This window comes from Oryctolagus cuniculus, chromosome 12 (genome assembly GCF_051225735.1).
Source record: "Oryctolagus cuniculus isolate XC-2025 breed Fujian yellow rabbit chromosome 12, ASM5122573v1, whole genome shotgun sequence".
NCBI classification, from domain to species: Eukaryota; Metazoa; Chordata; class Mammalia; order Lagomorpha; family Leporidae; genus Oryctolagus; species Oryctolagus cuniculus.
The window spans coordinates 20102940-20246533 of record NC_142878.1 but is presented as its reverse complement, the minus strand read 5'-3'; the positions used below and the strand labels follow the sequence as shown (position 1 = coordinate 20246533).

At 46.3% G+C, this 143594-nt stretch overlaps 1 protein-coding gene and 1 pseudogene across 18 annotated transcripts; both read left to right on the top strand.

Moving 5' to 3' along the window:
- The first annotated feature begins 40169 nt into the window (after window positions 1–40169).
- LOC149122964 (large ribosomal subunit protein eL15 pseudogene) lies at window positions 40170–40897 on the top strand (annotated as a pseudogene). Its single transcript, XR_016217303.1, has one exon. The product of XR_016217303.1 is annotated as a large ribosomal subunit protein eL15 pseudogene (transcript).
- Window positions 40898–73656: 32759 nt separating this feature from the next.
- On the top strand, window positions 73657–136290 carry TMEM260 (transmembrane protein 260). 17 transcript variants are annotated; one of them, XR_016217780.1, is made up of 17 exons: window positions 73662–74072; window positions 79822–79853; window positions 80555–80706; window positions 101475–101652; window positions 103207–103320; window positions 107332–107511; window positions 110626–110666; window positions 113319–113402; window positions 116762–116876; window positions 118800–118969; window positions 120953–121124; window positions 123310–123458; window positions 127521–127697; window positions 129696–129749; window positions 130126–130230; window positions 131425–131515; window positions 135183–136290. XR_016217780.1 is itself a non-coding variant. In XM_089309661.1 (16 exons), exons 1-16 carry the CDS (start codon window positions 73913–73915, stop codon window positions 133332–133334), a joined length of 1884 nt encoding a protein of 627 aa, XP_089165787.1. In that variant the 5' UTR covers window positions 73662–73912; the 3' UTR covers window positions 133335–134319. The 17 variants fall into 17 exon arrangements, 12 of the variants coding, with proteins under 12 accessions (XP_089165788.1, XP_089165791.1, XP_089165790.1 ...); XR_016217781.1 differs by lacking the exon at window positions 135183–136290 and adding an exon at window positions 133320–134319; XR_016217784.1 differs by lacking the exon at window positions 116762–116876 and having other exon boundaries at window positions 73660–74072.
- The last annotated feature ends 7304 nt before the right edge of the window (window positions 136291–143594 follow it).

Genomic DNA, 143594 nt, shown 5'->3' with positions numbered 1-143594 from the left:
GCTCGCTGCGCAGATCCAAAGCCAGGAGTCAGGTGCTTCTTCCTGGTCACCCATGAGGGTGCAGGGCCCAAGCACCTGGGCCATCCTCCACTGCACTCCCTGGCCACAGCAGAGAGCTGGCCTGGAAGAGGAGCAACTGGGACCAGAACCCGGCACCCATATGGGATGTCGGCGCCGCCTGGAGGATTAACCAAGTGAGCCACAGAACTGGCCCCCAAAGATTATTTTTTTTAAGAGAGATCTTCTATCCACTGATTTATTCCCCAAATGGCTACAGCAGCCAGGGCTGGGCCAATCCAAAGCCAGGAGATTCCTCTGGGTCTCCCATGTGGGTGCAGGAGCCCAAGCATTTGAACCATCTTCCTCTGCTTTCCCAGGCCACAGCAGGGAGCTGGATCGAAAGTAGAGCAGCTAGGATGGAAACTGGCACCCATAAGGGATGCCAGCACCACAGGCGGAGGCCTCTCTACACCACAGCACCGGCCCAAGTCAACAGCTTTTTAAAGAGAACTCACTGGCCTACCCGAACATGTCCTAGATATTGATTAAAGGATTCTAAGTAACTTTTACAGGCTAAGCAAGGTCTGTGTTCCAAAAATGCGGTCTCTTGTTACAGGAGAGAGCATCTGAGTTTAAGAACAAACATACTTCTCCTTTAATGTGAGGGCGCAGGTTCCAATCAAATTACTAGTCTTCATCAGCTAACGAATCAGTATATACTATCTAATAAACTAGCCAGTAGACAGGTGCTTCCCCCTAAGGAGTTTACCATCTATTTGCGGGGACAAACACACATGCATGCAAATTTGAATATTTGAGAATATTCCAAGTTTGCTTTGAGGTATTAGCATTTCTTGTGAGCACAGAAGGCTTCCATTAGATTTTGGATGTATTATTTGTCATTTCCACCTGAATACTTTGTAAAATTTCAAATCATATTGTGTTCCTTTGTGTAGTGAAGTTGGCCATTTCTATACTGGCACCATTGCAATGAGGAAGCTGGTAGCATTTGGACTTTGATGTTCTGGAAAACACCTGTGCCATTTTTATAATGATCTTGAAATTTTTTTTCATTTGACAGGCAGAGTTAGACAGTAAGAGAGAGAGACAAAGAGAAAGGTCTTCCTTCCGTTGGTTCACCCCCCAAATGGCCACTACGGCCGGCGCGCTGCGCAGATCCAAAGCCAGGAGTCAGGTGCTTCTTCCTGGTCTCCCATGTGGGTGCAGGGCCCAAGCACCTGGGCCATCCTCCACTGCCCTCCCGGGCCACAGCAGAGAGCTAGACTGGAAGAGGAGCAACCGGGACTAGAACCCGGTGCCCACATGGGATGCCGGTGCCGCAGACGGAGGATTAACCAAGTGAGCCACTGCGTTGGCCCCGAAGGGCTTTGTCTTTGAATAAAGTTCCTGTTATTGTCCAATAATGATGACTTGATTGATCATCATCAGTAAGAATGCTACAGACCAGGCATAACAATACAGAACCAACACATGAGTGACCCACGGCGCTGGCCCCATCTTGAAATTTGTGACCCTACAGTCAAATACAGCCCATAATCGAATTGGGTCTGAGTGTACTTCTGTTAAAGTTGTGTGGACATAAGAAACAAAAAGTGTATGGAAAGCACATTTCTGGTCAGTTTCAAGGTCTTTAAAATTACAGTGGAAAGAAAGTTACCTACAGCAAAAAGTCAAAAAATGTGTAAAATCCGATCAAATGATTTTCCTGAATGAATATGAGGTGTTCAGATTTTGTGATTACAAAGAATTGGTTAATGTCTTACTCCAGTCCAAGACAATGAACTCACACACCATCCACTTGGAGGGTGTTGAATTATAATTAGTGCATTCTTTTTTTTTTTTAATTTGTCTATTCATTTGAAAGAGTTACACAGAGAGAGCAGGAGAGGCAGAGAGAGAGAGAGAGGTCTTCCATCCGCCAGTTCACTCCCCAATTGGCCGCAACAGCCTGAGCTGTGCTGATCCCAAACCAGGAGGCAGGAGCTTCTTCTGGGTCTCCCAGATGGGTGCAGGGGCACAAGGACCTGGGCCATCTTTGGCTGCTTTCCCAGGCCATAGCAGAGAGCTGGATGGGAAGTAGAGCAGCCGGGACTCAAACTGGTGCCCATATGGGATGTCAGCACTGCAGGCGGCATCCACTGGCTACGCCGCAGCGCCAGCCCCTAATTAGTGAATTCTGTAAGGATTGCTGACAAAAATCCCGCCCCCGTCCTCCATGAAATCTCTGCCCACAAATCATCGTCAATCCTCCTCGTGGCCTGAGGCCATTCAAGTCTTTCAACTCTAGGAAGACTCAGAACAAAACATGAGCATGTGTTAGGAGGCTCAAACTTGTAGTTCCAATATATTTTAGTGAAAGAGGATCTGTGCATATTTGGTATTTTTTTAAGATTTATTTTATTTATTTGAAAGGCAGAGTTATAGGGAGAGGTAGAGACAGAGAGAGAGGTCTTCCATCTGCTGCTTCACTCCCCAAATGGCAACAACGGCCCAGGCTGGGTGGATCCAAAGTCAGGAGCCAGGAGCTTCTTCCAGGTCTCCCACGTGGGTGCAGAGGCCCAAGGACTCGGGCCATCTTCTACTGCTTTCTCAGGTGCATTAACAGGGAGCTGGATCAGAAGTGGAGCAGCTGGGCTTTAACCTGCTGTGCCACAGCGCTAGCTCCATATTTGGTATTTTAATGACTTGTAATTTTTAAGGTAATTTGTCTTGTTAGGGTAATTGATCAGTCTTATAAGTCCAGTATCAAAATATGTGATTTGGTAATTGATTTCGACTTGTGATTTTAAGTTGAAATCCAAGTTTATAAATAGTCCTGGAATATCTAGGAGTGTTTAAGAGTCACCACATGGAAGTTTAACTTACTTGATTTATAAGAATAATTTGAGTACTTGAGAAGGTTGGTCAGACAACTGATGGCCTTTAAAAAGATATCAAGTGGGACCGGTGCTGTGGCATAGCGGGTAAAGCATTGCTGACATTCCATATGGACACCAGTTCAAGTCCTAGCTGCTCTACATCTTTAATAAAAAAAAATCAAGTATATACATCAATAGTTCAAAGTATGCTAAGATATTTAATTATAAAATTAAATGGTTCATTCAAATTTGAATTTTAAAATGATTGTTCATTTTAATCAGGCTGTTAAATAAGAAAATAAAAATGATAAATCTAACCTAAATACTTTAATTACAGAAATTATTAAATAATTTATTATATATCCTCATTTGAAATAATAAAAGTAGAAGAAGCACTTTTGTTTTACAAATTGTTCTCTTTGAAGATTTTTACCTTTGTCTTCTCATGCAGAAGATACTATTTAGAAGATAACTTTAGTTAAAATAGTAAATATTTGATATGCTAAAATGATAATGATAAACTATTCCATTTTCATGATGCAATCATGAGAAAATAATTATTTGGAAATGTAAAGATGTCACCTGCTGCCCCCACTACCACCAGTCGTGGCCACCTGGGGTCATCAGGGAACTGTGGTTTTGGTTTTGCTGAATCTCAGACTGGATGCCTGCCTGGCAAGGCTCACGCGAAGCCTAGCTCATAGGAATGCGCTGTCTTAAGTAAAAAGCCCAAACCACTCCCAATTTATCCCGCACCCCATCTTCATTACAACCCACCCTACGTTTAGCAGTGGAGACACTACTGTGGCGGAACACCCCCACGTGCTGAGGAATCTACCGGGGCAACAGCCACTAATATGGACAACACCCCGTGCACCCTGTGTTGAAGCTCTAATCCCCCATCTATGTGAGGACGGGCCTCTAGAAGGTAATTAGCTTTAGAGTAGGGCCTTCGCGATGCAATTAGTGCCCTCTCCCTCTCCCTCTCCCTCTCCGTCTCCCTCTCCCTCTCCTCACATAGAAGGTGTCTGTAAGCCAGGAAGAGGGTCCTCACCAGGGTCTGGAATTGGCCTGCAACCTCCCTCTTGGACTTTTGAGCCCCAGAACTGTAAGAAACAAATTCCTGTTGTTGAAATCACCCAGTCTATTGAATGTTGTTGACAGCCTGAGCTGCCCCTATGACAGCTCTCCTAAGGAATACTGCCTCTGATTAATAATAATAATAAAAAGACAAGCAAGGTACCAGTGGCATTCCAGATGGGTCTTTCTGATTAGCAACCACAATAATTGACTCAAGGACTATTAGATAATGAAGTTACTCCGTGCTTTTTTCTGTACTATTCCATTTAATGATTCTCTTCAGTTTAACAATAAATAGGGTATCTTTTCCAGATCAAACAAATGAGAACACTGGCCCATTTTCCACCCCTCCCTTTGTCTGTGTCCTTTGCCATGTACCTTTGCCTTCCACCATGGGCAGGTTAGCCTAGGGGCTGGCACTGTGGCATATAGAAGGTTAAGCCTCATCTCATATGGGCACTGATTCGAGTCCCGGCTGCTCCACTTCCAATCCAGCTACCTGTTAATGCACCTGAGAAAACAGTGGAAGATGGCCCAAGTGCTTGAGCCTCTGTGCCCTTGTGGGAGACCTGGATGAAGCTCCTGGCTCTGGCCTGACCCAGCCCTGGCCATTGCAGACATTTGGGGAGTGAACCAGCAGATGGTACTGCCTTTCAAATAAATAAATCCATGCATATGAGGGGTCTTTGAAAAGCTGTGCCTTGACACTGTGCCTTGACACTGGCCCAGCCACGTGACTTGCCTTGGCCCATGCAGTGTTAGCCTTTAGGATACAAGTGGAGGCTGAAGTGGGCTTGTGCATTGGATCTGCTTTCCCTTGCACTTCTGCCATCAGCACAGAGACTCACGGAGGTCGGCCTGCTGCAGGAAAGAGGGAAGTCACCCTCTCTTACTGACCTGGGTCAGCCTACAGTCAGCCTGGCCAGACACGTGAGCAAGCCTGGGCAAGGTCAGCAGAGCCACCTCACTGACCTCCTGATGATGGCAGATGCATGGGCCATCAGCATAAACGCACACAGAGTGCACCTGCGGGAGACACGTGCTCCACCTGCTCCTCCGCGCTGGGAGAGGCAACAAACGGTGTTCTTTGCTTGCCCTGCTGAACTCTTTCACAGAGAGAGTTAGAACTGGTCTAAGTTCAAACAACCACGGAAATACACCTAGCATACGGGCTCCAACCTGCAAAGGTGCCTGGCAGCCCCCCTTAGCAAACCGATGATGATGGCCTTCAAATCCTACACAGTTATTTGGAGGTGTCCCTTAGATGAGCATATTCCTATTTAAATTATGCCTAAAGTCATGTTCGACATGAATTCATTATCATCCTGTCAGGAACATGGCCATGTTAACACTCCCAACTTGACAAACAAATGTGTCCAATGAGCATCATTACAGCTTCCGTAATGACCTGTCTCGCAGGGCTGGCTGACAGATTCAGCCCAATGACGTGTTACATCCAAGAAATAGAAAGGACAATATTGGAAGAACGCTCTCCTCCTGCCCCCTGGGTAAGAGGGAAGAAACCCTAATAGGTCCCTCACATCTCTCATTTCTGTGAGTCGGGTCCTAGCAACACAATGAGAAGGCAACCCTGTGAATCATTTTTAATCCAAGCCTTTCTCCAAGGAAAAGTCCCTGAGGAGTTAACATCATGTCACTAAGTAATTAGATCTCCATTGCTTAGCGAGGATTCTGCACCAAAGGCAGGGTAATTCTATTAGAAAATGAGACCACAATATTGCACAGTTCTGAGGCTACTAAACTTGTTTTTAATTATCCAGGTAAGGTAATTATGCAATCACTCCTAATCTGATACCAAGAGGAAAAGTTCTTGATGTGTTTTATTTGTGTGAGTGTGTGTGTGTGTGTGTGTGTGAAAGGGCCATGTAATTAATATGACACACTTAATTACTGAAATGTAAGGATCTCTTTTCAATGATATATCCTCATCCAAGCGTGTACCCTGTATTAGCTTAGATCTTTCACCATTACTAATGTATTTGTGGCTTCTTATCTTATAATGACCTATGGTAATAATTAGCCCCATGATAGAACTCTGGGCTGTGTGGCTCAGTTCTGTGCATCACTCCCCCAGAACAACAGAGAAACAAGGAAGGTTCAGGAAGGAATTTAGATTCCCTTAAATGCTCATAAGAAATACTAAAGAAAAAAAAAACTACCCAAATCATGAAAAGTGACCTAGACACAGATTTTCAAACCTCTTATGTTAGTGCCACCCAATTAAGATTTCTCCCTTATAACATAACCCTTTGGAAATAGAAATTTTAGAAAATTCCTTAAATAGCAACTGAATTCTTAGGGTTAATATGTGTCCAGCTTTACCAAAATTGTTAGTTAAGTTCCTTTATTTATGCACACATGTACCACCTAAACAATGTTTCCTGCCTGTTCTTCCCCCTTATTTCTTTGGAATCTAACATGGTTCTCTAAGATTTTACGTTAATCTGTTCAGTATTTGTTGTGTGTGAAGGAACTTCACACGTGTTCATGAAAAATAGAATTAAAAGATAAGTTCATTTGGTGCACAAAGTTTTGAAATCCATGTGTGGGTTCTCCATGTGTTTTTTCAATGTGCTTTTTAAAGACCCCTCCTATGCATGGATTTTGACATTTTTTGCACCAAAATAAACTTACCACTTAATTCAATTACCACAAACTTTGGAAGTCCCCTTGTACGTGTATCAAATGATCGCAGGCCAGCACCATGGCTCACATGGTTAATCCTCCGCCTGCGGTGCTGGCACCCCAGGTTCTAGTCCGGGTTGGGGCGCCGGATTCTGTCCTGGTTTCTCCTCTTCCAGTCCAGCTCTGTGCTGTGGCCCGGGAGGGCAGTGGAGGATGGCCCAAGTGCTTGGGTCCCTGTACCCGCATGGGAGAGTGGTAGGAAGTACCTGGCTCCTGGCTTCGGATTGGCGCAGCGCCGGCCGTAGCGGCCATTGGGGGAGTGAACCAACGGAAGGAGGACCTTTCTCTCTGTCTCTCTCTCACTGTCTATAACTCTACCTGTCAAATAAAAAAAAAAAAAAAAGAAGAAGAAGAAGAAGAGAAAAAATGATCACAGTGTACCGGTAAATATGTAAACACATTTAAAATTTTTTAAAAATTTATTTGACAGGTAGAGTTATAGACAGTGAGAGAGAGAGAGACAGACAGAAAGGTCTTCCTCTTCCTTCCATTGGTTCACCCCCAAAATGGCCACTACGGCTGGCGCTGCACCGATCCAAAGCCAGGAGCCAGGTGCTTCTCCTGGTCTCCCATATAGGTGCAGGGGCCCAAGCACTTGGGCCATCCTCCACTGCCCTCCCGGGCCACAGCAGAGAGCTGGACTGGAAGAGGAGCAACCGGGACCAGAACCCGGCGCCCATATGGAATGCCGGCACCGCAGGCAGAGGATTAACCAAGTGAGCCATGGCGCCAGCCCCAACATATTTAAATTTTTTAAAAGACATAGGTAGCACAGACAAGAACACCCATGCCATTGCACTCACCTTCTGATAAACCTTCCTTTCCTTCTACTCTTGCACTGGGAGACCTTCCAAAGTCTCCCTTTATCGCTTAAAATTGAAGTGAGCCTCCTGAAACTTCCCCTGAAGTTGCAGCCTCTTCTGCGTGAGTTCTCCTCCCTGTTCATCCCTTTGGCCAATCGCTGTGCAGCCCCTTCTGTTCCTCAGCACGGTAGAAGCAGCTTGATGCGTGGTGGTTATTATTTAGCATGGCTTGAAACCTTGTTTGCTGCACAGTGGACCTTCACGATACATGAGCTGGGAAGATAGGGAGGGGTGAGGAGAGGTGGTCATTTGCCAATGGGAGAGCAGAGGGCTGGAGTGATTCTGCAAGGAGTGGAGACCACAGTGCACCTTCTTTAGCATGAGAATAGCAGTGCACCAGCAGAGTGGCTGGGAAACAAACGCCCATAGGCATGGGGCTTGAAACCACGTAGATTTAGTAGCCCCCAGTCTCTGGAGGTCAAGTTCCACAGGGTAGAAGTCTGAGTGTCCACTGAGGCTGCAGTTCTCACAGAGGCTCAGCGTCCTCGCCAAGTTCACTGGTTGTTGCTGGAAGAATCCATTTCTTTTTATTTTTTAAAGATTGATTTATTTGAAAGGCAGAGTTATAGAGAGGTAGAGAGAGAGAGAGAGATGTCTTCTATCCACCGGTTTACTCCCCAAATGGCAGCAACGGCCAGAGCTGGGCCAGTCCAAAGCCAGGAGCCAGGAGCTTCTTCCAGGTCTTCCATGCGGGTGCAGAGACCCAAGGACTTGGGCCATCTTCTACTGCTTTCCCAGGCCATAGCAGAGAGCTGGATCAGAAGTGGAGCAGCTGGGACTCAAACTGGCGCCCATATGGGATTCCAGCACTGCAGGTGGTGGTTTTAACTGCTACGCCACAGAGCCAGCCCCTGGAAGAATCCATTTCTTTAGACACAGGACTGAGGCCCTTGCTTCCTGCCGGCTGCTGGCCAGGGGCCACCCTCAGCAACCAGAGGCCACCTACACTTCCTTGCCACCTGGCCCGGCAGGCAGATCACAGCTTGCACACTTCGTCTCTTCCAGGCCAGCTGGGGAGGGGGTAACTCTCTGCCTTCCCCTTCTGCCAGCGAGAACGCTCAGCTCTTAAAGGGTTCAGTGATTTGCTCAGGGCTACCTGGATAATCCCCCTAGCTTAAGGTCATCCAAAATAATACCTACATTTATGTTTGATTAACTAACTGTAACAAAGTACACACACACACACACACACGAATGCTCACATGTGTATGTAGATCCTAGATACAGATACACAGGTGTTTATGTAGATGCTAGATACAGAGAAAGGGACAGATGGACATTATGGCTGGGCTGGGCTGGACTGATGCCAGAAGCTAGGAACTCCACGCAGATCTCTCAGGACCTGCTCTGGCTCCTGAATTCAACTTTCCGCCAATGCAGAGTTTGGGAGGCAGAGATGATGGCTCAAGTATCCAGGTTCCCGTCCCTTATGTAGGAGATCTGGATGGAGTCCCCAGATCCTGGCTTCAACCCTGGCCCAGCCCTGGTTGGCCATGGTGGGCATTTGGGGAGTGAACCAGGGGATGAGAGCCTTCTGTCTGTCTCCCTCTCTGTCTCTCAAATGAAATAGACTGAGGAGCCGTCAGAAAGGTGAAGGAAAAGGAGGAGGGTCACATGTCAAGGTGCAGCAGGTTAAGCCACCGCGTGCGACACTCACATCCCATTCGGGAGTGCCTTCTTCCAGTCCTGGCTACTCTGTGCTTCTGGTCCAGCTTCATGCTAATACACCTGGTGTTACAGAAAGCTGGATTGCAGAGATTCCCTGAGTTCAAACAGGCGCCAGAGGCTGGTGGAGGCTCAGCGGAAGTAGTTTATCATTGTCGACAGGCCCAGGGGAATCACTTCCCAAGACTGGTTATAGGTCCCTCAGCATCTTGCAGGAACAGTTACAGCTTTGGTGGGCTTCACTGCAGCCTGCGGGACTCAGGACCACCCAGGAGGAACTTGAGGCTTAGGGGGACTTACGAGGACACTGAACTGGGGGACAGAGGGTTTTGCAGAGAAGTGAGATCAGGACACCTACCAGGACACCTGCCCAGACTTGTCAGCACCCATGGGGAACAGAGACTTGGATGACTGCTCCGACATGCCAGTACCTGTGGGGAGCTGGAACTGGGGTGACAGTGAACAGAGGTTAGGACATCTACCGTCCTCAGGGGTCTTATCTCTCCCTTGTCTCTACTCACAGCCTAACTTCCTTGGTACGAGGAGAGAGAGGAGGTGGACTATGTTCTTGGGCTTCTACCCCCTCATGGGAGACATGGATGATGCTCCTGGATCTTGGCTTCAGCCTGGCCTAGTCCTGGCTGTTGCAGACATTTGGGAAGTAAACCAGCAGATGGAGCTTCTCTCTGTGTCTGTCTGTCTGTCTGCTGTTCAAATTAATTATTTTTTTTATAAAGAAGGAAAATGAAGAATGTGGCCTCTTGGTAACCAAGTACAGAAGGTGTCTCAAGGAGAGAAGACAAATCAACTGGGTCAGATAATCTTGCTTGTCAAATAACACAAGCCCTGGGGGCTCACCACTGGATTTGGGGATGTGAAGGTCACGATGACCTTGACAGGCTGTTATGAAGGAACTGCAGGAAAGGACACTCTGACTAATGAGGGGTATAGGAGACCCTGAGGATAGACAACTTTTTAGATGTCAAATTTGGATCCAAGATTGGGCAAACACCAAACAGGAAACGAGTTGCGAAGGGAAGAGAGGAGGTCAGATTACCAACTCTAAGGGGCAGGGTCCGGTCTAGGCCAAGGCCGTCCCACCTGGTGTTCTGCCTCTGGACGCTCCCTTACTGGTGTCCTGCAGGGTTTGGGGAGCGTTGGTTTCAGTCCTGCTGGACAGTGTCCTGACACAGCCCGGATCCGTCATTTCTCCTTTGGGAAGTGCATGCATTGTGAGTCTAATTGCAACACGAGACCCAGGAGGGGCTGGTGTGGTGGCATGGTGGGTTAAGCTGCCGCTGGGACACCCTCATCCCATACTGGAGTGCTATTTCGAGTCCCAGCTCCTTGCTAATGTGCCTGGGAGGCAGCAGACGAGGCCCTGGGTGCCTGAGTTCCTTCCAGCCACATGGGAGAGACCCAGATGGAACTCCTGGCTCCTAACTGGCCTGGCCCAGCCTGGCTGTTGCAGGCACCTGGAGAGTGAACCAGCAGATGGAAGATTTTCCTCTGCTTTGTTTCTCAATCTCTGTCACCCTGCCTTTCAAATAAATAAATCTTAAAAAAAAAAAAAAAAAAAAAGAGTCCCAGGAGACTTTGTTTCTTGCTTCCCTGGAGGGTCCGGCATTTGCAGCAGGGGGTCCCAGTGACTCCTCAAATCCAGGGGTCCCTGCGCCGCCCACTCCACCTGTAGAAAAGCCGGCCTGCTAATGCGAGTCTTAAGTGTTTCTAAAAAAGGAAAACCAAAACGACCCCAAACAGAGAGGAACAGCGTAATGGCCTCTCGCCTGCCCGCCTGGGAGGAGGGAGCAGGCCTCGTGTTTCCTGCAAGAGGTCCCAAAGAATGCCCCAATTGATACGACTCACTTCGGCAGCACTGAGCCTGAGTGGCATTTCGTGGCAGATAAAGTCTCCCCATGTCACACAGCGGAGGGCTGTGTGGCCAGATCTTGTTTAGAATTACATTGAAAACCTGGAAATCAAATGATATGTCCAGATAACTTCTGTGGTAAACCCCGAACCAGTTATGCTCGGGTTAAGCCTCTATGTGGCTAAACAAGATGCCTTTCTTCTCCCCAGGCCAATGCCAGGGCCTTCCCGCCAGCAATATCAAATAGCTAGGAGCTGAATGTCCCCTCTGTGTGCGCATTAAAGGATCAGCGGCTGAGGGAGGCAGCTCCTCTCTGCTGAGAAAATCTCCATGTTTAGTTTGCCTCCACCTCTCTCTCTCTCTCTCTCACCAAATGCACTCATTCCCTCTTGCTTTATTGAGTAATTTTCTAATATCTCAAATTTCAGCAACACAGCCAAAACTAAACAGACCTAAAGCAGTCCACCGCCTGACAAAAAGAGAACCCATTGCCGGAATATTGTTTCTGTACACGTCTTCCTTGCAAAGATCCCCCCTGGTCATTGCGTGGTGTCGTCTTGTGACATCTTGCTTCTCAGGATCTCAGACTTCGAAGAAACCAGGGAGATGGACAGACAGACGCTGCTCCTGGTGGCACCCTGGGGGTTGGGTGGCAAAGTCAGTCATCTGGTCCTGGCAACAAAGAGAGGAAACGAACAAAATTTGTTGATGTTGTTCACTCCTTGTTTTATTGCAGAGGAAACCAGAATTGACAAGACAATGGGATGTCCTGGGCCCGGCGCTGTGGGGTAGCGGGGAAAGCTGTTGCCTGCAGTGCCGGCATCCCATATGGGCGCCGGTTCGAGTCCCAGCTGTTCCACTTCTGATCCAGCTCTCTGCTATGGCCTGGAAAACCAATAGAAGATGGCCCAAGTCCTAGGGCCCCTGCACCCACATGGGAGATCCGGAAGAAGCTCCTGGCTCCTGGTTTTGGACTGGTGCAGCTGTGGCCATTGCAGCCAATTGGGGAGTGAATCAGTGGGTGGAAGACCTCTCTCTCTCTCTCTGCCTCTCCTTCTCTCTGTGTGTAACTCTGACTTTCAAATAAATAAATCTTAAAAAAAAAAAAAAAAAGACAATGGGCAATGGGATGTCTTGAGCAAGGTCAGCGTACAGGCATGTAAGACAGACATGGGCCTGGACTGGTGCCCCGTGGGAATGAGCTGCATTTTCTCCGGGAGTTACTCAGGCCCTATCTTCTGCCTCCCATAGCTGAGTCCGATCTGTTGGGCACAGGTGCTCGTGCTCACATCAGGCATCGGAGGCCCGCACTCACCCATTTCGGTTTCTTCCGGTCCCTGGGATCAGCTTCCGCTGAAGATCAGAGCTCAGGGCGGGTGTTCTGTTTAGTGGTGAAAGATGCTGTCCCATGTCGGAGGACTTGGATTCAGCTCCCAGCTCCAGCTTCCTGCTAACACAGATCCGTGGAGGCAGTGACAACAGCTCCAATAGCTGGCTTCCTGCCAGTCACGTGGGAGGCCTGAATTGAGTTCCCAGCTCCTACTTTGGCCTGGCCCTATCCCTGGCCCTGCCAGGGCAGCCATTGGGTGAGTGAACCAATGGACAGCAGCCCTCTCTCTCCCTCTGTATCTCTCTGTCCCCCTCTCAAATAAATAAAAGTTATTAAAAAAAAAAAAAAAAAGATGAGAACTCAAAAATAAGAAGCTAGGATTGTCTGCCTCGTGTGCTTTCCCCATGCCAGGTCTGATGCGGAGACACTGAGCCACCCTGCAGGGAGGGAAGCACCATCTGGAGGAGCCCACGCAGTGTCCTGTCCCTGCTTTAGGAGGGTCGGGTTATTTTTTTTTTCCTTCGTGCAAAACTGTTGCGGTAGATTCTCTTGCTAAAAGAGTCATTTAAATATTACTGGTCACGTCACACTGTAGTTGTTTGGAAATAATTATATCCATATCACAGACAGTAAATAATAGATGTGCGTCCACTAACGTTTTATTCATGTTCTGCTTTAATATGGCAAACTTAGAAGTCATTTAATCTCCCAGTAAATTGAAGTGGTAGGGGGTTCTTCACACAGAAGACTGCAAGTCATTAATTCTGGGCAGTCCTCATCTTGTACAATTAGTCACTGTTTGCAGCTGGAAATGTTTTATTAATTTTCCATAGCGGTTGATTTTCCACAGTTTTCTCAGTTTAAATTAAGCAGTAAGAGCTGCTGTTTCTTCTTAAATAAATTTTCTTTCCACAAAAATACATGGCTCTGGCTATGTCAATTTTCCCATTTGATTAAAGTGCCAGCAGGCAATTAATAACTTAATGCATTTTAAAGTACTTTTGGAAAAAGTAATTTGAATAGCCAAACTTGTGTATTTGAATTGATGGTTGCGGGAGATTTAATAGACATTGCAAAGTCCTGGAACCTTGGGAAGGACAAATGGGCCCAGCAGCCGTGTCTGGAGGACCACGGTGTGGGCTTGGTCAGGGGCTCACAGCCAGGACTCCCCCCCGGCGGGGGGGCATAGCGGGGGGGAGGAAGCGGCAGGAGGTGACAGCCACTTTCCTGGAGACTAATGGAACAAAGGTGACCCTAAATGGCCTTCAAGTGGGTGCGTGGAGAACCCTGGGCTGCAATGGGAAAGCAGCCTTGGGAAAGCCATTTAGAAAGCAAGGAGCCAGCCTGGATGAACGTTGGAGACCCCACGTGAAGTGCGATGAGCCAAACAGAAAGGGGTGGCTGCTCTGTGATTCTGCTTGTAGGAGCTCTCAGACTAAAGGGAGAGTGGCGGCGGTAGCCAGAGGCCGGGGGAGGAAGCAGTGGGGAGTGACTGGGCATAGGGTTTCAGAATAGGAAGAAGAGAAAAGTCTACCGATAAATGGTGATGTTGGTCTTACAACAACGTGACTATCCTGAATGCCACTGGGCTGGTTAAACTGGTAAATTTTATATTACATACAGTGCATGACAAAAGACTCACAGAAAATGCAGGTTTACTGGGGTGCAAAAAATGTTTGGAAATCCATGTATGGTTTCTTTATAAGGTGCATTTTTCATGAACTTTTTGAAAACCTTGCTCGTATGCAAGGATTTCAATTTACTTGTTTGGACCAAAATTAACTTTTCTGTAATTCGACTTTTCTACAAATTTTCTGAAGTGTCCGACATGCCTACTGAGACTCAGGATTCTTCCCAGACCTGTTTACGCCAGGTTATTTTAAGGACGCCGGCTAATTAACTATTATGCAAGCTGATGAAATGTGAGCTCTCATAGAAAGAGCTGCTGTTTCTTTTTTTCTTTTTCTTTTTCTTTTTTTTTTTTTTGACAGGCAGAGTGGACAGTGAGAGAGAGAGACAGAGAGAAAGGTCTTCCTTTGCCGTTGGTTCACCCTCCAATGGCCGCCCCGGCCGGCGCGCTGTTGCCGGCGCACCACGCTGATCCGATGGCAGGAGCCAGGTACTTATCCTGGTCTCCCATGGGGTGCAAGGCCCAAGCACTTGGGCCATCCTCCACTGCACTCCCTGGCCACAGCAGAGAGCTGGCCTGGAAGAGGGGCAACCGGGACAGAATCCGGCGCCCCGACCGGGACTAGAACCCGGTGTGCCGGCGCCGCAAGGTGGAGGATTAGCCTAGTGAGCCGCGGCGCCGGCCAAGAGCTGTTGTTTCTATGACAGGCAGGTTGAGTGTGGTGAGTCCTAACGAAATACTGTGGCTGTACAAGGAATAAAGTCAAGTTCAAGCCAAGGCGGACATGATAAAAAATCAAGGAAGCTTTCAGAGGGTAAGTTGCTTTACCGATGTCTGTAAGTTTTTCCTCCACTTGAGAGAGACGGACATTGGAAATCAGGGAGAAGGCACCAGCCGTGTTTTAAACCCAGGAAGATGATGGGGAGCTTCAGCAGGGTCATGTGCAGCCCAGTGCCCAAATGCATCCCAGAAAACGATTTCCATCAAACTTTCAGGGAGCATGAACCATATATTTGTGTATATATATATACACACACACACACACACACATATATATACACACATAAATATATATACACACACATATATGTATATGTGTATATATGTAAATATATAATTTTTTTGCAAAGCCAATTGGTTGGCGGCAGCTACCTAACAGACTGCATTGAGAAGCATCCTGAAGTCACATCTGGATTCAGTAAGCAGCAATCCAAATCCAGAATTCCCAGTGTTCTCCAGAGGTCTTGCAGGGACACAGAGTGCATAAAGAGACACAGAGAGAATAAAGTAATTATCTAGAAAAAGACAGACATGCATAAGTGAAAAATCAAACAGTTTAATTGCTTTCTTTTAATTTTTGTTTTACGTATTTTAAAGGTAGAGAGAGAGAGAGAGAGACAGAAAAAGAGAGAGAGATCTTCCATCCAGTGGTTCATTCTTCAACTGCCTGTAACAGCTAGGGCTGAACCAGGCCTAAGCCAGGAGCCTGGAACTCCAGCTGGGCCTCCCACATGGGTGGCAGGAACCCAAGTCACCTGTGCCTTCCAGAACATGCATTAGCCAGCAGCTCGCTCACAGGCAGAGCCAGAATCAAACTCAGGCACTGTGGAATGGGATAAGGTGTCCCAGGAGGTCACCTACTGGCTGCACCAAATGCCCACACTGAGCTGCTATTTTAAAAAAAAGTCTTTGCTAGATCTAAGTCCAAGTCTTCTTCTTAAAAAAAGAAAAGAAAAAAAGAAAATTTATTTATTTATTTATTTGAAAGGGAAAGTTAGAAAGAGAGAGAGAGAGAGATCTTCCATTGGCAGGTTTACTCCCCAAATGGCCATAAGGACTGAAGCTGTGCCAGGCTGAAGCTAGGAACCTGAACTCCATTTGGGTTTCCCACATGTGTGGAAAGGGCCCAACTACTTGACCAACTTCTGCTGTTTTCCCAGGTGCATTAGCAAGGAGCTAGATTGGAAGTGGAGCAGCCAGGACTAAAGCCAGTGCTCATATGTGATGCCAGTATCACAGGTAGTGGCTTAACCTGCTATACCATAATGGTGGCCTCCCAGGCCTTCTTTGATTCTCACAAAATGGCAGGAGTCATCCAAAGCACCCTTCTCGTTCCAAAGCTAGCATCAGGTCAGAGTGAGACACCCTGGCTTTGGGGTAGGCTGACCCCTACCAGGGCTCCCTCCTGGAGGACCACATCTCATTCACTGATCATCTTTCCTAGGGAATGTCAACAACCTTGAAAACATTTGATTTTTTTCTAAGATCCACTCTTAGGGGCTGGCCAACTCATTACTTTTATAATCCACCTGCTTGAATAAAGTGTGTAGGGGCCAGCGCTGTGGCATAGCGGGTAAAACCGCCACCTGTAGTGCTGACATCTTATATGGGCGCCAGTTCGAGTCCCAGCTGCTCCACTTCCGATCCAGCTCTCTGCTGTGGTCTGGGAAAGCAGTAGAAGATGGCCTAATTCCTTGGGCCCCTGCACCCGCGTGGAAGACCTGGAAGAAGCTCCTGGCTCCTGGCTTCGGATTCGTGTTCATCAGCAAGCATCATGTTGTAAGGGTGGATTCACTGTCTGGAGAACTTGAGAGAGAGGGGGAAAGGAAATTTAAAATCATCAAATCCGTTACCTCTCCAGAAAACTTCCTCTTTTCTCATTCGAAGCCTTACTCCTTTGACATTTAAATTTTGCCCTATTTTCTTGTTTTGTAGATTCTTGCGTAGAAAGAGGTCTGTTAGACATACCTCAGTGTATCAACAAGTTTATCAATCCTAGATCCCTGAGGGAATCTGTCCCAGCTTTTCCTACTTTACCATAAAGGTCTGTAGAACTTAATAGATTACAGAACCACAATGAATGAATGATAGAGAGGAGATGAATCTGCTAAGTTTAGCTCTGGCTGCATAGAATAACAACAACAACAACAACAACAACAAAACAAGAGATGGAGGTATCGGTCTTTCTCAGCCAAAAGAAGTCACAGCCATAGATTGATGTTGCAAAGCTCAAAGACACACAATAAAATTCATTAAAAAGAACAAGAAGACAGTCCAGGGCTGGTAGAGGCGCTCCCTGGCCAGCAGAGACCTGGTACTGCAGCTGGCCGCTCTGCTACCACTGGTGTTGTGTTCTAGCTCTCCCTCCCAGGCCCACCTTCCAGGCAGCAGGAAGAAGGATCTAGAACATCACCCCTTGTCCCCGAAAGCTGTGACATTTCCTCTTGGCTATCACTAGCTGAACTTGAGTTATTTGGCTACCCCCAAATGCAAGGGAGATGGAAGGGTACATTTGTTTGAGCAGACGATAAGGTGTCCAGTGAAAAAGTCGAATTTTTGTTACTAGCAAATGAAGAGAGAGAATAAAGATTGGAAGTCAACAGCATTCTGGCCCCCGAGGAGCACCCAGGATCTGGGCGGAGTGTCAGGGAAGGTAACTTTTCTATCTCCCTGCAGAGCTGCTTGTAGGCATGTTGAGGGTGCTGGTGTGCTGGCATGGATGGATCCCTGGGGACATACCCCCTGGGGCGCTCCCTAGATGTTTATCTGCTGGCCATGAAAGGTGCTAATTCAAGGCAGCCAGTGTTACCACATGGTGCTTCCTGCGGGAGACCCAAACCTTCCCTTGTCTTCGCTCTTCAGCCCCAGCCCATTTCTAGTTAAGGAACTGACAATCATTTAGCATTCACCACTGAAAAAGAAGAGAATACAAATTGCTATCCCTTTGTTGAAAATGTTTGGGTGGCCGGTGCTGTGGCATGGTGGGTGAAGCCGCCCCCTGCAGTGCCAGCAAACCATATGGGCACCGGTTATAGTCCCAGCTGCTCCTCTTCCAATCCAGCTCTCTGCTATGGCCTGGGAAAGCCGTGGAAGATGGCCCAAGTGCTTGGGCCCCTGCACCCATGTGGGAGACCTGGAGGAAGCTCCTGGCTCCTGGCTTCGGACCGACACAGCTCTGGCCGTTGCGGCCAACTGGGGAGTGACCCAGCGGATGGAAGACCTCTCCCTCTTCTCTCTCTTCTCTCTCTCTCTCTCTCTCTCTCTCTCTCTCTGCCCCTCCTCTCTCTGTGTAACTCTTTCAAATAAATAAATAAATCTTTTTTTAAAAATGTTTGGAAATCAAAGGCCAAGCAGACCGGCGTGCAGAATAAAGGAGTCTGTCATTTCCTTCTGCCATCTCTGTGGGTTTGTTTCTTTCCTTTTGGGGTATTCCTTCCTCTCCCCCCCCTCCCTACTCCATCCCTCTCAGTTCTCTCTCTCTTCCTTCCCAAAAGGAATCCAGCGTGGTGCAGTCCCTGTGCAGTGAGCGAGCTCCAGCTCTCTGGTTCCTCGGTCGCTGTGGGCAGGAGATTGCTGTGTGCCGCGGGCTCCGGCCCCAGGTTCTCGTCCAGGCCTCCCCCCTGCCTCCCTCTGTCCCTATTCCACTGACAGCCACAGCTATTTGGGAGTTAGCATCTGCTTTCTGACTTTCCCAAGGTGTTTTTTTTTTTCCCCTACTGCATTGTGCCCCTGCCAGTTTCCCCTGAACCCCCTTGCATGGATGCCTGGAGAAATCTTCAACATCTAAGCTTTTTTTCTGAATTCCGCTGCTTGCAGATGGGAAACACGGGGCAACTTTTCTGCAAAGTTGAATGGAAAAGGTGAGCTAACAAGCTATTGAGCGTACAAAGCCCTTTACTCTTGGTTGAGGGAAAGAGCATCCTAAGCAATAATTTTAAATGCTTTTCACCGGGTACCTGAAAGCAATGGAGGCAGTAGGAAAAAAAGCAAGCTCAGTGGAGAGCATTAAGCAATTATCACTGAAAATTATTGAAGCTCAAATACCTACAATAATTTATTTTATAAAATCGTACGAAGTCCTGGGAAGGATTCTGCGTGGCCAGTGTGCTTTCTCGTGCAGCAGTTGAGGAGGTAAGCAAAAATGTTGAATCCTAAAAGTCTCAGCTTGCTGAGTTAATACAGACTGGGGAGTGGCAGCAGGCACTTGAAGAAGGTGCTGAGTCATCTCTACAAATGCACTGGCAAATGGGATTGAATGAGTTTCCGTGACACAAAGACCTAACCAAATGAAAACATTGAGTCTTGCCCAAGTGATGGGTGACCTTTCTTCACACTTCTCCTGCAGTAAAATGAACACTGTCCAGTATTTACAGAGGACCATGGCTGCACCTCACGTAGGAACATGGACTCAGAGCCAGATGACCCGTGTTTGCATCACTGTTCTGCCACTTGGGTAAGTCAACCAAGCACTCCGTGCCTCGGTCTCCTCATCTGTGAATTGGGAACAATGTGTGAGTTGCTAGCAGAAGTGTTTTGAAGAAGGCCTTGCACATCGGGAGTACTGTGTGTGAGCTGCTCCTGTTAGTGACACTGCCTTCTTTGCTTGTCAGCTAGCTCTGTCCTTGCCCCGGCTATCTTTGAGACCACGAGCTTGCTGGATGCGATGGTCCTCGCAGAGCCTGTGGTTCCTCATCGTCCTTGGAGAGTGGGGAAATGACACCTGTTGCGGCTGGAGGAGAGGAAGCGTGCTGGGCCCTGTGCGGTGGTGTCCAGAGGTGGTGGAACCTTTAAGAGGCGGGGCTCAGGCCACAGACGGTGCTGCTCTCAGAAAGGATTGCCCTTGTTCTCTCTGGACCCTGCCCAGTTCTCTCAAGATGAGTTGTTATAAAAACAGCAAGCCCAGCCCCTGGGTCCCTCTGGTTTCCTGCCTCACCACGTGATCTGCTCTGCCACCTGCCATAGGGCCCGCCCCAGAGGCTGAACCAGTGGGACCACCTGATCTCGAGCTTTCAGCCTCCAAAACTATGACTTAAATAAACCTCCTTTCTTTTTTTTATTTGACAGGTAGAGTTACAGATAGTGAGAGAGAGAGAGAGAGAGAGAGAGAGGTCTTCCTTTCGCTGGTTCACTCCCCAAATGGCCACCACGGCTGATCCAAAGCCAAGAGTCAAGTGCTTCCTCCTGGTCTCCCATGGGGTGCAGGGCCCAAACACTTGGGCCATCCTCCACTGCCCTCCCGGGCCACAGCAGAGAGCTGGACTGGAAGAGGAGCAACCAAGACTAGAACTCGGTGCCCATATGGGATGCCGACGCCACAGGCAGAGGATTAACCAAGTAAGCCACTGCGCCGGCCCCAATAAACCTCTTTTCTTTATACATTGCCCAGCCACCTTTACTTAGTTACAACAGAGGACAGACTAAGAGAAGGCATGGCTGAAGTTCAAAGTTGAATGTGGCTTCCAACACCCGGTTTCCCAGGCGCCTCCCCATCCTTTTTTCTTTCTTTTTATTTTTAAGATTTTATTTATTTATTTGAAAGGCAGAGTTACAGAGAGAGGGAGAGACCGAGAGAGAGAGAGAGAGAGAGAGAGAGAGACAGAGATCTTCCATCTGCTGGTTCACTCTCCAGATGGTTGCAATGACCAGGATTGGACCAAGCTGAAGCCAGGGGCTTCCCTCTGGTCTCCCACATGGGTGCAGGGGCCCAAGCACTTGGGCCATCTCCTGCTTTCCCAGGTGCATTAGCAAGGAGCTGGATCAGAAGCAGAACACTCAGGACTGGAACCGGCACCTACATGGGGTGCCGGCACAACAGACAGCGGCTTCACTTGCTATGCCACTGTGTCAGCCCTGAAAATCAGGCCAGCAGATGAAACAGCCACAATTTTCTATTTCTCTTAAATTTTGCTTTGTTTTTAATTGACAAATAATTTGTGGGTACAATGTGATGTTTTACTACATGAACACAGAGGTCTTCAAAAAGATCATGGAAACACCTGTTATGAAAAACTGTTAATAGATTTCAAAAATTTTTGAGCCAAAATAAACAAATTATTTATCCATTTCCACTATACTTGAACAGCAGAGAGAGGAAAAAGAGAGACAGAGAAATCTTTCACATGCTGGTTCACTCACCAAGTGTCTGCACCAACCAGGCCGAAGCTGGGAGTCCAGAACTCATTTGGGGTCTCCCAAGTGCACCCAAGTACTTGAGCCATCATCTGCTGCCTCCCAGGCTATGCAATAGTAGAAGGCTGTGTAGGAAGTGGAGGACCTGGGACTCAAACCAGCCACCCTGACATGGCATACAGGGTCCCAAGCAGGGTCTTAACAGCTACACCAAAAGCCTGCCCATAAACTTATTATTTAATTCCAGTTTTCCATGAACTTTTGAAACCCCCTTCCACATGGTGGAATGATCAAATCAGGCTAATCTCTGTAATGAGTGTATTTAAAATCTTCTCTTCAGAATGGGCATCTGGAATAGGGGTTCAAATGTTGCTTGGGACACCTGTATCTGAAATCAGAGTGCCTTGGGTTCAAGTCCCGGCTCTGCTTCTGCTTCCAGCTTCCTGCTAACGTGCACCTTGGGAGGCAACAAGTGACGGCTCAAGTGGTTGGGTCCTTGACGCCCATGTGAGAGACCAAGATTAAGTTTCTCTCCTGGGAGTTTGAGGAGTGAACCAGCAGATGGGAGGTTCCTTCCTTCCTTCCTTCCTTCCTTCCTTCCTTCCTTCCTTCCTTCCTTCCTTCCTTCCTCTCTCTCTCTCCCTCCCTTCCTCCCTGCTTCCCTGCCTCCCTCCCTCTCTGCCTCCCTCCCTTACAAATAAAATATATAAATGAAGACTTAAAAAAAATTTTAATGAAATTTACTTTTAGCTATTTTTAATTACATCAGGTGATATTTTAATTCAACAAGTGATAAGAGATGAATGAATACACTGCAAATCCCAGGTAACAGCCTTGTGACCTAACAGAGCTCTCCCAGCGCCGTGGTCCCCCGTGACCTAACAGAGCTCTCCCAGCGCCGTGGTTCCTGCCTTAGCCACGCATTGGAATCCTCTAGGAGTATTCAGAATCGCTCCTGCCCGGCGCCAGCCCCAGACAGCTCCTGATGTGATGCTCTGGGGCATAGTCCGGGAGCAGTGGGATTTTAAACACTCCTCAAGTGTTCTGATTCAGAGTTGGGAACGACTTTTCAAGAAGTGCCACCATCTGAGAAATTCTAATGGTGGCGTCTTCCAGTGTCCTGCCAAGTTAACCCATGGGAAGGGGTTGGGGGCAGGAGGGCGTCAGGGCGCATGACCCTGACCCTGAACTGGTTCAGAGGATGCCTCAACTAAACAGCTGCTCCAGAGCCTAATAACATCTCCAGAAATGGAAGGAAGTGCAACACGTTATACTCCCTGGAGCGCTTTCCAGGGAGAGGAGGGAATTCTTTGATAAGTAGCTTTAAGTATAAATTATTAAAACCCCCAGGGGCATGCTATGAAAGCCAATGGAAGAATCCCAGGAGCAGATTGCTACACTCGCTTCTAAGAAGAGTGAGCTTAGTTAATCCCAGGAATTCGGTTTTACTGGGTGCGAATTAGAAGTTTAGGCCCAAACTGAATTGTTGTCAGCAGCAATAGGCTTTCTTCAGCCATCCCTCCCAAATCTTCAGTCTTTCATATCTATTTGTTGAGGCCTTTTGTCTCAGTTTGGACCAACTACCAGTTCCTCTGAGCAAAACTCCACTGGCCCAGCTGCTGCCTCCTGCAAAATCAAGGATGCCCAGCCCTGGCTGCACTTGATAACGATGGGGAATCCCAAAACCATGCTCCCTCCATGACAGACATTTTATTACAGCTATTGGAAAACCTTGGAGCTGGCACTCTGGTGTAGTGGGTAAAGCTGCTGTCTGAGGTGTCAGCTGTCCGTATGGGCGCCAGTCTGAGTTCTGGCTGCTCTACTTCCTGTCCAGGTCCCTGCTAACGTTCCTGGGAAAGCAGTAGAGGATGGCCCAAATGCTTGGGGCCCTGCACCCACGTGAGAGACCCAGAGGAAGCAACTGGCTCCTGGATTTGGCCTGGCCCACCCCTGGGCCATTATGGCCATTTGGGGAGTGAACCAGCAGATGGAAGACCTCTCTCTCTCTCCCCCCCTCTCTCTGTAACTCTTTTAATAATATAAAATAAATCTTTAAAAAACCACTCTAGCCAATTTAGATTAGATTTCCAACTATGTAGTTAGAAAAGATTTTGCCAATGATTTTCCATTTTTTAAGAATTCTCACTAATGTTGACAGTCAATAATCATTTTCAAATTAAATACTTCATGTTTTCTAGTCAGTTCTTAGCCTTTTTCTTTGCCAGGTACACAAGTGACAGGACAAGCCACCTGAAAGAGGGTCTTGAGCAGAAAGGAGTATCCTTCTGACAGCTGAATGACAAGGTGAAGGTCAGGAGAGCACCTGAAGTCAGCTGGGAGCCTGGTGCAGCCGCATCACAGCTGCGGCCAGTGCGTTTGTGATGTCACAGCCAGAGCAGCTGTGGCGTCACAACCAGTGCGCTTGTGACATCATAGCCAGTGCACTTGTGATGTCACAGCCAGAGCAGTTGTGATGTCACAGCCAGAGCTGTTGTCACAGCCCGTGCAGCTGTGATGTCACAGTCAGTGTACTTGTGATGTCACAGCCAGAGCAGCTGTGGTGTCACAGCCAGTGCACTTGTGACGTCACAGCCAGTGCACTTGTGATGTCACAGCCAGAGCAGTTGTGATGTCATAGCCAGAGCTGTTGTCACAGCCAGTGCAGCTATGATGTCACAGTCAGTGCATTTGTGACGTCACAGCCAGTGCATTTGTGATGCTCTGACCCATGTGATTGGGGTCCCTGCCAGAGGGACTCCTTATCCTCACGTGCCATAAACTACCCAGTAACCTAATTCAACAGGTACCTATTTAAGAGCCAGCCAGTGTTCGGCGATGCGGTTTCTCCCCTCTGGAGCTCACAATTGTAATGGAGAGAGAAGGAACATTTCCCCATACGAAGCAGTTACACAGCAAACTGTATCTTAGCACAGACTGATGCTGAGATATAGGTTGATATTGGTAAAATGTGTACCTATGTCTTAACTCAGGTCTTTCACTGGCAAAACGAGACAGACTTACCCACAGGGTTGTCACTAAGTGAAATAACTATGTCTCATTGGAATAAAATCTTTAAGCACCTGAATTACAGTTACCAACTCAAGAAATGTTCCTTGCTTATCTTCTATTACTCAGCCGGATTGAAGATCATCTGGCCTAGTATCTCCATTTTAGAGAAAGGAGAGCTGTGACCCAGGGTGGTAAAATGACTTGGCCAAAGTCTCATGGCTAGAAAGAGGCAGAACTGAAAACTAAAAGAAGGAACTGCAGTTGTCTTTGGATTTCTCAGAAAGTGATTGCCCTCTACAATCAATGCTCCCAGAACCACCAGGGCCCGAGTTCCTTTAAGTGACAAGACACAAGTTGCCCACCTAGGCTTAGAGCCGCAGTGCATCTGTTTTCCCTTGAGAAAGCTGCTAGCTCTGACGGAGAACCAAAACATTTTCAGCCTGAGGACTCACTCCCGCTGTTTGTAGATCAAACACAAACAGAAACTGTGGGAGGCTGGGCCATCTCTAACAGCGAGAATCAATATCAATGAAACAGACAAAATCCCAAAATCTCAAAATAATGAAAACAAAGATATCCAAGTCATAAAATCTTCTAGAATCACAAAGACAACACAACTCCGATCTCAGCTGGCTCAAAGAAAGTGTCCATTAACAAGGGATTAGCACGAGGGAGGCACACAACCAGTCAATAGGAAGTGAAAACATTCCCCACAGCCTAGTGGCACTGGGCCCACCCTGGGATTGTGGCTGAGGGTAGCTCTGACTACAGAAGGAGTCTCCAGAAAGCATGGGCTCTGCACCAGCTCAGAGACACAGTATTTACTGCACTGAAATTTGCAACTGACAAACCAGAAGATGAGACAAAGCACTGTATGGTTTCCCTTTCTGGTCCTGTCCAGTCATTTTCAGTAGCTCCTTAGAAAGCAAGTCATGCTGGCTGTCGTACGTGTAGCTTTTAAAATACAGAGTTCCCAAATGCCATAGTTTTGGGGGAGGAGAGTGGAGGACAGAAGAAAGAAAGAAGACAAAAGAACACACACACACACACAGATGGAATACAATCTCATTAGCTTATCACAAAGCCACAAAATAAGCCACGTTCAATTTCCATGTTCTATATGAAGAGAATGTAGGGGCTATGTTTTGAATATTTGTGTTCCACCAAAATGCAATAGAATGCAGAGGTGGACCCGTTTGGAAATCACTAAGTCATGAGAGCTCCATCCTCGTGAGTGGGGCGATGCCCTTTCCAAGGGGGCTTCCGACACCTTCCTGCTGCATGAGGTCACCAAGAGAAGGCGCCATCTTGTTAGGGGAGAGGGAACCCATATTGGACATGGAATCTCCTACTGCCTTGATCCAGGGCTTTCTAGTCTAGACTACGAAAGCCAAATTTCTAATACTTACAGATGACCCAATCTAAGGAGTGACTAAGATGGTGAGCATTGCTCACTAAACTATTAACATTTGGATGAGGTCAGAAACATCAACCAAAATGAATATAGTTGACCAGTCGGTACGAATTAGTACAATAGTTAATTCTTATAGTGATTGTAATATTCCTACTAAGTAGTCAAACTGCCTACAGAGTTGAATTAAACATGCGCTATGTATATGACAAAATTCAAATATTTCTGCAATGGTTAATGCCTAAAAAGTAAAACCATTTTTTCAAGGTTTTGCTTATTCTATTTTAGTGTAAAGCCCTGACTAAGTTCATTGGCTAAGTTTGTCTGTCGCCAGGTGCAGTTATAGCAGACAGATTGGACTATGGGGATTTCTTTGTTAATTATTAGCAACTCCAAGAAGAGATCCAAATGAAAAACCTGTCTGAGCTCATGGGCGCACCAAGTTCTGTGGTCTGTTCCACAGAAGTGCCTTGGCCTGGAAATGTGACTTTCACCCTGGAGAATGATGATCAAGAACAGCGAAGCAGAAATGCACACCCTGTGTTGGCTGCAAAGAGATTCAGCCCACAGTAATAGGAACTGGTTGCCCCGAGGTCAGAGGTGAAAGGGTGCATTTCACACACAGCAGATCAGCACATGTCCTGTAGCAACTGATCTGCAATGGGACAGAATATTTCAAATAGGGCCTGATCTGCAATGGGACAGAATATTTCAAATAGGGCCTTCCAGGAAGTCAGACTCATCTGCAGGGTGTCCTCACCATGGATTCTGCCGCTCCCCTGCAGGAAGGTTGTACCTGTGATGTCTTCTCTGGCTGCTCCGTGGTCCTGGCACCTGGGCTCTCCTGTATCAGCCACTATCTCCAAAACCCCTCTCTCCCACAGCTTCTACGTCTGCACATGTGCTCCCAGAAGCTCCTGCACAATCACCCGTTTGTCTTCCAGTTGCTAGAATACAAGATGTTTTTAAAGAGTTCACAGAAATTGTATATTATGAAAATAACTCTGCATAGATTTCAAACATTTTTGCACAAAAAGAAACTTATCTTCTAACTCCATTTTGTCATAAACTTTTTTTTTTTGACAAGCAGAGTGGACAGTGAGAGAGAGAGACAGAAAGAAAGGTCTTCCTTTTGCAGTTGGTTCACCCTCCAATGGCCGCCGTGGCTGGCGCACGGCACTGATCTGATGGCAGGAACCAGGTACTTATCCTGGTCTCCCATGGGGTGCAGGGGCCCAAGCACTTGGGCCATCCTCCACTGCACTCCCTGGCCACAGCAGAGAGCTGGCCTGGAAGAGGGGCAACCCGGACCGAATCCGGCGCCCCGACCAGGACTAGAACCTGGTGTGCCGGCGCCACAAGGCAGAGGATTAGCCTAGTGAGCCGTGGCGCCAGCCTTGTCATAAACTTTTAAGAATATTTATGTATTTGAGAGGCAGAGAGAGGAAGACAGAGAGCAGGTGCCCATCCGTTGGTTCACTTGCTGAATGACCACCAGCAAGCAGCTGGGAACAAAATCCCAGTCCCCCCCACAGGCGGCAGGAACCCAATCACCTGAGCCATCACCACCACCTCCCATGGTTCTGCATTAGCAGGAGTCTGGAGTCAGGAGCCAGACCTGTGCATTGGAACCCAGGCATGCCCACAGGAGACATGGGTATCTTGGCAGCTAGGTCAAATGCCTACCGCACCAACAGACTTCTTGAAGTACCCTCACATCCTCACTTCATCTACTGGCATCCCACATCTCCTATTGAGAAAATGTGATTTTTGCAGAGACACAAAACTTAGTCTTCGATAACTTGCTACTTAAAAGCAAAGGAGGGGCCATTGTTGTGGTGTAACAGCTTAAGCTGTCACCATCAGTGCCAGCATCTCACATGGGCACTGATTAGAATCCCAACCGCTCCACTTCTGATCCAGCTGCCTGCTAATAGCCTGGGAAAGCAGTAAAAGACGACCCAAGTCCTTGGGCCCCTACACCCACATGGGAGACCTGGAAGAGGCTCCTGGCTCCTGGCTTGAATCTGACCCAGGTCCAGCTGTTGTGGTCATTTGAGGAGTAGACCAGCAGATGGAATCTCTCTCTCTCTCTCTCTCTCTCTCTCTCTCCCTCCCTCCTTCCGTAAACCCTGCCTTTCAAATAAAAACATAAATCTTTAAAAAAAAAAAAAAAGGCAGCCTGCTATCAGCCTTCTTTTCCCCTCTGCCTTTCTCACTTTGGCCTGCTGGAGGTATAGCAGCCGTGTGGCAATACTGAATCCTGGCCGGCGCCGCGGCTCAATAGGCTAATCCTCCACCTAGCGGCGCCAGCACACCGGGTTCTAGTCCTGGTGGGGCGCCGGATTCTGTCCCGGTTGCCCCCCTTCCAGGCCAGCTCTCTGCTGTGGCCCGGGAAGGCAGTGGAGGATGGCCCAAGTGCTTGGGCCCTGCACCCCATGGGAGACCAGGAAAAGCACCTGGCTCCTGGCTCCTGCCATCGGATCAGCGCGGTGCGCCGGCCGCAGCGCGCCGGCCGTGGCGGCCATTGGAGGGTGAACCAGCAGCAAAGGAGGACCTTTTTCTCTGTCTCTCTCTCTCGCTATCCACGCTGCCTGTCAAAAAAAAAAAAAAAAAAAAAATACTGAATCCTAGGACAAAATCCAACACACATTGAAAACCAGGGTGGGAACACACAAAAAGCCTGGGGCCCGGGATCTTGGATCCAGTACAGCAAACCTAGACTGCTGCTCCAGAGGTCTTGTTGCATGGACCACTTGCTAAAGTGACCAATTGTCAGGTATTCTGTATTCTCAGCCAGACATTTCTGAATGATACATGCATGAATGACACCTTTGAGTTTCATCTCTCTCGTCTGCAAAGCAGGAATAGAGTCTCTCAACTTCTGAGTTTTGCTGCAAAGCTTAGGTAGTATGTGCATGGACCCTATCCCAATGCCTGGATCACAGAAATAACTTGGGGCTATTACGAATATCAATAAAATTGAGTATTTCTTTGTATTTGGGAAAGCTTAAAGAAGCAGAGTTGATCTTTCCTTGAGGTGGGACTGTCTTCTGGGCAAGATGCTAAGATGATACTGAGATGGAAACCATTGACTCAGCTCAGCCATGTAGGGACCCTTGCATCAGTAGGCTGGCCTACAAATAGTGTATTTTTTTAAGATTTATTTATTTATTTGAAAGTCAGTTACACAGAAAAAAAAGGAGAGGGAGAGAGAGAGAGAGAGAGAGAGGAGAGAGGTCTTCCATCTGCTGGTTCACTCCCCAGTTGGCCACAACGACCAGAGCTGCACCAATCCAAAGCCAGGAGTCAGGAGCTTCTTCTGGATCTCCCATGTGGGTGCAGGGGCCCAAGGGCATGGACCATCTTCTACTGCTATCCCAGGCCACAGCAGAGAGCTGGATCAGAAGTGGAGCAGCCGGGGTTGTGAACCGGTGGCCATATGGGATGCCGGCACTGCAGGCGGCTACTTTTCCCTGCTGCGCCGCAGTGCTGGCTCCCTCTGTTCTTAGGCCAGGAGATTTCTCTGACTTACTGCTAATGCACTCTAGCTGCTCCTAACACTTGAACAGCAAGCTGTTGCTCTGTTTTCCGTGAAACCAAATCCCTTGACTGAATTTCATTCCTGAGTAGGAATCAGGCCAGCAAAGTGCAAAATTGGCATCTAACAGATTTGGGATGGGGGGGATGCAGTGATGCACTCCCCACTCTTCTTGTTACCTTTGTCTACTTTTTTTGGTTGTTGTTCAGAAGATGTGAAGTTATCCTAAGCCCGATTTGTTCACTTTGTATGCATTTGACCCTCAATTCTATGGCAAAAATGACAGTTGTTGATTCTTTTTTAACCTGCAGACTAGTTTTAGCTGAAGCCTATTGGTCTTTCAATGCAACACAGTCAATATATGGGGACTTAAAAATACAACCTGGGCAATGACTGAGAAAAGCCCACCACGAACATAACAGAAGCAAGATCCTGGGCCAGCTGCCTCCTGCTGGCCCTCGGCGGTACTTTACCGTAATGCAGTTCCATGAAGACAGTGTGTACCCGCCCACAAGAGGGTATTATCCAGCCACGACCATGAAGGCAAGCCTGTCATTTGTGGCAGCATGAAGGAGCCTGGAGGACCTTATGTGGAACTAAGTGAAATAAGCCAGGCACAGAAAGACAAATACTGCATAGTCTCGCGCATGACTATGGAAGCTTAAAAAAAACAAACAAACAAACAAAAAAAAAGTTGATCTCATAAGCATAGAAGGTAGAATAGTGGCTACCAGACACTGGGGCTGGGAAGGGGAGAGGGCAGGCAAAATAGGTTGGTTAATGGGTACAAAATGACGGCTAATAGGAGGAATAAGTTCTAGTGTGCTGTAGCACAGTAGGGTGACCAGAGTCAATCATCTATTACATATTTCAAAATAGAGGACTTTGAACATCGTGGACACAAAGAATGATGCATGTTTGGAGTGATGGACATGCTAATTACCCTGGCTTGATCATATATGCTGCATACATGCCTGTACCCCATAAATATGCACCATGATGATGCACCAGCTTAAAAACGGGGAAATATTATCTAGGAGAAACCTAGGAGCAATGTTTAATATTTTCAAAATACACAGGGAAACCCCGTTTTCTGAACTTTGGTTAAGCGACTTTGGAATGCCAGTGGATGAAGGCTGAAATTCAGTCAGGGATGGAAAAATCCCATCTGAATCCTTGAGAAGTGATGACTCCCATAAATAGCGACAGTCTCGGGCTGGTGCTGTGGCACAGTGGGTTAATGGCAAGTGCTTGGGCCCCTGCACCCACGTGGGAGACCTGGAAGAAGCTCCTGGCTCTTGGCTTTGGATCAGCTCAGCTCTGGCTGTTGCAGTCATTTGGGAAGTGAACCAACAGATAGAAGACCTCTTTCTCTCTCTCTCTGGCTCAACCTCTCTCTGTAACTCTATCTTTCAAATAAATAAAGTAAATCTTTGAAAAAAATAGCAACAGTCTCACTTAAGTAGAGGTTTTTCATACTACAAAGATTTCAACCAACTCTTCCTGAATACTCTGAATTTCCCTGTTTTCTAGAGAAAGCTCTATGACAGCACGATTCAATGGAAGCATAATGTGAACTGGAAATATGAGACACGTGTATACTTTAAATTTTCTTGTAATCGCATTTAAAGAAAAAAAAGCTATCGCTTCTCGGCCTTTTGGCTAAGATCAAGTATGAAGAAAAAAAAAGCAAAACTCAACAGGCAAAATTGATTTCAACAGTATAGTTTACTTACTCCCAAAATATCTCCAAAATACTATCATTCCAACAGGTAATAAATTTAAAAAGTTAATGAAATACTTCTACTTTTTTTTTTCAAACTTAGTCTTCAAAATCTGGTGTTGATTTTCCACTTACAGTACATCTCAGCTCAGATTAGACATGTGTGGCCAGTGGCTGACACATTACACACCTGTGTTGTAAGGCCTGCCACTCCACGTGCTGCCTCAACAGCTTCGATCCTCACGGAACCCCGAAGCCCAACTCTTTGAGTTCCCCGCCCCTCCAAGCCAGCAGGAAAGGCGCCCCACCCAGCCTGGCCGCCAGAACAGCGGCTACCCCTGGTCCTCAACCTTATGAACCCCTCCCCTGCCGGCCTGCAGGACTATTCAAACAAGCCAGGTCGCCCCGCTTGAGATCCCCTCAGCATTCAGGAAGACTGAGTGGTCATCTCTGGTCTCGAGAACCGGAGCTAGCCGCGAGGCCTCTTCTTGATCCCTAATCTCCATATGGTGCCTTGTGGGCTACCTCTCCATTCCCACTCCAACCTTTCCACCTCCAAAACATGTCTTGAATAGACAGCCTTTCTTCTTCATGGGCATGATGTAATCTCTCATCTGGGTCTTTAGCACACCTAAGGTGGTCCATCAGACTCACATTCCAGTGGGTCTCTCCGCCTCCAGGCCCTCCATCCTCTACTGTTACCTGGCACCATCCAAATCCCTTTTCCTGATAATCAAGACCCTTAATAATTAAGCCCAATGTGTCCTTTCACTTTAATCTCCAGCTCTCTCTTATTTATCTGCATTCTAACCTATTTCCTGTACTCCAGACAAACCCAGCACCTTCATACAGTGCTACCTTTATGGAAGCGGCTGTCTACTTGGCTTGCCTCCGATTCCTACCTAAAGGGAAAGAAAGGAAGATGGAATTGAACCTGTTAAGCAAAAGCTATGGGCTGGCACCGCAGCTCACTTGGCTAATCCTCTGCCTGCAGCACCAGCACCTCTGGTTCTAGTCCCCGTTGGGGCGCCGGATTCTGTCCCGGTTGCCCCTCTTCCAGGCCAGCTCTCTGCTGTGGCCCCAGGAGGGCAGTGGAGGATGGCCCAAGTGCTTGGGTCCCTGCACCCCATGGGAGACCAGGAGGAAGCACCTGGCTCCTGGCTTCGGATCGGCACAGCGCGCTGGCCGTGGTGGCCATTTGGGGGGTGAACCATCGGAAAAGGAAGACCTTTCACTCTGTCTCTCTCTCTCTAACTCTGTCAAAAAAAAAATCTCTTAAAACAAAACAAAACAAAAGCTATGCATTACAATGTGGAACATGATCCATGAGAAAAGGATTATGTGGGGTCAGTGAACCTCAAGAAGACTGGTGGAGCCCTGTGCTCCTGCCGAGCACCCCAAAGCCTGCTGTAGAGTTGTGCCATCAATCTGGAGACATTGCTGCCACGATCCCTTGAAACTGGAGCAACTCCAACAAGGAAGAGTTTCAGTTTCACTCATTCAAGACACCAAAGTTGATCGTGTAAGTTAAAAGAAATCAGCCTTCCGTAAGACAGCTTATATAGAGTTTGGGTCCTAATCAATAAGAGATAGTAGACTTTTTTTTAAGCTACCTTACATCTTTTTCTAAAAGGGACTTTAATTAGTTAATTAAGCAACAAGTTAATAGGGTGGCTAATTAGTTCATTCCAAATAGCAGAGCAAAAACTGTTTCCATAGGACTGTGTTTCTGGCCCTGTACTTGAGACATGAGGCCTTGGACACAAGCCTGTGGCAAGACAAATGGCAGACCCACAGTGATGCCCTTGTGCACTTCCAGCCTTGTGAGGGGTGAGAATATGGGCCCCCCAAGGGGCCCTTTGGATTGTTGTCTTGTTTTTTTCGCTGCCATAAGAATGCACTGCTTGTGACAACCCTGCCGGTGCTGAGCATCATGGGAGAGAGGCATCTTGGGATCTCCGGCCCCTGGAGCCTGAGAAAGACAGAGAGCTTCTCTGGCGGCAGTCTGGTGGCTGACTACACTGCTGCCGAGTGTTAACTTCCCCTTGTCAGTTCTTCACCCAAAAAAGCTAATCGCCATAGACACACACACACACGTACATATATATATATTACAGTTCATTCTCACAGTGATGTTAACTTAGGTAGTTATTTCCATTTTGTAGAGGACAAAGTGGAGGCTTAGGGAGGTTAAATCACCCACAGAAGGTCAGACAGCTGGTTATTGTAGCGCCCGCTAAAGCGAGACACGGGGGCTGCCTGGCCCCCGCAGGTCTGTATGCTCTCTTCTGCATGCCATGGGCCCTTCAGCGGGACAGATCTCCATGGGAAAGGAAGCAGGGCCATTTCCTGCTCATCTTCACATGCCCAGCTCCGGCAGAACCCCTCACTCAGAGCAGGTGCTCGGTGAATGTTTATAGAATGCACGAAAGTGGAGAGAAGCAGGTAGGAGGTGTTGCTATCTTGCAAACTGAGCGAGGGAAAGAAGAGTAGGGACACGTGGGTGTCCTTCCTAATTCAAAGAGACCGCACGCCACGTGTGGCACCATTCCAGGTCAGCTCCATTTAACGATGCCCGGATCTGATTTACATGGTCAGAAATACACTCAACTGCAGCGACCATCATTTGGGGAGCCTGCTTGGGCTCTTCATACCTGCTGATTTCCATTAAATACTGTTTAGAAAAATAATTGCGCTATTCTGCCCTGTTGGCATTAAATAGGACTCACTGGTTCGACTGCTAAAATATAACATTCGAGGTGTGCAGAGAGACAGGCAATCCTTTTTTTTTTTTTTTACCCCAAGAGGCTCTCACCTAAGGCAGGGGACCCTGGAAGCTGCCCATCACAATTTGCGACACGTGCGCGGCTCGCTCTGCTGGCGGCGCTGTGCTGCCACTGTCGCGGAGCCATCAGTCACGGATTAGGGCTGCGAGGGGTGCCCGGGTTTAATCTCATTTTTGAATGAATTAATATTATTAGTTTTGACGAATTAATGGTATTAAGTGTGCAAGGTTAGTAGGAATTAGGTCCACACCCACCCATTTAGTAAAAATGTGCCTCGTTCTTCTGCCAGGGAAGCTGACTGAATCCATGCGGCAGGATCCGAGAGCTTTTCGGTTTTCTGAGACGCCTTCTTAGGAGACACACGAAGGCGCGCGGCTCCACCCTGGGCCAGTGCTGAATGATGTAACTCCGCGCTGAGGCCACGCCAAGGGGAAACAGCCGTGTCCGTTAGCACAGGCGGACACTGCTTTCTGTCGGTTTCTTCTGCGGCCTCACACGTGTAATCAGAGGTATGCTCCGTCCAGGAGATATCTGATGTTTATAGGAGCCTGGAGTCTCCCCCGCTCTGCTCCTTCCAGTGGGAAAATAAGGTACTCATTGTCCTGGCATTAAAATAAATGAGACGGCGGGCTGCTTGGGGTGCCGGTTTGAGTCCCAGCTTCTCCAGCTCACATCCCACTCCCTGATAATGCACCTGAGAAGACAACAGGAGACGGCCCAAGCACTCGAGCTCCTGCTACCCCTGTGGGAGACCAGATGGAGCTCCTGGCTCCTGACTTCAGCCTGACCCAGCCCCAGCTACTGTGGCCATTTGGAGAGTGAACAAATAGATGGAGGATCTCTCTCTCTCTCTCTCTCTCTTTGCCTTTTCCAAGTAAGTTAAATAAATAAGTAAATATTTTAAAATTTAGAAGTCCACATACTTACGTGTGTCTTTTTCAGTCTGAAACCAATTTTTCTCTCTGACCTCAGTCTAAATGAAATGCTTATTATTAGCCAGCAAGGCTAACACTTATGTGTGGTGTTGAAGTTCTAGGTACACTATGATCAATGTAACCTAATGATTTTCTGAATGATTTATTATTATTATTATTATTATTTGAGAAGCAAGATTGTAGATAGAGAGATGGACAGACACAAAGACACACTGGTTCACTGCCCCAGTGCCTGCAATGGCTGAGGCTAGGCCGGGCCAAAGCCAGAATCTGGGAGATCAACCCAGGACCCCGACGTGGGTGGCAGGGACCCAGTACTTGAGTCATCACCTGTTGTCTCGCAGGGTCTGTGTTAGGAAGAAGCTGAAATCAGAAACCACAGCTGGCATTTGAAGCCAGGTACTCTAATATGAGATGCTGTGTCTTAACCACTAGGCTAGATGCCCACCCCTGGATAATACGTTTAAATGCTAATTGAAGACATCTATGATGTTGAATATGGTGGAGTATGCTTATCTTTTAACCCAGAGTCTGTGGCACACACTGAAGATCACATCGATGATGTGATGATGAATACAGCAATTGTGCCTCGATGGCCTGCTTTAAAAACACAGATTTTGTTGAAGTGTGAAGCTGAGATGACTGATTTCAGGAAAGATAGACACTTCCCCATACACCAGGGGAATAGCCCTATTGCCCTTTGCTGCAATCAAAGACCTAATTCTGGCCAATGAGATGTAAGGAGATGGATAAAGATTTTGAACCCCAGTGTCAAGCACAATGCATAGTACTTAATAAATAAATATTACATTTATTAAATGTAGCCATTCAGCATCTTCTTAAAGGGTTTCCAACAGAAAAATATCTTGCACACCTGTGCTTGCAATAACTCTTACAGACTTTTCCCTAAAACGTGCTTGCACGTTCTTGAGGGACCATATCACCTCCTGCATCTTCTCACCCAAAATTTCCACCATCTCCCACTTCATTAAAGCCTTTGTCAACCTTCTGCGGTAGTGCTTTCCAGTAGAACATAATGTGAGCCACATATGTAGTTGTGAATTTACTAATAGCTGCATAGAAAATGAAAAGGAAACAGATGGAATTAATTTTAAGGTTGTGTTTAACCCAATCTATCTGCCAGTCTTTTTTGCTGTTACTACAGCAAAATATCTGAGATGGGTACTTACTTTGTAAAGTAAAGAGGTTTAGCTGTCTCACACTTTTGGAAGCTGATGATCCACACAGCATGGTCCTGCTTCTGGTGAAGACCTCACGGTGGCTCTTGCATCATGGTGGGAGTGGATGCAAGAGGAAGGGGTCACCTGGCAAGGCAGGAAACCAGAGCGAAAGGGCGGAGGCCCGCTTTTATAACAGCCGTCCTGAGAGAACGAGGCAGGGTTCCAGCAGAGCCCCTCCGTGACCTAATTACTTCCCCCTAGGCTCTACCTCTTCAAGCTCCCGGCGACTGTCATGTCACCACATTGGGAACCAAGCTTCCAGCACATGAATTCTTGGGAACACACTCAAATCTTAGCAAATTACACAAATTTTTTTAAAGATTTATGAATTTATTTGAAAAGCAAAGTTACCAAGAGGCAGAGGCAGAGAGAGAGAGAGAGAGAGGGAGAGAGAGGGAGAGAGAGAGAGAGAGAGGTCTTCCATCCACTGGTTCACTCCTTAAATGGCCACAACAGTAAGGGCTGAGCCAAGCCAAAGCCATGAGCTTGGGACTTCTTCCGGGTCTCCCATGAGGGTGCAGGGGCCTAAGCACTTGGACCATCTTCTGCTGCTTTCCCAGGCCATAGCAGGGAGCTGGCTCAGAAGTGAAGCAGCCGGGACTTGATCGGGCACCCACTGGGGATTTCCAGCACTGCTCTAACTGTTCTGACAAAACATTGGCCCCAGATGTTCAATTCAATTTCAATTTCAATTTCAATACATAGACAATACTTTTAGAAATTGTTCAGGTATTTTACCTTCTCTTTCTCTTTTTTTTAAATGTTGTCTTTGTTCCAGTATATATTTTGTACATACAGAACAGCTCAGTTTGACCTGGCCATTATGGGCCAGCTTTTCTAGCTTCTTCCTAATATAACTTCTCATCCCACGGATCAGGTTAATTTCTTACCATGCTGAAATGTTTGTCTTCCCCATGCTCTCAAACTCCTATTCATTTTTTATCTTTCAGTTAATAAGCAGTTATTATTTAGTGCCTACCATAAAATGGAGGAAATATTTTCAGACTTTGAGCTGTGTACACATTTGGTGACAAGAACCCCAGTCAGGGCCAGCGCCGCAGCTCACTAGGCTAATCCTCCACCTGCGGCGCTGGCACACCAGGTTCTAGTCCCAGTCGGGGCGCTGGATTCTGTCCCAGTTGCCCCTCTTCCAGGCCAGCTCTCTGCTGTGGCCCGGGAGTGCAGTGGAGGATGGCCCAAGTCCTTGGACCCTGCACCCCATGGGAGATCAGGAGAAGCACCTGGCTCCTGCCTTCGGATCAGTGCGGTGTGCTGGCCGCGGCGGCCATTGGAGGGTGAACCAACGGCAAAAGGAAGACCTTTCTCTCTGTCTCTCTCTCTCACTGCCCACTCTGCCTGTCAAATAAATAAATAAATAAATAAAATAAATAAAATAAAGAACCCCAGTCAGAACTATGGCCTCCTTCTTTCGCATTCCTCTACACGTGGTAAGCACCATTTTTATAGCAATCATTAGACTTCCTGCATTTAGGGAATGGTTAGGGAAACAAGACTGTCCACTTTCAGGAAGGATTTCATCTGCATACACATGATAAGTAGGAGTTTGTACATAGAGGTATAAATCAGAAGGGATCTCAGAGAGCATGATGGTTAATTTTATCTGTCAACTTGATTGGACCACAGAGTCCCCAGTCACTTCTCTGCATGCTCCTTTGAGGGAGTTTTTGTTCGAGATTAACATTTAATGCAGTTGATTAAAGAAAGAGGATCGCCCTTCCTCACATGCATAAGACTTAGGCAATCAATGGAAGGATGGAATGAAACAAAAATAGAGGCCTCTCTTCCAGTTAAATATCTTTTTTGGCTTTAAAGATTTATTTGTTTGAAAGTCAGAGTTACAGAGTGAGAGAGGGAGAGACTGAGAGAGTGATCTTCCATCTGCTGGTTCGTTCCTCAGATGGCCTCAAAGGTCAGGGCTGGGCTAGGCCAAAGCCAGGAGTAGTCAGAGCTTCTTCCAGGTCTCCCATGTGGGCAGCAGGGGCCCAAGCACTTGGGCCATTTTCCACTCCATTAGCAGGGAGCTGATCAGAAGTGGAGCAGCCGTACAGGACGGTGGCATTGCAGACAGCAGCTTTACCAGGTACGCCACAACACCGGCTCTAGTTGACTATCTTTGAATTGAAACATCAGCATTTTTCTTGCTTTGGGACTCAAACTGAAAGATGGCTCTTGGTGGGATTTGAGTAATCAGACTGGAACTACACCATCAGCTCTTCTGGGCCTACAACTTGGTGACTTATTGGTAGACTTTAGGGCTTGCCAACCTCCACAGTCACATGAATTAATTCCATTCATAGACACCAGATGGATGGATGGATGGATGAACAGTAGATAGATGATTATAATAGCTAGATTGATTGATTGACAGATGGATAGATTAGGGTTCTGAATGGAGCTTGAAAAGCCTTTTGAGTGTGTTCTGAACGTAGAACAAGGTTCTGTTTCTCTGGAAAGCCCTAACACAGAAAGATTTTCATCCAGCCTCCATATTTAGAGTCGGCTAAACCAAGTATCAGAGAAGCGAATGACTTGCTCAAGGTCACACAGCCAGTTGTGTGACCTTGAGTTCTCTTGCATATTGTACCACTTATGCATCGTACCACATTGGAGCGTGTATGTACAAGTACATAAATACACATATACTTTTAAAAAATGAAAACAGCTTAAGTAAATGAGAAATTTGCCTTTGTACTCAACAGGAAAGAACATTCGGGAAAATGGTGGTGGGAAGTCCATCAGGATTTCATGGAGAGAATTTGTTAGCTAAAGGGTGCATTTATGGTTGGTGGTGAGAAGTCCGGAGAGCCAGCAGCCATAGTTGTTCAGAATGGAATAAACTGCCTGAGGTTTTGGCTGTGCCTGCAGGTCTGGGTTAATGATTTCCTGAGCAAATCTGCCCGAGTTAAGGATTCTGTTTGGCCAATTTGCTTCTATTGTACGTTCTAACCCAGAAATACCTTAATGTTGAGTTACTCAGGGGTCTTTGTCATAAGGGAGCAATGTTGGAGGGAGCTAGACACCTAACAATGGGCTGAGTGGAAGAGGATGCCACTGAGACAGCCTTTTGTTACCTGGGTGGACTGAGACCATGCGGATCCTTGAAAGGGCTCACAGAAAATGGAGTTGGGACTAGTTTTTTTTGGTACTAAAAAGTTTTGAAATCCATGGATAGTGTTTGCATAATATGCATGTTCATGAATATTTTGAAAACTCCTCATATGCATCGATTTAAAAATTTTTGCACCAAAATCTGCTTTTCTTTTAATTCGATTTTTCCATGAATTCTTTGAATTCCCCTTGCATTTCACATTTCCGTGTGAACTTAGGAAATTTAACTTAAGTGCATTGTTCAGCCTTGTCTTTTAGAAAAAGTCCCTCTGAAATCCCTTTTCTTTCCTGATCCTATTTGAAAATTCTAGAAGAAGCATGATGGTAAAATAACATCCAAGGGGCTAGTGCCATGGTACATTGGGTTAAGCTACTGCTTGCGATGTCAGCATCCCATAGAGGAGTATCAGTTTGAGTCCTGGCTGCTCTGCTGCCAATCCAGTTCCCTGCTATTATGCCTGGGAAACAGTGGATGATGGCCCACCCTCAAATCCCACCTGGACTCCTGTCACTCATGTGGGAGACCCAGGTGGACTTCCAGGCTCCTGGCTTTGGCATGGCCCAGCCCCAGTCATTGCAGTCATTTGGAGCGTCAACCAGTGGATGGAAGATATCTCTCTCTCTCTCTTTCTCTCTCTCTCTCTCTCTTTAACTCTGCCTTTCAATTAAATAAAATAAATCTTTAAAACATAATTCATGAAGTGAGACCCTCAGAAGATTCTTACTCACAAATTAGAAAGTCATCTATGTATTAATAAAGATAATTCCTGAATATAACGAACAATGTTATAGTAAAAATCTATGTTACAGTGAAATGGCTTGGAAATGATATGATTTCATGGTGGTTAGGATCATAGAATTTCATGGCTACAGGTGCTTGTAGGAATCAGTCCAATAGCATCATTTATTGAATGAGAGGACGTCCAAACATTAGTGGAAAATTGAATTAAAAGGTGAGTTTATTTTGGTATAAAATTTCTGAAATGCATACGTAAGTTTTTCATGCCATGCCTTTTCTGTGAACTGTGTAAGTGACATCGTAGGGGCACATGGGTGCCTGGAAGGGTCACGTGACCAGGTGGTGACCCGAGTCTGCGGATGCTGCCTCAGGAAGCGGTGTAGCATCCGAGCCTATCTCAGCCCAGTGTGTGAAGAGAACCTGAGACGGTGAGGTTTCTAAGGAATCCGCCCTAGGGCGCTGCAGGTGAAGGATGGGTGCTACGGGGCAAAGGGCAGGGCCTCTGGCGACCAATTACCTGGACTCAGTCCCGGCCGCCTGCCTCCTGAGCTCTGTACCCCAACTTCGCCTGATGGGGGAAAAACGGTCGTGACAGAACCTCTTCGTAAACTATTATTGGGCTCAATGGGTCCATCAAGGACTTAGAAGAGTGGCCTGGCCCATTGAACTCAGTAAGTGTTGGCCATGGCCACAAGGGTCCTTCAAAAAGTTTGTATAAAATGCATATTGTGGGGGAGAAAGGCTCCTTCCTTTCCGTCTGCCGGCAGCCATCAGGTAAGCCAGGATGGGCGCGTACAAGTACATCCAGGAGCTATGGAGAAAGAAGCAGTCGGACGTGATGCGCTTTCTCCTGCGGGTCCGCTGCTGGCAGTACCGCCAGCTCTCGGCGCTGCACAGGGCGCCGCGCCCCACGCGGCCAGACAAGGCGCGCAGGCTGGGCTACAAGGCCAAACAAGGTTATGTCATCTATAGGATTCGTGTGCGCCGTGGTGGCCGCAAGCGCCCGGTTCCCAAGGGTGCGACCTATGGCAAGCCTGTCCATCATGGCGTTAACCAGCTCAAGTTTGCACGAAGCCTTCAGTCTGTTGCCGAGGAACGAGCTGGGCGCCACTGTGGAGCTCTGAGAGTCCTGAATTCTTACTGGGTTGGTGAAGATTCCACGTACAAATTCTTTGAGGTTATCCTCATTGATCCATTCCATAAAGCCATCAGAAGAAATCCTGACACCCAGTGGATCACCAAGCCAGTCCACAAGCACAGGGAAATGCGTGGGCTGACATCTGCAGACCGCAAGAGTCGTGGCCTTGGAAAGGGTCACAAGTTCCACCACACTATTGGTGGTTCTCGCCGTGCAGCCTGGAGAAGGCGCAATACCCTCCAGCTGCACCGTTACCGCTAACTCAAGTAATGTTTGTAAAATTCATACCTAATAAACCATTTAGGACAGTCAACGTCTGTTTAAAGGTGTTATTTGTCTGTTAAAACTAGTCTGCCAATAATTTCATGAATGCTTTGTCAAATTATGAAAGTTAAAAGTGCAATAATGTTTGAAGACTGGTGTATCTTGTTTCTAATAAGGTAAACTTTTATCTTATTAGGGGATTCATGTGTCAGTGTTTAAAACATGCTGTGTGGTAAAATAGGTGTAAAATAAACTCTTTAAAAGAAAAAAAATGCATATTGTGGAAAAAACTAACCATAGATTTCAATTTTTTTGCATTAAAAAAACCTTGCCTTTTAATCCCATTGTCCCACAAACTTTTTGAGGCACCCTCGAACACAATGCTTTGATCAGAAGAGTGCCCCTGGTGCCATAGTTTATATGAGTAATTACCCAGGGAAAACTGCATGTTCCATGCAGACTTGAGACAGAAATTCCAGACTCAGCTCTGGCACCAGCTAGACGCTAAGATCTTGGACAAATTCCCTTGCTTCCTTGTTCCCAGTGTGCTTGAAGGAAGTAGTTTAGAATGTCTGGTTTCCGAACCTGAATAATCATAAAGATGTGGGCAGGGCCTCCTTTGAGCGGTTCTGTTCACAGGGTGATGCCCCCAGCGAGGACTGCCCAGGACTATGTCTTTGAAAGGAGACCTTATTCTTGGCATCTTCCATGGCTTCCAGGAGATCCATGATTAACGATGGAAATCTCAAACTGCCTGTGAGCCATGTTCTGAGAAGGGCAGCAGCCAGACCCTTTGCCTGTTCCCAGCTCCAAGCCAGGAGTCAACAGAAGCTGGCCCAGGACACTCAGGAACTCTCCCCAGTTATTTGTAAATCCCAGGAGAGTTGCCGCCACAACCTGCATATTTTGACTCATTTTGTTCTGCAGCGTGCGGAGGCCACTTTAGATTCCGTCCGGTCCCTTTCCTAAAATTCCACGTGACCCAGTGTGTTCAGCTCCATTTCCCGTGCCTCCGAGTGTTCCCTCCAAGCCGAGCAGAGCAGCCCCAGACCCGTGATCCGGAGTGAATTTACTCACCCAGGCTCTGATCCATTCTAATCCTCACAGATGCCACATCAGAATCCCAGAATCCCTCGCTCCTCTCTCCATCCTTTTCTCATTGGAGATGGAGTAAGCCAGCTGCTCTAGACAACAACAATTCCACAAATAAAAACAGGCACGGATTCATCTTTGTGGTCCTCTGTGTGTGTTTCCCAAAGCTTCCTTCAAACTTCGGCTTTGCAATTCTTGAACACCCTTTCTGCTCTTCTCTGAAAACTCTGCTCATTTTGTACCACATCTACCAACCCCCAGTCAGCCCTAATCCCCCCCCCCCCGTAATTAGCCCTAACCAATACTTAAGTGCTTAATTTTTTTTCAAGTTCTGTTTGTTTTGCCCATGACACTAATTTATGGGTAGGTTAGAACGATGGCAACCACAATCATTTAAAGTGCTAAGAAATTCATAAGCTGTCAGGGACTTTATTTTGGGGTGGGAAAAAAAAACCCTAATGTGTTGTTTATTTTTACCAGTATTTTTGTTTTCAAGTTTCTCCCAGGATTTTCTCGCCATAGTTTACCTCATTCTAGGTATTTTAGGAATAACTAACAGTGAACTTGTCTGGGTAAAACTGCCCTGAGCTATTCTTTAAGTTAATTATCACTTCTTTTGGCTCTGTGAATGGCTGTTCAATGACACTGTCAGCAAGTGGAATGAACCAAATTACTTTAATTATGGAGTAATTGCACAGAGTGATGGTAATTAAATCTTGATCAGTTTAAGTGAGTGAATTAATTGCTCTAACTTGGAATGCACACCACAGCAAGAGGAGTTGTTTTGTGGTTTAATTAACACCATCCACTAAAGTCTTATCATATCTAAAATGTCGACAATTAATGAGTTTGATATTATTCTCACCTTCGCAAGAACTAGGACAGACGACATGCTGAGAAAGGTAGTGTACTAGGAGAATGATAGAAAACTTAATATTCTTGTCACTTGCATAGATATATTGGTTGCAATCGCGGCTTTGCCTTCTGGAGAAATGTGCAAATAGAAATATTTCCATATAATTAGCTTCTGGCCCCATTTCATTTTAATATTCCCTGATCTGTACACCAGTACATACATTTACAAATTGGTTAATGTTTTAAATTTCTGCATCCTGAGTTTTACTTGAATTGATCCATTATCTACTTGCTTTTCTTTGGGAAGAGTCCAGCTCTTGTTAAGATGTGCTTTGGGGGGAGTGGGGGGTTCTTCAAAAAGTTTAATCGTTTGTCAATCATCCTTTATTGGAAATGGATTTCCATACTCCTTTTACTCCCCATTCTCCAGGGCTGGGAAATGCTTCATGCTTTCAGAGTGACTGTCCTGCCTTGCCCTATATCAGCAGATTTCTCCATAGGCATCAGACTCACCTGCAAGCTTCTAAAAATTGCAGGTGCCCAGGCCCCTCTCCAGACTGCAGGGGCGTGGGACCCAGGCATGTGTCCTCAGCTGCTTCCCGTGTGTGTCACAGGGGAAGGGGCCTGATTTCAAAACCCCATCCGTCTCATCCCGTTAACATCAGAGGAAGATGGTCTTATCCGAATTTCCAGATGGAGACCCTCTGGATGGTGAGGACTGAGACCTGAACCTAATCCTTAGACCCTCTGCTGCCTCTCTCTCTCTCCTAAGAGTTGATTCTTCATAAATATTTCACAATTGTGCTCTAGAAGAAACTAAGTCCCTGTTTACAAACTGGAGAAGCAAAGAAAATAAACATGATTAATGCAGCAGTCTTAGGCATTTTCTTTTTTATTTATAAAAAGGGAACAACTTTCATGTATTTCATATACACAGTTTTTTAAGGGCATAATGATACTTTCCACCCTGCCCTCCCTCCTTTTCTTATTTTTCTTTTAATTTTTACAATGATGTACTTTCTATTTTCTTTATAATCACAAGTTTAACCCTCCACTAAATGAAGAAATCAAAAAATAGAAAATAGAAAACCACTGTTCCTTGAGAGTATAGACAAGGGCTATGAACAATAATCAAACCTCAAAATGGCAATTTCACTCATATATATTCCATTTTTTGTTCTCTGTATAGTCACCACGAATCAGGGAAATTTTGATATTTGTCTTTTGGAGACTGGCTTATATCACCAAGCATAAGGGTTTCCTGTTGCATACATTTTGTTGCAAAACACAGGATTTCATTCATTTTTACGGCTGAGGGGTACTCCGTCGTAGAAATATACCATAATTTCTTTATCCAGTCATCAGTTGATGGACATCTGGGTTGATTTCATATCTTAGCTATTTTGAGCTGAACTGCTACAAACATGGGGGTCCAGACAAAGACAAAGGAGATGAACAGATTACTGTAGCAGTCTTAGGCATTCTCTTCTGAGCCTCAGAACTCTACTATGGATTAAGGGTTATTTCCTGCGTGTCCCCGGGTAGTGAGGATTAAATAGCACTGGTGGGAAATGGCAGCTGTCACTGCAGCCTGAAGTGAGTTCTAAGTAAGATGTGTGTTGCCAGCCCTGGTCTTCTCTGCTCTCCAGATCCATCAACATTGAGTCTCCACACAAACAGCAGTAGCTCAGCGTGAACACAAAACAGTAGGAACTTGATGCGAGACAGCGGTAAGTTAAGAAACATGAATACTGGACACTTGAGTTGGGGGTTTGAAAAGTTAGAGTTCTCTATGTGATGAAGAGTGGGAAAATGTCCCTGCGAGTCAAGAGTACTTGGATGCCAAAGGCTCGTGTTTGGGAAACGTCCGTGGCCTCACAATGGCTAGAACATGCACTGTGGAAGGGACAAATGCATTAAAACCAAAGGGCCAAAACTATTGATAACTTACTCCTCGGATGAAAAGTAAATTCCTTTAGCGTGGTGCACCAAGAGCGTGAATGGCAGGCTTGTGGAGCAGCTCAGTGATAGGGGGTTGGGATGGGCTCCTTGTAGGATCTGGGCTATGACTGGGTGCTTCAAAGAAGACTTAGAATAGTGCATGCCCATTCTAGCTTGATTGCCATCAAGGGCAGGGGCAATTTTGTAACTGGGTATGCATCCATGTATCCAGTATACAGAAGGATTAAAGCCAGGCTAGTGTTATCAAGAGTAAAGTCTATCATGTTAGCTGGGAAGGGGCATTTACTTCCGTTTGTGGTTGTAGTGTAGTCTTGTCTGTCTGTCTCAGGCATGACCATGTAGGGAAGTCGCCTGAGGCATGACCCTTCTGTGAGTCAGGCTTAGGTGGGAAACATCTCAGGTGAGCTGCCAACAATGCTTTTCACTTTCCCAAGGGACCAAATCCTTGCTTGTCATTTTCAGAAGCTAAGATTTAAATGTTAAAGAGTTCTCAAGAGTGGAATAACTGCACAGAATTTCTGTTTTGGAAAGAGCACCTCGGGTGGTTACGTGGAGGGTGGGTTCCAATATGGCAAGACCAGATACAGAGGGTCCTGTGGGAACAGAGGGAAAAAACAATCCCCCCTTGGCCAAGAGGATGGAAAGGAAGGGGCTGATAAGAGATGCTTTAGGGGCAGAAAAGATAAAACCTGGGCTACACAGCAATTCAAAGGGAAATAACAATGCAAAGTTACAAATCACAGGATGCTTCTTTATCTCTATTATTTAATTGGGGAGAAACATTTTAACACATTAAAGAGTTTCCTTTTCCTTGAAAAGTAAAACCTGGTGTTTGCTAAATTCCACCCTGGACAAATACAAAGGCACTTGGAAAAAGTGGTGGCAGGAGCTGGTGTTTAGTGCCCCAGTTAAGACTCTGCTTCGGATTCCCCCAGCCCTCCAGCGCTATCAGAGTGCCTGGGTTCGAGTCCCGGCTCTGCCTGGAATCCCAGCTTCCTGCTAATGTGCACTTGGGCAACAGCAGGTGATGGCTCAAGTATCAGGGCCCTGCCACCCCTGTCGAGACCCGAATTGAGTTCCAGTTTCCTGGTTTGGATCTGGCCCAGCCTGGGTTGTTGCTGGGCCCTTGAGGCGTGCACCAGTGAATGGAAGATGTCCCTCTGCGAGTCTCTTTGACTCTCTACCTTTCCAATAAATAAAAATAAATTATAAAAAAATTTAAGTTGAAAGCTGTAATTAAAAGAGCAGTTTATTTTGGTAGAAAAAAACGGAAATTTGTGCATCGTTTTTTCATAATACACATTTTCCATGATCTCTTATGTGCATGCATTTCAAAGTTGTTTTGAACAAAAATAAAATTACCTTTTAATTCTATTTTCCACAAACTTTTTGGGGTGCCTTTGTGTAATAATTTAGGCACCTGAAACTCTGGAAATGCCTCCACAATAATCTTTTCTCACTGAAGATGAAAAGAATTTCCAAGGCGCTCATCCTGCTTCAATGTAGAGCAAAGCCGCATGTAACCAAAGCACAGAAACCGCTGGCCCAGGACTCCCTGAGGGATGGGCTCTGTCAGAGCAGCAGACAGCAAGGACAAATGGGGAAATCGAGTCAGCGTCCCTGCTCAGGCCTCTGCTCTCCAGTGCGCCCTGCATCCCATCCTGCCCTGAGGAAGAGTAAGCGGGCCATTCTGGATGAACAAAAGATTCTTAGGATATAAGAGAACTCTGGAAATGAGGAGAGGAAAAAGGAGAAAGAGTTCTTTGGTGTCAGGCAGGAGCTGAGCGTAACGGAGAGAGAGAGAGCCGTCTTACTTTGTTAGACGCACACTAATGACAGGGTTCTCCTGCTTGTAATCCACAGTCACCATGAACTGATGTAGAAACAGGTGCACAGAGGAGACGTGTGGGGTACGAGGGCAAATGAACCAAATGCCATATTACAAACAGTAAATCAGACAGCAGGACAACACTAATGGCCACGGGACAGGACTTTGAATCATTTTGGAGAAGAAAGCTATCAGGAGATTCATGGCCGGTGCCGCGGCTCACTAGGCTAATCCTCTGCCTGCGGCACCAGCACCCCAGGTTCTAGTCCCTGTCGGGGTGCCGGATTCTGTCCCGGTTGCCCCTCTTCCAGGCCAGCTCTCTGCTGTGGCCAGGGAGTGCAGTGGAGGATGGCCCAAGTGCTTGTGCCCTGCACCCCATGGGAGACCAGAAGTACCTGGCTCCTGCCTTTGGATCAGCGCGGTGCGCCGGCCGTAGCAGCAATTTGGGGGGTGAACCATCAGAAAAGGAAGACTTTTCTCTCTGTCTCTCTCTCACTGTCCACTCTGCCTGTCAAAAAAAAAAATGCTATCAGGAGATTCAAAAGTCTTTCCTTCTAGTGTTTCTTATGGGGAAGAAAAGGGAAGAGGATTGCCTTGAATCACTTAATTTTAATCTGTGACAGCACAGTTCCGTAAATAGCTTTGGACAGAGCGCTTCTTAACATTTACTTCTATCCCATTTAACACAAATGTTTCGAGGAGCAGATACTGGGAGGAGAGCAACATTTCATAAAATCCAGATGACTTGTTTCCCCAGTGCTTCTACAAGCCTATCCTGCGGATTAATCTTTCCTAAAATGTTTTCTATAAGCCAAATGTAACCCTGCAAAAGTGAGGATTCAATTAGTCCAGACCTTGTGTTTTAGTGGAGAAAAAGTGGCTTTGCAACCCGAAAAATGTGTTAATGTAGGGATAGAAATCTTTATCCTTTCACTTATGCTAGGTGCAATCAACAGAATGGATTAGGCCCTAAATAATCTGACATCAGCATTAAAACAAATATTTAAAAGCATGTGTATCCATTACCGATACATTATGTGCTGAGCTTTATTTCTTGGTATGAAGGCATAACTCGATCCCTAAACCATTTAGTAGAAATCCTCACCATACGAGCGGGAAGTAATGGCTTGTGAACTGGGAAGGGAATCTGGATGATGACTTGGGTCACTTTTTTAACTAACAGCAGAGGATACGCGTGATGGCCATTGAAGAACTGATTCGTGAGACAGTGGATTAGCAAAAGGGTATCTGTGGCAGATAGTTACTTCTTCACCCTCTCCACCTGTGATAAGCAAAGGGCCACCTCCCCGAGGAAACTGGGTGCTGGTGTTCAGATTTCACCTCTAGGTCGTGACAAAAGGCACGTGAAGGCCCCCACAAACCATAAACCAGTTCAACCTCTGCCATTGGTTGACCTTGCAGACGTGAGCCTGCCAATAGCAGGAGCTAATTTTAGGTGGTTCTGTTTATTTTACTTACCTCTTGAAAATGCAATTTTCCTTATTTCAAAATCTTATCTCATTTTCCATTGAGTTGCCTAGGTTTTTCCAGCACCAAATATATGACTCAGTAACTCGTTTCTCAGCCTAAAGTACCTGTGAATTATTTTCATTCTGACAAAACCCATAGGGTGTATAGATGCATTGTACCCGGCCCCTGCCCTCATGGGGCTTACAATCTACATGACAAATCATGAAAGGTTAAGAAAATAACACTAAGTCAACAATCCAAGTCACAGTGTCTTGCTGAAGTGTGAAGTAAATGAAATAGATTGGATACAACGCTCTCAGCTTGTGGCCAGCTCAGAATCATTGTCAAATACAAGTGGTCAGTTGATTCTTTACCAAAAAGTGGACACTAAGCTGGTTCATCAGGATCAGTACCGGTGTTCTTATGGATGCTGGTTCAAGTCCTGGGTGCTCCACTTCCAATCCAGATCTCTGCTATGACCTGGGAAAGCAGTGGAGGATGGCCCAAGTCCTTGGGCCCCTGAACCTGCATGGATAACCTGGAGGAAGCTCCTGGCTCCTGGCTTCAGATCGGCACAGCTCCCACCATTGCGGCCAATTGGGGAATGAACCAGCAGAGGGAAGACACTCTCTCTCTCTCTCTCTCTCTCTCTCTCTCTCTGCCTCTTCTTCTCTCTGTGTGTAACTCTGACTTTCAAATAAATAAATAAATCTTAAAAAAAAAGGGAGAAGAAAGGTAAAGGAATAATACACACTCAGACATGAGTGCAGGCAACACCCACACCCAGGCTTTTCCTTTTTATAGGATAAGGGGTGGTGCTCATTAAATGTCCAAAGGAGGCAGGGTTTGCAGTAGGGCTACAGCACACATGGTAGTGTCCAGGAAGGTGCCATGGCATCTGGTGCATGATGGAAGGTGAGGCTTAGCTCCATCGTGAGGAGTGGGTGTGCCGAGTTTCAGCCATGTTGCATAGGCACAGAAGGTGATGGGATTTGGGTGGTACACACAGCTTGGGTGTTGGTAGTGGCTGCTCCTCACCACTCCCTAGCCACCTGCCTACCTATATCAAGAACACACATCTCCAAGATGACAGGCCCAGATTAAAAATGCAGGAGGTGCCCCCGGAACAGATCAAAGTTGCACACAAGCGCAGACTGAGACTGGATGGAAAGCTGGGTAGAAGATCGCTGATTGGCTCTCTCTTGTCAATATATTTGAAGTGCAGTGATGCCCCCGAGTCCTGATTGCATCGCTCCAGAAATGTTGAAACCCCCTGGTGGCGCTGACCTTGACTCACCGCGATGACTAAAACAGAGGCTTTGGAAGTGAAAGCTGCAGGAAATCTGTGCAGGATCAAAGCTCTTAGGACTTTCTGCAGCAGCAGCTTTGGGCACATGTGTTTGCAAACAAGCAAGCAAAAAATAGCGTGACTTAAATGTTTCTAGCGATTTGCCAAGTGCTAATCTATGGCTGAAGGGAGAAGGCAAGTTGCGCATTCATTCATGCGACTATGAAAAGATTAAAACAGACCTTGGTTTTCCTTGCTTCGATCCTTGGCTCCTTTCTCCTTTTTCTCTCTTCATTTCACTCCCCTGTCCACCACCCGTTTTGCTACATCTCCCATCCATGTATTTTACTTGACAACTTGCAAACTTATTTTTTAAAACTGCTCTTGAGGGGCCGGCGCTGTGGTATAATGAGTTAAAGCCGCTGCCTGCAGTGCGGGCATCCCATATGGCCGCCAGTTCAAGACCAGGCTGCTCCATTTCCAATCCAGCTCTCTGCTATGGCCTGGGAAAGCAGTAGGAGATGGCCCAAGTGCTTGGGCCCCTAACCCCGTGTGGGTGACCCAGAAGAAGCGCCTAGCCTCCTGGTTTTGGATCAGCCCTGCTCCACCTGTTACAGCCATTTGGAGAGTGAACTGGTGGATGGAAGATCTCTCTCTCTCTCTCTCTCTCTCTGACTCTGCCTTTCAAATAAATAAATATTTAAAAAACCACTCTTGAAAGAGTGGTTCTAGCAGTTGCTGGGATGTGATTGCCCTAATGGTCCTGAGCAGGAGACACAAAAACCCACAACCAGCCCCAGGTCTTCCAAAGGCAAGCTTCATAGCAGTTAGGGAAAACTGCAACCTACACCGAGACCACAAGATCTCACGTCCCTCTCCTCTCAGTCTTGAACACCTCCCTACCCCTTTCCCTTGGTGAGTTTCCAGGTCTTCAGACCCAAATTTGCACATGTTGATTAAAATCTTTAACTTTTATTTGAATCCCTTCATCTATTGTTTTTCCTAAACAAAAATATTGACTAGTCATCACCTCTGGTCACGTACAATTCTTGGTGCTTTGAGTACATCAGTGAACAGAGCCAAAGAAAGAACCCCTGCCCACGTGGCGTCTACACCCAACCATCCATAAGGGCACAGGCCAACCGCCTTTGATGGGGTCAGCTGGTGTGTATCAGAGAACCATGAAACTAAAGGCTGGAGACAGAATTCTAGGGCTCTAGACCCACTGCCCGTTTCCCAAATACTGTTTATGTCCATAATCCTTTCTTAATCTCCTACTCTCTTGCACATTCCAGAAAGAACTTCTAGAAAAAAAAATCTTTCCAGAAAGTACCAGACTCCAGAATAGTAGGAGGTGAGAAATTAAAAACAAAAGTTTTCACTTGTCTGACAGTAGCAATGGGAGATCAAACACTGAAGTCAAAAGAGTGATTGATTTCTCGGTGTCAATGCATAACTCGCAGTGCTTGCCACTAATTACTGCGGAGGTAGATGCCTACAGGACCCCGGGATGCTCCGTTGTTGTCTAGAATCGTGGTGCCTGGTGATAATGAAATGAGGGCTGACTTCTCAGTTTTATTCTTTTTAACTTCTTTCCCAACAGTGTAACCCCTTTTGCCTACACCCAGGTCTGACCGCTGTCACCCCTTTCCTCTCTGGGTGCACCATCGTCCTTCTTTCAAACGCTATCTTAGATGGATCTCATCTAGGAAGTCTTTTCTGACCAGTCTGTGTCAAGCTCATCCCCAGTACCTGTTTCTTCTGTGACCTTCTAAAGCCATTGTATTCTATCACTTAACTAGCCTTTTTTATTTTTTATTTGAAAGAGAGAGAGAGAGAGAGAGAGAGAGAGAGAGAGATCTTCCATCTTCTGGTTCACTCCCCCAAATTTCTGCAACAGCAGGAGCTGGGCTGATCTGAAGGCAGGAGCCAGGCACTTCCTCCAGCCCTCCCATGTGGATGCAGCAGCCCAAGAACCTGGCCCACCCTCCACTGCTTTCCCAAGCAGATTAGCAGGGAGCTGGATTGAAAGTGGAGCAGCTGGGACTCAAACTGGCACCCATATGGGATGCCTGCACCTCAGGCAGGGGCTTTTACCTGCCTTCACCTGCCACAGCACCGTGCCCTAATTAGTCTTTATTATGATACAAAATCAAATGTGTTAATGACTGCTTCCTGCCAACCATGTGTCCCCTCAAGTGGGATGTAATGGGGGCGGGACTGGGTCCAGCTTCTCTCACCTGCCAAATGGCATTGATTGTTGGTTCACCAGAAGGTAGCAGAAGAGGATACGGGTGGCACATGCAAGCCCTCCCAGGGCCCTCACTGCAGGTTTATTCAACAGTGTCCCTGTCTGAGCTCCAGTAATGCTCTCAGTAGAGAGTCAGCAGTGTCCAGCAATGCCTAACGACTCCGTGTAGCCAGCCCGCTCAGTGTCTTCCAGTGGGCAGTCAAGCCAGTGAGCACGATATGCTAGCGATGTTTCAGACAAAAGGGTAGAGTGACTTGGAGTACAGGGTGAGGATTTGGAAAAAGGAAGAAAGGAGAAGCTTAGTGGATCTTTGGGGCTTCTGCCAGAGACCCCTGGGATAAAAGGGCCTCCCAAAAGCTTGGGATTGCAGCGCCTTTGCCACGGGAGGCAGTGCAGCTTCCGCAGCCTGGACCACAGGCAACGACAGGAGCACTGCATGGAAGCAGCCTGATAGAAACAGCAGCGAGGCCAGTGCCGCGGCTCAATAGGCTAATCCTCCACCTTGTGGTGCCAGCACACCAGGTTCTAGTCCTGTTCGGGGCGCTGGATTCTGTCCCAGTTGCCCCTCTTCCAGGCCAGCTCTCTGCTGTGGCCCGGGAGTGCAGTGGAGGATGACTCAAGTCCTTGGGCCCTGCACCCGCATGGGAGACCAGGAGAAGCACCTGGCTCCTGGCTTCGGATCAGCGCGGTGCGCCGGCTGCCGCGCGCCAGCTGCGGCGGCCATTGGAGGGTGAACCAATGGCAAAGGAAGACCTTTTTCTCTCTGTCTCTCTCTCTCTCTCTCTCACTGTCCACTCTGCCTGTCAAAAATAAAAAAAAAATTAAAAAAAAAAATAGAAACAGAAGCAGGGAGGGACAGTAGCACCCAGCCACAGTGTGCCTGGCAGGTGCTACTATTCATTGCAAACCCTAACAATTTTTTGAAAACTCACACCATGTCCCATCCTCTAAGCCAATGAGCTTTATGTATGTGGGTACTTCAAAACGTCCCTGGAAATTGGAATTCAAATATAGATTTATTTTGATGCAAAAAAAAAAATGTTGACATCCATGCATGGAGAGGATCTTCAAAAAGTTCGTGGAAATGCATGTAATGAAAAAGACATGCATGGTTTGCAACATTTTTTTGGCACTAAAATCGATTTACCTTTTAATTCTATTTTCCAGCAGCTTTTTGAATTACCTTCATACGTGTGTTATTCACTACTCACCGTCCTATGAGGTAGTTTGATCTCACAGATGCAGTGAGATAGGGCCTGGTGACAGCTGACCGAGTCTATTCTAGATGTGTGGTACACCCCACGAAACATCACAGACTTATGGGGTGAGCTGTCCCCTAGCCGAATAGCACATGAATACCGGTGCCTATTTATTTTTTCATATGACCCCACTTAATTTCACAGGTTGGTGAAATCCTGAAAGATACAGGTGATAACAATGAAATACTCGACCCAGGTTAAGGAAAAGATAAATACACACAAATCACAAACAGAACTGGTCCCTGTTCAACTCTCAGGAGGCATGGCACTGTCCTTCCTGTCCCCAAGGCAGCTGTGTGACTGGGCAGAGACTGATTAGCACTCATGGTTGGCAGATTGCTGTCCCCTGCAGTGCCAGAAGGGGTGGGAAGGTGAGAAGGCCCTCACCCCTCCCTCCCTCCCCACCAGCTCTAGGGGACACTAATTAGCACGTGCGGGTGATTAGGCCGCAAGGAAGTGACTCAGACTAGTGGTCCTGAGCCTTGGATGCTGGGCGCTGGAGCCACCTGGGGGTTTCTAGGGCGCCCCAACTCGACTCTCAGAGATTTATAATTTAATTGATCTAGGGCCTGTGCTGGGGACATCGGGGTTTTTTACAGAAGTGTCCCAGGTGATTGCAATGTGCAGTCGCCAAGAAGCCCCTGGGCTGGAGCAAGCTCTGACGGAGGAGAGTTGATCGACTCGAATTTGCTGAGCAGCTCCATGCTTCCTATGGCCCTTTCCAGGCCTCAACATCAACTTGCAGGTAGGAGCACCATCCTTCCTTCCTTCCTTCCTTCCTTCCTTCCTTCCTTCCTTCCTTCCTTCCTTCCTTCCTTCCTTCCTTCCTTCCTTCCTTTCTTTCTTTCTTTCTCTCTCTCTCTCTTTCTCTCTCTCTCTTTCTCTCTTTCTCTCTCTCTTTCTCTCTCTCTCTCTTTCTCTCTCTCTTTCTTTCTCTCTCTCTCTCTCTTTCTTTCGATTTTTTTTTGTCTATTTCAAAGTCAGAATTACAGAGAGGCAGAGGCAGAGAGAAAGAGAGAGTGAGGTCTTCCATCTGCTGGTTCACTCCCCAGATGCCTTCAACCCCCAGAGCTGGACTGATCTGAAGCCAGGAGCCAGGAGCTTCCTCCTGGTCTCCCAAGCAGGGGCAGGGGCCCAAGGATTTGAGCCATTTTCTACTGCTTTCTCAGGTCATAGCGGAGAGCTGGATGGGACGTGGAGCACTCGGGACTCGAACCAGTGCCCATATGGGATGCCAGTGCCACAGGTGGTGGCCTTACTATACTACAGTGCCGGCTCTGAACACTATCTCTCTTTTTTAAGATTTAATTTATTTACTTGAGAGGCAGAGTTACAGACAGAGAGGGAGACACAGAGAGAAAGATCTTCCATCAGCTGGTTCACTCCCCAAATGGCCACAATGACTAGAGCTGGGCTGATCTGAAGCCAGGAGCCAGAGCCTCTTCCAGGTCTCCCATGCAGGTTCAGGGGCTCAAGCACTTGAACCATCTTCTGCTGTTTTCACAGGTGCATTAGCAGGAAGCTGAATCAGAAGTGGAGCAGCCAGGACATAAACCTGTGCCTATATGGGATGCCGGTGCCACAGGCAGAAGCTTAGCCTCCACACCAGAGCACCAGTCCCAGGGATACCATCTTAAGGCTGAGTCAAGGTCGCTCCCAAAACCAGACCTTCCCAGCTATCCCCCTGCCTCTGCTGCGAGCACAGCACCGTCATTTCAGACACTGGATAAGAGGCACAAAGACCCCAGGGACAACCTTCTGCATCAGGAAGATTGGTTCTACTACATCTGTCCTATTGATGCTGCACCCGGCCCCTGAATCTAACCCATGCATACTGGGGCTCTTCCAAACTTCATGAGAAAACGTGCATTGTGCAAACACTATGCACGGATCTCAATTTCGGCACCAAAATAAACTTTTTGATTCTATTTTCCATGAGTGTTTTTCAAGAACCCCTGTATCAGAGAACTGGAATACACAGAGCTTGCCTTCAGGAATACCTCTTGTTGAGCAGCAAATGTTTAATTACTTTGGAATGGAAACATAGGGCAAGGGGCAAATTCTTTGGAAGGCAGTGAATCACTCCAACCCTTTATTTATTTATTTGTAGTTTCAGTTTTTAATATATTTTTATATATCTATATTTTTAATTTATATAAGATGGGCAAATTTCATGTACAGATTTAGGAACATAGTGATACTTCCCATCCTGCCCTCCCCCCTCCTCTTTCCTTTCTTATTCTTTTAATTTTTACAGTGACCTACTTTCTTTTTTAAGGTTTTATTTTATTTATTTGAAAGGCAGAGTTACCGAGGCAGAGAGAGAAAGAGAGAGGTCTTCCATCCACTGGCTCACTCCCCAAATGGCCGCAATGGCTGGAGCTGGGCTCATCCAAAACCAGGATTCTGGTGATTCTTCCAGGTCTTCCATGTGGGTGCAGGGCCCAAGGATGTGGGCCATCCTCCACTGCTTTCCCAGGCCATGGCAGAGAGCTGGACTGGAAGTGAAGCAGCCAGGACTTGAACCCATATGGGATGCTGACTCTGTGCGACTGGGCAGAGCCCATATGGGATGCTGGCACTGCAGAAAGTGGCTTTACCCACTACACCCCAGCACCAGCCCCAATGACCTACTTTCAGCTTATTTAATAACCATACCATTAACCTAAGTAAAGATAATAATGAAAAAAAACACTATTCCTCAATATTAGAGACTGTAAACAATAATCAGTTGTCAAAAATGTCAATTTTGCTCATATACGTTATATTATTTGGTGGTCTGTTAGTTACCACAGGACAGGCAAAACATGGTATTTGTCTTTTTGGGAGACTTGCTTATTTCACTAAATATATTTAAAAAGTGGTCCTCAGACTGGGTACACCAACATCCATGGGAAGTTGTTAGAAATGCAGAATCTGGGCCGGCGCCGCGGCTCACTAGGCTAATCCTCCGCCTAGCGGCGCCGGCACACCGGGTTCTAGTCCCAGTTGGGGCGCCGGATTCTGTCCCGGTTGCCCCTCTTCCAGGCCAGCTCTCCGCTGTGGCCAGGGAGTGCAGTGGAGGATGGCCCAGGTGCTTGGGCCCTGCACCCCATGGGAGACCAGGAAAAGCACCTGGCTCCTGGCTCCTGCCATCGGATCAGTGCAGTGCGCCGGCCGCAGTGCGCCGGCCGTGGCGGCCATTGGAGGGTGAACCAACGGCAAAGGAAGACCTTTCTCTCTGTCTCTCTCTCTCTCACTGTCCACTCTGCCTGTCAAAAAATAAAAATAAAAAAATAAAAAAAAAGAAATGCAGAATCTTAGGCCCCACCATAGACCCTATGGAATCAAGATCCACATCTTTTTTACGTTTTAAGATTTATTTTTTTATTGAAAGTCAGAGTTAGCCCTAGGCCGGCACCATGGCTCACTAGGTTAATCCTCCGCCTGCGGCGCCGGCACCCCATATAGGCACCGGGTTCTAGTCCTGGTTGCTCCTTTTACAGTCCAGCTCTCTGCTGTGGCCCGGGAGGTCAGTAGAAGATGGCCCGAGTGCTTGGGCCCTGCACCTGCATGGGAGACCAGGAGAAAGCACCTGGCTCCTGGCTTTGGATCGGCGCAGCTCCGGCTATTGCAGCCATTTGGGCAGTGAACCAACGGAAGGAAGACCTTTCTCTCTGTCTCTCTCTCTCTAACTCTGCCTGTCAAATAAAAAAAAATTTAATTAATTAAAAAAAAGTCAGAGTTACAAAGAGAATGGAAGAGAGAGAGAGAGAGAGAGCGCGCTTCCATCTTTTGGTTTATTTCCCAAGTGGCTTCAACCACCAGGGCTGAGGCAGGCTAAAGCCAGGAGCCTGGAGCTTCATCCAGGCTTCCCACGTAAGTGGCAGCAACCCAATACTTGGGCCATCTTCTGCTGCTTTCTCAGGTGCATTATTAGGGCACTGAATCAGAAGTGGAGCAACTGGGACCTGAACTGGTGCACGTAAGGAATGCTGACATCGCAAATGGTGGCTTAATTCCACATGCCACAATGCTAGCCGCCCCCCCCCCATCTTAAAAAAATTTATTTTATTTATTTGAAAAGCAGAGAAAGAGAGAGAGAGAGAGAAAGAGAGAGAGAGAGATCTTCCATCTGCTGGTTCATTCTCCAAAAGACCACAGTAGCGGGGCTGGATCAGGTTGAAGCCAGGAGCCAGGACCTCCGTCCAGGTCTCCCACATGTGTGACAGGGGCCCGCACTTGGACCATCTTCTGATGCTTTTCCAGGCACACTAGCAGAGAGCTGGATCAGAAGCAGAGCAGCTGGGACTTGAACCATTGCTCCAATATGGGATGCTGGCATCGCAGACTTAACCAGCTGTGCCACAACACCAGCAAAAACCACACATCTTAAAGGAGCCCTGGGTGATGCATTTGGAAGTTGAAGTTCGGGACGCTGTGGTCAAAGCAACAACAGAGTTATTCCAGTCCCCTTTTGTTGCTTTAGGAACAGAACAGCTGCTGTAGACTATTTTTCCCTGGCAAATTCCCTCTTACATTAGGAGAGAGAGGGGGGCAGGGGGAAGAGCTTAGTTGCAATTCTCTCTGCCCTTCTTAACGTACAGGAAACCAAGACGAGCAGAGAACTGGGACCACGCTCATCATTAAGTCATGTGTGAGGTTTCCTTGCACGGCCCCAGGTGCCCGGGCACAGCTGCTGATATTTAGTTACGTTATGCACCAGCAGTTCTAGCATTTGGGAAGTGAAATTCATTTTCCTCTCTCTGGATTACGAAAGCCTGGGGCAAAGGAAGCAGCTGGGGTGAGGAGAACAGCTGTAGGAAGGAATCAGTATCGGAGGTATCAGGTGTGGCGGCGAGGTCAGCACCATTTTTGCTGTACGTTCTGGCATTTTCTTTGGGCCTTGGCAATCTAGCCGTCTATGCGGAGACAGGAAGAGTTCCTTAATTAGGCCACAAACAAAGGGCCGTGGATCTAAAGAGCTCTACACCGGACCGCCAAGCCCTTGTATTGAGTTACACTCTCATGCGGGCTCGTGGCCCCTCTGTCTGGAGTAATTACACGTGGAAATGGTCACAGACACCCTCTCAACCGCAGTCTTCAGATACTCGTAAAATTAATTGTTCCATTTAATAAGAGAACTCTGGCCCCGTTGAACCCTGTATCGATGTATGATTTGCACTGGGCCGGGGAAGAAAGTGAGTTGCCTTCTCAGATCCTGCATCTCCCCTTGCACAAACCTGCTCAGCACTGAGAATAAAGACACAGGTTCTCTACTGAGCAAACCTACTGAGAGAGGCATGAATGGGCACCCATTGAGAAACTCTTAGGAGTTTAAAGGATGTGGGTGACTTTGAAACAAACTGTTTACTCTTTGAAAGTTGCAAAATGATGCCATATTATGTTCCCATTTGGAGAAATCAATCATGTTCCTAAGTCAGGGGTTAGAAATATAATTAAACTGATGAGTGTCATAGGACAAAAATAAAAAGCAAGGCCGGGGAGCTTTCTGAGTCTCCCCCCGACTACACACAACACACACCTCCAGAAAGGCTCTTAAAGGAACATTTAAAACACAAGCTTTTGTTCCCTCCATCCATGGTGCTCAGGTCAGGTGGACCCTGTGGTGTGGCTGAAATATTTCAAACAGTCATTCACAAATGTGTCATTTGACCTGCTGTTCTCCCAAAGAGGTATGAAAAATGTGTTTCTTGCTGAGATAACTTGAAATCAAATAAACATAATCTCTTTAATTCTTTCTAAATAGTTCCATATTTTTTAAGTCTAAACACAATAGAATGCAAGGCTTCTGGCTTAAAAAAAAGTTTTTAATTTTTTTTTTAATGTGTAGGGTATTAGATTTTTTTTCCCTTCCAGTTTGTGTTGGGTGGATTTTAAGAATGTAACTTACATTTAAAACTGAGCGGATAGGTTTCCTTCCTTGTAGAGACACACACAGAAGATGGCCGCCTGGCTACCTGGTTAAATACGTCAGGTGCATTTCTAGGAGTGTGGTTTTAAGCAAGGACCCTCATTCTTATTTACCTAACCATCACTGGATAGACGAGACGAGACTTCACCGAGGCTTGCAACAAATTGAACAATATTTCCTTATGTAAAATTGGTTCTGGTCCATTGTTTTTATTTATCTGAAATAATGGTACTCACTCAAGTTTGTAATAACACTGTCATGGCTGAAAGGAGTTTGCTTTAGGTATTATATCCGTTATCTGCTCCCTCTCCCTTCTTTCAACAGAATCTCCAAGGAGAAAGTGTGGCTAAGGCTCAGATTTAAGAAGAACAGGAAAAACAAAAGATTTCCTAAAATCTTCAGTGTGTAGGATCTTCTTCTAGATTATGATTTTTAATAACTCTCCTTTGTTTGCCCTTGGCATTCAGCACTGGGTAGAAAAACATTCTGCATTATTCTTAGAGGAGACTGACGGCTCGGAGGGTTCACATGAGGCTCGGTTATTCTCCCTTGTTCTTTTATGAGACAAGCCTACCTAACCTTGTGCCAAGCGTGGAGCGCCTAGTACTCCTAGCAACGGCTGAATTTGGCAGTTCCGAGGTGTTTGCTTTTCTTCACCACCGCTAGAGGGTGCTCTAGTGCCGTAAGATCCAGCACGTTGTCCTTGCTGTGGCTGGCAAGGGACACCAATGAGATGCCTAGGAAGTCTCCTCCCATCTGATGACAGAAGTGCCATTTAATTGTCTTAGTGAGGCTAGATTATGATCACCGGTTTGACTAAGAGAGAATGGAAGACTTTCGCTTCAGCAGTCTTGCATGACACTATTTTGAGTAAGTTCACTTTTTGTCCTGGAATTAGCTCCACGTAGCTCCAAGTGGGGTGGTGAGAAATACCATGGGGCTCCAAAAAGCTCCTGGAAATTTTTCATTAGCATTTTTTTTGGTTTTGTTTTCAAAGTTATTTATTTGAGAGCAAGGAGACAGGCAGACAGAGTTCCTATGTACTGCCCCCCCACCCCCCCAGTGGCTGGGACTGGGCCAAGCCAAAGCCAAGAGCTGGGAACCCAATCCAAGTCTCTGATATGGGTGGTGCTGACCCAATCATTGGAGCCATCACCTGCTGCCTGCAGGGCCTGCAGAACAGGAAGCTGGAGTCAGGAATCAGAATCAAGTAACAAATCCAAGTACTCCAGTGTGGGGCGCAGGCAACCTAACAGACGACTTAACTGCTAGGCTGAATGCCCATCCCCACGTGATCTTTTAATTTCATTTTTTTTTTTTTTTACTTTTTATGTGGAAGTGCCAGAGTTTAAGAAAATATGAGGAGGATTACATTCCCTTTCACTTTATTTATTTTTTTTAAAGATTTATTTATTTATTTGTGGCCGGTGCCGTGGCTCAGTAGGCTAATCCTCCACCTTGTGGCGCCGGCACATGGGGTTCTCGTCCCGGTCGGGGCGCCAGATTCTGTCCCGGTTGCCCCTCTTCCAGGCCAGCTCTCTGCTGTGGCCAGGGAGTGTAGTGGAGGATGACCCAAGTGCTTGGGCCCTGCACCCCATGGGAGACCAGGAGAAACACCTGGTTCCTGCCTTCGGATCAGCACGATGCGCCGGCCACAGCACGCCGGCCGCGGCAGCCATTGGAGGGTGAACCAACAGCAAAAGGAAGACCTTTCTCTCTGTCTCTCTCTCTCACTGTCCACTCTGCCTGTCAAAAAAAAAAAAAAGATTTATTTATTTATTTGAAAGAATTACACAGAGAAAAGGAGAGGCAGAGAGAGAAAGGTTTTTGATCCACTGATTCACTCCCCAATCTGAAGCCAGGAGCCAGGAGCTTCTTCTAGGTCTCCTACGTGGGTGCAGGGGCCCAGGGACTTGGGCCATCTTCTACTGCTTTCCCAGGTCACAGCAGAGAGCTAGATCAGAAGTGGAGCAGCCAGGACTTGAACCGGCGCCCATATGGGATACTGGCACTGTAGGCGGTGGCTTTACCCTGCTACACCACAGCACCGCCCCTTAATTTCATTTTTCTGTTAGCTTTTTGAAGCCCCATCTGCAGGCTCCATTTTCAGGCAATAACTTTCAGTTTATGTGGATGTCCAGTGGGGTTACTTGGGCAGAATTCACGCCTTTGAAGCAAGAATGGAGCCTGCAAGCAAGGACGCGACTCCCTTTCTGTTTCCCTCCATCGTTTTTGTCTTTGATTCCAACCCCCACCATCTGAGTGGCCGACCTCCATCCACAGCAGCTCGGTATCCAGGAGAAGGTTTCTCTTGAGTGCCAGTGCTCCGAGCTCACACCCGGGCAGAGGGCCTCTCCTTCAGCCGTGGCTGCCCTGGGGCGTGGGAAGAGTGCAGTGTCAGCGTCGTCACTGGTGGTCATGTGCAGGGCGTTGCTGTGTTCCTGAGTGTGATTCCAGCACCTCCTCCTCCTCCATCCCTCTGCTAGGACAGGGCACTCTCGTCCATCTTTGCCCCTCTGCAGGAGAAGGAAGCTCACCAAGACTCTCTCCAGTTGCTCCTGCCCTTCAGTCTCCAGTGACCTAAGGCTTGCTCGCTCCTAGGCCTGGAAATAGCATCAGACCCCAAATAACATCCTCCCCCAGGGTGTCAGTCTAGTGATTCCAGCAAAGTCTGAAAACCAGGACCATTGGGTTCCCAGATGTCTAAGACTCTCTGCTAAGAGTTCAATGACCAGCACCTCTGGAGCCTGCATTGTCCTGCTGGCCAGAGGTAGCCCAAGGTGGCTTCCACAAAAACATATCAGTGGGCCCGCCTGGACTGATAGGGGCCCAAATAAGGGATCACCTAGGAGCTGACTGGCCCTGGAGGGCCCGAAGCCCAGTGAGCCATCTGAGGTAGCCCAGCGTGCCAGGCATCGTTTGCCCCTGGCTGGGCCTGGAGGGACCCCTACTGGTATCTGCGTGGTTCTTGAGGCTCCTTTACTCTGCAAATCTCAAGTTAGATTTAGATAGGGAGCATCCCAGCCCTCTGTTCAACTGGGCTGGCGGAGCTGGATGATCTTCCACTGAAGATTTCTCTTGAGCAAACAGAACACAAACCAGTGATCCAGGAGATCTAGATCCCCCTCTTCAACCATTTCCACCAGCCTCTGTCAACACTACCCCAGGAAACAAGGGTTTAAATACAAGAAGTGCACCTGCTACGGAACAGTAGCTTCAAGCCCAGACGTGCACTGAGAGTTCCCGCAGTTTCTAGCCAGAGGCCGACGGCTTTGAGCCACCATTCTTCTGGTGCGGTGAGGAGTCCGCCCTAGGACCCTGAACAAACTGTTGGGCCCCCCCTTCCAGAAGCTTACAGCAAAGAGCCCCTGAAGCACTCTAAACCTCCTGGCATCCAATTCATTGACTCCTGCGGCTGGGATTCCGTCAGGACCAGGAGCACTCCAAGTGTCGGGTCCTGTGGGCCTCAGCAGCTTCTGAGAACGCCTATGAAGTTGGTTTGTGTGATTCACAGAGCCCCACGCTGACCTTGGCTCCCCTGCTGTTGATGTGATCTTCCTTCAGCCTCCGGGCTTGTGTAACCTGCAGACAGTTCTCGGTGCAGAAATAGCCAGAGCAAGCTGGGCGATCTTATTCTCACTTGGGCAGCAGTAAGGAACTATGGCTGGAAAGAGCCCAGGCTCCAGCTTCCCCGTTGGGTTAGTTCTGGCATCGAGGAGGTTTACTGAGACTTTGTGGACCTCGGCTCTCTTTTTGGTGTAAAGTACAGGTGATGTGAGAAACCAGGCTTCGGTGGCATACTGCCACCCCCAACTCAGTCAAGTTGGGTGCATCACCTGGCCCATTCATCACTAGTGATTCACTCAGTTATGTTAATCAACCCACCCCCCCCCCTTTTTTTTTTTTTTGACAGGCAGAGTGAACAGTGAGAGAGAGAGAGAGAGAGAGAGAGAGGTCTTCCTTTGCCGTTGGTTCATCCTCCAATGGCCGCTGCGGCTGGTGTGCTGCAGCTGGCGCACCGTGCTGATCCAATGGCAGGAGCCAGGTGCTTTTCCTGGTCTCCCATGCGGGTGCAGGGCCCAAGGACTTGGGCCATCCTCCACTGCGCTCCCTGGCCACAGCAGAGAGCTGGCCTGGAAGAGGGGCAACCGGGACAGAATCTGGCGCCCCGACCGGGACGAGAACCCCGTGTGCCTGCGCTGCAAGGCAGAGGATTAGCCTAGTGAGCCACGGCGCCGGCCCAAAACCCCTTTTTGAAAGGAAGTGGTGTTATGATTTCTTCCTGGCTTTGTATTCCTTACTAAACAAGGAAAGGAAGCCATCATACCAGCCTGATGCTCAAGGAGAGAGGCGTGGAGAATTAAATCACCCCAGACCTCCCAACCAAGGCCAGCGAGACCAGCTGGTAATCAGCTGTCCCCCAGCCAGGTGAGCCAGTTCAGAGATCAGCAAAGTCACTTGCTACTGTGCCTGGGTGCATGAGCATTACTAACCCCTTCTTGTACGCCACTGAGGCTTTGCAGCGTTTTGTTGCACCAGATGGGTGAGGGGTATAAATAAAATAAGATTGGCCACGTGTTTGTAAGTGCTGAAGCTGGACGACGGGTATGAGAGGTTCACTACACTAGTGAACTTGGCTTACTGAGCTAAGTCGGTGGGCCTTGGGGTGTGAATTAAAATTCCTATTTGCTCTACCTAGTTGCCACCCCTCACCCCAACCTCGCCGTTGACAGCCTATGCTGAGCTTTGCGCCCGAGGCCTGCATATCTGTTTTCTTCAGTGCTCCACGCCCTCTGTAATCAGGCATCTTCACCCACTGCTTCCCCAGCATTCCTCATGTGCCAAGTATCAGCTTCTTTGAAGGTACCTATGTGATCTATAATACCCTCCCCACACAGTTTTTCCAAGTTACGCATCATACCTCCTCCTAGTCTGTAAGGTCTGGGAGAACAGAAATGATCCCTGCCATTCTGATAGTTACTTTCTTAAATTTTTATTCATTTTATTCGAATAACAGAGAGAGAGAGAGAGGGAGGGAGAGATTGCTCCCATCCACTAATTCACTCTAAATGCCCACAACAGCCAGGGTTGGACCAGACCAAAGCCAGGAGCTAGGAAGTGCATCTAGGTTTCTCACATGGGTGCCTAGGACTCTACTACTTGAGCCATCGCTGGTGCCTCCCAGGGTGCACATTAGTAGGAAGCTGAAACTAGGAGATTGCGGACTGAAACCCAGGCACTCCAATATGGGATACAGGAGTCCCTAGCAGTGTCTTTTTTTTTTTTTTTTTTTTTTTTTTTTTTTTTTGGCAGGCAGAGTGGATAGTGAGAGAGAGAGACAGAGAGAAAGGTCTTCCTTTTGCCATTGGTTCACCCTCCAATGGCCGCTACAGCTGGCGCGCTGCGGCTGGCGCACCGCGCTGATCTGAAGGCAGGAGCCAGGTGCTTCTCTTGGTCTCCCATGGGGTGCAGGGCCCAAGCACCTGGGCCATCCTCCACTGCACATCCTGGCCAAGGCAGAGAGCTGGCCTGGAAGAGGGGCAACCGGGACAGAATCCGGTGCCCCCACCGGGACTAGAACCCGGTGTGCTGGCGCCGCTAGGTGGAGGATTAGCCTATTGAGCCGCAGTGCCGGCCCTTAGCAGTGTCTTAACTGCTACACCAAATGCCAATTATAAGTACCACGGTACTTGCAATTATTTGCTGGCTCACAGAGCTTGGCACACAATAGATTCCTAATGGATGTTTTAACATGAATAATGATACTAACCAAATTTGTTGAGTGCTCGCTCTGTGCCAGCCTGGCTGCTAAGCCCTTAACCTAGGTTATTTTATTTACTTCTCACAATATCTCCCATTGAATAGATGAGAAGAATAAGGTTAGAGAAGAAAAGAGTCTTACTCAACTAGTAACTGATGGGTATGGGATTTGAACTCCGGAAGTGTAATTCCAAAGGCTGTGAGTGTCGCTGTTGCCCAGTAGTCCTGAAGGAGCCGATACCTCTATGTTCTGGGTCTCTAGCAAGACTACTGCTGGACAGGGAGGCCTATCCAATGGCCTCCAACTGCTTCCTGTACTCCACACAAGCTGTCTGTTCATTCCCTGCTCTCACACCTACTGCTCTTGCAACCTTCCTCCATTTCCACATATGCTTTGTGTGTTCTCATATGTCTAAGATGTTGGCTTCTAAGTTGAAGACTGTGAAACCTACTAAAACCCATGTTTATTCTTGTGCACCGGGAAGAAAATCTCATTTGTACCTCTGGTAGTATATTTGAGTCTTAAAAATAACATTTGCAGCCCGGCGCCGCAGCTCACTAGGCTAATCCTCCACCTTGCGGCGCTGGCACACGGGGTTCTAGTCCCAGTCAGGGTGCCGGATTCTGTCCCGGTTGCCCCTCTTCCAGGCCAGCTCTCTGCTGTGGCCTGAGAGGGCAGTGGAGGATGGCCCAAGTGCTTGGGCCCTGCACCACATGGGAGACCAGGAGAAGTACCTGGCTCCTGCCATCGATCAGCGCGGTGCGCCAGCCACAGCGTGCCTGCCGCGGTGGCCATTGGAGGGTGAACCAATGGCAAAAGGAAGACCTTTCTCTCTGTCTCTCTCTCCCTGTCCACTCTGCCTGTCAAAAATAAATAAATAAATAAATAAATAAATAAAAATAACATTTGCAGAATAACACCTGGGCCAATTCTACTGATATACAGTGAGGTTATTCCAATGTCCTGAACCTGGCCTCATGGTTCAGCCAAGTAACATATGCAACCCAGGGCATTCAGTCGGGGAAATAAGGCTCTTTTATTGCATCTGTGATACAACAGAACACTAGGATTGGCATTGCCTGTGCAGCTTGTCATACCCTTCCTGGCGCTGCATAGAAGTCTTGTGTATTTAGACACTGTTCATCTTGGCGTATCTGGCTGAATGTAGACTTGCTCCTAATATCTTTCCTAGACGTGGACTCAACTGTCAACATTCTCACCTTACCCATCAGGAGAGAGAAGAACACGGAGCACAGATCTAAGGCATCATCTAACTGAGTGTAACACCAGTTCCAAAAGCCTTGGTGTGGGTGGGGCTCAGACCTACTAAAGTTACCCCCTCTCTGTAATCTGCATGAGCTTGCCTCCTTGTTGGCTTCCCTATCACTCATCCCATTCAGTCTTAACACCCAAGCAGAAGCGAGAGAACCTATCTTATCGTAGGAAGAGAAACCTCTCTATGACACTCTGCTGATGGGTTGTGAAACGTTATCTTTTGGCTCTTGAAACATTTTTGAGCCAACACCTGCCTTTTCTAAACTCCAACTACTATGTGGCTATTTTCTAAAGAAAGTGCCAGTCTCAGAAAATCCTTAACGTACAGTCTGACACCTCGGTTTCCCAACTTCTACGATTAGATCATCACAAGCAAACCAACACTCCTGTGGATGGCATCCCCAGCCTTGATGGTAATTGTGGTTGAATGACCCTATTCACAAGAATTCCAAGTCAGTGAGAAGGAGAGAGCAATACTGCCCGCCACTGGGGTCTGGGTCTGGGGTTATTGACCCTCAAAGAGCGCCATCCAGATACTCCACTGCCTACAACCCAGAGAGACCACTGCACCTTCTGTAGTGGGTAAGCTTGAATCATATGAAGAATTGATGCTTGCATGCATAGATAAAAATATGTAATTCCTTTCATCAACTATTTTAGGTCCATCAAGATGTTACAAATCTACCTCTTGGTAAGTTTTTCTTTAGATCTTGGCAGCATGGATGCAGTAAATCTAAGATAAAAGAAAATATACTACACTGGGAGCCAAGTGTTAGATCACGAATTATATCTGTAATCCAGAGCAGGTAAATCTTGTTACATGACAGTTCTTTGCTAACTAGATAACTTGATGACTCTGGGGATGCGTGTACAGGTGCGGGTTGTAAGCCAGACCTAAGTATTGTGCGCTGGAGAGGCTAAGAACTCAGTTCGCAGAGGCAAGTCTGGGAGAGAGGAGAATGAGGAAGAGGATGGCGTGCAGGAAGCAGGGGAGGTGGTAGAACATTCTTCTTCCATTCCATTGACTGGGGGTGGGGGGGATCTCCATGGAAACTGGCTTTGGGAGCATGATCCACGGGCTAGAAGCTGAGCGGAAGCTGACGACAAGATTTCCCACTCTGGAAATATTGGGACAGGGAGTGGCCTTCCACAGACCATGGAACTGAAGTTGATATTTAGGTCTGACCAAGTCTCTAGGGAGCTAGGAGCTTCCCAGATCAAAGCTACATTACAACTGGATGCTTGCTTCTCCTAGAGTTTCAGTTCTAGCTCTTTACCTCAGAAATGGAAGCATGAACATAGGAGGGTGCTTTAAAATGTTTGTGGGTAATGGATTTAAAACATGAGCTTATTTTGGTGTGAAAAATTCTTGAAATGCACGTAGTTTTTTTCATAATATACATTTTCCATCAACTTTTTTCAAGATACTTCACATGAGTTTTACTTGCCCCTGTAGGGGCCAGCACTGTAGTGTAGCTGGTAAAGTTGCCACCTGTAGTGCTGGCATTCCATATGAGCACTGGTTCGAGTCCCAGCTGCTCCACTTCAGATCTGGCTCTCTGATATGGCCTGGGAAAGCAGTAGAAGATGGCCCAAGTGCTTGGGCCCTTGCTCCCGTGTGGGAGACCTGGCTCCTGGCTTCAGATCGGCATAGCTCCACCCATTGCATCGAATTGGGGAGTGAACCAGCAGATGGAAGACCTCTCTCTCCGCCTCTCCTTCTCTCTCTGTGTAACTCTGACTTTCAAATAAATAAATATTAAAAAATCATATCCTACAATAGTTCTTCTAAGTGCTAGATAATAATCATACCACCCAATGTTTAGTATAACTCACAGTGGGCCACACCCTGTTCTTTTTATTATTTTACTTATAGTTTTTTGGACCAAACTTATGAGGATGGCTGTGATTCCCATTTTTCAGACGAGCAACGCGATAGCCAGAGAATTTCGGAAATTTGTTAAAACCACAAAAATACTGGGAGAGCCAGGATGTGAACAGAGGCTGCTCCCTGGACTGCTATGAACATGCTTAATAACATCTAAGCTCCATGATTACCCTCTAAAATTACCTCTCATGATTCTATGCCTTGTAAATTGTCTTGGTTGTTTGGTTTGTATCTTAAACCTAGGTTATGAGAGACCATCTTGGGGTGAACCATTTAGATATAATCTTTTCCAGAAATAGTTAGCAAAGCTAGAGATCTCTCTATATCCTTACAACAGTCAATCACCAAGCAGTTTTTGAGTGCTTATTGTATTCTACATGCTAGTTCAGTCACCAGAAAAATCCACAGTATTCCTTTTCCACCTGACATAATTGTTATTATCATCTTCTTGCTCAGTGTAAAAGAACTTGATTCTCTGAATCTGAGTTAGAATAAAAAGACTTTGAAAATAACAAACACTTACAAACTCTTGTTAGACCAGTCTGGTGGAAGCCCTTCAGATTTGGAAACAGCAGCATCCCAATATATTTGTTACAAGATCCTCCTGTGGTGAGTCCAGCCAGTTTCGTTTCCAATTTGCATATTGAGTCAATGTTTTGAATTTCTCCAGTTATCTTGACTCAAATGTGATTGATGGATGGATGGATTGATTTGCTCAGGTAGAACATATTTGTCCCATGTATTGTCTTATTTTTTTATCAAGAGTCTTCCTGTAGGATGTAAAGTTTATGTGCAAAAAGTAAATTCGTTTCAGGAAATTTTCTCTATTCCCTTAGTATCTCAGGGGATTCTGGAGGACAATTTGCTTCCATGCAGCCATGTTCTTTCCTTGTGTGTAAAATATTTCCCTATAATCATTTATATTACACATGCATTAAAATATGTGTAACTTATGTCAACTCAGGGCAGTATTTTAATATTCATTACAAAACTGTCCAGTAGATTTTTCCAGAATCTGCCTGCCTGCCTACTTTTGAAGTTTTGAGATACACCATCTAGCTTGCAGAGTGCATAAAGCGCTATTAACAGTGTAAAACACGATTCTGAAGGCTTCCCCCAGGTAGCCACCAGCTGGGTGAAGGCCAGGAACTCACCACGTGTGCCCTTCCAACCCCGGCCCCTGCTTGCCCTGCAGAGAGCTTCCATCGCCCCCACAGCTGTGACCAAGAGTTTTGTATTTTCTTTGCAATTTAAAACCTTGTGGGTCTATTGCTCAACAATACAATTTCATTTCACCATCTTTGCTTTAAATAACTGGTGTTGCTCTGTATGCACTCTGTGGACAGTATCGTGTTCATGAGAGCCATGTGTATTGCTTTAGGAGCTACGGTGAGTTCATTCTCTTCATTGCATATTATTTCATTGAATGGCTGTATGAGGATTTATTTCTCTGTGTGATCACAGATGAACATTTGGGGCTGTTCCTGTTTGGGGGCTGTTATGAACCACACTGCAGGGACACTGGCATCGCTGTCTGCAATCACAACCTTGCACTTAATCACATAGTACATATCTCCCAGTATTGTGTGACACAGGTGAACCTGCGTGATGTAGATATTTTGCTACTTTATTTTTTAAAGATTTATTTATTTATTGGAAAGAGTTACACAGAGAAAGAAGGAGAAGCAGAGAGAAAGAGAGAAAGAGAGAGAGAGAGAGAGAGAGAGAGAGAGGTCTTCCATCTGCTGGTTCACTCCCCAGGTGGCCGCAACAGCCAGAGCTGTGCCAATCTGAAGCCAGGAGCCAGGAGCTTCTTCCTGGTCTCCCATGTGGGTGCAGGGGCCCAAGCACTTGGGCCATCTTCCACTGCCTTCCCAGGCCATAGCAGAGAGCCAGACCAGAAATAGAGCAGCCAGGACTCGAACCTGCGCCCATATGGGATGCCGACACTGCCAGCAGTGGCCCTACCTGCTATGCCACAGCGCCGGCCCCAGATATTCTTCTACTTTAAAGTTCATGCTGTAGTAACTGTCTCTACACTAGCATGGAAGGAAGTAGAGCATCAACAGTGAGTAAGTACTCCTTGTGTATCTTATTGGTCTGCCCCAGGATCCAGTCCAGCCATCAGTTGTTACCTACAGACTTTTTTTTTTTTTTTTTTTTTGACAAACAGAGTGGACAGTGAGAGACAGAGACAGAAAGAAAGGTCTTCCTTTGCCATTGGTTCACCCTCCAGTGGCCGCCGCGGCAGGCACGCTGCGGCCAGCGCATGGCGCTGATCTGAAGGCAGGAGCCAGGTGCTTCTCCTGGTCTCCCATGGGGTGCAGGGCCCAAGCACTTGGGCCATCCTCCACTGCACTCCCTGGCCACAGCAGAGAGCTGGCCTGGAAGAGGGGCAACCGGGACAGAATGCAGCGCCCCGACCGGGACTAGAACCCAGTGTGCCGGCGCCATTAGGTGGAGGATTAGCCTATTGAGCCGCGGTGCCAGCCACCTACAGACTTTTTTCTCTCTGTCTCTAATATTTTCTGTTTTCTGTCCTCCTCGGTCTTGCTTCCACCAGTCTCCTGTATCTCTCTCTCTCTCTCTCTCTCTCTCTCTCTCTCTCTCTCAATACTTTCCTGGATTCTAAAGAAGAAAAACCACAAACCTCATTTAGTACTTCAGTCTCTGTGATTCTCATACTACTTCGCTGCCAAACTACTTACAAATGCATTCTATTATTTTTTACTTATTTGTTTTTATTTTTTGAAACGGGGGAGGGAATGAGAGGGAGAGGGAGAGAGAGAGAGAGTGGAAGAGAGAGAGAGAGAGAGATCTTCCATCTGATGATTAACTCCCCAAATGCCCACAATAGCCAGGGCTGGGACAGACCCAAGACAGGAGCCTGGAACCCAATCCAGGTCTCCCACATGGGTGGCAGGGACCCAAGTACTTGAGCCATTACCTGAGACCTCTCGGGGTGTGCATTAGCAGGAAGCTGGAATTGGAAGTGGAGTGAGACTCAAACCCAGAACTCTGACTTAGGAATGGGTATCCCCAGAGGTGACTTCACTTCTGTGCCAAATGCCTGCCCCAGCATTCTATTTTTACTCCTTCATTTCCTAAGCACCTGGTCCCGATTTTCTTATCTATTCCTCTACTGAAACTGACCTCTGGGATTGTCAGGGTTCACATCTCTCCAGATCACCAAATGCAATTACGCAGGACAGGCCAGGTGCCTTCCAATGTCCATCTTCCCCTTCTTCCTTTGTACTGAAACCCTGGACAAGCTGTCCAGGTATAAAGGTGCATTTCCCAGCCTCCTTTGCCCCTAACACCTGCAGAACTGTGGAATGGCATTTCCAGAGCACTGCCCTCCCCCTCCCCCTTCTTGTCCCTTTCTTCCTTGAGTGTGGAGGACACGCTTGGGGCCTTAGCGGCCATCTTGTGCCAGGAGATGGCCTTGAGGCTGTGAGCTGACTGGGATGGTGCAGTTTCATCCTCAGTGACATCAGGGAGTTGCCCAACCGGTGTTAGACCGACTTCCACCAGACTTCCGCCACTTTTACGGGGAGAGACTGAAAGCTTGAATGTTTATGCCGCTGTAGCAGGGTCTCTGTTAGCAGGATCCTAATGCAGTCCCTAATGGATACAGAATGATCTCTCCTTGCTCACCCATTCATGCATTACACAAATATTTTGTTAATCACTGTTTAGATGCAATGCAAATAAGACAACGTCCCCTAGGTTTAAAAAGCTGCTAGGATATAGACATGGAGAAGTCAGAGTGAGATGGGGCTTAAAAAAAATAAACTACTTCTATAGTTTAAAGACAAGGTTAGGAGGCATAATTCTGAGATGTGGCACTCCGTGGCTACTATTTAAAACGTTCATCTCGGGAAGAAAGGCAGAGAGACAGGGAAGTGGACAGCAGCCCCAGTACACGCCACCACTTGGGACTCTGGCAGAAGCACAGCAGGGTGGAGAGCCCTGTGGCAAAAGGGAAGCCTTTGGAAGGGGCTGGTGCTGGGGCTTCAGGGAGGCGGCGACAGCCCGATGGCCCCTGGGAGGCAGAGGTACTGCTGTCGAAGGGGAGGGACTTCCTGTGAGAGTGCCTCACTAGCACAGCCCCCTTGCTGGGCCCGTCCCCAGCTTTGCATATGCAGTTGTGTGTTTGCTTAGAGACAGCTCTCCCAGGTGTACGCATTGGAGGGCCAGCTGTACCCCTCCCCAGTGTCCACCTCTCTGCGACACCCTGACCGCCTGTGCCTCATTGATGTTACTCCTTCCTTAGCTTCTGTGACCCCTCATCTCCTCCTGCTGTTTGCTCTCCTTCTCCTGCCGTTCCCTAAATGAAGAAATGGGCTAACGCTGGACCTGCACTCGCTCTCTCTACAGTAGGGCTTGGCCAACTTAGCCATTCTTCCCATCCGTACGTGACCAACACCTACACTGGTACTTTTAGCACTGAGCTGTACTTGCCAAACAAGGGCAAAGCATCCGTCCCTTCTGAGATAAAAGTTTATGTTTGCCAAGCTCATAAACAAAAGATGAAATGCATGAAAAGGGACAGAAGTCAAAGCCTGGCTCAGCCAGTACTGCTTATTGGGCTGCCCTTTCAGGAGACATGGAAGACAGCCTGCCTTTATCTACTGCCAAGTTACACATGACCCTGGACTTGGTGCTATAAAACAAGATTTACCATCTCAGTTTCCATAGGACAGCAGTGCGGATGGCCTTGCGTCGGGTCCTCGGGTTCTTTGGTTCAGGATCCCCCACAGGCTGCAGCGGAGGTCCTGATGGGAGTGACAGTCATCTCATGGTTGAGCTGGGGGCAGTCCCCATTTCCAACTTTGTCATATGGTGTTGGCTGGATGGAGCTCCCCAAAGGTTGCTGGCCTGTGCCGCTGGAGGCTGGAGGCTGGAGCTGCTGTGTGGACCCTGCACACAGCGTGTAGGCGCTTTCCTACTAAGAGCAAGAAGGAGGTCAGTGTTTTACAACCTGCTCTCAAAGCTGGCCGCCATCACTGGGGCCTTATTCTACAGAAGGAAGGGAGTCACTGGGGCCGGCCCACACACAAGGGGGAGAATACCAGGAGTGGGGCATCACTGGGAACGGTTGTAGACGCAGAAGCGAATTTCCACTCCGCGCCAGCCCTCCATGAACACAGCAGAGGTGACAAAGCATCGCATAAACACACCTGTCCCCCTGTATCCATGGGGGATTGCTTCCAGGACCCCCCTTGGAGACTCAAATCTGCTGATGCTCAAGTCCTTTATACGAGTATAAGATGGTCTGGTGTTTGCATGTCGTCTATGCGCATTCTCCCATATACTCTAAATCACCGCTAGCTTATTCACAATACCTAACACGATGTAGATGCCCTGTCGCTAGAATGCTATGCTGTCAAACTTGGAGAATAACCACAAGAAGGAAGCTCTGTAAGTGTTTGGTACAAATGCATTTCCCTCTCCAATATCTGCAACCTGCAGACGGAAAACCTGCAGACACAGAGGGCCAACTGCCCCCGCAAATGACTAAAGTAGGCGGGCACAGTGGCTGTCAATCAGCCCAGGTCTATGAACACAGAAACTCAACGTCTCTAACTGATCCACCTTGTCCTTAGGCTAGAACGGAAAAATATATTTTAATCTCTCTGAAAGGTACGTAGCGACTGCATAATTAGCACGCAGACTTATAATTACTCGTGTTGATGTGGTCCCTGGTGACAAATCGATGAATGAGTTTACTGGCCTATTTGCGCACACTGTAAATGCATCGTCGCCGGCCACCTTGGTCCTTTCGTGCAATTCCACCCCACACCACAGGTGGCGCAAGCAGCCCTTGCTCGCGCGGTTTTCGGCGCTACTCCCGTCTCTGTCGGAACCGACCAAGTCACTGTGAACGCGGGGGTGTAGGGAACCCATAGAGACTGTAGGCCCTAGCCAGACTCACTTCCTTAGAGGAATGCTGCCTTGCCGATGAGTTACTTTTAACCGCCTTAGAGGCGCGTCCGCACCCACGCGCGGGACGCCGCCGCGGGGCCTGGTTCCCTCGAGGCCCGGCATCTTCTCCTCCCATGCTCGAGCGGAGGAAGGTGCGGTCCGGCCTGTGAAGGTTCGACCCGGAAGCCGCCGCGGCCGCCGCGCGGCTCGAGCTTGCCTCTCGGTGGGGGCTGTCAGTGCCGCCGCCCCGCGTCCCCGGGCCCGCCGTGTTCTTCCTCGCTCGCCACCTGCCCATGGGTCTGCACGGCGACGGCGGGGGCCGGGCCCAGGGGCAGGCAGCCCGAACGGGGCCGCGGCGCTCCGGGGGCCTCGGCGGCGGCGTCGCCGTGTTCGCCGCGGTGGCCGCCCTGTTCGCCCGCACGCTGCCGCCCTCGGTGCCGGGGGGAGACTCGGGTAAAGTACTCGCAGGGTCGTCTCTGTCGCCCCGCGCCCCCCTGGCTTGGCCTTAGGTGTGGTCGGCTCGGGCCCTCCGTCGCCCCCTTTGTGCGCGGCGCGGGGTTTTGCGCTCCAGAAGCTGCGCCTGCCCCCGTTGCTCTAACTCCGGCTTCTTAGCGCTCAAGCTTTGAGTCCGAGGCACTTGGCCCAGATCAGGTTTCTGTCCCGGAGTTTGCACTTTGCTTCTGTGTCTTGAGCCCTAGCAGGTCCTTCCCTGTGTATCAGGACGATGACGGGTGTAAGTCAGTGCCACGGAGCGAGCTGTAGTGAGGTTAGAGACGATCCCAAGTTAATGGACGAACGGGCGCGTGCTGAATGGGGAGAACTCTGCAGACAGTCCGAGGGGACCGTGCTTGGGAGCGGCCCGGGTAGGGGCCCCTCAGAGTCTCTGCTCTGCGCAGGCCCGTGAGCAGGTGGTGTTTTCGTGGAAACCTGAAAATAGAGAAGGAGACCTGCCTTGCAGGAAATAATGGGCTTAAAGCAAGCCGTTTCTGTTAAAAGAGTGGCTGGTGGGCCATGCAGACCACGTGCATCATAATGCTGGATTCGAGGCGAGAAACAAAACCTAGGATCTGGTTTTGCTTTGCTGTCTAGTGACCACCGGATAACGGCCACAGGTTCCGGTCCGCTCGGTGCTCGGTGTGCTGTGTCTCGTTCGCCGCACGCCAGGCCCGCGCCCCACACACGCCCAGGTCTGCACCTGAGGCAGCGCACGCTTATCTCACGGCTTATGGGGATCAGGAACCCGGGGGGGGGGGGGGAGGTGCCCGGAACTCAGAGCAAGGGTGCTGTCAGGTGTGGGCTGCAGCTGCGGTCCCTTGAAAGTTTGGGGAGACTCTGCTTCTGAGCTCAGTGCAGCGCTGTGGGTCTCTGTAAGACGGCCGACTTCTGTGCAGGAGACGGGCGCGCTGGCTGACACCTCCGTCACTAGGTACGCCCCCGGCCTGTTCCATTCGTGCAGGCAGGAGAGGCTTGCTCGGGGCATCTTCCAAGCCGCCCGCCGTGCTGAGGATCCTTGATGTTCCATTTTCTTTCTATTTTATTTTATTTTTATTTGACAGAGTTAAATAGAGAGAAAGGTCTTCCCTCCGTTGGTTCACTCCTCAAATGGCCGCTAGGGCCGGAGCTACGCAGATCCAAAGCCAAGAGCCAGGTGCTTCTCCTGGTCTCCCATGCGAGTGCAGGGACCCAAGCACTTGGGCCATCCTCCTCTGCCTTCCTGGGCCACAGCAGAGAGCTGGACTGGAAGAGGAGCAACCAGGACTAGAACCCGGCACCCATATGGGATGCTGGCGCCATTGGTGGAGGATTAACCTAGTGAGCCACGGTGCCGGCCCCCCCTTGATGTTCCATTTTCAAGTCCCTGCCTCCCTTTCAGGTCCCACTGAACAGGTAGGGTTAGTGTTTCATTGGTGTAGTAGGGGATGGAGTTACTATATGTTCAAGACTTACATTAAGTAATAGGAATAATTTTGTCATCATGAGAGTTTTGAGATAGGAGAACATGTTCCAGAGGCAGGTAGCTCTTTGATCCCCTCTCCCTTTTTTTTTTAAAGATTTTTTTATTTGAAAGACAGAGTTAGAGAGAGAGAGATTGTCAGCTGATTCACTCTCCAAATGACTGCAGTGGCTGCGCTGATCCGAAGCCAGGAGCCTGGAGCTTCTTCCGGGTCTCCCACGTGGGTGCAGGGGCCCAAGGATTGGGCCATCCTCCACTGCTTTCCCAGGCCCTAGCAGGGAGCTGAATCAAAAGTGGAGCAACTGGGACTCGAATCGGCGCCCATAAAAACAAAATTAAAACCCCAAAGAGTAGACTACTGAGTATGGTTTTCAGCCTGAGGTCTGAGGGTGGGATGCGTGACAACAGTTAGCATTTATGGGGCACTTCGGTGTGCCAGGCTGTGTTCCAGCTCCTTCGTACGGGTGCTTGTCGTAACTGCCCGGCTGTCTTCTGAGGTAGGTGGTATTAGCACAGCTAAGCTGTGTCCAGAGTCCCACAGCTAGGGAACAGTCGCGGAGGAAAGCCGAGTGGATGACTTCAGCACGTGCTGTCTGAACCTCTACTCTCTGTCGAAGAATTGAATGAAATTCTTTGTTACGTCTGCCCTCACGTATATAATGATGTTTAAAGGCTACTTAAAATATATGGTTGTTGCTTTGTCTTTATTCTGTATTTTATCTTTTCCAAAAGGAATAAAATTACATATTTGCCATAAGTCACCAAACTTTTAGGCGTTCCAGTTTGTTTAGTGTGATGGTGAGTAGTGGTTATCTCTAGTATTTTTAGTTCATTTTGGGGAATGATTAATAAACTGCTTTCCAAGTGTGTGCTAGTATGGAGATCTTGTGTAGTCACATCTTGGATAATTTTGTTTGTGTATCAAATGTATCACTCTCCTTGAATGTTTATGAAGTGTATTTTTTATTCAATAAACAGACTGCATCTCAAAACCAACGTAAAGTATGTATTATTCTTCCTGAAAAGGCTTAAGTTATATGCTATCAATCCGTCAGACTGTGTGGACTTGCACAATTATCTTTGGCACACTTGGCACACACAGTTCCTTCAGGGGCCGGAGTGCCCGTGGTCCAGCGGGGAAGGAGGTGGAAGTCTGGCTTTCACCAGTTCTCTAATGTGCGTTTGCATATTTTAGAGACTGCCTTTCACAGACTTGATAGAAGAGAATGCAGCATTATAACTAACATGAAAAAAGAGAAAGCTTAGGCATCTGCCAACAGCTCTGTGCAGCTCCGTGCTGGCTCCCGGTTTGCATCCCAGGACAGCAAAGCCGTGCTCCCTGCGTTGCCTGGGAAACCTGGGCTCCCAGGCCAGGAGTCTTACCACACTAGGGAGTTTGGTCCAGGAATTTCATCTTTAAAAGTCCCCCAGAGAATGCTGGTGCAGGTAGCTGTGGACTTGACTTGGAGGCAGCCCTCGTGTGGAGTGGGAGGGCTCCCGAGGGTTGAGGCTTTCTTGGACACTGTACACCGCTTACCGCGTGCGATGTGACTAACATTTCCCTTTACCTCTTTATCAAGGGTGCCTTTGTAGGCTTTAACGAGTGGCATCTTTTCTAATTACCTTTCCGTTTCCCATTTGATAAGAGGTGATGGGAGTCTGTCGCATTCCAGGTTTATCTCCAGCCAGGAACAGCACTTTGTAACCTTGTGATGTAAGAGGAAGTTGGAGACAATAGATGTTTCTATTTATGTTGAGTGTAGCTCTAAGTCTAAGTGGAGGAGAATGAATAGTGACCTTGAGATTTGGACTTGGTACACGCTTTGTCACGCTTTTAAAGGTATAAGAACAACAACAACCAAACATCTGATTAAAAGTTCGAAGGCAGAAGAGCTATGCCGTTGTGGAGTTAAACCGTAAAATATCCTTCACAGTGGTTGGGAAGGGAATAGTTTTTCTAAAGACCGCTTTAAAAAGAAGTACCTAGGATTTGAACAGTGGCTGGTTTCTTAGGTGCTGTTGAGTATCTGAAGGAATTGACTGAGCAGTTGTCTTTGGGCGCCCTTATGGGGCTGTTCCCTGATGCGAACATCATTCACCTTAGATAGCAAGGATGACGATGATGTGTCTCAGCCTCTGTGCAGCCTTGCATGACAGTCTCTCTGACTGGAGGAGGGGTAGGTGGCCGTTCTTGGCAGGATCCTGGAATGGATAGGACGATGTCTTTAAACTTAGTGGGAGGGAAAACTGAAACCAACCAGAATACAAAGTAATCTAAATAAGTGTTAAATAGGCCCAAGCAGTTTGGGTGGAGGAGGAAGTGATTGATTCTGATGGAGAGGACTGGGGAGGGAGATGTGTTAGGAAATGTGTCCCTGAGAAGGCGGCAGTTGACAGAGGCCTTGCAGGATTTAGTAGAGAATGTTGGGAAGACACTGCAGGGTGAGAGTGAGTGATAAGAGGAGCAAAAGAGGAGCACTCCAGAGGCTCGGAGGGTAATCAGACCTGGTTTGGGTTTCATGGATCTAAGCCTAGCAAAGGGACCTTGAAGCCACAGAGGCCTTGAATGTCACACCGAGGAATCGGAACTCATTCCAGAAGCAGGGAGCAGGCATTGAGAGATGTTAGGCTGGGGATATGATCCAGCCACTTTGCTTGGAGAGAGAGGGAAAGCAGGGGTGATAGTGATTTCAGTATCAAGATGAAATAGAATATTGGCAAAGTCTGTTGCTGCAGTCCATGCCAGAGAAGTTACAGATCTAAATCTGCAACTTTGAAATTTAAAAGCAGTAAAAGTTAAAAGAATATTGAAATGTATTTTTAAAAATTTTTAGTTGGTTGGAAGAGTTAGAGAGATGGAGAAACAGAGAGATCTTCCATCTGCTGGTTTACTCCACAGAGGGCTCTAACCAGCCAAAGCCAGGAGCTTCATCTGGGTCTCTCATGGGAGTAGTAGGTACCTAAACACTTGGGCCATCTGCTGCTGCTTTCCCAGGCCATTAACAGGGAGCCGGACAGGGCCATTAGCAGTGGAGCAGCCGGGGCTCAAACCAGCACCTATACAGATGCTGGCTTTGTAGGAGGCAGCTTTCCCCCCCACCCCCCCATGCCACAGCGCCAGCCCCCACTGAAATGTATTGAAGGATGCAGTAGCTAAAACAAGAGGAGTCTGTTATCTATAACGCTGGGAATCAGAAGCGTTTTAGGTTTTGTAGTACTTGCATAGACTTTACCTGTTGAGCATCCCTAGTCTGAAAACCCCAAACCTGAACTGCTCCGGAATCCAGCACTTCTTGAGTGTGACGACTCTGGAGCAGTTCAGATGTCAGAGTTTTGGGTTATGGATGCCCAACCAGTGGTCAGTTTTGACACAATCATCAATATTCTTACATTTTGCCATACTATAGTATACATGGAACAGTCAGAAATAGTCCCTGGGCTCTGGATACTTAAAGTATTAACCCATAGTCATTGAGTTACTTGCAGCAGGATTTTAGTAAGAGTCACTAGATGATGAGGAACCATAAAAGACCGTAAATAATATGATTGAATGATTTGAAAAAATGTATTGCGATAGATAGAGCTTATCAGAAGAATCTGGAGTTACTAAACAACTTGAGAACGCCTTCAAGATACCCGAGCTAGTGACTGCAGAGAATGTGGCAGATGGTGGTGGTAGGTAGTGGCTACTGTCTGGGAGCGTCCCAGCCTCAGACCTGCATGCTTCCCGTCACCCGAGGGTCGCGTCTTTCTAGACGGACGTGTGCTGAGTTCCTGAGCTGTGACACAGCACTTCACACGCATGCCCTAGAACAGCACGAGGGCTCTTCCGAACGTTCCTGGGAAACGCACAGCGTGAACACACGATGCGCTCATTTCCAGTTTTTTTTCTGCCCCCAAATAAACTTACCTCTTAATTCCATTCCTCCCCATAACATTTTTGAATTCTGTTATCTGTCTTTGCAAGTGAATACAACTATCAGGAGGGAAAAGAAGTCCTTTTTAAAAACGAGAATTCACCTGCATTGCCATTGACCAGTTATTAGAAACCATTGAAGACAGTTGGTTCTGTAAGACCTAAGGGAGAAAATATTCTTGGACCGTTTCATGCTGTTAAATCTCTGCAGATTTACAGTTTTATCCGGTCAAATTAATGCAAAACCCCAATGCAAGCATTTGGATTTTGAAAACTTTGGAGGAGTGTCATTTTCTAATAGTAATTATTGGTTTTACATTATTTTTTCACAGGGGAACTGATCACAGCGGCACATGAGCTTGGAGTAAGTATTAGTTTTATTGTTTAATCAATGCTCTCATTAACAGTTTTAGGAATTAAGAAAGTTTAATTAAGCATGGAGTAAAGTAGATTAATTTATTTTCAAACCCCAGTTTTTAGTAACTTATAAGTACAGTACGTGACAATTTACTTTAAGTTTTAAATCCAATTAAACTAAATTATAAAGCAAAGCCTTTACTATATGTACAGTAGCTGGCTTATTACCACCCCAAATTTTGTATAAGCTGTGGAGAATAAAATAAATCGGGTTAACAGTTTTAATAAGTTTATTATTTAATAAACTTTATTATGGTGCATGATCCCTTTAGGCAAGACCTGTCAGCATGGCGGTAATCCGATAGCAGTGTGGTCTTTCAACTTTCTAACTGATACGATTTTTCAGAACCTGCTTTTTCTCTTTTTCCCAGTGGCCTTTTAAATGACCCTAATGTACTGTGAACCCAGAGAACAGGCTGCAAGGGAACTGACAATGAAATATGTCACCCTTTCTCTCTGACGCACCGTGTGCTAGGCGGTGCCAAATCCACGAGAGAAAATATTGATTTGTATTGGCACAAGAGGATTACAATAGAAGAACCACCATGCAGACGTGTAGCCACGGGGGCCTGCGCCACACCCTTGCCCGGGAAGGCGGCTGCTCCCAGCCTGCCTGAAAACCCTTCTCACTGTGGCTCATGTCCGCAGGTTGCCCACCCTCCTGGCTACCCTCTCTTCACGCTGGCATCTAAACTGGCAATCACGCTCTGCCCTTTTGGCTCTGTCGCCTACCGGGTCAACCTTCTCTGCGGCTTATTTGGAGCGGTCGCTGCGTCCTTGCTTTTTGACACCGTTTTCAGGTAAAGTAGTTGATGAGTTAAAATCAGTGTTGAACAACCAGAGACGTACATCTCCTGTGATCCAGCACGTCCATGACGGAAACCTTTTGTTGCTTTTTTTGCTTCCATCCATCGTTGATGCGATGTCACCTCCTTAATTTACAGTAATTCCATGTGCATTTACCCCTTCAAACGATTACACAGTTGGGTCTGCTTCCTACAACGGAGTGAAGGTTTCACCAGTTCATTATCCCAATTCGCTGGGTAGGCAGAACTAATGAGGTTTGTCATTTTATGAAGATGCAGATGGGCCAGTTTAGCTCAACAATGTCTAGTTCACCTTTTGGTAAATGGTAAATATCATTTAATTACTCACAGGATTGCTGATGGGCAGCTGCTAAGATCTAATTATACTGTATTCTAAATATGAACATGTTTCATACTTTTAGAAATGAGAGCATTAACTAAGGAAATCACATTTGCGATGTGGTTTTAATAAGGCTTCACTTTGTTCCATTATAGCTGTAGGGGAGGCTGGGAGATTAGAGCCCACTGACTTCCCTGATGGAAGCTTTTTCGGTTTAGGAGGCTACCTTTTAAAAAACTGGTCATTAGTTTAGGATATTGCTAAATTCATTTGTCTTGGGTGTTTCTGTCTCCTTCACTCTGAACTCAGGCTAACCTTTTCCTAAGAAGATGGTGGCAAAAATACAAATTGTACTTCCTGTAAATGACAAACACCAGGTTAAAATTCTTCTTCCAGAAACTTGAATAAGTCTTATTATAAAAACAAAGAATTTGTATGTAAATGTAGTTTAATTTCAAATATTTTCAGAGCCTTGTATACTAAAGTAATAATGCTGCCCTTTAGCTAAGTTCTTTTTAAATTCCCTTTCAATTATTTATAGAAAGGTTAAAGTTAACATAAATTTATACAAATAAATTATAAATATAATTGTTGATCATTTGATAAATTTTTGTATTATTTATTTCTACTTATTCTTACATGTTTTCAGTGATAGTCAAGCCTTTAAATATGAGATGTTTAAAACACCACCTCTGCTTGCCTTGATGTGTGTTGTGAATGCTTTTTCTAAATTACTAGACTAGTCCTCGTTAGGATTATTTCTTCTGAGTCTTTTATAACTAAGAACCTGTCAATTTTTCCCTAAAGAGAATAATCGTCTTTTCATTTTTTAGTATCTAGTTTGAAATTTGAAACTTAACTGTTCTGTCTTGAATTTGAAAGTTACTAATTTTCATAAGACATTTTAAGACAGACACTTAAAGAAAACCAATACTTATTTTGATAGTTCTTTTCTACTTTAGAAGATCATGTACATAACTTGTATGTAATTTAAATGTTAAACAGATACGGATAGCTCTTCAGAAAAAAAAGAAAGTGGTTTATTCCTAAAACTTTTCATGTTTTCTTTAATATATGGCTGATGCCATTCCACAGGAGATTGACTGTAAAAATCTTTTCAGGATCCAGATGGTTTTGGACGATAACTTTCTTTGAGTTGTCCACATTAGAAAATAATCCTGCTCAGTCATTGGGCTCGAATATGTGGGCTTTAGATGAGCACACTAGCCCAGGACCCTTTTCTTTTAATAGAGAGTGTTGGCGAAATATGTTTTTCCTTGCTGGCACGTGCTTTAAATCAGAACTGCTAATATAACTAAACTGTACTTGAGTGACTTAGTAATACAGTACTTTAGGAAAAGTTGCTTTCTCTCAAAAATGGGCTCTTACAATATTATCTCTTACCTACATTTTCCTATGAAAATGCTTCATTATTTTGAATACAAATCACTGACAAGGTACACGTCCTTTGGGAACAACCTAGTTCAAGTGGCAAATCTGTTTTGTCAAACAATAGACACCCTTCAGAAAGAGAAGCCATCTCTATGGTAATAGGAGGAACAGTAGCCTATTGATTGAGTGGAAGAAGACGTTATACAATGTCAGCCAGCTTGTTACAATTTCATCTGTTGTCTGACCTGAACTTAACCTCTAAAACCTTTTCTCCTGTGGCTGTAAACCCAACAGCAGGACATGGTTTCTGTGCAGCCGTTCCAGTGACGGCTTTTTTCCAGTCCCAGCGTACGGCAGCATGGAGCCCTGTACGGGCCGCCTCCTGTATCAGGATTTATTTAGGAGACATTTCACTACTTTATTCACTTACAGACCAAATCGCCCTTCCATTCTGATGGGGCACATTGAAGGTTTTGATCCGGGAGAACAGTTTTATTCTTTCTTTCCTGCATCACTTAAGCGAACATTACTGTACGTGGAAGGATTAGTGCTGACTGGTGTGCAGTAAATTAATTCTTTTAACAGGTTTAGGTGGTTTCTTTTTTTTCCTTTCAGGTAATTGTTCACATAACATTCTCCGTATTTAGCTCTTGGGGTAGACATAAAGACCTTCTGTACCTTTTAAACAAAGATTGTATTTCAAAAGCAAATTTCTGTTTAAATGTGTTGATGTAAAGAGCTCCATTTTTTTCAGTAAACATGACTTAGATTGAAAGAACAATTTATTCGTTGTTTCCAATTACTATGTAATTTTTGCTTTTCTTGCATCTTTCTCTTGCTTCTAAAAGCTGTAAGATGTCATTAACACTGCATTTTTTTGTCAATCTTTCCTAATGGTTGGCAAGAAGTCGTTTATATTTGCATCGTTTAAGTGTGGAAAGCATGTGTGTCAAACAGCACATTGAAAGCTGCGTGTGTCACCATCGTTTATTGAAGTAAAACGAGTAAGACTGTGGCAGTTGTTTCTGTCTGTATTTATTTATGTATTGTCCCCTCCGGGGCGTTTTCAGCATGTATTATGTAAGGGGCGTCTAATCTAATACATTTCATTGACATGAAGTGGTATTCATGTTATTAACATGTACATCTGTGTATTTAAAATGATGTAATGAAGGTCGTGTTTTATAGGCACTGGGATTTTCCCTTTCAAGACCATGGAAGTAAATGAGTTTTTAAACTTCACAGTACATGAAAGTGCTCTATTCTATTTGAAATTCACAAACCCCACTAATGTAAAATTTAGAAGTTATTGTAATGGCTATCATTGATGTGAATGCCACTTAAATTTGCTTCATGGAGTAGAATTTCAAAATTATTTTGTAGGAAATGTCAAATCAGGTTCTGTAACGAAGGGAGGCGCGTGGAGTCACTGCCGGGTGGCTGCTGCGTCTCCCTCTTGTGTGTTCTGGCGGCACCGCAGAGCGGGAAGTGTGTGGAGGGCACGTGTGGAAGCTCCCTCTCGGCAGGCTGGCGCTGCCTGTGCGCTCCACTGGCGCTGTGTCCTGTGTCGGTCACCTGGGGAGTGACAGGGCAGGCTGCATTTTCTCAACAGCTTGACAGTCAGCATTCCCTTTTCAAACTGTTAGGGACCAAATGGAACCACAGAACACTGCGTTCACCAGTGTGTGTTGAGCATTCGTGTGATCTGAAAGTAAACCTGTCTTAGTTTCCATAATCAAAACTCTGTGCTGATCTAAAAGAAAAGTAAGACAAAGTCACTCACCACTAAATACGCACTTTTACAAATACTTGTTTCTAAGAGGCACTCTTTCAGGAAACTTATGTAGAACCTGTTCTAACACCACTGACATTGTACAGCAAGAAATCAGATCTCTTGATGTCAGGCAGACCACCTAGAGTATATGAAGATCAATGATACAGATACGTGAAAGCCGTGCCTGCTTACTGCAGAGAACTTGTGATCAGTTTCAGTACAGCTTAGCCATCTTCTGGCAGATTACTCTGTACCAGCATTTTAGGCATGGGGTTTTGTAATTTTTGTCACTCCGTATTTCTAAGCATTATGTTGCTGCTAAAAATTAATTTGATTGCATTTTTGGAAAGCGAGTGCTTGATGCTGAATACTGTGCCTGCTATTCTTGGAGCTTCAGTTAAGATTCCATTCAGTGAAGAAGAGAAAGTAAAATGCCATACCTTGGAGAATGCAGAATCTCCAGCTTAAGGGACATTTGGATTTTCCAGCTCAAAGAGTATTTTAGATTATTGCCATAGAGAATAATGTGAAGCTCTTCCTAATTTCAGAAGTAACTATGCATAAGTAACAAATAGTCACCAAGTTTTTGTAGTTGGAGAAGAATGGGAAGTACTGGAGCATTAATTTCCATTCAGGAGAATATCTGTCTTGATCCCTGGTTAATTGATCATATATTTCTCTCGTGCTCGTATTAAAATTGCATTGACTCAGACTGGTTAAGCATATTAAGAGCTTGGTTCATTTGCATTTCCTTCTAAGGAAAGGGACATATTAGGCTCAAATAGCAGCGCTGCATTTGGAAGGGAAAAAAGCAGGGCAAGAACTCTTTTTTAAGACTGTGGAGTCTTTTCTGACAGCTAGTCAGAGTTAGAATTAGTTCAAGGAAATGTTAATAACGCACTGCCTGGCCTAATCCCTTTGATATCACCAGGTATCCTCCTGTTCATGGGTTAATTGCTTTAAAAGCGAAGGCAATATTCTGAGCGGTGGGCCGCTTCACCTTTTCACAGCTGTTACCATTGAGTGACAACTAAATCCCATGTGTAAGATGAGGAAGAGCTCAATCTCCAATTGGGAGAAAATTTATGTAAACCGCAATCCCTTCAGAATGTGCGCAAGTCATAGACTTTCTTGATTTACTCTGCTTTTCCCAGAAAGCTCTATTGTTCACTTTCCTAAGTCCCATCAACCCTTTGTAGCAGAATATCACAGCGGCAGCAGATAGCTTGAAATATATAAATGCTATCATAGCTCTGATTAATAGCAGTGCTTATGAGTCAAGTCTGATAACAGTGCAGCTCTCCACTCAATTTCAGATACTGCTAATGGAATCTGTCTTCTCCAATTGTAATATGAGAAGGCCTAATTTGCCATGGAGCTTGGAGCTGTCACCAGTAGGGGATTGTGGGGTCAGATGGGAGCTGCCAGGTTTTTGCCCTGCAGCTTGTATCTCTCACTTTGAATAGAGCAGCCCCCTGCCTGCCAGTTAGCTGATAGGCCGCCGTGGGGTTTATGCCACTGTATACAATAGGAGAGGGCTACATAGGCTGACTTTATAATTGTGAAGCGAGCTCATACTTCCACAGCTACTGTGCTGCATAATTTCTAATAAGTGGTTTTAACAAATGTCAGATTATGAAAAGTTTCCTCAATTACAAAAACTTATAAAACATTTAAATTGCTAAATCTGTTTCCTGCCGAGATTTTGCCACTGGAACTAGTCATCAGTTATTCTGGCCGTAATCATAAATGCATAGATTTCTCAAAATTACACATAAAATTATAGATGGGAGAGACTGGCTGTTTTTCAAGGCCATAAAAGTAGAAAACAATCTTTAATGAGTTGACATATTAATATATACTTTGTAACTTTGCATAACTTAACTACTTAAGATCAGATCTCTGCTGTTTATTAAATCGGTTAGTGTTGTTAATGAAAGTAGTTTTGTGCCTTCATTCTATGCATTCTATGGGTTCCAGTGACTTGGGTATTATAAGTTCACTTCGTAGACTTTTTGTATTTACGCATGGTAGAAATCTTGCAGCACTTCCCAGGTTTTCAGTTAGAGAGGACGCGGAGTGATGACGTGCTTCGCCAGTGCCTTTGAGACTGATACGCTGGAGTATACCAGCTTCAGTTGTGCTACTGCAGGCAGAAGGCACTGTCAAGATCCAGTAACAAGCTAATCTTGAGATCTCGTGTGTCTTTACACATTTCAAGCAAAATTGACTAAAACCTGTCATTTGGGAGTTGTTTGAAGCCTGGCTGTCCCTCAGCAAGGTTGTCACCTCCCATCATTCCGTGAACACGGCGCTATGCAAAGGCAGCCCATGTCCACAGAAGCTGAGCAGGGTATGATAAAATGTACTGTTTTAAACCTTCACTAGCCTCATCGTTTGTTAGTTAATGCATAAATCTTAGGAATGGAAAACTCAGTGGTCCCATTGCATCTTGGGAGCCTCCTCTTGACCTTAGCGCCTCCATTTCAGTTGTGCTTTTTCTCCTTTCTGAAGGCTTTTTAATTGGTGCCCCCGTTGTTTCTGGTGGTTTTGAGTCAGCAGGAGTAATTTGTGCGAGTCCTTCTAGAGTACTGGTAGCTAATGCTTACATAACTGGAAATTCCCAGGGAGGCAGTTCTCCTTGTGGTTGGATCTCATGGAACAGAACTGGCCTGGGTAGGATTGTATCTGGAGGGCCAGAAACTTTGTATTGAATCTGGGGGAGAGGGACTGACTTATAAATGTATGAAAGACGGAAACATTTTCCATGGTTTTCAGGTCCATAGGTAGTGGCTTCGGAGGAAGGACTTTTACATACCCTGCCTTAAATCGCCTGCTTGTGTTCATTAGGTCTAAACTTGAAAACGCAAAGACTTCGATTTCTGTTGCTCTCTAAGTGGCTTCTGACTAGTTTTCCCTCAGCGCACCTGGCATGTGTTCAGTGCCCAGAATGCGTTTGTTGGGAGAATATAGAGTGAATTGCCACCAAAAGAAAGGGGTTTAGCAGTGCTTAGGTTTTCAGTGGCTTAGCTCCCCAGTTTGACCATTCTCCAGGTAGAGTGGAGAGATAAATACATAGTGTGCATTTTGTGAATGAGTCAGAAGGGACCATTTATATCGTTTGCATCAACAGGGCCCAGAAAGATAAGAGCATGGTAGGATAAGGGTGGTAGGTGTGCTCTTAGCTGTATCCTGCCTTCCCATATTTCTTACCTGTAATCCACTGCACCATTGTGGGTTGACACTAATAGTAATTTATTAAATGTTAATATCCACAGTACTGCATTGTATCCTGTCTACTCGAAGCCCACGTACCTCAACCAACAATTCTGTCTCGACAGAGGGGAGTGTGCCCTCCAAGTTGTGTTCTTTGCATGCAAATAACACTGAAGACAAATACATTCATGAATTTTATGAGGCACATCAAATGTGTGTTCTGAAAGAATTTCAGGTTTCTGTTATTTGCCTTTTGATTGAGGGTTAGACAAACATGTGACTACACATGAAAATCAAATACTGTGTAGTGGAAAGAAAAATATACCTTATCAATAGCAAACCTCTGCAATGGTGTGAATTGTGACCTCCTGATTTATCCATTGTGTCAACAGAGGAGCACTGTCCCATCAGCGAGAAAACTACCGCACAATCAGTCCCTTCCTTAGGAACCTTAGCCCAGTCTTGTGGATTTTGTGAACCACAAAGAAGGAAGCTGTGTCTTAACCAGAGAGTTCTCATACATACATTTGTTAGTGTGGTGTTAATAGCATCATGTCTTGCTTACCCTAGGGGAGGATTGATGCCATCTGCATTATCTGGATGAAATTTTAACCTCCTTTCCCATACTAGCTATCACACTCTGGGTGTGTCTTTCCCCACTGACTAATACCATGCTATTCTGGAGTGTGAGCTACATGATTTTTGTGCTAACCCAAGTAAAAAGCAATTAGGACGATTTCATTTACTGAAAACATACTCTAAAATATATTTTATTCATAAAATACTAACTATATATATTTATATAAAATACACTTCCCTGGCTTTGGACCTGATGTTTTAAATCATCTACATCATTGCTTTTCTCCATTCATGTGATACCTTAAAATTAAGTATGCCTCTCTAATGGTATTACAGCTTGATTTTTGACTCTTGGTACTGACATCTCACTATCTTTTACGATATAACTTTGTTGTTTAAAAATTACCATAGTAATCGTGTTTGAAGTGTAGTATCTTTCCTTCATATGTCCTCATAAGATTTGTCTTTCTGTAAGTCAGGTTAGATTCTAAAAATACGTATTTCACTTGAAACCTTATCTCCTTTGGCCTTGCTCAGTGAGAGAATGAGTTAGAGCTTGTATCTAATTCACCACAAAGTGTTCTTACGAAATGAAAAATAGGCTGGCGCCGCGGCTCACTAGGCTAATCCTCCGCCTGTGGCGCTGGCACCCTGGGTTCTAGTCCCGGTTGGGGCATTGGATTCTGTCCCGGTTGCTCCTCTTCCAGTCCAGCTCTCTGTTGTGGCCTGGGAGTGCAGTGGAGTATGGCCCAAGTCCTTGGGCCCTGCACCTGTATGGGAGACCAGGAGGAAGCAGGCACTGGCTTCTGGCTTCAGATCAGCGCAGCGCGCTGGCCGTAGCAGCCATTTGGGTGGTAAACCAATGGAAAAGGAAGACCTTTCACTCTGTCTCTCTTTCTTTCTCTAACTCTGCCTGTCAAAAATTTAAAAAAATAAAGATTTATTAAAAAAAAAAAAAGAAATGAAAAATAGTTTAGACTACTTACAATATATTAGTGAGTTCTGGTGAAAAGAGTTCTCATTTTGTTTGCAACCTTATTTGAATTTCTCTTCTTTTACTCCAATCTACTATTAGTTTGAGTGAAGTAATTGAATCCATTTCAGTGAAAAAATGTGTTTTTATTTTATGAGTCAATTTTAAGGTTCCATGTTAGCATATTAACTCATTAGATGTGCTTTTAAAATTAGTAATTACTTAAGCATATTTGTTCAAGAGAATAAAATGAAAATTGAAGGTAGGGTTCCTGGATTATTAAGTGAAAACATTATTTTTTTGTTGTTCTGTCATTTTTCCTTAGGGGAAAAAAAAAAGACTTAGTTTGTGGGTAGGTGTCAATTGTTTGGGGGGGGTGGTTAAAAACTTTTTATTTATTTTCATTTTATTTTAAAAGTAGAAAGAAAGTTTGATCTTCCATTTGCTGGTTTACTCTCCCAAATGCCTGAAACAGTCAGTGCAGGAGTCCAGAACTCAATCCAGGTTTCCCATGTGGGTGGCAGGAACCCAAGGACTGGAGCTGTTACCTGCTGCCTTCTGAGACGTGCATCGGCAGGAAGCTGAATCAGAAGCCGAAGAGCTGCCACTCGGACCAGGCACTTTGATGTGTAATGTGCGCATCCCAACTGGCAGTTTAACCACTGCACCAAATGCCCATCTGCAGCAGTGTTTTGTCTTACTTGAGGGGATGCTTATCTTTACAGTTCATCGTAATATTAATTAACCTTTATGGATGATACAAGGCAGCTTGTTTTGTGGGCTCAGATCAACTATTTCATTTAAAATTCTTATTTAAATAATAATGTCAGACTGGACATTCCTTCCATTCTTTTTTTTTTTTAAGATGTTATTTTTTTTATTTTAGAGGCAGAGTTATAGACAGAAAGAGGTAGAGACAGAGAGAGGTCTTCCATCCACTGGTTCACTCCTCAGATGGCCAGAGCAGGGCTGGTCTGAAGTCAGGAGCCAGGAGCTTCTGGGTCTCCCACATGGGAGAAAGATTACTTAGCCAGAATTTGGGCTGGCAGTTTATTTAACAGTATTACATGCAGTAAGATGTATGAGTAATGTTTCGCTCTCTTTATATAATTTAACTCTGCCAAAAAAATTTCTAAATAGGGGCAGGAGCTTGGTGCCACCATGAAGTCAATGCTTGGGATGCCCACATCCCATATCAGAGTACCTGGTTCAAGGCCTGACCTCTGCTTTCCATGTAGCCCTCTGCTAATGTGCACCCTGGGAGGCAGCAGTGATGGCTCAAGACCTTGGGTCCCTGCCACCCCTGTGGGAGACCTGGATTGAGTTCCAGGTTCTTGGCTTCAGCCTGGCCCAGACTTGGCACTTGCAGACATTTGGGGAGTAAGCCAGTAGATGGAAGATCTCCTTCCCACCTCTCTCCCCCACTGCCTCTCTGTATTTCAAATAGGAAAAAAATTATTTTTAATTTTCTTAATATATATTGTAGCCTTTCTGGGAGGTGGAGTGGAGTGGAGTGCAGTGGGAGGACATTTGCAGAGAATGTGTGTCCTGATAGAGAATTCCCTGGAAGAGATTACAGCCACCTCAGCGCTGACTCAGAGTGCCCCCATATTCACTGGGGTGATACTCAGCTGGGCCCCTGAGGTAGCAGAGGCCCCAGTGACCAAGAAAAACAATGAATTTATTGAAGACTTTAGGAAATCTGTAAATTCATAGGAAAAATGCCCTTCTTTTAAACCCAGTAAACAAGTGATAAGTATGCAACTCTAAAACTAGATTCACCTTCAGACATATTCATCATCATGGTTTGTGCAGTGTCACCTTGGTAAGCCTTCTGCACATTGAATGTTTTCTGTCTCCGGTATGCAGTGGCTTATTGATGTGGAGGATTCATTGATGTTTGGTGCAATAAAACATAAGGCAGGAGGACATGAGTTTGACCTGTCTGTCAAGATGCTGTTTACAACACCCACGTCCCCTGTTGGAATACCTGGATTCAATACGTGGCTCCAGCTTCCTATCAGTGTGTGTCCTGGGAGACAGCAGTGATGGCTCAATTGGTTGGGTCCCTGCTAGCTATATGAGAGACCTGGATTGATCTCCTGGCTCCTGGGCCAACCTGGCCCAGACCTGGCTGTTGTGGACATTTGGGGAGTGAACATGGGTGAGAGTGCTCTCTCTGTCTCTGTCTCTGTCTCTCTCTCTGCCTCTCAGACAAACAAGCAACCACACAAAAACATCAGATGGAAAAATTGAGGGATTTTGTTAGAAATGTTATAAAAATTTGGGGTAATATAAGGAATCTTCTTTACATATCAGTATACTATTGCCAAAAGATAGTTAAACACTTGACTTAAAGTGCAGAATGAGTAAATGAGTATTCTTGAGTTTCTGGAAGATCTGTCATATGAACATCACTTATCACTTCTAAAAGAAACAATGTAACACATTCAAAATGGATCCTTACTCTGTCACTTAATCTCATTTGTTGCCAAGACACTATGTTTGTGACAGACAGCAGCAACAGTAAGGGATGTGGTCCTTGAAAGAAAGAAAATTTACTCCAGCACCAGAATGTCTTTTGTCTTAATCTCTTATAGTTAAAAAAAAAAAAAAACTCTAAGGATAAATAATTTTATTAAGTGGTATTTTAAAATAGGTTTAAGTTGAGATCATTAGGAACCATTGCTGTTTGGAGAGCACTAAAACTAAGGAGAAGGTGTGTCTGAAAATAAATATATTAGAAAACCTTTAATTTTGAAAGTCAAATAACTTCTCTAGGGATACACACACACACACACACACACGGTGATACATACTGTTAATGTAAAAGGTACACGAATATGATGACATGGTTACTCAATAGTATCAATAGTCCAAAATAATTATTTTGGCTTTGTAATAAATAGAGGATTTGGAATTCTTCAAATTTGGTTTCCTTATGTTTTGGTTAGGTTATAGTTGAAATTTTGAGTTCCTGAGGGCCATATTTCTTTGGAAATATAGAGAAGTCTATTTGGTGCTCATTTGGTGCGTTTAATTCAATAGGAACCTGGTGAGGGGGCAGCTCCTCCAGTCTTTGTGAAGGTACTTCCGGGAGAACTTTGGGAAAGGGGACAGCTGTAGTGTCACCTATAGTTAGTGATCCAGAGATAGCCCCATTTGCAAAGAAACCCAGAGGCAGAGAAACCCCTTGAGAGAGCAGGGACAGTCATTTAATGTCACTGCAACATGAAGTTTGAGAAGGGTTATATTAAGAAAGGAAGCCTCAGGTGGGCTGAGACCAGCTCAGGAAAGATCTCCTCTGTCATGAGGAGGAGCTTACATTATGTTTAAGGAGTCATAAACATGTCGAATGTAGAGACGCTAGAGAGCAGGTATGTTTCAGACGCCCCACTCTGGTGGTGGTGGCAGGCATTGGCCTGGAGGCAGAGCTGAAAAGGGACCAGGGTGTGTGGACCAGACAGGAGGTGTGTTTCCAAAACAGTCAGGAGGTAACATTGGCGTGATGTGAGATGCTCATCAGTGAGAAGGAGGGAGAGGAAGCTTGGATGATGAATCCCAAGTCCCTTAACTTCGATAACTAGAAAGATAGTGGGAATGCCGAAGATAGAGACCACGGGAGCAGGAATCATTTTTAGGCAAGGGGATGACATTAATCTGCATGTGTTGACATTGGGCTTGGTTCTACGGGCCATCCATAGTTGGAGTGGCAGTGGGACAGACGGCAGCTGGTTAGAGATAACGTACGTCTGACACTGGGAGAAGGGACGGTGCTAGGGACACAGTTGGTGTTTTCAGCTTCCAGTTGGCTGTTGACATCAAGATAACAGATAAAGCGAGCCAGACACAGCATGCGGAGTGAGAAGAGCAATTGTCTGAGAGTAGAGAGAACGCAATCCTGGGCAATACCAGCTTTAAAGGAATTAATGGAAAAGGAGGAGCCGCTCAGAGGAAACACTGGGAAGATGCAGACCTGGGGGAGGGGGCCAGCCGGGAACTCAGTGGAGTGTGTCTGGGGAGGGAGCCAGCGGATATCGGGCCCCAGCTGAGAACTCAGTGAAGTGTGTCTGGAGAGGGGGCCAGCAGATATCGGGCCCTAGCTGAGAACTCAGTGGAGTGTGTCTGGGGAGGGGGCCAGTGGATATCGGGCCCCAGCCGAGAACTCAGTGGAGTGTGTCTGGGGAGGATCATCAGCAGTGGTCAGCAGTGCAGAGGGGACCTCGACGACAGCAACGGCAGAGAGAGCTAAAGTGAGGAAGAGAGTGGAGGCAGCCGGTGTGGACAGCGTGAGACTGATGCCCAGCCTAACTGGCCAGGAGTTATCTTCCTTGGTTTGCTGTTGAGTCATTTATCTCTGACTCATTAAGGTGAAATAAACACGCTCAGCTGACGCTCAGGAGCAGCATTTAAACAAGCTCCAGGGTCAGCCGAGCAATCTAGGATTACCACAGTGTTGGAGAAGTCATCGTCCTTCCTGTGGCTGATGGCATCTTTCCTATTCTTTGAAAGATTATTTATTTGAGAGGCAGAAGTAGAAAGAAGTCTTTCATCCACTGGTTCAGTCCCCTTCCCAAATGGCTGCAATGGCCGGAGCTGGGCTAATCCAAAGCCAGGAGCCAGAGCTGCTTCCAAGTCTCCCACATGGGTGCAGGGGCCCAAGGACTTGGACCATCTTCTACTGCTTGCCCAGGCCACAGCAGAGAACTGGATAGGAAGAGGAGCAGCCGAGACTCAAACCGGCGTCCGAGTGGGATGCTGGCACTGTATATGGTGGCTTCACCCACTATGCCGCAGCACTGGCCCCATGATGGCTTCCTTTGATGTGTCAAGTCGCAGGCTCGGCTTGCTGTGCACAGGTGTGAGGGTCCCATCTCTTTGTTTGTGTGTATGTGTGTGATGTTGTGGCACTGGGCCACACCCTGGATTCCAACAGTGTGCTCAGCCTGCAGATGTATCAACGCATGGTGCCCCAATGACAAGTTGGCTTTCAGGATAAATACTTAGTTTTAATGAGAATCCTGAGATGCTGAGAGCAACTTTGTGAAGCTCTGCCTGTAGTCTGCCTGCCACCATAGTCTGGTTTTGCTTAACTGGTGTGTTCTATCTTCTAGCAACTTGATGTCTCCTGCCCTAACGCACTTCCCACTCCCTGGCATGCCGTCAGCTTTCGTTTCACTCGTTCCCCTGACAAGTCACACTGTCTTCAGACCCACGTCTTGGCTCCTTGTTATCTCCTCCTTGTCGGCCTCCTACTGGATTTGCTTCCTTCCCTATCCAGCCTGGGCCTCATGGCTTGTTCCTTGACCATTCTTTCCATGTTGTCCTGCTGTCCCTCCTACTTAGCAAAACCCTACAGACTGGCTCCATCCAGCCTCTCCAGGCCTGGCTCAGGATGCTACAGGCCTTCCCACAGCCGTGGGGCTGCTGCTGCTACTCCATACCTCCAGTCTCTTGAGTGTGTGACCCAGATGAGCGTGGCCTGCTACCCACAAAGCCTGGGCTGTGTCTCCCTGAGCTTGCAGCTTTTCCACATTAGGAGGATTCAAATCACCTCCAGTTTTCTTCACTCACTGGTTTGTATGTGTTGCTTAGTTGGAAAATATTGGTTGACTCTAAATATTTTTTAAGATATATTTATTTATTTGAAAGGCAGAGTTACAGAGACTCAAAGGCAGAGAGATTTTCCATCTACTAGTTCATTCCCCCAAATGGCTGCAACAGCCCAGAGCTTGGCCTATCTGAAGCCAGGAGCCAGGAACTGGGAGCTTCTTCTGGGTCCTCCACACGGGTACAGGGGCCCAAGCACTTGGGCCATCTTCCACTGCTTTCCCAGGCCACAGCAGAGAGCTGGATCAGAGATGGAGCAGCTGGGATTCAAACCAGCACCCATATGGGTTGCTGGCACTGCAGGCAGCTACTGCTATGCCACTGTGCTGGCCCCGACTCTAAATGTTAGCATAAAACAAATGTTAAAGACAGTGCTGAGGCCAGCGCCGTGGCTCACTTGGTTAATCCTCTGCCTGCGGCGCCAGCATCCTTATGGGCGCCGGATTCTAGTCCTGGTTGCTCCTCTTCCAGTCTAGCTCTCTGCTGTGGCCCAGGAGGGCAGTGGAGGATGGCCCTAGTGCTTGGGCCCTGCACCTGGCTCCTGGCTTTGGATTGGTGCAATGCTGGCCATAGTGGCCATTAGGGGAGTGAACCAACGGAAGGAAGACCTTTCTGTCTCTCTCTCACTGTCTATAACTCTACCTGTCAAATAAAAAAAAAAGTGCTAAAATATATGTATTTTAGGGGAGATTTGAAGTTGGACTTATAAAACACTACTGGAATCACAGAAATCCACATAGGCTTAGCCTATATATTTTATGAAAAAATAGTAAAACAAAGAGGCTTCCAAGATGTGTCGTTCTGTTCTGGTGTGGATGGCACATGACTTCCTGCTCTGGAAGGCAAGCTCCCTCTCCTGTTCCCTACAAGTCTAAGAGAACTTCGGTGTCTATTTTCGGAATTTTCTCACAGTTTCCCTTGAGAACATCATAGAAATTACAATAAAGAGGGGACATGATGTGTTCTTGGTGGCAAGCAATTGACTCCGACTGTGTCTGGCAGAAAAGAAATGTATTAAAAGGAAGCTGGAAAGAACTCTACGATTCAGTAATAAAAAGTCAAATAGCACAATTTAAAATTCGGGCAGAGGATCTGAATAGCCATTTCTCCAACAGAGATATACAAATAAACACAGAAAAAAGGTGTTAGCATCACTAGCCATTAGGGAAATGCAAATCAAAACTCAGAGAGGGGTGGGCGTTTGGCATAGCTGTTAAGATACCCATAACCCATACTGGCTCCTCTGCCTCTGACCCTGCTTCCTGCTAACAGTGCACACCCTGGGAGGCAGCACGTGAGGCTGAAGTAGTTGGCTCCCTGCCACCCACATTGGAGACCCAGATGGAGTCCCCCGTCTCCTGACTTTAGCCTCGCCCAGCTGTGGCTGCTGTGGGCAGCTGGGGAGTGAACCAGCAGAGGGGAGAACTCCGTCTGTGTGTGTTTCTGTGTCTCTGCCTTTCAAATAAATAATAATAATAAATAAATGTAAAAGCCCCTCAGCCAGATAGTGGTACTTCAGAGCCACTAGGATGTCTGGAATTAGAAGCCGGATAACAACAGGGTGTAGAGAACGCAGCCCCTCAAACACTGCTGCTGAGAAGCAGACAAACAAAACTCAGGATCCACTCCCTTTTTGTCTCCAGTTGACATTGAACTCCTGCCCATTTCCCTAGAAGCTTTGTTTGATCCCTGAGCACGTTCATTTATAGTATGATTCATGTTTTATAATCAGTTACCTCCTGTTCTGTGACTTCACTCGGCAGCCTCACAGATTATTTCTCTGAGACCAGGGAAAAATCAGGTGAAGGAATATAATGGATTATTCCATTGCAAAACCATCCTGACTTTGGAGGTGGGGGTTGGAGAGGGAAAACTGACTTTGCTGATGCGGGATTAGTCTTCATAAAAGGCTAATGTACCCAACTATATGAAGTAGTCTAAAGTGACTGGATAAATTTTATCACTGAAGTCAGTAATTTTACCTTACTCTCTTTAATTTTTGAAACCATGTGAAACATCTGAAGAGGCAGTTAATATAGTTCATCCTCTCCGTAATTAATGTCAGCATTTCTGACGGTTTAGGATGTCTTCGTGGGCATCATCACTGCAGATTGGGGAAGTCTGGTTTTCTTCCTGAGGCTTCGTTTATAATGGGACTTCCTCAGTTTGCGTTAATGAACTTTGTGATACTAAACTTTGACTAATGGTTCTTTCTTTTTTTAAAAAAAATTTTATTTAATGAATGCATTTTTTCATAGATACAACTTAAGGAATACAGTGGTTCTTTCTCCCATACCCACCCTCTGCCCCCAACTCTCATCCCTCCTCCCTCTCTCTCCCCCATCTCCTTCTTCATTATGGTTCATTTTTAGTTTGAATTTATATACAGAGGACCAACTCCATGCTAAGCATAGGCTTCAATAGTTTGCACCCACACACACACAACATACAGAGTACAGTTTGAGAAAAAAATTTGCAGTCAATTCTCATAGTACAACTCATTAGGACGGAAGTTCTATATGGGGAGTAAGACTAATGGTCCTTTCCAAAAAAAAAAGAACAAAACCAGACTCCAGAAGTTTTGAATGCTGGTCAAGCTAGTAGTGTGCTGTTTTGATACAACATAGAAACAGACACAATTCTGACAATCCCCAGAGCCTGGTACAGAGCTCACCAAAAAACAGTGCAGGTTATCGTTAGTCTAGAATAAATTACGTGACACTGAAGCTCAAACAGCCATCTTTGCTCCACACTGTGGCGGCACTGGGCCTGTGTGCCTGCACCGTTTGTCCTGGTTCTGCTCCTGACTACAGAACTCTGGAAAGGTTAGCTGGCTTCTCTGGGCCTCACTTTCCTCATTTGTACAAAGGAGGTGCATAGGTGCATAGCGTCACAAAGGAGGTGCATAGCGTCTACTCCCAGGGCCACGGTGAGTCCCGTGAATCGGTGTACAGCACTCAGAACAATACCTGCTTACGCATGGTAGCCAGAAAACCCAGTAAGCTTTAGCAAATTATCATCCAGGAATGATAGCAGTTTGTGCACTTTTTGTTCTCATTTGAAGTAATTGCAGACTTAGAGGAAAACAACAAGAATAGTCCACTGTGTACTCTTCACCCAGGTTCCCCAAATGTTAGCATTTTGCCATGTTTGCCTTATCCTTGACTGTTTGTACAGGCATATGTTATTTTGTTTTCTGAGTCATTTGAGAGTAAGCCACAAACATTGCTTTTTTTTTTTTTTAATCTTTCAGTGCTTCAGGGTCTGTTCCTTAAAAACAAGAACACATCTTTACATAGCCACAGTACAGTTGTCAAAATCAGGAAAATACCAGTGATCCAACACAGTTACCTCATCTGCAGACTTGATTCGGATCTTACTAGTGGTGACCGTAATGGCCACTGTAGCGAAAAAGTCCCCAACCACGACCACGCCTTTCATTCTGCCATCAGATCCGCTGAGCCTCCTTAATCTCAAACACTCCCTCCGGGACTTGGTGTTGCCGTTGTTGTCTGTAAAACTCTGGCATCTTGAACACGTGAGGGCGAGCTATTGTGTAGCGTGTCCATCAGCTTGCTTAGATGTAGATAGCAGTACCATGGATGTGATGTGACGTTCTTTTCATTGGAATCCATTAGGAAGCACATGACATCTGCTTGTGCCATTCCTGGGGCTGTTTACCTTGGTCACATGGCTAAGAGTGTGGCCACCAGGTTTTGCTGCTCTGAAGTTAACCACTTCTTCCTTTGTAATTAATCTAAGTATAACGAGATACTGTGAGACTGTGCATATACTGTATTATTTCAAAACCTTTACCCACTAATTTTGCTATTTATTTAAAGTTTTTTTTTTTATTTGAAAGCAGAGTGGCGGAGAGGGGGAGAGGGAGAGAGAGAGAGAGAAAGAAAGAAGTATCTTCCATCTGCTGGTTCACTCCCCAAATGCCTGCAATAGCTGTGGCTGGGCCAGGCGGAAGCCAAGGGCCTGAAACTTGATCTGGGTCTTCTCCCACATAAGTGGCAGGAACCCAGCTACCTAGGCCATCGTCTGCTGCCTCCCGGGTGCTCATTAGCAGGAAGCTGGATCAGAAGTGGGTGGGACTAGAATCAGGCACTCTGATATCAGATGAAGATGTCCCAAATGGCATCTTAATCTCTGTGCCAAACACCCACCCCTAATTCTTAAACTGGTTATCAAGTGGTGATTTTTAGTTGCATCATTTTTTCCAGTTTTTAACTGACTTCTTATGAGAAGGAAGTGCTTCCCCTTCTCCCATTTGTATTTACTTGTACAACATAGACTTGATTCTTACTTCCTCAGTGGGGGTAACCCACTGCTGTGATCACTTTGATGCTCAGATGAGCCGTTTGGCAGTGAGAGCCCCTGTGGCTGGCTCCTTGTCCTTCATCCTGTGTCCCTCATTCTTGGAGCACTTCCTTACCTTCTAGTGCTGCATGTTTCAGGCTCATTTTGAACTCAAGCAACGCCGACCCTGTAGTCAGCCATTTCTCCAAGGGTGCTGATTTGTGTTTTAAGTAGAGAGAGGAATGTTATAGTTTATGCTGACACGAAACTTAGACATTCCTTTTAGGATGCTAAAAATACTTTAATCCATTCTCTCATTCATTTTCTTTAACTCCTACTCATATTTCAAAATCAATGTCAGAATAACTGATACAGATAATTAAATGTTATAGATTATCAGCGATGTGTTAGAAACCTGGTTATTGAAGGGGAATTTGAGAAGAGAGCAGCATTTGAAGAAGCAGAAAGGAGCTGGAGGACACCTAGTTCACAGGGACAGCATGAGCACAGGCCCGGCATGGGAGCAGGAATAGGCTTGCCCTCGGGGGACTGGGAGCCACCAGCCAATTGAAGATAAAAGTGGCGGGAATTGTGGCTGGATGGGGCCCAGTGTGTCGGGAGCCTGCGTTCCAAGCTGACCCACTTAGAACTTACCCTTCAGACAATGAAGCATCCTCAGGTTTGGGGCTGAGTGGTCTTCAAGAGTGTGTTTCGGGGAATTCAGTGTGATGTTACAGTGCAGAAGACACTGGAAAACAGAGAACACGACAGGAAGCCGTTCCCATAACTGGGGGGCCGTTGTTGTGGCACTGCACCCGCATCTGACCCAGCTCCCTGCCAGCACACCTGGGAAAGCAGGGAAGATGGACCAAATACCTGGGGCCCTGCCACCCATTGGGAGACCAGGGCGGAGTTCCTCCCTCCTGGCTTTGGTCTGGCCCAGCCCTGGCTGTTGTGGCCATTTGGGAAGTGAACCAGCAAAGAGAAAATCAATCTCTCTCTCCCTCACTTCCTCCCTCCCCCCATCCCTCCCTATTCCCCTTCTCTGTTGCTCTGCCTAGCAAATAAATAAATCTTTTTAAAAAGCATAATTGGGTCTAAGGTAGTAAAAATACAGACCGAAATATGAAAATAGTTTGGAAAGAAGAAATACCCTCAGGGTGTTGAATCAGGATCACTCGAGAATGAGGAATTCTGAAAGAAGTAGGAAACTGCTGAATTTTATAAGGGAAAAAATAGAAACCAAATGTGAATAGAAACTCAAAGGAAAGACAAGTTTGATATAGAATTCTTAGAATAACTCTGGGGTGGGTTCTGTGGTGCAGTAGGTTAATCTACCTACAGTGCCAGCATCCCGTATGGGCACCGGTTCTAGTCCCGGCCGCTCCTCTTTCAATCCAGCTCTCTGCTATGGCCTGGGAAAGCAGTAGAAGATGGCCCAAGTGCTTAGGACCCTGCACCCGCATGGGAGACCAGGAAGAAGCTTCTGGCTCCTGGCTTCAGATCGGCACAGCTTCCGGCCATTGCAGCCATTTGGGGAGTGAACCAATGGAGGGAAGACCTTTCTCTCTGTCTCTCCCTCTAACTGTCTATAACTCTACCTCTCAAATAAATAAAATCTTAAAAAAAAAAAGAATTACTCCATAATTTTTATATAGAACAGTATAGTTGGAAACTATGATTTGGGACCATATGGTGTCATAATTATTAGAAATACTAGTTTGCTGAATTTACAAAGACTGTTAGAAAAAGGCATTCTCAGTAATAGCTTTAACTTTGCTAAATGGTTTTAGCTTTCTACAAGATAGGACATTATTTTGGTGTGGGACATTCCAGTGTGTTCAAACCCATCACCTGTCTCAAATCAAACCTCAGAACTGAGATCCGGACTCCCAATGGATTTGAAGTCCATGGCTCTTGTTGGCATTTAGGAGTGAGAAATTTGTTTCCAAGTACAGCATTTGATTCTTTTAGTGTTAATGAGATTCACATCATCATCCCCTACTTTAAAAAAAATCGTTTTTAGACTTCAACTTTGTCCAAAGACAAAAACGTTAAAAACTGGCCACTTGGCTATCCCCAGATCTCAACACGGCCGAGCTGTGGCAGTCTCTGACGTGTTGAGAGCTACCAGCTGCAGCCATTCCCCCAGGAAGTGAGTGGGTGCTCGCTCCTGATAGAGACGCTGCAGTCCCATCCATCTTTGCAAGTAACCATACTCCACTCGCGGCCAGACGGTCAATCTTCCCGGGACCAGCAGGGGCGCGGCCCAGTCTGCTGTCCCCACTACTGTCGGTGCAGGTTCTCTCAGCCGACTCAGGGGTCGCATGCGAGGGCTGAGGCTCACTCCCTCCACAGGCTTGTTCGTTTGTTTGCTGATAGTTTCACATACGGCCTTCCTAATTAAAATCCGCTGGAAGAAATAATTACACGAAATAGCGTCTTAACCATAAAATGTGTCGAGGAGAGTGCCGGGCGACTGTCATAATTTCTGCTGGTACAGTTTAGAAAAAGGAAAATAAAGTCGGTTCTTTTTGCTGGGAAAGAAGATTTCATGTTATCTGTGTTTGCAGGCTCTCTGGCTCACGCGCTGGAGGAATCCTTGCCGCGGGGGTGTTCTCATTTTCTCGCCTAACATGGCAGTGGTCCATCGCAGCCGAGGTTTTCAGCTTAAACAATCTGTTTGTGGGGCTGCTGATGGCTCTCACTGTACACTTTGAGGAGGCAGCAACTGCAGAGGAGAGATCAAAGGTAACCTATTTTGATCAAAGTGAAATCATTTTTTTTGTTTTAATTTTTAGACAGATGCTGAATTTCTTTTCAACTTTGAGCTTAGAGAGCGTTTATCTGTTCTGACGACTGTCAGGGCAGTCTGGGCCTGTTGACAGAGAAAAGGTTCTCAGTCCCTCCCCTGTGGGAGTGGGACCACAGGAGCCCCTTCGCCTCCGAGGTCAGTTTCCGGAGAGTGAGGGCTGTGGGAGAGTCCCCATGAGTTCTATGGGAAAAGAACGTTCACTCCCAGCTGTGTGTGCCAAGCTGTAGACCTGACTGCCTTAAACATTATGCTTTGTGATTTATTGACCTCCTAATTGCAAAAGAGAAAAATTATAATTTTTTTAACTAAAAGAAGAGTGTCGAATGTAAAAGTAGTTCAGAAGACATTGCAGTGAATTCCAAGACAACCATCATCAAAACCATTTGAAGTACGAAATGATCTTGTCCTCTCTGAGCTTTTGGTCTCCGCACTAGACAATGCCAGATCCACTTAGGCAGCCTTGTGTTGTCAAAGAATAGAGAAACAAGAGAGCATCAGGGTGTATCTGTGGTTTCCGTAAACAGATCTGTGATGCTATTAGAGGGTTTTTTGTTGTTGTTGTCATTTAAAATAACCTTGTTTTTCTGATGAGGTTCAACAAAAAATTACTCAGTACATTTGTTGAAAAGTAGTGAGACATGACTTTATCCAGGTTCAGATGCAGGACCACTGCCACGGGGTTGTTAGGAGAGGAGGGAGGTCAGGCTCAATCCCAGGTGCCACAAGGAGAGGCAGGAATGTATGGCCAAGGAGCAGGTGGAGCTGGTGGATGGGAAGTTCCCTGGGAGGACTCTGGCTTTGCTGACTTAACAGGGTCCTGGCTGAAGGGGGCCCCCACCCCTGTCAGATGCCCACCCCAGTCAGATGCGCCCTGAGGGAAGGTGGAAGGTGAAGTACCTAATCAGGTATCAAGGGAATCAGAGGAGGGGGAGCTGGGGCTTTTGGCTAAACTGACCTAGCAGGATTCCTACCAAGCTGGGACAGCAGAGGTGAAGGCGGAAGCCCCAGTGTCAGTGCCTTGTTGAGAAGAGAGTGCGGAGGAGCCTGAAGAGAGCCTGGTCAAGGGGAGAATCTGTCGATTTTGTAGCTACCGTTTGGTGAAAGGAAGCAAAAACACCCCCAGAGATAGCCAGGTTTCCAAATGAAAGGTGTTACAGCTCACATATTTAATAGGAGAAAAGGTAAAGCAGAATTGTTCCAGGTACAGGTTTTCCTTGAAGAAAAATGACAGCAATACCCTGTTACTGTAAGTCCTACCCAGGCCTTCCAAAAGTGGGTGTGAAGACAGTCTTGTAAGTTGTTCAACAAGGATGAAAAATACTAACAGGAAACAATAGTGATGAATATTAGTGTCTGTCAGAATGCAACTGCTGGTGTCTCAGAGGCTGATTTGAATCTGACATGTGATACAGATATTTGCTATAACAGAGTGACTTATTTAGCATTTTAGGTAAATTTTTAACTTATGGAATTTTTTTCTTTATTTTTAGATTGCTAAAATTGGTGCTTTCTGCTGTGGCCTTAGCTTGTGTAATCAGCACACGATAGTCCTCTATGTTTTATGCATAATACCTTGGATTCTCTTTCGGCTTTTAAAAAAGAAGGTAGGTCCTTAAATTTTGTAAAATCAATTCATATCTAGGTCCATGAAGTTTGGGGCATAATTTTTTGGGGTGTTACATGGAGCATAAATAACCTCAGGCCCTAACACTATTGACTAAAAAGGGGGGGGGGCTTAGAAAATTATGCAGTATTGATTGCAGCAGCATCTGGCCTGTTTTCTTGCTGATTTCTGATCAGCATCTCAATGAAAATAGGCTAAGAAGACTTAACAGCAATATTCAGTTCCTTCCCTTGTTTGACAAACATCCTCAGGCACACAGCACTCATTTTGCTATGTGTCGAGTGCCTGCTCTGCACCCCAGGATTGCCATGGGCTCTGGAGGTCCAGGCTCAACAAACCTGACACCACCACTACAGTGACCTCTATAACAACATTCTCAGATAAACTGTAGTTCTGTTTCCTTAGAACCTGCTTCCCTGAAATTTAAAAGTAATTAAAAAATGATTTCCTGCTGTTTCTTCTTCGTCTGAAGGAGGGAAAAAGATCATTAATTAAAGTGGCAAAATATAGCAACATGGGAAAGTATTTGGTTAGGCACTGGGAGTTGTAGGACAAGGCAGGGAGTTGCAGGGAGAAATGCCCTCCAGTCTGTCAGACTCTTGCCTCGAGGTAAAGCAGCCCGTAAGAAAGCTGGGGCTGGAGTCATTTTGTTTATTGTGTTTATTATTTATGCACAAACTCGGTTAACGTTTACTTATCATTGTATTTGTTAATTATATCCAGCTATCAGAGTTGTAAGGGAAAACATAATAAAATTATTACATAGAAATAGGGAAATAATTATACCACAGCCTTAGATAACTGTATCTGCTGTGCTTGAACACATTTTGCTTCTTAGCTTCTTGGCAACAAAGCAAAAAGGACAGCATGGGGATCATATAATTCTTACTCTGTGATTACAAAGTAAATAAAAGGCAAACATCACAGCCGACAGCACAGAGAGCCTTATTGGAGCTGGCTCCTGTGCTGTGAGCCGTGTAGGTCACGATATAAGGTATATCAGACAGTGTAACAGGCAGCATCTACAGTGGTGGTTTTCTTGAGTATCCAGAAAATTCTCAGGTTGATCTTTTATAGTATAAACACTTGACTTAAAATGGATATATCACATAAAAAAAAGTGAACTCACTGAAACCTTCTCTATGAAATTCAAAATGAGAAAGCCCCAATTTTTTTTTTCTTATAAATTGATGGATGCACAGATTGGGCTGGGAGGGACAAATGGTCCATTCTACCCAATCAGCGGTTGTAGCCAGGCTTCTGACATGAGTAGGTATCAGAGAAGCATTCAGTGGGAGGAATGTCGAGGGCAAGTGTTTTGTGTTGGTTGATTGAAAGGTAAGCCATACATTTTGTAGGAGACTTGGGGGACTCAGAATGGACCTGAGTTATTTTGGGGTGAGATCAGATTTCAGCATAAATACATATACCTGTACTAGGTGAGCTACTGATGAATAAGGGGGAAATTCGGGGAACTCTGAATTACAAGTGTATATTTAATTTCCATTATTGAAACAAGTGATTTGAGGTAAGGCAAGAAGGCCCAAGTCAGTTATTTCAACCACTCAAATTATCTGGGAAGCTCTTTAAAAACAAGTTTTATTTATTTATTTGTAAGACAGAGTGAAAGAGTGCGAGTGAGTGCTCTTCCAACTGTTGGTTCACTTCCCAAATACTCCCAACAACCAGAGTTAGACAGGCCAAAGCTGGGGCGAGGAACTCCATCCAGGCCTCCTGAATGCGTGACAGGGACTCAAGTACTTCGGCCGTCATCTTCTGCCTCCCAGGATGTATTAGTAAGGAAGGTGGATCGGAAGTAGAAGTGGTTCTGAACCCAAGCACTCTGATAGAGAATGCAGATGTCCCAAGCAGCGACGTAGCCCGCTTAACCACATGCCTGCCCTGTCTGGAGAGCTTTAAAGAATGCGTGCGTTTGTATATGTGTACACATACACATATATAGCATTATACATGTATATGTGTGTGATTGTATTTAAATGAGTGTGTATATTTTTGCTGAAACCTAATCTCACCCCTGAATAATCTAGTAATTCTGATCTGGGGTGAGACTCAGACATCCGTAGTTCTAAGAAACTCCCTGAGTGATCGCAGCGTGCAGCTAGGACTTGAGAACCGCTGCCTGGACTCTCTTAACAGCTCTCATGTAATCGTCTCCTGTTTGTGTCCCACACTAAAGCAGTTCTACAGCAACTGCATCTTACATTCTGAATCCAACTTTATATACAGAGACCACAACAGTATAGACATTTACTTTCCTTAAAATCCCTTTCCGACAGTAAAAGCACATTGTTTCACTATTTCTACCCTCTTTTCATGCATTCACATTTTATGTATCTCATTACTGCTGTAGAAATCGCAAATTAAATCAGTACTAGAATAAAAAACACTTCATTTTCAATTAAGAATGTTTATTTGAAAATGCTAATATAAATCAAGACGTGTGCTCCTGGTGAATGTAAACCTTGGTTCTTAGATTCATCCTCATATGAATTTCTCCTTTTTGTTAAGTAGAAGTTGACAATTTCCAATCCAATTACGATATTTGTATGGGACTCCCTTTCCCAGTTACTAGCCACGCAATATCTGAATGTTTTTGGTATACCAGAGTTCACATTCTGCTGTACTCACTGTCCATAAAGAAATATACAAATGAGACTGGTTGTTTGATACAGTGGTTGAGACTACTTGGGATGCCTGCATTCCATATTGGAGTGCCTGGGTTCGAGTCCTGACCCTGCTCCTGATCAAGCTTTCTGCAAATGCACACCTGGGAGGCAGCAGGTGATGGCTCAAGTACTTGGATCCCTGCCACCCACATGGGCAACCTGGATTGAGTCCTGGACTCTGGCTTTGGCCTGGCCCAACACCAGCTATGGTGAGTGTTTAGGCAGTGAGCCAGTAGTTGGGAGATCTGTGTATGCTTCAAAAAGTACATAAATAAATAAAAAGAAATATGCATAAGAGAAATATACTCCCCCAAACAAGGTATATGAGGCAACATTGTTACATATAGCAACAAATTTCCTTTACTACAGCACCCTATATGTCAGTTGGGGGTGGGGGTGGGGGTTGGGTGTGCATTTGGATGAGCCTGGAGCTTATATAAAAGCTGGCTGGCTGGTGCTGTGGCTCACTAGGCTAATCCTCTGCCTGCGGCGCTGGCACCCTGGGTTCTAGTCCCGGTTGGGGCGCCGGTTCTGTCCCAGTTGCTCCTCTTCCAGTCCAGCTCTCTGCTGTGGCCCAGGGAGTGCAGTGGAGGATGGCCCAAGTGCTTGGGTTCTGCACCCTCATGGGAGACCAGGAGAAGCACCTGGCTCCTGGCTTCGGATTGGCGCAGCGCGCCGGCTGGAGCATCCATTTGGGGGGTGAACCAATGGAAGGAAGACTTTTCTCTCTGTCTCTCTCTCTCTTTCTCACTAACTCTGCCTGTCAAAAAAAAAAGGAAAAAAAAAATCTGGCTTCGCTTGTGCCAGACGTTTCCGTGAAATGTTCAAACCCTTGTAGAAAGAATCATGTTGGTAATGTACAGCTGTAATCAGGTAGATAATTAGATCTGCTCCCAGGGACAGTGAGGAAGTGAACTGATATTACGATAAGATTCGGGCCATGTGGAAAAGCAGCCAGGCAACACTAGTTGCTTCCAAGTGCGTTATGTCAGCTGTGCAGTGCTGCAAGTCATGGCATGGTTTTAAATGCAAAAGATGCAGTAAACATGGCACTCAAGAGTCTTGGCTAATATTTGCTTCCCTCTGATTTCACCTTCCATGCAAAGGAGTTCAAGCTGATGCAATTTCCCCATAATCCACAGTAATCAGAAGGTTTAACATAGTATTCTATGGTGACTTAGTAGAAATTGAGAGATCAGCCCTGAGTAAACATATTTGATGTTTTCCTTGATGTGTTCCTGGAAGTTCCAAGATGAATCGACTAGAATAAACATGGCTGTGCAACGCCGTGTGCTCTGCTGCAGGAACTCTCCCTGGGCTGCCTGCTGAAGCTGAGCGCCTGCTTCTCTGCCGGCTTGCTGCCCTACGTCTACCTGCCAGTCTCCTCCTACCTCAGTCGAGCCCGGTGGACCTGGGGAGACCAGACAACGCTGCCGGGCTTTTGGACACATTTTCTCAGGGAAGAATATGGAACGTTCAGCCTGGTAAGACTGTGCTTAAAGCCCCTCTAGGGCAGTAGGTGTCCCAGCTGCAGTGTGCTGCCTGGACCTTGATTGAAAAAAGAAAAGAAAAAAAATCGATGGTTATTGGTAGCAGCAGAAAGATTTTTTATTTCAATTATTTGTTTTTAAAGATTTACATATTTATTTGAAAGGCAGAATTACAGAGAGGCAGAGGCAGAGAGAGATAGGTCTTCCATCCGTTAGTTCACTCAACAGATGACTGCAACACCGGAGCTGTACTGATCCAAAGCTAGGAGCCAGGAGCTTCTTCCAGGTCTCCCATGCCAGTGCAGGGGCCCACGGACTGCTTTCTCACTGATTTCCCAGGCCACAGCAGAGCTGGATCGGAAGTGAAGCAGCCAGGACTCGAACCAGCACCCGTATGGGATGCGGGCAGAGCAGGCAGCGGCTTTACCCCCATGCCACAGTGCCAGCCCCTATTGCAGTCATTTCTATAACCAACTTGTCCCTTGGAATGTGACCTCTAACATGTTATAAAACAATCAGAATCATTCAGTCTGACATCCCGTGGTTGTGTATCCTGAATCTGCTTTTCAGGATGCCAACCCCTGGAAGGAGTCCGGCCCCCGCACTCACCACATTTCAGTCTGGTTAGCATTGGGTCCCACTGTGGACACTTAGGCTGTGAATACAAATATTTGGAAAAGATTGAAAGATAAAAAGACACTCAAAATTTTTAATTTACCTTGATCAAACACTCGTTTAGAAAGTTTTTTTATTTGAAAGGCAGCATTACAAAGAGAGGGATAGACTGAAACAGAGATCTTCCATCCACTGGTTCAACTCCCCAAATGGCCACAATGGCTAGAGTTGGGCCAGGCTTGAAGCCAGGAGCCAGGAACTTCATCTGGGTCTCCCACATTGGTGTAGGGGCGCAAGCACTTGGGCCATCCTCCTCTGCTTTCCCAGGCGCATTAGCAGAGAGCTGGATCAGAAGTGGAGCACCTGGGACTCAAATGGGCACCCATATGGAATGTCAGCAGCACAGAAGGTGGTTTAATCCGCAGTACCACAATGCCAGCCCCAAAACACTTTTTTTAAAAAAATGTATTTTATTTATTTGAAAGAGAGAGATAGAGACATAGAGAGAGGTAGAGACATAGAGAGAGGTCTTCCATCTGCTGGTTCACTCCCAAAGTGGCCGCAATGGCCGGAGCTGCACCGATCTGAAGCCAGGATCCAGGAGCTTCTTCCAGGTCTCCCACGTGGGTGCAGGGACCCAAGGACTTGGGCCATCTTCTACTGCTTTCCCAGGCCCTAGCAGAGAGCTAGATTGGAAGAGGAGCAGCCAGGACTTGAACTGGTGCCCATATGAGATGCTGGTGCTTCAGGCCAGGGCTTTAACCCTCTGTGCCACAGCACCAGCCCCAACCAAAACACTTCTTGCAAAACATATTTGATGATCAATGTTCATGTTAGTATTTTTTTAAAAAAACTGAAGACATTTCTCTAAATACAAGTTTGCTACACGGAAACAGTGTGCTCTAAAGAAGTCCAAAAGGCCTGATGTTCTAAGAGAAAAGATTCAATGCAGCCACAGCAGAGGTTTTCTGAAGGCATTAAAGGGTAAATGGAAGAGTTCTGAGTTAATGTTAACACAGTTTCAAGTTTTCCTTCCATGGTTTGTGCTTTTTATGTCTTAAGGCAAATATCAGGAGAGTACCTAGTATATAGTACCATTTGTACAAAAAACCTAACCATGCAAAAACTAAACAATCTCTTGTCTGACAATTTATCCATAAGCACTGAAACTGTACATTTATAAAAAGTAGGGAAGGGGCAGGCGTTTGGCACAGTGACTTACGTCACCTCTTGAGACATCTGCATCCACTCCAAGCTTCCTGCTAATACTCACCCTGGGAAGGCACCAGGTGATGGTTCTAGTACTTGGGTCCCAGACACCCATGTGGGAAACCCAGGTGGAGTTCCATACTCCTGGCTTAGGCCTGGCTTACCCTTGGCTGTTGGAGTCATTTGGGGAGTGAACCAGTGGATGGGGATATGTCTCTGTCTTCCTGCCTTTCAAATAAAATGAAAACTTAAAAATGAATGGAATAATGAACAGGAAATTCAAGGTGATTCCTTGGGATAAGGAAGGAAAGGCTGGTGAGGGCCTTGTGAGTACTTTACGGTATTGATGAGTTTTGTTTTTTAAATGAATGATGGATCTGTACATTTTTTAAAAATTCTTTTTCCCTGATGTATACATTATATAATTAATGTTTGTAATATATAGGAGATATTCCATAATGAAATAGATTAATAAAAGGATAATCAGTATTATTTTTACTTAGAGCATTAGATACTTTAAATTTATACCCTAGAGCCTGCGTTGTGCAGCAGGTTAAGCCACCACCTGCAGTGCTGGCATTCGGTATGGGCACTGGTTTGAGTTCTGGCTGCTCCATGTCACGTCCAGCTCCCTGCTAATGACCTGGGCAAAACAGAGAAGATGGCCCAAGTGTTTGGGCCCCTATTCCTGCATGGGAGACCCAGATGAACCTCCTGGCTCCTGGCTTCGGCCTGGCCCAGCCTTGGCTGATGGGGCCGTCTAGGGAGTGGACCAGTGAATGGGAGATTCTCTCTCCCCCTCTCCCATCTCTCTGTAACTCTGACTTCCAAATAAATAAATAAATAATCTTTTTTTCTTTTAAAATCTTGCTTGAGGGCCATTTTAAATTTGAAATTTGTGTAATTCATATGTAGTTGTGAAATTACAGAAAACTGATTACAATGAACTCTTGTCAGTGAGCCCAGACAGAGCTTTTTAGTCTATAGCAGAGGAGTAAAAAAAAAAAAAAAAAGGCTATTAAATCACTGAGGTATTAGTCATTCCTGCTGGAATAGTTTAACTGATTTTTAGCCAATTATTATTTTTAAAATTCTTCCTAAAGATGTCCAAGTTTCGTTTTCACTTAAAAATTCAATGAGGCTCTGAAATAAAGACTCTGAAGAGAGATACTGCCTTATAAATTAAAAACATGGATCTTTTAAACCAAGGTCATTAGAATAGAATAGCCTAACAAAGCTTGAGCTTAATGCTTATGCAAATAAATTTTTCTCCTTTGTGTTTAGGCCAAATCTGAAATAGGATCCAGTATGTCTGAAATACTGCTGTGAGTACAAAATGTTGGAAATTGGTTTTAAGTGAATTCTCTATTAGTTCCTGATTTTAGAGTTCATCTGTAAAAAAGTATCTGAGAAGTTTTTACAGTTAACAGTTGTCAAATATTCTATCATTTTCTTCAATAAAAAAAGGCTTAAAATGAGCAATAAATACAATCAGAATATTAGGAAACTACACTGAGCCTATGGAATTGTTTCAACTTCCAATTGGATCCAATATTACCCAGTGTAGTATTGCTATATAAATAATTTATTCTTTATTCTGTTTTTTTTATATTGTCTCTCTTGTTGAGACATTCTGTAATATTGTATTCAGCACAATTTTAACAGTTATTTTCATGTCAATTCCCTTTTAAGCTATTTTAATTCTCTTAATTCTTCAGAGCTTAATTTATTTCTTATAACTTCCTTGAGGCTGTCCTTGTCATGAGCTGTGTTTTTGACTTACATATTTTTAACATCCAATTTTATTAGAGGCGGCTTACACAGATATTTTCATCTATCCAGTCATGTTCTTTGAAAAATGGGTTAATATTTGTTGCTTTGAACCTACACAGATTAAGACAATTTGAAAAATATCCATACTACTCTCAATATTTTCAATACAAAGTTTGGAGGAAAATAGGTTTCTATAACACTGATGTGAACTTTATCCGATTACTAATTTGGAGCTCTCGGAGCTGCATGAACAAACTATGGGAAAATATTTCAACATTACATATGAGGCAGTTCATGGGTTCTTACACTTTCTGTCGTTTCTCTTTAAACAACTTTTTTTCCTACTGCAAAAAAAGATGCATAATCATCATCAAAATGCAAAAATACAGGTAAACAAAACTAAGGAAATTAAAATTGCCTGTAATTCCAACATTCAGGGATAGTCACTATCACTAATCTGTTAACACTTTGCTTGTATTTTTCTGCTATTTCCTCTATTTTTGCTTGCTTCTAGGAACAGATAATGATATGCATACTCTTGTCAGCCTGCTGTTTTTTGACTTTATACCGTATCTTGAGAATATTTGCATGCCGTCAGTTACTCTTACCTAGGCTTTGGATGGTACTCGTGATTGATGTTGTTGGTGCCTTTTTATGTCTGAGGCTTCTGGGAGGCCTTTGTCTTTTACTGGGGAGAAGGGAGCAAGCGGCGCAGTCTCCTGTCAGATAAAAACTGCTTTATCATGATGTCTAAGCTTCATGTGATTCTGCCTTCTCCTTTCTACCTCCCTTCCAGGGCTTTCAGAATTACTGGGATATTTTGCCTTAACAAATCCCACATGAGCCCCAAAAACCCTTCAACAGTAATCCTAGACCCTTGGTTTAGCTTTTCTAAGTTACACATAAAAGTCATCTATTGGGAAACAGAAAGGCCTTCTTTACACTAAAATAGTAGCAGTTAGGTTCTGTACCTAGAAAAATGACTTGACTAAAGGGATGACCTCTCACACCCACACTATTTGAACCAAATCACCATCTGCAGTGGAGGCATGATCCTAGCACCCTCTGAGTGAGTCTAGTCTGTAATTGTTTCAGGTGGGCTGGAGTGTTGAGAAAGGCAACTCGTAATTAACAGGAGAAAAATCCTTCAAAATGATGAACCCTAATCATCTACCCTTTTCCAGTCAAGCAAATTAAATTCTTTCCCCATGCATATCTCTAAATTGCAATCCCTGTACAAGGAAATTATTGAATCTAACCTTAGGCAGTGACCATCTTTTAGAGCTTACATTGAAGCAACAGATCACCAAGAATTAATTTTGAGACTGACTTCATTCCTTTTGAAGAATGGTTAGAAATGGGCCTCATGCTGGAATCAATTTTTCAAGTGTATTTGAAAATGAGTAAGGATATCTTCTTTGCAGTAGATGAGGCTCCATTAGTTGAATGCACATTGTGTGGTTTCCATAATGATGGCATCACATCTTCTGTGAAATTGCCAGTAGGGAGGAGAAAGTTCTTTGAGATGATGTGAAAAGCCTTTGCTTTTTAGAAAATCAGAGGCAGCTGGGGTAGCGGGTATTTTAGCACCCAGCACCTGAAAAATGCATCCTAGTTAATTGGAGAATTTAGTTTAATTATAGGGGGAAAAGAAGAATGCATTTCCCTGGCATAGCTTAAACATTTTCTGAACCAAACAATATAGAAGACAAGGAAAACTTTTAAGGAAGAAGATAACCCAGAAAATAATGCTGGGAGATCACGTCTCTTGCCTTTGTTTTCTTCATGATTGGATCTCCAGAAAACTACTTGAATGAAATTTAGTTTTCAGTTGCTGAATCGCTAGAGACCATGTCTGCATTGCCAACAGAGGAAAGTTCAAAAACCCATTTCAGACAACTTCTTATCAAGCCAATAATCAGGGACATCTTCCACAGTGTACTAGTGTCAGAGCACAGAAAAATTATTTGTCCTGATCCTATCCCAAATTATATGTGTTTGATAATTGGAAAACATTTCAGAACAGTTTAACTCTTTCTGTGGTACTTCTGAATTTTGAAGGAGACAAAATTTTAAAACGTGACCCAACCCCTAAAATTGTTCAGTGCATAGTCAGATATATTCCACGAAGATTTTGTTTGGAATTAACCAAGTTTGTTTTCTGCCATCAATAAGCTGGGTTGGTTGGTTTGTCTGTTTTACAGTTCTCAAGTAACAAATATGAAGGCTGAACTCTCATTCAACATCCAAGCCCTTGCAGTTTGGGCAAATATAAGTTTACTAAGAAAGTAAGTATCATAATTCCTTTTTCTGTGATTTTTCCCATTTTCATACACGGAATTAATCTTTTCAATACATCATTGAAGAACATATATTGTTTTATATTCTAAATAAATGATTCTCCTAACAACTTCTATTAAGATAAGTGCACATTGGCCAGCGCCGCGGCTCAATAGGCTAATCCTCCACCTGCGGCGCCGGCACACTGGATTCTAGTCCCGGTCGGGGTGCCGGATTCTGTCCCAGTTGCCCCTCTTCCAGGCCAGCTCCCTGCTATGGCCTGGGAGTGCAGTGGAGGATGGCCCAAGTCTTTGGGCCCTGCACCCACATGGGAGACCAGGAGAGCACCTGGCTCCTGGCTTCAGATCAGCGTGGTGCGCCTGCCACAGCAGCCATTGGAGGGTGAACCAACGGCAAAGGAAGACCTTTCTCTCTGTCTCTCTCTCTCACTGTCCACTCTGCCTGTCCAAAAAAAAAAAAAAAAAAGATAAGTGTATATTACTTTTTCTTCCTACAAAAAGTGATTCTAAAAAAATGAATAGTATATTTTAGTCTAAAGGGACAACTCAGGGTGGGTGTTGTGGCATAGCCAAACGAGTTAAGCTACCACCTGAGATGCCAGCATCCCATACAAGTGCTGTTTCAAGTGCTGGCTCCTCCATTTCCAACCCAGCTCCCTGCTGATTTACCTGGGGAGGCAGTAGAAGATGACCCAAGTGTTTAGGCCCCTGGGAGGCCTGGACGGAGTTCCAGGCTCCTGCCTTTGGCCTGGCCTAACCCTGGTCATTGTGGCCATTTAGGGAGTGAACCAAGCAGATGGAAGATCTTTCTCTCTCCCCCACTCTCTCTCTGCCATGCTGCCTTTCAAATAAATAAATAAATGTTTTTTTAAAAGGCAACTCATTTGATAAACTTGTGATTTTATCATCCTTTACTACAGCCAATTATAAATGGTTGATTTGGAAAAGAAAGACAATTTAAATTCCCCTGATGGGCTGGCTCCGCCGCTCACTAGGCTAATCCTCCGCCTTGCGGTGCCGGCACACCGGGTTCTAGTCCCGGTCAGGGCGCCGGATTCTGTCCCGGTTGCCCCTCTTCCAGGCCAGCTCTCTGCTGTGGCCAGGGAGTGCAGTGGAGGATGGCCCAAGTGCTTGGGCCCTGCACCCCATGGGAGACCAGGAGAAGTACCTGGCTCCTGCCATCGGATCAGCGCGGTGCACTGGCCACAGCGCGGTGGCCATTGGAGGGTGAACCAATGGCAAAGGAAGACCTTCCTCTCTGTCTCTCTCTCTCTCTTTCACTGTCCACTCTGCCTGTCCAAAAAAAAAAAAAAAAAAAATCCCCTGATGACAAAAGAAAGCGTAAACATTTGCATTATTAACCTCTACTAATTTTTAACAGCATTTATTTATTTTAAAGGCAGAGCAACAATGAGAGAGGGAAACACACACACACACACTACACACGCATACAGATAGTCCATTTGCTGCTTTGCAGACCCAAATGGCCACAACAGGCAGGAGCTGGGCCAGGTGAAAACTAGAAGCCAAGCAACTCTATCTGGGTCTCCCACATGGGTGACAGGGAGTGAACCAGCAGATGGAAGATCTGACAGGGGCCCAAGCACTTTGGCCATTATCCCCTGCCTTCCAAGGCATAAAAGCAGGGAGCTGGACTGGAAGTACACTAGCTGGAACTTGAACCATCCCTCCAGCATGGAATGCCAGCATTGGAAGGGGACAGCTTAACACACTGCACCACAATACTGGCCTCTAACATCCATTAATATTTTAGTCATTTACTTTCCAGTCTGTTGAATGCATGTATAAGATGCCTTCAAAAAGTTAATGGAAAATTCATATTATGAAAAAACTGAATGAATATTAAAGTTTTTATCCCAAAATAAGCTTATATTTTTAAAAAAAGTGGTATTAATTTGAGGAACAGGCAGAGAGAGAGAAAGAAAGCAACATTATATGTTTATTTATATATATGTATATATAGAAATGTATAATATATAATATATAAAAATATATTTTATATATATATATATAAAGAAACTCCAGTCTGCTAGTTCATTCCCCAGATACGTGCAGTGGTGGCGGGAGGGGGCAAAGGCAGGAGCAGGAACTTAATCCAGGGCTCCTGTGTGGTGGCAGGAACCCAGTTACTTGAGCCATCACTGCTGCCTCAAAGGTTGCATTAGCAGGACGCTGAAGTCCGGAGCCAGAGGCAGAAGTGAACCAGGCACTCAGATCCGGGCCACAGGCGTCTTAAGAGCAGCTTAACCACTAGGCTAAATGTGTACCCCCAAACCCATCTTTTTTTTTTTTTTTTTTAAGATTTATTATTGGAAGGGCAGAGTTACAGAGAGAGAAGGAGATGGGGAGAGAGAGATCTTCCATCTGCTGGTTCAGTTCCCAAATGGCCGCAAGGACTGGAGCTGGGCCAATCTGAAGTCAGGAGCCAGGAGCTTCCTCCAGGTCTCTCAGGTGGGTGCAGGGGCCCCAGGCACATCAGCAGGGAGCTGAATCAGAAGTGAAGTAAGTGGGACATGAACTGGCACCCATATGGGATGCCAGCACTGAAGGTGACAGCTTTACCTGCTAAGCCACAGTGCTGCCCCCCCCACCTATCTTTTTTTTTTTTTTTTTTTTTTAAGATTTATTTGTTTATTTGAAAGGAGAGATAGTGAGGTCTTCCATCCACTGGTTCACTCTCAAATGGTCACAGTGGCTAGAGCTGGGCTGATCCAAACCAGGAGCGAGGAGCTTCATCTGGGTCTCCCATGCAGGTGCAGGGACCCAAGCACTTGAGCCGTCCTCCGCTGCTTTTCCTGGCAATGAGCAGGGAGCTGGATCAGCAGTGGAGCAATTGAAACTTGAAGCAGCACCCATATGGGATGTGGCACTGCAGGTGGTGGCCTTACCCACTAAGCCACAGCGCCCACAGCGCCGGCCCCAGATAAACTTTTTTCAAAAGATGGTACTGATACACATTTTCATTCTACTACATCCCTACCTAACAAAGAGATGTGTTTTAAAACATTTTGAGCATGAAAACATTGTTTTGAGTACTTCTTAAATTTAACAAAATTGATAGTTTGTATTTCTTCTGTGAATTTTAACTTTGTATCCTTTGCTGCATAGTTCCAAGTTGTCTATAGTATATAATTCAAACTCATTACTGTATTTGGTTATCTGTTTTAATTCAGATTTTTAAAATGGAGATCCTTCTTTATTCTTGGTTGAAAATGGGATGGTTTGTGGTTCTGAACATTTTTCCCTACAATTTAAGGCTATGTAATATTGTTGATATTCATACATCTAAATAATTTTGGATCTGTTTTTATTTTTTATTTTTGTAGGGACAAACAGACTCCATCAGTAGTATGGCTTTTTACTGGAATGCTTTGCATTTATTCATTGTTCTTTGCTTGGAGGGCAAATTTAGATATTTCAAAGCCACTTTTCATGGGTGTGGTAAGTTTTGCTTAAATCTCCCCTTTTCCCAGGAAGTTCATGAAGACTGTATGCATTTGTCTTTCATGATCCCTGTAGAAGTACAAATTATTTCAGGCATAGTTAATATTTTGTATACTGTTGGGACAGGTGTTAGCACAGTGGTTAAGCTGCTGCTTGGGGCACCTGTGTCTGGTATTAGAGTGCCTGGGTTAGAGTGTTGACTCTGCTCTCCAGTCCATTTTCTTGTTAATATGTCCCTAGAGGCAACAGATAATGGCTCAAATACTTGGGTCCCTGCCATCCATGCAGGAGACCTGGATTGAGTTTGTGGCTGCTGACTTTCACCTGCCTTGGCCCAGACTCTTGCAGGCATTTGAGGAGTAAGCCAACAGATGGAAGTTATCGCTCTCTCTCCCTCTTTCTCTTTCTCTCTGTCTCTTCCTTTCATATAAATTAAGTAAATGAGTAAATAAATTTTAAAAAGTTAAAACTATCAATCTATTAAGGCTGAAGGCTCTTTTTAGGGAAAAAAATACATTGTTAACATAGTTAAATAAAAAATAAATATAGACTTAAGTTGGTCATTGTGTTTGTGGAGGGATGTGTACACATGTTTACAGTTATTGCTACAACTATATTTCTTCAGGATTTAAAAAAAAAATAGCTACCTTTTTATTGATATTGCACTACAGTTCCAGCTTCCTACTAATCTGCATCCCCGGGAAGCAGATGATGGCTCAAGTAGTTGGGTCCCTGCCACCCGCATGGGGCACCCAGATGGAGTCCCCACTGCAGGCGTTTGGGGAATCAGCAGATGAGAGCACTTTCTATCTCTGCCACTCAAATAAATAAATAGAATATAGACAACTCTTCTCTGACAGCTGGAACTAACTGTGTGTGGGGTTAAAGAGTGCCTCCCTTGATTGCCTGAGTTTTGGATCACTTGAGAAACTAGATAAGCCATTTTACTGGGTGAGGGAGTTACCTTTATTGCTAATAATGCTGAGATCAGAGAATGTGGCTTCTATGTGGGCCAAGGGACCTCCTTACACTGTGTCCTAGAATGGACACACACCCGTGAGCCACGGGCAGTGCTGCACAGGGCCGGCCTCTCCCCACCTCATCCCCAGCCTCTGGTGCCATTGGGACAGACTGTCCCTAGACAGGTGCTTTCTGGGGACAGTCCACTTCCCAGAGACAGAAAGAGGAGGAGCTCTGTGCAGGCCCAGGCCCAGCTCCCAGCTCACCAGTTAGATCAGTGTCCCCTAAGAAGAGTGAGAGAGGCCAGGACGGTTCTACTTAGGGAGCGCCTGAGTGAAACAAAGCCTTTCTCCACTTCCTGCACCCTGCCTCCTGGTGGAGTTCCAGATGAAGGCCGGAGTGTGTGGATCCAAAGAGGGAACCGCGGGCATCAAACTCGAAAGGAGGAATGTGTAAAGATGGAGCACTGAAGGGACCCGACACTGGGATGGGGGAGTCCGTGAACGAGCCTCAGTTGACAAACAGAACAACTCGGTGTATGCAGTGTGCTCTGCGATTATTTATTTATTTGGAAGGCAGGGTTACAGAGAGGGGGTGGCAGAGGCAGAGAGAGAGAAAGATCTTTCATCTGCGGTTCACTCCTCAAGCGGCCAAAACAGCCTGGGCTGGGCCAGGCCAAAGCCATGATCTAGGAGCTTCTTCTGGATCTCCCAAGTGGGTGCGGGGGCCCAAGCACTTGGGCCATCTTCTACTGCTTTCCCAGGCACATCAGTAGAGAGCCGAATTGGAAGTAGAGCGGCTGGGACTCGAACCGGCTCCCCTATGGGATGTCAGCGCTGCAAGTGGCAGTTTTGCCCGCTGTGCCACAGTGTTGGCCTCTGCAGTGTATTTTAAAAACATACAAGTACCTGAGCGCTTGCACAGTCACCTGGACCTGCTGTTTACCCGGCTCTTTCGCAGGTGGAACGGTTCTGGATGCAGAGCAATGCAGTGGTGGCCGTCCTCGCTGGCGTCGGCTTGGCTGCCCTTGTGTCTGAGAGTAGCCGGGTGCTCAACAGCAGTGGGCTGCAGTGTCTGGAATGGCTCTCCGCCACCCTTTTTGTGGTTTACCAAATATATTGTAATTACAGGTAACGCGTGGTTATTCTTATCTAAAAATAAGCACACAAGCCAGGAACATTTGGACATTGAGATATCCTAGAACTTTCATTTTTATCTTCCGCTGGTTTTCAAGACTCAGAGTTGATGCAGTTTAATGAAGGCAGATGTTCTGAACTTTGGGGTGTTAAACCCCGTGACCCAGAGTCTGCGCAGCTGATGTGTGTTTTTGGGCCATGGCAAGCAGGGGTCTGGATGGTGCATGCAGAGTGTGTACTTACTTGTGGAGAACCCCAGAAGTACTTTGTAGAACCTGGAGTACATGTGAATTTCCACAATTCAAAGATCGCTTAGATGGAGGAGAAAGAGATTTGGGGGTTTGTATGTGCCTTAAAATAATTTACTGTATGCTTCAAAGATTTCATCCTTTGAGTAATACTTGTTCCTGGTCCAGATTACCCCATAGTAGTGAATGCCGATTATTTTTAAAGGAATTTTAATATCATAGGATATTAAATAATATCATAAATGTGATAAATAATATATTTAATATCATAGGACTTAATTTTCTTAAGTCTCCTATGATATTGGTATCATATGTATTTTTCAAAATCTGCCTAATGGCTATTAAAGTAGACATCTCAGTGTAGCAGAAGACGTGTGAGTCTTAGATGTCAGCCCGTTTATTTCAAAACAGCAATATGGTGTGCACGTCACCCAAGTGGAAGAGTGAGTCCTGTGCAAGTTTGTTGCCATGGAATCTGCCTGGCATTGTTTTAAACGATTGTGCTTTCCTCCTTCAACTTGACTTTACAGACTTTACAGGGTCCTCTGTAATGCCGAGGCCGTGGGGGGAGCCCTTGTTAGGTGACGGCTGAGTTGCCAGGAGTCCCCATGTCACAGCACAGCTGCATCACCAGCTCAGGAAGCATTCACCGGGCCCCCGCGTGTTGCTTGCCCTTTTTTTTTTTTCCAAATCCCAGTCTTCCTGTTTGTTGGTTCGCTAGAGCAGTCCAGTTTCAACACCAAGGACGCTTCCACAGCATGAGTTTTCCCCCTGCATCCGTCCGGGAACCTTGGGAGTAGGCAGCAGTGATTGCCGCACTGATGACAAAGGCGGGGGTGAAACTCTGTTCCTGCAAGTGTCTGTCTGCTTTGTGACACTCGCCCAGCGATTCCACTTGAGGCATCGTTTCTCAGCTCCATCTGCTGTGACGGACCTGATAGCAACAGGCAGGGCACTGCTTGTCCCCATTGTCTGATGCTTTTACTTCTCCCATAGTCTTTTTCCTTTTTCCCAGAAAGCTCTTAGAAGTCGTGCCACTGTTTCTTTGAAGTATGAAAGTCCCTTCCTTCTTGAAAAGAGCTGCACTGCTGCTGTTGGCAGTAGCAAATGATGTCTGGAGAGAAGTACACATCTCAAAAAACCCTATCCCCCAAGCTCCCCGCTTCTCCGTCTCATTCCCTTGTGAGGCGAGCCCAAGAAGCCTGCAGGTCGTGGAAGCATCACATCACCCTCTGCGTGCGAGAGTCATACAGATGCCCTAACAGGACGCCAGACATTGGCAGATCTCCCTTTCCATTTCTGGAAGTTCCTTTGGAGTAAATGGAGTTAACATGAAATTACTTTAAATCACAAAGGGAATCTGAAAACCTAGTTTGAAGACTGAAATTGGCTTGTTTTTAGTAGGGAGGAAAGGACCTCTTTGTGAGCACTGATTTCCCTTCTATGGACAGGATTGTAAATTCCAGAAGTGAGGCAGCCCACTGATAATTGCACAGTCTCCCCACCCCCACCCCGCCCGACACACACATACCTTTTTGTTTTTGTTTTTTATCAGATGGTAGCATTCTTTTCAAATATAGGCCTCCTGTTAGAGGATATAAATTAGAATGCTTTGGAACACTGAATGTAGATTGTGTGGTGGGACAGGGATGGCACGGAACATAAGTCTAGTGTTAATTAAAACTGTCAGAGTGTTACTGTTTTAATTTTTTAAATCCTTTTTATTTAGCATTTGTGACCAAAGGACCAACTATGTGGTTGATAAATTTGCAAAGAACCTTCTGGCCTCCATGCCTCGTGATGCAATTCTCTTACTGAGAGGGGACCTGCCTGGGAATTCGCTTCGTTACATGCATTACTGTGAGGGCCTCAGGCCAGATCTCTCCTTAGTGGACCAGGAAGTGAGTACATGAACAACGAGCTTGGAGCAGAGCAGCCACTCGAAAACATGTTGTTGTTGTTGTTGTTTTAACTGTGTTATTTTTTTTTTAGCAGTGAATGGTTCTCATTTTTGTAATCATTGTTAGGTAGGATATATGTCACATTCTTTTATTTATTGTAATAGTGAGTTGCTTCTTTTTCATCGAAACTGAATGCTTCAAGAATTAACATGTTTCATGCTAAGTTCAAATAATATTGTAGGTCTCTAGTTCATATAAAATCCATGAACATGCTTATTATGTTGTAGATTTTTGTTTTCATTTAGTCAGTTCATCCATTCAAATTAAAACTGCCCACTGCTCCAGGGATTACAGTAAATTAAGTTGAATATAAATGATACTATGGATAAGTAAACATTTCACTCAAAATGGAAATAATCACAACTACACAATAGAATTTTTATATAAACTTTGTTAGTCCTATGACAGTATGTTAGGAGGGTACTTAAGAAATTTTCAGGGCTGTTGAAATAATTTTCTGGAACTAAAGAACTAGATTTAGACTGTAGGATTTATTATTTAAATCTTACGTAAAAGGGAAAACAAATCTATCTCTAGTGTTTTTAGAGCAGTCATCAGGAAAAAGGAAATTCTTAATCTTGAAAGAGTATTATGATTAGTTCAGTTGAGCAAATTATTAGGCACAATACTTATTAATAAACTGCAATGAATTAAAGATTAAGCAGAATTTTTGGAGGAAACTAAACAGATTTGCGAATACTCTATAGGGAAATTTGCACATCACACATATTTTTATGAGCAGTTTGCTTTTTTATCATGTGCACAGGTTGACTAATTTGATCTTCAGGCTAGCTTCTGAAAACACTAGGTTATGTGTTGAGAACGTGATATCACCCCATGATTTTAAATACTACTTAGAATGGCAGGACTACGGCTGAGAAGCATGGATTTCAAAGTGAATTAGACCTAAATTCAAGTCCTCATTCTGTCACTTCCTGGATGTGTAACATGGGCCTAAGGATTTTCCCTCTCAGAGCGTCTGTTTGCTTGGAAATAAAATGGAAGTCATTAATATGTAAGTCAGAGTGCTTCTCAGCACAAGAAACAGGACAGCTGAGAGTAGCTTCAGCTATGGAATTTTTATTTAAAGTTGTGTTTATTTAATTTGAAAGTCAGAGTTACAAAGAAGAGAGGGAGAGACAGAGCTCTTCCATCCACTTTCACCCTCCGGATGGCCTCAACCACCAAGGCTGGGCCAGGCTGGATCCAGGAGCCAGGAGCCAGGAGCTTCTTCTGGGTCTCCCAGATGGGTGCAGGGTCCCAAGGACTTGGGCCATCTTCCACTGCTTTCCCAGACACATCAGCAGGGAGCTAGATTGGAAGTGGAGCAGCCAGGACTCGAACAAGTGCTCACATGGATGCTGGTGTCACAGGCAAGGGCTTTACCTGCTACGCCACAACACTGGCCCCCAACAATGGAATTTTTCTCATATAACCAGTAGTCTGGAAATGAGAGATTTTAGGATTGATCCACAGTACTTCAATGAAGTCAGTGCTCAGGACAGCTTTGTCTGGCTCCTCTTGACGTGGTGCTCACAATCACAAGATGAATGCCCGGTTCCAAACATCACATCCTAAGGCAGAACAAGGTGCTTCTTCTGGAATTTCTCTTTGTCTCTCTGTCTCTCTGTCTCTCCCTCTCCCTCTCCCTCTCTCCCTCTCTCCCTCTCTCCCTCTCTCCCTCTCTCCCTCTCTCCCTCTCTCCCTCTCTCCCTCTCCCTCTCTCCCTCCTTCCCTCCATGTCCCTCATAATATGTGCCCCTGGGGCCCCAGCAGGCCTCTCCTCGGGCGCCACTGGAGTGATGCTTATGCTGGCCGTGAAAGCTGAGTATGTGTCGTCCAGGTGCTGGATGGAGGACGCCCTTCTGGGTAGTGAGATGCATGGAGGTGATGTGAAGCCAGGTGCTGATGTGACTGGCAATGGACATTTCTTAAGACAATAGAAACAAAGTTGAGGTCATTCAAAGAATAGCCAGGCACACACACCTCAACTGTGCTTATGGTTTTCGGCTGTGTGTGTGCTGAGTGAGCGTCTTCAGATCCTAGAACCTTTGCATTGCATTTGATGCACTTGGTTGTTTTCAGAACTCTATTAAACTATGCCGCCCCCTGCGATTTTTGGCAGATGATGACTTACGAGTGGTATTTACCCAAGATGGCAGAGCACTTGCCAGGTGTCCGCTTTCCTGGGAACCGGTGGAATCCTGTGGAAGGAATGTTGCCTAATGGAATGGTCACATTTAATCTTTATCATTTTCTCGAAATAAACAAACAGTAAGCATTCTTTTCATATAATAGCTTTTCTAAACTCTTAAGCTTTTCTAAAATTGTTTCTGTAGCAGCTGTGCCTCATCGAAAAGACCAATTTTCTACACCTATTTCCCTGTCACCAGTGAGATTATCTTTGTAATTAAATTGAATATCTGTGCATAAATGAGGCCAGGCAGAAATAAATGTTATTGTTCTGGGTAAAGGAAAAAATAGACAGATTAGCAAGAACAGCAAATAAGATCTTAGTACAATTCAGAGAAATTGGAGATGTGCCTGCCTACTTGAAATCATTGCAGGTGGATCGCAAGCAATTATAGTTTCCCCCTGATCAGCACCATGGCCTCCTTTTAAGTGTAAAGCAAATGTTTTCAGGAATAATCACTATATAAAAATAGCTTAAGGATTTTTTTTTAGAAAGGATAAGATTTTTATAAATAAGAAAAACACCTACAGTTTATGCTGGCTGAGATAAAAATATGAGAATTGTGAATTTTGTACTTGAGATCCTAAATTATTCCAAGTTAAGGCCAAGAATAAGTACCTTCAGTGGTCTAGTGTTGAATGTTTCTCTGTCCGTGAAATGGTTGGGATTGTCCAGACCTTGCAGAAGAAAATTTTACTTCATAGTTTCTTTATTCTTAAAAAAAGGACTTCGGAAAGTCTTTATAAATCTTCCCCCTTGCTGAGGACTTAGTGATGCAGTAGTCCTGGTGTTGAGAGCCTGTGTTTACCGTGGCCCATGGAATAATGTGAAGGTGATGGGTAGAAATATGCTGTAAGAGTGACATTTAATTAGTCTATTCTGGAATAAAATATTAGGAACCTTAACCTACACACATTGGCATTCTTGTGAATTTTATTTAATTCAGTCCTCCAAATATTTTTTGAATGTCTGCTATATTACAGCTGGATTAGGCCCTAGAAATAAAAGATGAATGAGATTCAGCTCCAGATTAAGGAAGACCACAAGGCAGTGGATACGCGCATAGCTCCGACCAAGTAACCACAGTGAGATGAGATCAGTTCAGTACTGTGGCGCCTTCTAAGGAGCCAGGCAAAGACTCCATGCATCTACTGAGTGCCTGAGTGGCAGTGTCAGCCGAGTGTTCTGGGCACCTGGATGAGGAATCCATTAGCACTGCCTGAGAGCATTTCTTTTTTCTTTTTTTCTTTTTTCTTTTTTTTTTTTTTTTTTTGACAGGCAGAGTGGACAGAGAGAGAGAGAGAGAGACAGAGAGGAAGGTCTTCCTTTGCCATTGGTTCACCCTCCAATGGCTGCCGCGGCCAGCAGGCTGCAGCCGGCGCACCGCGCTGATCCGATGGCAGGAGCCAGGTGCTTTTCCTGGTCTCCCATGGGGTGCAGGGCCCAAGCACTTGGGCCATCCTCCACTGCACTCCCTGGCCATAGCAGAGAGCTGGCCTGGAAGAGGGGCAACCGGGATAGAATCCGGCGCCCCGACCGGGATTAGAACCTGGGGTGCTGGCGCCGCAAGGTGGAGGATTAGCCTAGTGAGCCGCGGCGCCGGCTGAGAGCATTTCTTTATGCTTGTGTTTCAGAAGGTGGATGGCTGATGTGTTCCATGATCAATATTAGGGAAATACTGTGTGTTCGCTGGGATATCCCACAGATACTGCGGGAAAGTGTGAAGACCATCAGTGTCATCTGTCTCCAGGACATCCACCATTAACGTGCTGATAGGCTTTGTTGGATTCCGTTCATTTGTAACATGAGTTATTGTTATGATTTATACGTACACACGCATGTGTTTATACACGTGCTGCATTTTAGGTCGCTGGGCTATCTTGTTTTCTGACCAGTTTTTTTCCACTGAATATCACATCATGAGCATTCACCATGTAAACAATAAAATGATGTCATCACTATTATTTTGGGGCTGTTATAATACTCATGAAATACATAATAATTGAATGAACATTCTATGTTTTTGGAAAGTTTTGTTTCTGGACAATTGCTGTTGTAATAGAACAGGGTGATGAGCACTATGGCCTACAAAACATTTTTGACCAGCAAAGATCTCAGCATAAATATTGGTTTTTGGTGTTAGTTTTTAAGATAGGCTTTTTTAAATTTTAAGAAGTAGTATGTGTCCACTATAAAATAAGGAATCTTTTTTTAAAAAGATTTTATTGGGGCTGGCACTGTGGTGTAGCAGATAAAGCTGCCACCTGCAGTGCCAGCGTCCCATATGGGTGCCGGTTTGAGACCGGCTGCTCCACTTCTGATCCAACTCTCTACTATGGCCCAGGAAAGCAGTGGAAGATGGCCGAAGTTCTTGGGCCCCTGCACCTGCGTGGAAGACCCAGAGGAAGCTCCTGGCTCCTGGCTTCGGATCAGTACAGCTCCAGCCATTGTGGCCAATTGGGAAATGAACGGACGGATAGAAGACCTCTCTCTCTCTCTCTCTCTCTCTGCCTCTCCTTCTCTCTCTGTGTAACTCTCACAAATAAATCTTGAAAATTAAAAAATAAAAAGATTTCATTTACTTACTGATTTTAAAAGCAGAATTACAGAAAGGGAGCGACAGAGAGAGAGAGAGATCTTCCATCTGCTGGCTGGGCCAAGCCAAAGCCAGGAGCATGGAACTCCATCCAGGTCTCCCATATGGGTGGCAGGGACCCAAGCACTTGAGCCATCATCTGCTGCACCCCAGGATGCATTAGCAGGAACTCAAACTGGCACCCATATAAGATGCTGTCATCCCAAGGAGTAGCTTAACCTGCTGGGCCATAGCACCTGCCCTTCAGTTACCATTTCTTCTGAACCAAGCTTCCTTAAACTATTTCTACTAATAATTTTTTAGTATTTGAAGGTCCTATGAATTATTCTAATCTAATTAATTTTATTCAGAAGATATGAAAAGACTTAAAAAATGTGGAAAATAGAATTAAAAGAATCAGTTTATTTTGGTTCTAAAAATGTTTGAAAGCCATGCATAGTTTTTTCATTGTTCACATTTTCCATGACTTTTTCTTTTTCACTTTTTTTTTAAGATTTACTTTATTTATTTGAAAGGTACAGTTACTGAAATAGAGAGAAAGGTCTTCCATCCGCTGGGTCACCCCCCAGATGACTACATCAGCCAGGGCTCAGCAGGGATGGAGCCAGGAGCCAGGAGCTTCTTCCGGGTCTCTCACATAGGTGCAGGGGCCCAAGCACTTGGGTCATCCTCCGCTGCTTTCCCAGGCACACGAGCAGGGATCTTGATCTGAAGTGGAGCAGCGGGACTGCTGTGGGACCTCTGGCCTCACAGGCAGCGGCTTAACCTGCTGCACCACAGCCCTGACGTCTCCATGAGCTTTTTGAAGACCTCTTGTGTACGTGGATTTCAAAGTGTTTGCACCAAGTTAGGCTTCTTTAATTACGCTTTCCACAAACCTGCAAGTACCCCTGTGTGTTAATGTATGAGACATAACCGCAGCAGTTTTTTATGACATTTGTCACTAAGTGATTTCTTGTAACATGGGGAATTTTTATTTTTTTTAAAGATTTATTTATTTATTTGAAAGTCAGTCACACAGAGAAGGAGAGGCAGAGAGAGAGAGGGGTCTTCCATTCCACTGTTTCACTTCCTAGTTGGCCGCAACTGCTGGAGCTGAGCTGATCCGAAGCCAGGAGCCAGGAGCTTCCTCCAGGTCTCCCACACAGGTGCAGGGGCCTAAGGACTTGAGCCATCTACTGCTTTCCCAGGCCACAGCAGAGAGCTGGATCAGAAGTGGAGCAGCCGGGACTTGAACTGGCGCCCGTATGGGATCCCAGCACTGCAGGCGACAGTTTTACCTGCTACGCTACAGTGCCGGCCACAGTAGGGTTTTTTCCATCTAAGTGTGTTTGCTTCCCTTCAACCCCTAAAAATAACCTTTTTCTTCTAAGATAAATTTCACGTAGTTTATTATAGAAATATTTAAATAAACCAGAATGTTTGCAGATGGCTTAATGGTCACCAAGATTTGAGTAAAAAAAAAATTGACCTTTCATGAATTATATCTTTAACAATTAGAACTTTCAGCTAAAAAATACATCCTTTGTTTTTCTGTTTCCAATAGAAAAGAAACGTTTGTCTGCATAGGAATTCATGAAGGTGACCCAACCTGGAAGAAGAAGTATTCCCTTTGGCCATGGGGGTCCTGCGACAAATTAGTCCCTTCAGATATTGTGTTCAACCCAGAGGAATGGATCAAACTCACGCGGAATCTCTACAACTGGACGGAAGAATACGGGCGGTATGAACAGCCGTTGTATTTTTAAGCGGTCACAGTAACAGTGATGTGTTCCTAAAGAAAGCACGCCATTGTGAGATGCCTCTTGATCTTGCTGTGTTTTTCATTAATTAATATTGTTATTTGCTGCCCACAGAGTATCATACAGCAGGTGCAGAAAGAGCGTGTCTTTCTTGTCCTCCTGCTTACAGAACAGCAGGGCCATGGAGGGACAGGAGGCTGTGGATGGGTGGGTCCCACAGTGCTTAAGATGGGGTGGGGGGCATCTTCCACTTCTTGGCCTTTTAGTGCTCTCCCACCCACTGGCCTGTGTCTCATGACCCTGACCATAGATGGACAAGATTCATCAACTGCACTTGAGCTTTGACAGGCACTCTGTTCCACGGGCATAGGCCTGTCAGATTTTCTCCAGGAATGGCGGGTACCTTCTCTACAGGGAAGAATGAGATCTTATAACTCTTAAAAACTACTTATGTATTTGTTTTATCAGTTTATTTATTTATTTAGAAGGCAGATGATAGGAGAGAAAGTTCTTCCATCTTCTGGTTCACTCCCCAAACAGCTGCAACAGCCGGGGCTGGGCCAGGAGCCAGGAGCTTCTTCCAGGTCTCCCACGTGGGTGGCAGGGGCCCAAGCACTTGGGCCATCTTCCGCTGCCTTCCCAAGTGCATTAGCAGGGAGCTGGATTGGAAGCAGAGCAGCCAGGACTTGGACCTGCGTTTGGCGTCAACCTGACTATGTTGTTTGGGGCATTATTAGTCTTCCTTCAAGTACCTCTTCAAAGAATTCACTCCCTCCCATATGGAAAATGAGTCACCATCTAAAGAAATTGCCCTCATTACCGATTTTTTAAATTATGAATCACTTAAAGATTATTTGACAACAGCAGGTGAGGCCGCCTAAGCAAGTGTCGTAGGTTTCTGAGCCTGTGTGAGCAAGTGGGCCTCATTGCTGTGTGGCAGCCAGGGGTAGGTTCCCAGGTCTACACATGGCACCCTATGACCGTCAGCCCAGGGAACGGCATAGGTGTCAGACAGCTGGCAGTGCCACACACACGCAGCATTGTTCAGTGTCTTTATTCTGTAAAAATGGACGTAGAAGAGCAATTTCCGGTTATGAGAAGGAGCCATCAGCACGTGGCTTGGCCCGTGTTTGAGCAGCATGCTGGCTGCGGCCGGGTGATCCAGCTCCAGGCTCATCTGCTTGCCTTGCAGCGCTTTCACTCCAAGCTGTGTCCGTAGAGTGGCCCACGCCCCGCTTCTGCACTGTTGCCGTCTGATGGCTCTTCGGGGCGGCTGGCTCCCCAGGTGCCTGCAGCCTCTTCCCCTTGACTCTGCCTTTGCTCCCTTGAGGCATTTGGGGCTCATTACTTTTTTTTATTTTTTTATTTTTATTTATTTATTTTTATTTTTATTTATTTATTTATTTTTTGACAGACAGAGTGGACAGTGAGAGAGAGAGACAGAGAGAAAGGTCTTCCTTTGCCGTTGGTTCACCCTCCAATGGCCGCCGCGGCCGGCGCGCTGCGGCCGGCGCGCTGCGGCCGGCGCACCGCGCTGATCCAATGGCAGGAGCCAGGAGCCAGGTGCTTTTCCTGGTCTTCCATGGGGTACAGGGCCCAAGCACTTGGGCCATCCTCCACTGCACTCCCTGGCCACAGCAGAGAGCTGGCCTGGAAGAGGGGCAACCGGGACAGAATCCGGCGCCCCAACCGGGACTAGAACCCTGTGTGCCGGCGCCGCTAGGCGGAGGATTAGCCTAGTGAGCCGCGGCGCCGGCCAAGGGGCTCATTACTGAGACCAAGGGCACAAATGTCCCAAGCCCCCAAATTCCTTAGAACTGAAACTTTTGGGGAGAATAAGCATACCAGTTTGGTCACTGTTAGCACTTCAAGACCCAGCCCGTTTTGTTGGCCTTGTCAGATCACAAAACTGATTCTTAACGTGTCCGTAACAACCAACACAGCTGACGGCAGATGTTCCTGTTGTCTTGGAACTGCAGGTTTGCTGCGTCTTCGTGGGAGTCTGTGGCCAATGAAGAGATGTGGCAAGCCAGGTGACTAGTTTGCTTGTTTGTGTTTGCAGTCTGATTTTAACAGGCCGGAGAGGTAGACTGTGGCACTGCCCATACTGGGAGCAGAGGTGAGGGGTGACCATCAATGCAACATTCATGAGCAGTTGTTACGGGTGAATCATCATCCTCATCTGTGATCAAATCACCTCATTTCCACCTCAAAAAGAGTTGTGAAGAGGTTACTGTTGCCTGCACTTGTTTGAAACTGGCCGGAAGTGCCAGGTTCCTTGTCTGCAGTGACGGGCTGCAGGCCTCCCATCACCCCCTCGCTGCTGGCCTTTCCTGCCCTGACCAGACGAGAGTGAGTCTCGGGCTGAGCTCAGGGGGGTGATTACTGCCCTGCCTCCATTTGTAACAGGCCGCGTTTCCAACCCTGACAGCAGTGCCCCGGCCCTGTCGTGGGCATGTGACTGTAACCCAGTTCCTCGGATGGGGCAGACAGACGTGTGAAACAGAGCGGAAGGTTAGTGTGGTGCGTCTACACTGTCCTCCTGTTGATAGAGCAGGGCCACGCTGTGCTGGGTGCAAGGTTTCACAGTGACACCCTGGCTTCTTTGGGTTATTGTCATTATTTTAAAATAATTGAGATGGCTAGCATTAACACATTGTAACCTAAATATTAACATTGAGCCCTAAAAAGTACAGAGAGGGTCACTTTGTACCTTCAGTGAAAATGTGCCTGCGCCCCCTGAGTGCCGGGAACTGTGCACCAAGCATTAAGCTGTGCTACAAAAGACTTACGTAAGTTTAAAGGGATTTTGAAGAAATTGTCAAGAAATACAACTGCAAAATAAGATTACAAAAAAATCAATACTTTTGGGCAATTGTGTTTTCAATAAAGAAAAATGAGTTATTTATAGGTCTAGTTACAGGGACAAATATTTGCTTCAAAGAGCTGATCCAAGGTGTGTGAGAGTACTTCCAGGAGTTCACGGAAAATGGAATTAAATGATGCTTATCCTGGTGCAGGAAATTTTGAAAATTCAGGCACAGTTTGTTCAAAATATTCAATTTCCATGGAGTTTTCTTAGACCCCCCCCCCGATGTGCTTGGCTTTCAATATCTTTTGCGCCAGAATAAACCCCGCTTTCCAGTTCTGTCTTTGCATAGGCTTTTTGAGTCACCCTCGTACCGTGCATCTGTGCAGTTTTTGCTGTGATCAGACACGGCAGAGCTGGGAAGGAAGCACGCGAGAGACGCAGCAGGCCGTTACTGGGGCGGGCATGGATGGACAGCCGGGACAAGTGCGTGCAGTCAGAGAGCCTGGCCCCTGTAAGAACTGGCCACACGTGACACGAGCCACCGTGGTGGGCGCCTTCAGGGCTGTGCTGAGAAACCCCGCCAGTCTCCCCTCCCTGGCTACTCCCGCATCACAGCAGCGTGCTTGGGGAGGAAGACCGGCCTAGGAGAGTGCTGGAAACGCAGGCTCTTCTCCGGGTGCCACTCAGTCAGTGTGACTGCAGGGTCTCGCTGAGGGCGGCAGGTGGCCTTGCTGTTGGTTCAGAGTGAACATGTGTGGATCCAAGAGCCTTCGAGGTAGTGCAGTGCAGGGCTTTGAACGGTGCAGGCCCATGGGGGCGCCTGGGAGAGGTAGCCCTGCATGTGCATTTGTGGTTCCGATGTCAGTGACGGCTCCCCGCCCCCTTCCCCTCCCCAGGATGAAAACGCCGTTCTTCATCTTCGACCTGGCCGAAAGTGCTAACCTGCCTGCAGACGTGAAAGCCCGACTCTACACTCACGCATACAACGTACGCAGACTGACGCGGGAGATAGGTTTGGGGGAGAGCGCGCCTGTCAGTCACACAATCATTAGAGCTCTTGCTCTTGCGTCTCCCGCTTACCTGGGCCATTATGAAGCAGCCTCAGAGGCAAGCGCTCAGCAGTATCACGGTGTCTGAAGGGCACGACCGTGGTCCCCTCCCAAAGATGCCTGTGTCCTAATCCCCAGAACCCAGGGGCGTGCTGCCTGGCATGGCCAGGGCGCTGCGCAGACGTCATCAAGTGACAGCTCTGGGGATGGGCGAGGTCCTGGGTCATCCAGAGGGACACAGCGCAATCACGAGGTTTCTTGTAAGGGAGGCAGAGGCAGGGAAGGGACTGAAGACACCGCACTGCTGGCCCTCAGGACGGGGGAAGGGGCCAGGAGCTAAGGAGTGCAGGCGGAAGCCCATTCTCCCTGGGGCCAATCTGGGGGCTCTCGCCAGCCGAGGTGCAGGAGAATGCCTTGTGTTCGAGGGCACTGTGTCTCTGGTGGTTTCCGGCAGTGCAGCAGCAGCAGGACACGAATAGCTCACCTGCTGTGCAAAAGCCGGTCCTGGTCCCGGGCTGGGGCTGGGAGAGAGTCCCTGAGTAAAGACAGAGGGTCGCAGAGAGTGACCGTGGCCCCTGGGAGCCGAATGGACCTGCAGGAGACGAGGCCCGCGGGAGCACAAACGTAAGCAAGCTCTGGCTGCCCACGCTTGCGGCGCCGCAGAGCTCGTCTCGGAGTCAGCTCTCTGGGAAACAGCCCAGGCCTCGGCATCTCTGGATCTGCGCAGCCAGGGCCTTGGGGGCCCAGTGGATTCAAATAGCTTGGTGCCCAGGCCGTCTGACCAGCAGCCCACGGCGCATGCATGCATTCACAGAGCGTTCCTCAGGCACCTAGTCCTTTCCAAGTCTGCACTGGGGGCCGTCAGGCCTCGCCCTGTTCCCGAAAGGTGTCAGGCTAGCGAGGTTAAGTCCCCCTCCCAGGCCGGTCTCGGAAGTGCCTGAGAGGCCTGAAGAGGTGCTGCGGGTCAGAGAGCTGGACAAGGGCAAGCTATGGGGGAAGGGGTGCGGGGCAGTGGGCGATGCACTGGGGCTCCTCTCGAAAGATCAGAAGGAGCTGGCCAGAGCCATGGGGCAGGGGCAGCGACGGGGGCAGGGAGCCCACCAGGAGGAAGCCACAGGCACTAGGGCAGAGCCCAGCGAGGTGACCCTCTCAGGGAGGCAGCACCCTGGCTGGCTGGCAGGAGGCCCTGGGCCACGCCCACTCTGCCATTCCTTGTAAACGCCCAGCACCTCACCTTTCCAGCTCTTGACTTTTTTTCCTTCAAAATGTGGACTGTGACCTTCCCACAGTTCTCACGGCCCGCTCCCATCAGATCCGTCCATCTCTAATACCCTATGGTTCTATGGAAAGTAGGCGGGACTTCCTGGGGAGAAGCCTGAGGCTTAACAATGACTCCAGCTTCTCATCAGTGACCCCACCCATGGTCAGTCTTCCCTACTGAAGCCAGCTCATGGCTTGTGTCCCTGGGGGCCAGCAGGCTGCCTTCACATACATCCTCGGGAGTGGGACAGTGTTTATGGGAGAAGTGAGGCCAGTTACCTGGCGGGTCAACATGAATCCGCCTCCAGCACTGGTTCTGCAGGAAAGTTTTTGTTAGGCAGAGAGGGTGGTTTTGTAACTGCCCACGATACCCTGCTCTGTAGTTTATACGGAACGTTCAGTTCAGGTGTGGTGGGGGAACAGGGAGGAGCCAGGTCCATAGGAATGAGTTGCATAAATCGGCGGTCTCCCCTAATCCACAGAAGACAGCCCACTGAGACTAATGTCCTAGTCACACACAGGAGGAGCCGTGACTGCACACAATGAGCGAAGGGACTGGCGGCTTCGGTTTCGGCACATGCAGGAGGCCGTCCCAAGCGGTTGAGACAAGGGAGGTGTGTTGGTCCCGCATGGCTGGGGGGCTAGGGGAGTCTGAGCGAGCCGTGGGGAGCGCCCCTCACAGTGCCCAGGCCCCTCTTCTGAAAGCCCAGCGGTTCCTAGAGCCCACTCTGCGCTGGGCGGCCTGTCCTGCACGTCCCTCACTCCTCCGTGGAGGAAGGCTTGGGATGAGCAGCTGATAGAGAAAGGAGCAGAGAGCAGCAGGGTGGAGACGCTTGGAGTGCTTCACACCAGACGAGTAAGCGGCTAGCAGGCCGGCTGAGGGGCGTCGCCGGGCCGTGTGGGCACTGTCTCCTAGGTTAGAAGAAGAAAGGAAGGCTGCTCAAGACTGGGGGTTCTCCTACACCGAAGCCACCACGCAGGGACTGTGGAACTTCCCACAGGCGCGCTGTTTTAAAACAGTCCCACGTGTGTCTGCTGTGGAGCTGGAGTTGCGGACCTAGGAGCCTGGGTCCCTGCGGGCAACACCACGTTGTCAGTGCCAGGCTCACTCGGCATCACCAGCTCCCGGAGCAGTCCACTTCCTGCTGCGTGCCCCAGGAGCCTGCCAGGAAGCCCTGGGCACCAGCCCCACCTCGGCCATCTCGGAGAAGGCAGTGGAAAAGCCAGATAAGCGAGTGTGCTGTCCCACTCTGCGGATTCACTCCTGCCACTCTGTCCGTTCACATTTTGATATGCTTCCTCTGGAAAATTAAGTATCCAAAATTCTAGCTCTATCCAATTAATGCCATCTCTGGATGTTGAGAAACAAAATCCTGCTTCCCGTGGGCACCGCTGTAACTGTCAGGATTGTAAATTGCAGGCTACTGGGAGGATTTTTTTTTTTTTTGAGATTGATTTATTTATTTGAAAGTCAGTTACACAGAGAGAGGAGAGGCAGAGAGAGAGAGAGAGAGAGAGAGAGACAGGTCTTCCATCCAATGGTTCACTTCCCAGTTGGCCGCAACGGCCAGAGCTGCACTGATCCGGAGCCAGGAGCCTCTTCTGGGTCTCCCACGCGGGTACAGGGGCCCAAGGACTTGGGCCATCTTCCACTGCTTTCCCAGGCCATAGCAGAGAGCTGGATCAGAAGAGGATCAGCCAGGACTATAACCGGTGCCCATATGGGATGCTGGCGCTTCAGGCCAAGGCATTAACTCACTGTGCCACGGCGCTGGCCCCCAGGAGGATTTTAAATACCCCTCTTCCAGCGTGTCTCCAAAATGCCAGTACGCCCGACCTACGGGACCATTGTCATTGGTGATGTTTTTAACGCACAGTGGAACTTAGGTAAATAAGGTGGGGGCAACATGTCCGTTCCTTCAAGTTCTTTTTCCACGCAGTCTCCCAAAGAAAACTGTTTCCCCTCCAGCAGCTGAGTTTAGAGTTCAGCCCCCTGCCTGTGGAGTAATAGGTTTCCGGGAAGGAGACCCGAATCCCTCTCCCAGCTCCTCTTGGGGGAGAGCACCTCGTCCTGCGCAGCGTGTCCCGAGGCCCCCTCGCCAGCGCAGGCCGCGGAAGCGGTTTGCGGGGAAGCTGCTTGCCTCCTGCCACTGGCCTAGGTACGGCGACGGCCCCGCATGTCTGCATGGCCTGCCTGGCAACGCTGAGGTTTCTACTGTAGGCTTCTCTGTGTTGTTTTTTTCTTCTTCTTTTTTTCTCTTGTGTTATTAGTTCCTCTGTGTTTTCTGGTTTTCTATTAAAAAAAGGGCTAACGCCGGCACACCGACGTCTGTGCTGTCTTGCAGCTGTACAAGGAGCTCGTGTACTCACAGAAGGCACACCCAGTGAACTGGCACAAGAACTACGCCCTCGCCTGCGAGCGCCGGCTGCGCCTGGCGGGGCGGGACGCAGACCCCGAAGCTCTGCTGTCTGAAACCATCAGGCACTTCCACCTGTACGCCCAGAAAGCGCGGGATGACCCGCAGCGAGCCGACATTTTAGGTGCTCTGAAGCACCTACGCAAAGAACTGCGAAGTCTGAGAAATAGGAAAACTGCCTGAGACAGCAGAATTATGAAAATCCTGGCCAGCGCTCAGCATCCGGAATTCTGGAGTCCGGAACTCTCCTGCCAAGCTGAGAAACTGTACATCAGAAAATCAAACACCGAGTCGTCCCCCAGACCAAATAACGTGGTACAGGCAGTGCTGTTTATCGGGGGTGTCTCATGACAGATGTACTGTGTATGCAAAATTCTGGTTACCCCATCTTACCAAGTGAGCATTTCAGTAGAAGCTTCCGGAAAATCTTCCTGCTTCCACAGTCCTTCCTTCACCCAGTGACGGTGCTTGTGAGATTCGGGAAAGGAACAAATGCTCGGCGTCCGCCCAAGATCCCACCTGTGCCTCCTGTCACGGCCTTGCTCATTGGTGGTGGTTTTAGAGGAGAAATTCTGAAAGCTGCGAGTGCAAGACCAAAGACATGTTTGGATTCCTGAAAGTGAAATAATTTTTTTTGAGAGAATGAATGTTATGCTTCCAGTTGGAGTATATTGTTTTAAAAGTAACTGTGGTTGTCACATTATCTCACACCTGAAGCTAAGTACCAAGTGGATGATGTTTTGGGAAAAAAAAATAGTTGGGGTTTTATTGTCTTAGCTAGTTCTCTGAAGTCACTGGAAAGAAAAGCTAATTTGCTGTTTGCTGATTTTACTTGCAGAAGCTGATTGGCGAGTAAAAAGATTTTGTATTTAATTCATTTTATATTTATGTTTCACTTCTGTCTGGACTATAGATGTAGGCCTAATAATTAGTAGGCTCCTGCTAGCAAAAATGGGGAAAAAAAAAAGGTGGGGGGGGGGAGGCAGGGATTGGGGGGAATGGGGACATGGTTCAATAAATTCATTTCTGTTACAAACATCTTTTATACATATGACTGAAGAGAACACGGTAAGAAATGCAAATCATAGTTCTTTATTTTATTATGACAGTTAATTAATAGCAACCTGTTTTAATGAATAAAGTCACTCAGAGCCCTTCAGCACTTCCTAAGTAGAGGCCAGAACCGGTGGGGATTCTGTCCCACCCAATTGTGAGGCTCCTAGACTCTAAGCACTGTAGAGGCCCTGTATAGAAATGCTCACTAATGAAGGGGGAGGGCTAGGAGCTTGTCTGCCTTCCGCAAGAAAAGGCCCCTTACCAGGAGCAGTCACAGTTCCGTGGCATTGTGCTAGCAAAAGGGGCTGATCAAAGGTCTCCCGTGGAGCTTGCATGGTTCCCTTTCATACCACGACCATAATTAAAACCACTAATTCTCTTTTAAAATGCTGCAGGATGCCATGTAGGCATCTGTCTGGAGTGTCCTTTGTGATGTCATAAGCTGTTAAGGACCAGTGCCGAGGGCTTTGAGCGAAATGCCAGTCATGAAGGTGCTTCCAGACAAGGGTGCCTCGAGAAGCCTGACAGGGCCTTGACTGCACAATTCGGGCTGAATTTGCCCCTTGTCAGCTGCCAGTAAATAAATCTCAAAGGGGGAAAAGCTGAAGTTTCATTACCTGATCCGGGGGGCTTTGTTGGTTTTGGCATCACACAGGGGAAGCTCTTGCCCCTCCATTCTCTGGATTTGAAGATGTCCATTGGAGCCTGCAGCGCCTGGACAGGGTTCAGAGCGGAACCTTTTGAAGAGTGTCAATAGTGGTAACAGTTCAGCTGTTAGGAAGACAAATAGATGGAGGAGCTCATTAATCCGCTTTTGGCTCTCGGTGCCTTTTGCCCTTTTATCACAGCCTTATTAGGCTTCTACTCATCTTGAACCAGAAAAAAATGAATTGAAGTTGTTGAGGACTAATTGGCAAAGACTTTTAATCATGGGCCAAGAACTTTCACTGACTTGAAAGTAACTTCTCCACAGGGAAGAGCCGAAAACCTGGTTTACCTTAAAACAAAAACCTGTTGGAGTCCAGCGCGGTGTAAAAATTTAAGGAAGCATTGATAAATTGTCTAAGTTTATCCATTTGCAAGAAAGCGTGGTAAGATGATGACTGCATTTTTCTACGAAAACCACAGTAAAATCTAAACATTGCTTCAAAGTGCATCACTTCCTTGGTTCAGAAAAGAGGTGGTGTGCTTACAAGAGACGGTCATGTGTGTCGTCGCTGAACGTCCACTCGGTGGTTGAGGAACCTTTTTAACTTCCTAATTTCCTATGTAGTCTTAATGACAACAAACGAAGGCGCCTCTTTCAGAATCTCTGCCCTTTAATTTCGTGTCTGATCCACGGAGCTGCACACCTGTCTGAATATGTTCTCTACACTGATTATTGTCAAGTGATAGGTAGATTACCCCGTGTTTGTGCAACAAAGACTTTGGGTCCCCCTCTCTTTGAGAAAGCAATAATATGATGGCCCAGAGTAGATGCGGTCATCATCATGTAAATTTAGAAAAGTCGGTAAATGAAAAATAAAATAAATGTAAGTGGGGCTGAGATGGAGGCACGCTGGGCTTCATTCCCAGGGCAGCCCCACTACAGAATCCTTTCTGTGTGTGAGGTTGAGCAAGCTGCTCGCTTGTCCTTTCTCCCTCTCCTTGGCACAAACACCGTCAGATCTCACAAGAGGGGTTCCTTTCGTCTCACCTCCCGACGTGGAAGAGGTGAGGTCTCCTGCAGGATTTGGCCGGCATTCTCCTTGCAGGGTCCCTGGAGTCCCACGGGTTGGCAGGATGACAGGAACCCCACTAGGCGAACTTCTGCCGGGACTTTGGCCTGAGGAGCAAGTGGAAGCCAGCAGAACTGTCTGCCTCTCCACACGCTGCTGTGTCCCGCTGCCCTGGCAGGAGGGCGAGGGGAGAGCGGGCGGTGGCTCGCGTCACCTGACAAACGCGGGCGCATGTCCCTTCCCTCCGATGGGACTGTGCGTGGGTCTCCAAGTTGACTTCCTCTTTCTCCGCCCCTCCCTCTCCCTCGCCCCTCTCCCCTCTCCCCTCCTTCTCCCCCCTCTCCCTCTCCCCTCCCTCCCTCCCTCTCTCCCTCCTTCTGTCTCTCTCCCTCCCTCCCTCTCTTTCCTTCCATCCTTTTTTAAGTTTTGCTGTGTTACTCAAATGCAGCCAAAATAGAACCAATTTCTACTGTACTATTCTGAGAACTTCCAATAGAAATTGTGGAACTTTTTTCCTGCCTGTATTCTTAGTGTTTTCTGATGATAGAACCATGAAATTTAACCTTTGTGGTATTTAAATAAAGCCCATTTTGAGTGCTAGGGTTATTTTTTGATCCCCCGCTAATATCCTTTAAGTCATCAAGCTAGGCTATGAAGAGTTGCTTTTTCTAAATTTATATTTTAAAAGTTAAACATTGGGAGTCCTTAATCACAGTTTCCATCAATATCCCTCAGAATTCAAAATGTTAATGCTTAATGGAAGAAAATTTTAATACCAAAGGTTGGGGGAAAATTTAATCTTGCTACAGCAAATCCTTCTGCTCTGCTTGTTTCTGCTGTATTTTACCAGTGCCCCCCAGCATAGGATGTTACTTAACATTTGTTCTTCTAACTGGCTGCAAGTCCTACGTATGGTTAAGTGAAGAAGACGGCAGCAGCCCAGAAAGAAATTCACACGATTTTGGTCATTCTCACATTTCGTTGTGGATGCAAAGCCATTCTAATGCTTGCACTCACAAACAAATCAGTGACGCTTTCAGGGATTCTGGGACCATCTAAAGGCCAAGGGCTTGGCACAGCATTAGAGAGCAAACAAGGAGCGAAAGCTTTCGCAGCGATCATATCCAATGAAGACGTCATCGTCAGGCCCCTCCGAAGGTCTGTTTGATTTGGATCACGGTGCATAGTATTTTTTTTAAAGCCCCAGGAATAGTGCCGTGTGCTTACCTGGAAATGGGAACATCTCTTGCAAAAGGATTTTAGCAGGAAAGGAAGTCTGATTGCTCTTCTCCAATGTGCCACATATGTTTGGTGGAAACTGTGCTGGACTGATTAGCTCATATCATCCTGGAGAGGAGAAGGCGGTAATGATGGCGGGAAGGAAAGATAGAGGTTCCAAAATTGTAAGTGTGAGATCAGCAGTTATGCACCCAGCAGTGGGGCTCTTTGGTTCCCACAAATCCAAAGTGTTGTGGGCGAGGGTTAATGTACAGTAATGTGTATATGGTGGTGACACTAGAAAAGTTGATTAGGTTGAGAACGTTTTGAGGTAAAGGTCAAGAACACAAAGGCAGATAATTGGGTCATCCTGTCCCTGTAATCCACAGAGCAACCAAGATGTCCTGAATCTTTATTGTAGAGAATTGCCAGTAGAAGAGGAGAATGATGTCAAATTAAGGTGAAATAAGAGATAACTGGAAATAAGCCAGAGCTAAGATTTAACCTTTTCATGGACCTTTGCCTTAAATGCTTAGAATCTGTTAGAATTCTAAGTAGTATCAGGGGAATATAAAAGAACCAGTGCATGGAAATAGAGTACAGTCTTTGTCTTGGTAAATTCATTACGCAGTATATATTACAGTAAATGGAGATTGTCCTTTTTTTTTTTTTTAAGATTATTTGCCTGAAATGTAGAGTGACAGAGAAAGAGGGAGAGGAGAGGGAGAGACAGACAGATCTTCCATCCATTGGTTCACTCCCCAGATGCTACAACAGCTGGGGCTAGCCCAGGCCAAAGCCAGGAGCCAGGAACTCTGTGTGGATCTCCCAAGTGGGTGGCAGGAGCCCAAACACCTCAGCCATCATCTGCTGCCTCCCAGAGTGCACGTACGCAGGCAGCTGGATTGGAAGCAGAGGCAGCCTCAATCCTGGGGGCTCTAGTCTGGGGTGTGGGGATCCCGGGAGGCAACTTAGCCTGCTATACCACACACACCCCTTTTTAAAAAAATCAGTCATCTGTGTAAAGGGATTTTCCTCCGCTAAATGAAATATTCTCTTCCACGTTTGAGCCTTCAATACCTGTGGTCATTACTCCTATGCAAACGTGTGTATGACTAAAATCAAAAGGGGGACAATGCTTGGGAAATTAGACCCAGTGCCCTGCTCCCTGGTTGAGTCTCCCATTCGCCGGACCCTCAAGTGTCATTTGAGACATAGAATTCCCTGTGATAGCCCTGGCATGCTGAGACTTGGATCAAGAAACTGCAGTAGTGGACCTGTCGGAGGGTTTTTTTGAAGAGAAGATAAAAGATTCAAGGCCTAGAATCTTCTTACAGTGTCTTCCCTCATAATCGGTTTTAAAAATGGAAGGGAAACATTACAGAATCATTTTGTTAATAACTGCTTTTAAAAGTTAATGTAGAAAATCAAGGGCTTTATTTTTTTAAATAAGCAGATGATGATTTGGTTCTTCAGAAAACCGGATCCCTTTGATTGAAAATTAAACACCAGCCTAGCTGGTGAGAGAAAAACCAAAACAGGTGCGTGAGTTCACGGAGGTCGAGCACGTGTACTTTGTGGCGGTCTTTATGTAGTACGTCCTGAGTTTTCACCAAAGTAGTGAAAATCCGCCAGTGTGTGGTCCGGTACCTACGTAGTTCTGACCATCAGCCGTTAACCTCTGCGTTCACCTGTGTCTGCCTGGGGGCAGCTCCTTGCAGTGCAGGACTGTGCTGTGTGGTGAGAACTGACCAGCTGCTTCTTGATGAAATGGGATTTGTAGGGGCCGGCTCCGTGGCTCACTTGGTTAATCCTCTCTCTGTGGCGCTGACATCTCATATGGCGCCAGGTTCTAGTCCCGGCTGCTCCTCTTCCAGTCCAGCTCTCTGCTGTGCCCCGGGAAGACAGTGGAGGATGGCCCAAGTGCTTGGGCCCTGCACCCGCATGGGAGACCAGGAAGAAGCACCTGACTCCTGGCTTTGGATTGGCATAGCTCCAGCCTTAGCGGTCATTTGGGGGGTGAACCAACAGAAGGAGGACCTTTCTCTCTCTCTCTCTCGCTGTCTAACTCTATCAAATAAATTAATTAAAAAAAAAAAAAAAAACTGCTTCTCACTGTGGGTCATTGTAAAAAGTAAACTTGAAAGCCACTGGGTAGGAGAACCTAATGCCAAAAGGGTTATTAAGACATCATCTAGTCTCACTGTCTAACTCTGCCTGTCCAAAAAAAAAAAAAAAAAACAAAACATCATCTAGTAAAACTACCACACAAGTAACCTAGTTTAATAAATGGAGAAACTGAGGCCTATACGAAGTAAGTGACTTGATTAGTGGCAGAACTGAAATGTGAACGTGGACTTGAACTTGGCTCAATGTGGTCTACTTCCCCCACTTCCACCACAGTCAAGTGAGATCAGCGCTTTGTTTTTCTGCCATCACAGCAAGGGCGTAGTAAAGGCCTCAGGTAGGGCAGCCATATTGAAATCCTGGAAAGATTGCCAGAAGTAGACGGTGTGTGAATTCAAGAACTGTGTCACAGGAAATGGATTAACAGGCATACACTGCACTTCTCCCTTCTCCAACCTGTAATTTTTTCTACTCTTTTTTTCCTTTTAAACAGAACCAGTTGCATCCCTGGCTTTCAACTGAGATTTTTTTTCCCTACCAATTCTGGATTTAGGAATATTTACCCAAATTAAAGGATTTTAGTGCGATAAGAAAAAAGTCACTTTGAAATCCAGGATCTTATTAGCATAAATTACATTCCCGCTGAATCAGCGGCTGGAAGCTTCATTTGAAAAATGTTGCACTCATTTATGAATTTCTTCGCCCTCCCAGGCGGAGTTCAAAACAGGCACCGTCGCATTTCTGTGTTTCAGAGAAGGAAATGCATGCCCGCTGCACAGGAAGGTGCGTGGCGTTGGGAACTGGCCTCTGCTTCATAGGAGCCGGGACCCCAGAGCCAGTGTTCGTGGCCATTGTGTTGGGTTCGGCCACTCCATTTAAAACGTGCAGTGTTGGAAGGCAGAGACCTCTTTGAGGACCCGAGTGTCTGGTTTCCTAGTTATGACCCTGACCTGTTCAGGGTGCAGATGATAACTTCTCCCAGTGCAGCTCGTGAGCCCTAGATGGGATCTATAAAAGTATGGACTAATAATAGTATCAACTATTCTTATAGCAACTAATCTTGGTGACATTTGTCGTCTACCACATTGGCTCCAGTGATATGAAATCACCTGAATTTCCTTCCTTTACTCAGAATTGGCGATCACTTAGCCCTTCATCTTAAATCTGGTGCTCACGGTGGGCATTGGACGCAGCGGTGAAGGTACTGCCTGGGGCATTTGCATTCCCATATCCGAGTGCCGGGGTTCCAGCCCCAGTTCTACCTCCAGTCCAGCTTCCTGCTAATGAACGCCCTGGGAGGCAGCAGGTGATGGCTCAACTCCTTTTGCTTCCTGGCATCCAAGAGGGAGACCAGGATGGAGTTCCGGGGTCCTGGCTTTGGTCTGGCCTGTCGTTGGCTCTTGTGCTCATTTGGGGAGTGACCCAGCGGATGTCACATCTTTCTCTGTCTATCTTTCTGAATCCCTGTCTCTGTGCTTTTCGAATGAAATGAATATAAATTTTTAAATAAAAAAATAAACTTGGCGCCTCTTATTAAACAAAGACCTCTTCTGGTATAACCACACAAACCATTCTGCACACTCCGCGTGCATTTGATAAAGGTATAAAGGTAACTTACTCCACAAGGTTAGCCATTAAAGATGCTATTTCTCCTCTTTGATTCATCCCCTCATGAGCGAAATAGTTGATCTAGAGAGCATAAGCTTGTTGAATAGCATGAGCTAATTTGTACCAAGTAAATGTGTAAAACTACACAGGAATCAAACAAAACCAGAATTTTGTTTTAAAGCAATTGTGATAAGATGGAGAGTCTGTTTTCCTTTTCCATTGTGGTGCACCTGCATTAAGTAAACACCTTAGCAAGCACCCCTCTCTCATCCCCTACAGCACCCAGGGCCACGCGCTGTGTCCTGCAGGAAGTCATTGTGACCTCCTGGGGAAGGGACAACACTGGTGATGTTGCCAGCATGAAGAAGCACAGGTAGGAATGTGGGCCCAGTGAGTTCATCTAAAAGAGCAAACGGCAGAAACCCAGTCCTGCCCAACTCTCCCCACACCCTCAGAAAGCCCAGCTTCCTCTGGATGGCACTGGAAGCCCTGAATGGTATGTGTTAGAGTGGCTTTTGAAATGTGTGTACGTCTTAATTCCACTTTCTCTTTTCTTTTAAGATGTTTATTTGAAAATCAGAGTTACAGACAGAGGGATAGAGAGAGAGGTCTT

What these genes read in the sequence shown, in the direction of transcription:
- TMEM260 (XM_008269705.5), top strand. Translation starts at nt 73,913, where the DNA reads ATGGGTCTGCACGGCGACGGCGGGGGCCGGGCCCAGGGGCAGGCAGCC. An exon ending in AGTATGTCTGAAATACTGCT is followed by an intron (nt 110,667 to 113,318) that starts GTGAGTACAAAA and finishes TCTGTTTTACAG; the next exon opens with TTCTCAAGTAACAAATATGA. An exon ending in TCTACACTCACGCATACAAC is followed by an intron (nt 131,516 to 135,182) that starts GTACGCAGACTG and finishes GCTGTCTTGCAG; the next exon opens with CTGTACAAGGAGCTCGTGTA.